The 119,843-nt window shown below is 52.4% G+C and overlaps 1 protein-coding gene across 3 annotated transcripts; it reads right to left on the reverse strand.

The window, feature by feature from the left end:
* Positions 1 to 17,393: 17,393 nt before the first annotated feature.
* On the reverse strand, positions 17,394 to 100,977 carry SBK1 (SH3 domain binding kinase 1). 3 transcript variants are annotated; one of them, XM_074964684.1, is made up of 4 exons: positions 99,936 to 100,977; positions 23,790 to 23,992; positions 22,154 to 22,356; positions 17,394 to 18,961 (listed from the first exon to the last, which is right to left on the reverse strand). In XM_074964684.1, the coding sequence occupies exons 1-4, from the start codon at positions 99,995 to 99,997 to the stop codon at positions 18,173 to 18,175; spliced, it is 1,257 nt and encodes a 418-aa protein (XP_074820785.1). In that variant the 5' UTR covers positions 99,998 to 100,977; the 3' UTR covers positions 17,394 to 18,172. The 3 variants fall into 3 exon arrangements, with proteins under 3 accessions (XP_074820785.1, XP_074820787.1, XP_074820786.1); XM_074964686.1 differs by lacking the exon at positions 99,936 to 100,977 and adding an exon at positions 60,044 to 60,123 and having other exon boundaries at positions 17,395 to 18,961; XM_074964685.1 differs by lacking the exon at positions 99,936 to 100,977 and adding an exon at positions 62,347 to 62,653 and having other exon boundaries at positions 17,400 to 18,961.
* Between the last annotated feature and the right edge of the window lie 18,866 nt (positions 100,978 to 119,843).

Raw genomic sequence — 119,843 nt, forward strand, 5'->3', positions numbered from 1 at the left:
AGAGATGGTATTTCATCTCTATATTTGGCACTGGTGTGACCGCTGCTGGAATCCTGTGCCCAAGTCTGGTGCCCACAATTCAAAGAGGATGTTGATAAATTCAAGAGGGTTCAAAGAAGAGCCATGAGAGAATGATTAGAGGATTAGAAAACATGCCTTATAGTGATAGACTCAAAGAGCTCAATCTATTTAGTTTAACAAAGAGAAGATTAAGGAGTGACTTGATCAGTCTGTAAATACCTACATCAGGAACAAAAATATGATAAGAGGGGGCTCTTCAGTCCAGCAGAGAAAGGTCTAACACTGTCTGACAGCTGGAGACTGAAGCTAGATAAATTCAGACTGGAAATAAGGTGAACATTTTTAACAATGTGGATAATCAACCATTGGAACAATTTACCCAGGATTCTCCGTCACTGGCAATTTTTCAGTCATGATCAGATGGTTTACTGAAAGATCTGCTGAAGTTCTAACAGGAGTTACTTCAGGGAAGTCCTCTGGCCTGTGCTATGCAGGTCAGACTAGATGATCACAGTGGTCTCTTCTGGCTTTAGAATCTATGATTCTGTGAGACAGGGATTAGAAGAGATCAGGTTGGGAGGAAAATAATGCAGTGAGTGGGACGGGGCTGAGAGCAGGACCCTGTCTCTCATCCCAGGGGCTATTCAGGATTTTGCCAAAGCTGGTGGAGGGACCAGTGTCATCAGGTCCCTCTCACTGGCCTGGCCTGGTCAGGACGCCTTTCAGGACCAGGACAGTGTAGGTCCAGCAGTGTTCTGGTGGTTGGGATGGCAACCATGATGGTGAAAAGCTCTCCTTCTAGCTGTCCCTGGCCTGACATCATGATTCCCCCCCCACCCCCAAGTCTGTTTAAGGACCCCAAAAGGAGGTGATGAGTACAACAGCCCCTTCCCTTATTATTTGGTCCACCCATTAGGCCTCATTTCCAACCCACCAATATTGATTCCATTCATGTCTGGTTCCATTCTCCTCAGTCATGATGTCGACAGGCCTTGGGTGGTACCAGGAGTCCTTTGTGGTCAGACTAAGCCAGTCTCTGTCTCTAACTTTGGATGACTTTCCTGGACAATGGTGTGTAACAGACTGAGTTGGACTCTTACCTTAGACCGCTTAGAGCTCTGGCCTCTTCACAACAGCATCCTAAGCACCACGGAAGCACCCTCACATGCTATCCTAGTGAGCTCAGGGAGATCACACTTAGCCCTGAGCTTTAGATTCAAGCACAGGGTCAATGTGGTGCCAGCAGAATCCAGGGGGAATTGGCCATCTGCAAAGGCACCCAAATCATTCAGTGTCGAAGCCTGCAGGAACCTGGTGCTGGAGCAGGGATTGGAGCAACCAACCTGCCCTTGGAAACCCATACTGGCTGGGGGGCTCCTGACCCAGCACATGGACTGCTCATCTATTGGCCTTCCCGTTTGGGCCAGCACATAGCCCCTGCTCGCCATTAGCCTCTGGGGTAGCTCAGGGTTTCATTCTCCTGTCTCTGTATGAAGGCATTCAGCAGGCTTCATCTTAGCCGATACATATACACAAGTGCATACCCACAGACACACACTCAGAGACTTAACCACACGCACAGCCCCACCCATACATACACACACTAATCACTGAGGCTGTGCTCTTGCCTAAACAGTCCTCCTGGGAGAGGGAGACCCTCACAGCTGACCTGTGCATGGTGTAAACACAGGCCTGTTCTGCCACTGACCTGGCTCACCTCCCAGGACAGAGTGGGACAAGGAATTCTGCCCTTGTCGTTTGGAGCTAACTGCCCCATTGGTGCCACACAGTAAGTATGAATTTGCCTGACACATTAAGAGTGGCTAACGCTAGGAGTCAGGGGGCCTCTGCTGGAATAAAACGTGCGAGCCCCGCAGGGTGCATGCTGTATTTGCAGTCATAATTATATGTGCTAATGTGGGCAGAGCTCCTCAGCATCTAGTGCACAGGCAGGCTTGAGAAATGGACCTGCTAGTGCGGGCGCTGTCAGACCTTGCCCCTCATCTGTGCGCAAAATCCAACAGATGTCAGAGCACCGCAGGCCAAGAGTTAGAACCAGCTAGATCCAAGGTGCCTCCTTGAGTGTGTCTGACAAAAGCCTGACAGGTGTTTCAAACACACTGTGATGGGGTGTTCCCTCCACACAAGGCCTAAAGGGGTGAAGGCAGGCTAGAGGGGCCAATTAACTACATAGGCTGCACCTGGAGGGGAGCCAGGGCTCAATAACGTGTAATTAAGGATGAAACTCACCTGGGCAGGAACAGGCAGGGCTTCTATAAAACTAACAAGCTGAGCATCGAAGGGAGTGGTGCAGGGGTAATAGATTAAAGTCCCTCCCTGACCAAAGAGGGGATAGTCAAAGATTATAGGGTCTGGAAAGAAGCCATAGGGGGAAGTAGCCATGGGGAGTGGAGGAAGCTCAGACAGGGGGTAAACCCTGAGGATGGAAAGAGGAAACAGGATAGAGTCCAGGGAAGCAGCAGCCCTGTCTGGAGTCAGTAGACCATAGCCAGGGAGCATAGGGTCCCTGGATGGGATCCTAGAGTAGAGGGTGGGCTCAGGTTCCCCTACCAGCTGCTGCAAGGACAGCCTTGGAGGTAGAATGGATAGCTGCCTAGAACGGCTGAGGGACAGCTTGTCTAGAGAGATATTGATGGACCCCTGGAAGTGTACGACTGAAGTGACTCACTGAAAGGCCAGGTCACAAGGAAGAACGCTGCCCTGAGTTGTGGAGGGCGAGATGCTGAGGGACTGCAGGAAGGGCTGTCCAACTAGGAGCTAACTCCCAGATGCACCATGAGAAGGTGCCCCACTGGTGAGTAGTGAACCCTGTTAAGCACAGACACAGAATTGTTCTGCTTGCTTTATTTATTTTTTTAACTTCAGAAACCTCAGCAACATCGGCTCTGGTCTGTGCTCTTTGCTGGAGGGCTCTCTGGGTGACTGAAGGACAATCTTTCTCAGCCATTCATTGAAGGGGTGGAGACTCTTCAACAAAGAACGCTTTTCTCCCAAGAGTTTGCATTAAGTGGCCCACATAAATAAGACACCTTCCACAGGGCCTGCTCCTCAGCTGTTGTGACTGACATAGCTCTGCTGAGGATGTAGTCCAGGGAGTTTTAAACAGTATGAATAAAATCAGGTGCCATTTCAGTTAATGAAACTGTGCTTCCTTGGGGACGGCATGGTGCAGTGGGTAGGGTAATGGACTGCAGCTCAGCAGACCTGCGTTCTACTCCCAGCTTTGTGACCTTAGCCATCTTGCTTCACAAAGAATTCTCAAAGGAGGGAGGTGCCTATCTCCCCTTGACTTTCAATAGGAATTGGGTGCCCTTCAAAAGGGACAGCGGGGGGCGGGTACCTATCACATGCCCGCACCCCTGAAAGGGGACAGGCAGGGGTAATAACTGCACAGCTGCAGCCAGCCTGGCACAAGCATTGGCAGAATATGGTTCAGAGCCAGCAGGAGTGGGGAGTGAGCTGGATGATCATGGTGTTACGAAAGATCCAAGTGACACCTGTAACCCAGTTAATTTAGGGAGCGGGAAACTGAAGGAAAGATTACAGGAGAGCACAAAATGAGATGAAGAAAATGCAGGGTTTTCTAGTCCAGGGGGAACACCCTAGCAGCTGGCTCAAGGTTTCTTACAGGTTCTTTTACTGTAGGATGGAAGAAAGTTTTGATCATGGGTCCCTGGTGCCTTGACCGCTTCCATTTATATCCAACACTTAATATGCAATGCATTGGCCGAGCCAGGCTCACTTAGCTGATTCCATGCATGAGAGAGGCATGAGCTATGGGCTGAGATGGGTTTAACATTTGCATTTCAAATCATGGCGCTAATCTAATTTGCGGAAAGCTGGGAGAGATCAGGGTAGCTTGAAAATTACCCAGGGGGCTTGTCTAATTTAGCCAGTCACCCTCAGGGCAGAGCCTGTGCCTTTTCTCATGCATTAGAAAGTGCCGTGTGTGCTAGGGAGCTGTGCAATAATTAAAACCTACAGGGGGCTCATAAGAAATCGGGAAAACAAGATGGGTGGAGAGAGCAGTGCATGGGGGGGAGGGGCCCTCTAATGGCGTAAATCCTGGGATGGAGGAATGGAGTCATAGATTACAAAGCCAGGCTGTTGTGATCACCTAGCCCATCTCAGTTCTTGACGCAGATGATAGATGGAATCAGAGTCAACCAGGCAGAGCTGCCACGAAACAGGCAAATGGCAAATTGGGTTGTGTCCTGTCTCCCTCTTTCAAGTCTCTCGCTATCTGATCACTGTATCTAATTGCTCTCTCTGATCTCCCTCCCTTTTACTTAATCTCTCTCTCTATATATAATTTCTACCTATCTAATTTCTCTGTCTAATCTCTCCTTCAGGACTTGTCTTAACCCAGGTGAGCACTGAAATAACTAACTTGGCTTGAACTCACCCCTGGCATTGTTTCAGCGCAAACCTGGGCACAGATGGCTTTGTTTCATATTACAAGTGGTTTAAATGTAATTTAATGAAATCACACTTAATCTGAAGCAAGAGTGTCCACACGCCCTTGTGGAAGCCTCTGGTGGCTCTGTGTGGTTCCCGCTCTGAGCTGATACACAGAGAACAGGAGTTGTGATGGCCGCTACCTGCAGAGCCTTGGCTCTGTAACTCAAGCCGTAGCAGCTCATGCTTTGAGTTCAATGACTGGTGTGTTGGCCCAAATGGCCATCATCACATTGCACCAGAATGGCTAGGGGTGGGAATTAAACCCATTTTCATTGGTTCAGTGCCAGTTTGTGTGTGGCTCTGTGGTGATGGGTGCCTTGGACATACCTAAGCATCTGTTGGATACCATGCTATGAACAAGATGTGGTACGTGGCTGCTCTGTTCAAGTTGGAGCCTTGTCACTCAGGGTTGGCCGCAGGTTTCAAAGATGTTCGGGGCAGGCAATGAAGTGATAGAAGGCTTGGCTTGCAAGCCCGGTCTGCACAGCTGTGGGTGGGCTAGTAGGAGAGAAGAAAAGCATCTGTTATCCCATTAGTTAGAACAGGAAGCCCATGGAGCCAGAAGGTGGCAGCATATCCAGCAGGGGGAGGGAGCTGAGGGCTGGTGAGAACATAGCCTCCAGGGTACTGAACCACGGGCCAGGATCTGAAAGTGTTCTACAGAAAGCTGATACACAGGTCTGATGGGGAACATTCATTCTGGCATTTCCTAAGTTGAGCACTTGACTTGCAACCTTAAAGTTCTCTTAACATAACGTGTCTGAGGGTGGGGGGTTAATATGGAGGTAGATCCACAAAGGGACTTTGATGCCTCACTGCCTCTTAGAAGCCTACATCCAACATCTAGATCCAATAACATACTCGAAGCCACCTCTCAGGTACTGCCTAGCCCTCCACTGGTGGGCTGCCTGGCCCCAGGAAATGAGCTGCTCATAGCCTTAGCGCAAGCTGCAGTGCCAGCAGACATGAAGGGGGATTCTCAAATGAGGTGTTCCCTTGCCTGTCTCCTGGCAGGGACCAGGCCCCATAAAAGACCTGCATATGTGGAGTGTTGGAGCTATCGCACTTGGCAGAGCTAATTAAATAGTTGAGCAGGGCTGTCAACCTGACTGTCCCACAGCCCCTGTGACCACTGGGCTAGCCTCGCTCTCTTTGTCCCAGTGAACATTTAATTTATTTAGGCAAAGTGGAGCAGCTCCAGCAGGAGACGCCATTACCCACATGCCCAGGTGGTCACCATGCTCACCTGTGGGGTGGTAGTGGGTGGGAGCTGGCTTCAAGTCCTTGCTCCCAATCCAGTAGAGTAGGGATTGGAATCTGGGTATCTCACATCCCAGATGAGTTCCCCAACCACTGGTCTATTGAGTATAATGGGGTCTCATTCTCTTTTTTTGCCAGGTCAGCTCTAACTCCACAAGATGGCTCTTGGCCGAGAAGCCCGAGTAGAGAGAGCATGTTCCTCCTGCTCACCAGTTAGGTGCCCAAGGCCCAGATCAGTGGGAGTTAGGCACCTAAACACCTTTGTGAATCTGGGTCCTAAGCCCTACCCCTTTTCTCTGCATTTCACTCCTGCCTAGCCCTGGCAGTCCCTGAGAATGCCTTTCCCTGCCTCAGTCCCCCTATGCTTTGTAGGGGGAGCCTGGGTGGCTAACTCAGGGGTGAGAATTCCACTAGGCAGCAGGGTACCTGGGTGTTAGGCATTGTAATGCCCATGCCCCTATGTGGATCTAGCTCATAATGCATGTACATTTCTGCACACACACTACAATAGTGTAAGGTGTATAATATACCTTTAATGCATAGCAGGCTTGTGCACGGAGGAGGATCTATAATGCACATGAACAAAAGCCCAACAGAAGGATCAAACATGCCAATGGCAGAGCCCTGGCAATCCGAGCTATGATGTGATGGCAGAGCAGCATCAAGGCTGCACTTCATGGCTCCTGCCAGAGCAGAAGAGGGACAGGGACAGGACTGTCCCAGGAAATGCCTGTCAGGGGGATGGGGAGAGAGGGACAGACAGCAGGTGCCTGCGCTTATGCTAGAGAAGAAGGGAGGCATCTTGAAGGAAAACGGGAATGAGACAGACACAAAAAGGAGGAATGCAGGTGCCTTCATTGGAATTCAGGCTTCTCCTTATCTTGTCACCTGCAACCTCAACTGAACGCCCCCCCTTCCCCCCCCCCCCGGGAAGAATCCCCCACAGTTAAGTGAGCACAAATGGAGTGTGGGATTGGCCAATCCCCACCATTATGCCTGCAATCATTTATCTTCTGGGGCTGACACAGCCTTTGTGTGTCTCCTTTCCCCCCCCCACCCCCTTCTCTGTTTCCATTTTCCCAAGAAGCCTTTAATGAAATCTGCCCTTAATTAAATCCACATTCATTTGCATAATTACCAGGAAATTGAAATTAGCCTATGGATGTGGCTGGAATACATTTAGGCTTTATCAATCATTCCCATTATGCAGGGCAGAGGGGTATGATGTGGGGGTGGAGTCCTGGCTGAGACACTCTGCTGGTTTGGGGTAGGATAGTTGTGTATGGAGGTGCCCTGGGACCCCTGACAACTCTGCCCGTGCTCCTCAATCCTGGCCCAACAGCCCCTCTGCTATCCCAGTGTTGGGCTCCCCATATCACTCTGCTGATACCAGTCAGTCCCAACCTGCAGCCCCTCTGCTCCTCCAGCCCTAGATCCCCCCACCGCTCTGCCTGCACCCCTCACTTCTGATTTACATCCTCCCTGCAGTCCTGGGCTTCCCACCCCACTCTGCCGGTGTCCCTCACTCCCGATGTGCAGCCCCTTTGTGGTCTTTTATATTGCCACTTGTCCTAGCCTCATGGTGGTGATGTGCTCCTGCTTTCTATTAACCTCCAGCATAGCCCAAGGCATCTGGCCGTGCACTCAGCAGAACTGGGTCAGCTGGCACTGCAGCTGCATGGCTAATGGACAGTACATGTCGCGCATCTCCATGGCAGGCTGTGCAACAAATTTCCTCCAGGGATTCCTCCTCGCCCCACTTCCATGCCAACCCTCCATCAGTCCCCAGGCAAACCCAGAAGCTCTCGCATGTCAAGCCTCCCCCCCCAAGAGCGATCAGATCAATTGCTGCTGAGCAGCACGGTGCCGAGTGCGAGTGCTTTCTCTGTAGGGGAAAACAATGTGAAGAGTGACTTCCGGGGGGTGTTTGAATGGGTTGGAGTGACTGGCAGTCTGCTGGCAGAGGCTGTGTGCATTGGATCACTGGTTCTGGGCTAGCTATTCTCTCAGCTCAGGCCTCTCCCACCCACTCCCCAGCAAGGACCAATAATCTCCACAGGGACAAATACTTTGAAAAGCCACAAGAATCCCATGAGTTTCCCCCCACACACACACAATTCCTGAGAAAGTAGGGCCCAAACGGCACTTCCAACAGTTCAAACACCATCTGCCTGGAGGAGCACTGGAGTAATCAGGGTAGCTATACAGGGCTTTGATGGCTAGGCCCTGAAGCCAGACCTCAAAGACACAGCTCTACTTCCCAAATTGGGCAGAAGTAGCCAGAGAAAGGAGCTGAGAGGAACCAGATGGGAGGTGTGTGCCCCCCAAGCCTGCTTTAGTTGGGGTTGGTTCTGCTTTGAGCAGGGGGTTGGACTAGATGACCTCCTGAGGTCTCTTCCAACCCTAATCTTCTATGATTCCACAAGACCAGCCCCATGCCAGCCTGGTTCCCTGTCCCCAGCTATGGTGACTCCATTTACCTAAAGCTGGGTAGCACCCTGCACTGATAGCAGGCCTAGGGGGCTGCTCATGTTACCAGAAGGATAACTGAGCTCGTATGCTGTGTGCTTTGTGCTATTGCCTCCTGAATATGAAGTCTTTTATTGCTGCTAGAGGTTGTTGAGTGCTGACTGCTTAGACAGAGATGCCATCTCTGCAGTGAGGAATCAAGTCTTGGAGCTACGGGCAGGACTCCAGGGTCCTACTCCTGCTTCTTTGACCCTAGCTTTTCTTTGGGGAACACACTTCCCTGCTCCCTGCCTCAGTTTCTCTCTCTCTAACAATCCTGTCCCAGAGCCCTGGCGTGTGAGTAAGGGTTAATTCATCAATGGTAATAAGGCTCTATAAGACCCAGGATGAAAGGCGTGATAGGAGCTCCAAGCAGTCATCATTCATTGGGCCCGTTATTTATTAATGAAGTGCAGGATGTGCTTTCAAACTAGCCCTTCAGCTTTGCAGACAGCCTTCCGTAAGCTGCAGCCCTATCTGTCCCCTTCGTCCAGTGTGCTGCATGTCACAGCCTGGGAACCCACCTGCCCCAGGACGTGAGCCAGTTGCCTCCACCGCTGTGGCCCTGGCCTATTGGGGGCGGGTTGGGCCTGTTTTGACTTGCACAGAGGCGGAACTCGCCTCCGTCACCATGGACTTGAATGAAACAGGATGCGACGAATGGCAAATGAGCCTGACAAGCTGCTGGGTGATGCCTTCCCTGTGGTTTGGGCAATTCCTCCCATGAGACCATCCTGACACCAGGGTCTCGGGTGGTAATGGGAAACCACCCAGGTATCCAGCAGGCTCTGGGTTTGCTGGTGTGAACGTGTGGCAGCAACTTATACTGCCATTGCTACGTGGTCCCAGCTGCCATATAAACTACTGGCTGCAAGGCCTTCCCGCCCCACTGCCTTCTGCCTCCACCCCCCACTGCTCCTTTCTGTCGTGGGCCAAGGTTACCAGTGCGGCATACAACGGGGGCTAATGATGGTCTGAACCTTTCACTGCTGGGTTGCTGGTCCAGATCCCAGCTCAGGGTGGGAACGGCTGACAGCAGCTCCCTCTAGGGGCTATGTGAAATGGGCTGCTGGACTCAGTCTAGCTTGATGATGGCCCAGGTGTCCGTGTCCTTCTGAATCCCAACTGCGACTGGTTGGCTAAGTCAGCAGGGAGGCCAGGGGTTCCGTGGGGCCAAAGCTAAAGCCCAGTGGGGATGCTTACACGGCCACTGTCTGCCCTGTACCTGCTCTGGGAATACAGAGTTACAGACGCGAGGGGGAGCAGCAGGAAGAAAGATAGGCACCTAAATACCTTCTAGAATCTGGGCTCAACTCCCTGCCTACCTGGGAGGGTCTGGGCCACAGTCCCCTCACGGGGGAGGAAGGATGGTCTTGTGCTGGGACTGGACTGGGAATCGGGAGATGTACTTTCACTTCCCAGTCCCTGGATGACCTTGTGCGAGTCACAGCATCTCTCTGGGCCTCCAGAGACAATACTAATGGGGATAACCATCCTGCCTGTGTGTGTTTAGACTGTAAGGGCTGTCTCTCAGCCTGTGTTCACACAGCACCTGGAGCTCAGGTGAGGCCTCTAGGCACAGCTGTAATATAAATGATGATGATTCCAGTAGAGAGGAAATGTTCTCGTTCATAGAAAACCCCTTCCTTCAATTTCATCCTTTAAAATGGTCGATTCCAGTATGACGGGGAAGAGGCCATTTGCCCATGTGTCCAATACATACACGTACGCACCCCCACGCCCTCAGAATGCACCCCCTCCCCACGGAACCCGTCCAACCCAGGAAAAACTCAAAACACTTATTGGGATGGATTGTTGGTGTGTTTTCCCCTTGGCTTTATTTTATAGCAATTGTCCTCAATATAGAATTAAATAACACATTTAAAAACCTCCTGGTCACAAGTCAAAGAACTCCAAAGAATTTACAGCTACATGTACTCTTTTGATTGTTTGTTTGTTTTCCCTTTTGCAGAAGGGGGCGGGAGAAATCCAACAACAGCACCATGTCTGCTCGTTTTCATTCTGTGACCGCCCCTCTCCAGGCGCACAGTGCAAGAACGGAGTATATACACCCAACCAGTTCACAAGGCTAAGTCACAACACAACCAACGGGATGCAGTGATGCTTCATGGGGAGATCAACAAAAACAGCTGATGGAGGAGATGCCCACGCTGCTGTACAGATCAGAGTCTGTTGGGGAAAACGGGATGTTCAGCCTGTCACATCTACTTTCACCATCTCCTGATCCATCCATTTGTATCTGTCAGTCTTGCTCAGTAAGTTGTGTCCATTTAACACATGCAAGGGCCTTATCCAGCTCCCATGAAAGCCAATGGCCAAATGCCAGTTGGCTTCAAAAGGAGCAAGGTCAAGGTCCTACCTGCTCTGAGTTTCTTGGTGTGGTTGCTGGCATGCTGAATGTCTGGAGGGGTGGAGGGGTTCAGTGCATGGATTTCTTTAGCAAGTTCAGATCAAATAATGTCAGGAATCTTCGTCCAAAATTCCTCAACTTTCCAAGGCTTGCTGTCCAAGTGAAGGGCTGAACTGCCCCCCACCAAGGGAATATTCGTGGCATCCATATAGTCTAGGCCCTGAGTGACCAGATGTCCCAATTTTATAGGGACAGTCCCAATATTCAAGGCTTTGTCTTATAGAGGCACCTATTACCCCCCCCCATCCCAATTGGCCACCCTAACATAGTCTCAACCAGATGAAATGGGGTTTTCACCAGGGGCAGTCTGCCTGTGGGACATTCCCAGCCTGGTTTCTGCTCTAAAGATCATAGAATCATAGAATATCAGGGTTGGAAGGGGGTCATCTAGTCCAACCCCCTGCTCAAAGCAGGACCAATCCCCAACTAAACCACTAAGATGGTTCAGCTCAGAGAACATCCAAGCTCTTAGGAGCGCTGATGCCCAGGGACAGTGGGTGGAACTATCCCACTGACTGGGAGAAGAGTAAGAGACACCTTCTTCATCTTGGTGTTGCCCAAAAAAGAAGCAAAGGCCTCTGGATTATTGTCACCCCACCAATCAGAGCACTGCAATAAGGGCTGCGGCAGAGGTCAGGGAAGGGAGTGATTGGTCCTCTGCTTGGCCACCTTTGCAGCAGGTGGGATAATGGGTGCTGACTTGGAGAAACCCATATATGGGGAGGGATGGACTCTCCCGGAAGCTGCCTTCTCCCTGCAATCCTTCCTCTACACTGAAATGAAGAGGGCTCTCAATCCTCATGCTCTAGGACAACAGCTTGGGTCAGGAAGAATTTCCTCCGGTGCGATAGGACTGCACAGCTTGGTGCATTATGAAAGAGGGAACTGACACCTTGCTTCAAAGCATCTGGAACTTTTAGCAGCCAGGATGCAGGGCTAGATTGGCCATTGAGCTGCTCTGGTGTGATACCAGGCCAATCACTGGCTGCCAGCCTCATGTACTGCACTCAATCTGCAAGGGAGCCAAAGGACAAGCTCTTCTTGGGATATTTTGGGCTGGACTGGGAATTTGACCAGAAAGACTGTTCCAGGGACACCTCTAGCTGGATGGTCAGGCGCTGGCCAGTCTGGATAAGCGGCTGATCATTTGCCAGTTATGGGAGACCTTCTCTAACTCAAGTGGCGTCTGTGCAATGGAGCTGAGGAATTGGATTCTAGTCCAGGGTCTGCATGAGCAGGTGTGTAATGTATGTAGTAACAGTGTTTGTTCTCTGCACCACATGCATTCATTCCACTCTCCTCTGAGCGATGCCACGAGACTTAGGGAGGTTGTCAGAAGAGCTGGTTGGAAAATTCAACTTTTTGAGCTGACATTTCAACTTTCACTGAAAAAAACCCAAGGCAAAATGTTTGCAAAAAAAAAAAAAAAATCACAGCCCCTTTTTGGACCAAGAGTCAAAACACAAGCTTCAGCCCTTCCAGAAAGCAGCCAATACACTCAGCACTTTTTGAGCTGGCGAAGACCCAGCCCCCTCCCTTCAAATGGGACAGCCCTGGGGGAAACATCACTGCATTGTTACAACAGAGAATCACTTTTATTTTATTTTAAAAAGGCCTTCACGTCCATTGAGAGGTTTTGCTTTTTTTTTTTTTAAATATATCCATTTTGTTGGTTTTTTTTTGTCATTTTTTAATTTTTCTTTTCTTTTTAACAGTGACAGGAACTGAGGTAACACCTGTGACACTATAATCTCTCCTACAGGAAGAATATCCAAAACCTGACAGACAAAGGAATTACCCCCCCTCGACAACCTAATAACAACAATGCAACAGAAAAAATATCTCACGCACACCTTGAAAATCAACGAACCAACCGGAAAAATAAAAAAAGTTCTATGTGGTGTTCTTATTCCTTATCTACATTATTGCACGAAAGATCAAGGACATTGAGGGACCTAAGGCAAAAAGGAGAAATTGCGGCTCTATTATCTAAATCTGTGCAATGCTACCTCTAAAAAATACTCGAGCCCTGGTCTTCCCCAAAGCATGGGGTGACACCTAAACAGGAGGGCAAATGGGTTGTGTTCCCCCAAAACGTGGACTGCTGAGAAGGAGGGGCGACGCTGGGTGTTGTAACGGTGGGGATGGGGGAAGAGGACCGATGGACGGGACTGGTGACACAAAGGAAGATCCAGGGGTCAGCAGGCTGCTAGTCTGAAGGGTGGGAGAAGCCTCTCAGATGCTGTCCCTTCCTCACCATGGATAGGTAGTTGTTTGAGTGGATCAGTCCTGCCAAGGGATGGAGCAATGGACTATCAGACATGGTGCCCCTTGGATACTGTACCCAGAGGTTCTGGAGAGTCACCATGGCTCTCTAGCAGTGGTGGGGAAGGAGGCCAGGGTTGGGTGTGTGCTGTGGCCGGCAATGGTTATACAGAAGACACACCCTCGCTTTCTGCTGAAGTCCAGTGGCACTGGCTGTCAGGTGCCCCCTGCGTATTAGGTGGGGGGCTTGGACCGTGCCTGCCCTCCTGGTGTCTGTTTGTAAACTGCTGTTGCTGCTTAATAGCGTGATAGCCCTTTGTGCAGTGCTGAGTGAGTTGGGCCGTGCCCAGAGGCCGGGGCTGGGGGGCGGGAGCCGCTTGCCAGAGCAACACCTCCACTCAGCCAGTCCAACTCCCCTCCCCTGAAATGGCCCCTGCTACGGCCCCTGGGGAGTGCAGCCAGCCCTGGGGAGTCTGGGACAGGGTGAGGAGGGGGGGACAGAAGGGTGGACAGCACAGCTCTGTGCCACTAAAGCCCCAACAGTGTCCGGCCCTCAGCCAGCCGGGTGGCAGGACTGACCCTGTTTGTGCCCACACTGCAAGCCACAGGCAAGGGGGACGAGCCAGATGCTCGACAGGAGTCTGTCTTTGCTGCAGTGCTAACCCAGGCACCTACTCGCCTCACCCGCCCTTCCCCACACAAGCCTGATGGTGCTTTACAGTTGGGCTAGCTGGCCTGGGCTATAAGCTAAAACCTAGGTGCTGATTACACTTGGACTGGTAACCTGCCCACTTTGCAGTGAGGACTGCAGCTAAACCACTCATGTTCTGCTAGTCCTCCAACGACCATCCCACAATCCCACCCCCTTCCCCTCATGTGCCCAGAAGGGCAGACAGGTTCCCCACAATTCACTGGGAAAGCATCATAGACAGTGGCTCAGCTCGCTGCAGTCCAAAGCACCATGGGATGGGCCACCGCAGAAGCCCTAGCGACACATACAGCAAGCGCAGCACCAGACGTAGCTGCATCTGGCTTTGCAGTGGCTGTTCACACCGGGATAGGAGAATCTGGGCAGTGAGAACACCCCACCTGTCGCCAGTGTTAGCTCTGCGGGGAAGATCTGCCCTGAGGTGCAGGTCGGGTAGGCGCATGGCAGGTCATGGGGGCAAGTGAAGCCCCCTGTGGGATGGCAGGGACCTATAGTCCCTGAGCTCAAGAGGAAATCCCTTTGGTGCATGCCCTTGATTGGGAAAGAGCCCATATGCCTTGTTCTTCCAGTACCCTGAGGACTCTCTGCTCGGGGCCGGAGCTGGGAGACAGCAGACATGAGTCTGTGGTAGGCAGCTGAGCTGACTCTGTGGACACCTCCTGGCAGAAGCCCCAGACACCCCCTCAGGGCCTGGGACCCATGTTTGTGTATGGCCTAGGACTCTGCAATGAACTGCTTTCCTGCCCCTCCCCCGCCCACAGGACCTCTCTGGCTCTGAAGCACCCACACTGTGTTAATTCGATCCCTCACCAAGGCTCTGGGCTGGGCATTCAGAGCCAGCCAGGCAGGTTCCCTATGCATCCCTGGGGTGGTTAGTTACTGATTCGACCTGCTAAGGCCCTTCCCCAACTTGCCCATGGAGAAGGCAACTCCGGCCTCCAGGTCTGATTCAACAGCAGATCAGAGAAGTGCTTATATCCATCCCTCCCCCTCACACCCACCCACCCATCTCTCACACACACACATGCCCATCTCTCGTTCTCACACACACACACCTTCCCGTCTCTTTCTCTCTTACACACACCACCTCTCTGTCCTGTGTCTCATGCACACACACCCATTTCTCACACACACACCCTCCCATCTCTCTCACACACACCCATCTCTCTCATGCACACACACCTGCCCATCTTTCTTGCTCACATACACGCCCATCTCTCTCACACACACCCTCCTGTCTCTCACTTACACACACACACACACCCCCCTCCCATCTCTCTCTCTCACACACCTCACATCTCCCACACACACACCTCTCTCTTTCACACACACATCTCACATCCCCTCCCTCTCTTCACCCTCCCATCTTTCTCGCTCTCACACACCTCTCTGTCTCTCTCACACACACACACATACACACATACTCCGACCTCACACTCTCATCTCTCTCTCTCTCACACACACACACACACCTCTCCCATCACATACATACCTCCCATTACATGCACAAACACCTCCCAGCTCTCAGACACCTCCTACCTGCACCCTCCCATCTCAGTGCGACCCTGCTTGTCACAGGTCAGTCTCCGGGTATGCTCTGGCAGTGCAGTCACCCTGGGCCTGCCGGTGGCACCCTGCCACTACCATGGGACTGGGGACTCCCCACCATCCTTTGGCCACACTGAGGTTTGCAAACCTTGCCTGCCAGTGACCGAGCTGGAACCAACTGAGTCAGCAGATGCCACTCAGCCTCCTGCTCCTGTCACAACACAGCCCAGTAATGCAGGTACGTGGGCGTGTTGATCCCACAGCTAGAGAACAGCTGAGCACAGCTGGGAGATGAAGCTCAGCTCCCATCACTGGGCTATATACAGGCTTTGGGCAGGTGGGGTGCTGGCAGGCTCCAGCATGCCAGGGAAACACAGCCACCTGCCCCACTCAGCCCATGGCTGTGGAAGGCTCACGTTAAGAGGTGACAATGTTGGGGGTGGGAGGGTCATTTCCACCTCCGTGTTCCCAAGCCACTGAAGCTACCGCCCTAGATATGTCTGTGCCTCCATCAAACGGCCTTGCCATGGGCATCTGTTGGCAGTGAGTGGGCTCCCAGCGGTGCCCTGGCTAGGGGAGAGCGAGCTGGCACAGGGTATCACAGTGGCTGAACAGGGCGCACTGTGGCGCTGGTGGGGCACGGAGGGTTAGGGCTGGGAGCTGGCCAGCAGCTCGGGTGTGGGCTGGGTCTAAGCAGAGGCATTCTAGAGGCCAGGGAAGCTCAGCAGCAAAGCCCATCTCCCCAGGGGCACATGTTACAGCAGCGCCTGGCATACCCAGGGCATTGCCTCCCTGCAGCCCCACCAAGCCCTTCATGCCGCTCTCAGTGCAGTATGGCTGCGGTGCACGGTGAGTCATCCAGAGCACCCTGGACACAGGGCTCTTGCCTGCCCTGACAGCACCACTGCCTTCCATCTCTTCTCTCCAGCACCCCTGCTGCCTTCAGCTTGTCGTGGCAACTGGCCAGACTTTGCGGGCAGTTAATAGCTTTCCTTTCTGGCCACCACTTGGGGTTTGGCTCCAATGCATCCATCTAAGTGGTGGGTGCTGTGCCAACCCCCACGCCAATGCCTACTGGTTTGCCTTGGGCAACCCCACCAGCTGGTTTTTTCAGGCTGACCTCACCTGTCTCCTGCGCCTTCCACCAGCATGCACCTCCTCCCCAGGGAGTCCCATTGACGGCAAGCAAGAGCCGTCCAGCCCAGGAAGCAGGTGCCAGGCCAAGCTCATCAGGGGTATCTGTGAGCATCCCTTCCCAGCCCCCTGCCATCCAAGCCCCAGCCCCATATGGCCTGGCACTGCATGCTGATGAGAGCCTTTCTAACCACTGCAGCCACAAGAAACCCCACGGAGCAGGGGATCCGGAGCCTGATGGCGGCTCTCCTGCTGCCCACGTCCCTCCAGTTAAAACCGAATGGGTTAGATCTCTGCTCCTCACAAGACATCATGCGCTATGCCCCTTGCTCCCCATATGGGTCCCAGTGCCCAGCTGACCCACTGGGTTCAGGGACAGGGAGAGGCTGTTCCCTGGGAAGGGTGATGGTGACAACAGCCGGGCCCAGCTGGCCCGACACACAGTGACACATGGAACACACCGACATTTGCTACATTTAGCACTTGCTTCCCCCACTGGCAGAGAGAGGCATTCCCTCAGGATCCCTCAGCAAGGAGGGGAGCAGCAGGAGCTGGGGCTGCCCGAGTCCCCACCCCTGGGGGAAGTGCCCTGGGCATGGCTGGACTCAGGCTGTCAGAGAACTGGCCCTGAGAACACCCCCTTTACAGCCACTGACAGGGTCAGTGGCTCAACCAGGCTTATTGGTTTCCTCTTTATCTCCTGCTCCCCATCACAGGCCACCCTCCAAGCAGGATAGCAGTGGGGGACGGGGATGAGGCAAAAGGGGCAGACCCCAGCCTGCTTGGTATTAAACAGGCTGGTGCACACTGCCCCCCACAATCTCTCCAAAGGCCTCCTCCACAGACTGGGCTCATGAGCCTTCCACTCAAACCCCACGAGTCCACCCTGCCAGCCCCCGCCCCCCCCCCCAGGGAAATCACAGGAGAGTCCCCGGGCCTGAGCACAGACACAAAGAGCCAACGAAAGAGCGACAGAGGGCAGCGCTGGAGGGCAACGCTGCTGCAGTGCCCGCTGGACGGTGCTGGCCCCATGCTCTCTTACCGGGATCCTGTAGCAAGAGCCCTGCTCAGAGCCCCAGCACCCACTCTGCCCCAGGGAACAATGCACTAGTTCGCATATCAAGCCTTGACAGTGATAGGGGATCCCGGTGACCCCCAGAGCTACACGCCTGCTGCAGCCTTGTTGCTTATTAACTACAAACCACCCCCCACGCCATCCTACCCCACACGCCCGATGGCTGTGACATCCCTGCTGAGCCCCTGCTGCTCACAAGATGGTCACCCATCCGTTTGTCCAAGACTGGGTGCCGATTCCCTCCTTCCCGCACCCCTGTGTCTTCCCGCTCTCATCCCTGTGAAAGTCCCTGCCCACCCCCAACAATGGGAAGAGCCTCAGCGCTCCTCCCATGCCCCACTGAAAAAGGGGGGGCGCAGTGCAGAGTGCCTGGGGAAGCAGCCCCCAGCCCAATCATGGAAGACGTGAGGGGGAGGGGCCACCATGCCACACAGGGTCCTTCCCGGCCGCCAAGCCGGGGCCTTTCTGCTTGGCTCTGTGTCTGCACTCTGGCCTTTCCTCCAGGGGTTAGCTATACGTCGCAGCCTCAGTATCAGTGAGTACTAGCAGTGTGAGTATTTTTTGCTTCGGGAGACATGGCTCCTGGTCCCTTTTCACACAAAAAAGGAATCCCCTCCCCCCTGAACCCCATTCGCCAGTGGGGCGGGGAGGCAGGGGTGCTGACATCATCGTTGCAGGCTGTACAGAGCGGAGCGGCGTCATGATGACCAGCTGCCCCCTCATTCCTGCTGAGCCCTCATCAGACACAAATCTCTATTGCTGTGGCCAGGACCATCTGCCCTTTGCCTTTGTCCTGCCGCCCGTCCGTCCGGCTAGCTCCCCCCGGGGAGGACAGGCCTGGCTCAGAGGCGGAGAGCCGGGGGCCGCTGCCTTCCGTCAGGATGGTTCTCTTGAGCGGGGTGGGGGTGCAGGAGCTGGGCGTCTCATGGCGATGGGGGCCGGCGGAGAGCTTATCTCCGGCATGCTTGCGGGAGCGGTAGGAGGGCCGGCGGCGCACCTCCGACATCAGGTCGTACTTGATGAAGTAGAAGACCTCCTTGACGGGGCAGCGCTTCTCGGGGTCCAGGGCCAGGAGGCGCTGGAACATGCGCAGGGCATTGTCTGTGAAGCGCCGCCACTGGGATGGCAGGCCTGCCAGGCGCCCCTTCTGCCACCGCACAAATTCCTCAAAGAAGGTGTCCGAGGCAGCGGCTGCCTCCCAGGGGAAGTTGCCGGTCAGGACGCAGAAGATGAGCACCCCGAAGGCCCACACGTCGATGCTGGTGTCCACCGCGAAGCCCTCGGCCCGGCCGGCCTGGCACACCTCGGGCGCCGTGTAGGGTATGGTGCCGCTGATGCGCTTCACCCGGCAGCCCACCTTGCGGGTCATGCCGAAATCGGCCAGCTTGACCCGGCGGCAGTCGCGGTCAAAGAGCAGCACATTCTCCGGCTTGATGTCCCGGTGCACCAGGTTCTTGCTGTGCACGTAGTCCAGGGCCAGGCCCAGCTGCTGCACACAGCGCTTCACCATGTCCTCGGGGAGGCCCACCTGCAAGGGCAGACACGGTGCATTAGCAATGGGCACGGGGACGGGGGTGCCGGGGCGGGGGGGGCATTTCCACTTGGCTGCTGCGACCCAGGGGCCCGGCCTGATCTCCAGCACATGTGGAGTCGGACAGGCAGGCACTGGGGGTTTAGCCACAGAACTACAGAAGCGAATGGATTAACAGCAGGTTGGCTCTCCTGGGGACTGTCCCTGACTGCCAGGCTCCTCACAAGGTGTATGGGCCCCGTCACAGACACGTCCTGTTGGCACATTTCAGGTCACACAAAGACTCTCCCCTTAGGAGCTTGAATTAAGGAGGTCCTACTATAATTCCTTTATCAGTGCTTAAGCTCCTCCTTCCCCAGGCCTCCATGTGCCCTCGCACAGATGGAAGTGTGTCACTCCGAAATGGCACATGCCCATGCTCCTGGTCGCTGCGGGGGTGACTGCCTGCCCCGAGGTCTGTCCCAGAGTGGGCCCTTCCAGCCCCCCAAACAGCTTTGTGGCTCTTCTCTGGTCAGTATCTGGTAACGAGCTGCCCAGACCTGGCCGCACCATGGACATTCTGCTCAGCCTCCCTGCTCCGTGACATGGAGCCGTGGCTCTCCTCTACAGGCACATCCCCCATCCACTGTCACCCCCCAATCCCAGGTAAGGTCCCCTGCTCCAGGGCTGGACCCAGAAGTCAACTGGCGGCAGGATCTCAGTTGAGGACCTTCTCCCTGAGAGAGGCCAAGTCCAGTGCAAGTGAGTGGAGATCCACCTCAGCTTCTCCTCCTCCCGGGTCTCTCTCTAGTGCCTGTTAATCCCCAACAGACCATGACACCCTGGGAGGGGGCAGAGGCGTCGACTCCATGAGTTCTCCAAGGCTGGAACATCCATGGAAAAAAATTAGTGGGTGCTGAAGCCAGCTCCCTCTCACAGCACCTCCCACCTGCCCGCTGCCCCACCCATCAGCGCCTCCCCCTCCCTCCCAGTGCCTCCTGCCTGCCGCAATCATCTGTTTCACTGAATCGCATCGTGCAGGAGGCGCTGGGAGGGAGGGGGTGGAGTAGGGATGGGGCACGCTGGAGGGAGGGGGCAGAACTGTGTGGGAAGAGGCGGGGCAGGGGTGGGAAGAAGCGGGGTGGGGGTGGAGGCTTGGGGGAAGGGGTGGGGTATGAGCAGGGTCTGGGGTGGAGCCGGGGTTGAGCATCCCCTGGGCCCGGAGGAAGCTGGCTGAGAAGACTGATGGAGCTGGAAGGGCTGGTTGAGGAAGAGATATGAAGGGTGCTTGGCCGAGGCAGTGTGAAAGGGAGGAGAGGAGGTCATGGTGTCCATGTGGGAGCAGGGAGAGGAATTGCTTAGGGTGCTCTGGGGTTGGACAGGGTAAGAGGGAGGAGACTGACAAAAGGGAAGTCTAGGCTGAGCTTCAGGAGAAATATCTAAGGCAGAGAGATCCGGGGGGCCAAGGTCCTGGAGAACAACCCTACACTGGCCACTGGGTCGGGAGGGGATGGACTAGGTGACTTAAAAGGCCTTCTCTACCTCTAGTGTCTCTGATGAGCATTGCCTTGGGTCCCTATCCATGTGCAATGCAGAAGCTGGGCGGAAATTTGGAAACCATCATCATCCTGAAATGGCAGCCAACAAACTGTTTCCCTCCCTCCCTCCCACACACCAAGGACTTGAGGGGCGATCAGGTGGCTGGTTAAGAACTGCCAGCCACTCGGGCAGGGCTGTTGAGTTCAGCAGGGGTGGGGATACAGTTGCCCTTCTTCTCCAGGGGGCAAGGTCCTTACCGCTCACCACTACCTTGGAGACCAGTGCAGGCCTGGTGGAACCAGTCCAGAATGCATCCCCCAGGGGAGATCTTAGCCAGAACCCAGGTTAGTCTGAATCCCTGGGCCAATGGCAGACACCTATGCCAGCCTTCCAAAGATCAGACTGGTGAGGGGCACACAGGGGCTAGAATTTCCTGGGTCACAAAGGAGAGGGCATTTCAAGGACTCACCTCCCCCCCCCCCCCCCCACACACACATACACCCTGTCTCTTGTCTTTGCTAAAGCACCCGCTGAAGCTGTATAATCACATTTTCCTTTATTTGCTTTACATTACGATTTCATTACACTTCCAATTCAATTATGTCTAATTATATTTGGGGAGATCTCTTTCTACTCTTTGGTCATCCTTTCTCCTTGGTTCTCTCTCAGTTCTGTCTGCTTATTCCTCCTCCCCCCCATGCCTTGTTCCTTCAGTGCAGAGAGGGGAAATGTTTTATGATCAGAGCAAGCAGTACTATGTGTGCCATTGGGCTAGCTCACCCCAGGAGGTGGCTATGAACCCCTGGTCACTGTTGAACCTTCCCTGCTTTCATAAGGATAATGAATCATAGTCATTAATTTCTTATCTTCATCTAGCACCTTTCAGGATCCCAAAGCACTTTGCAAATCACTTCACCCACCACTGAAATGCGGCCCCCTCTGGGGTGGGACATGCCAGCAGTTTAACAGCGCACAGCATCACTAGGCAAGTGTTTAGGACAGGAAGTGATGCATAATGCACCCAGTTGCAACTGCAGGGCAAGCATAAGCAGGAAGGTTGTACTGACCCCAGTTAGTATTTAACAGCCCTGCTCTTGTGAAAATCGCTACAGGCTCATTAACAGGACACAAGTGGCCAGGGGCTCAGCTTTGTCTCATCTGAAGGCATGCTGCCCGCGGGGGTGAGGTCTGATTGCAGAGTCGGGGGCAAGAGTGCCACCTACTGAACACCCTGTATATGCGGGAGCCACTAACACTCGGGATGCTCCCAATTCAGAACTCTCCACTCACTCTCACCTTGCCCAAGTGGAAAGGACCCACAAGGTGCTAGCAAGAGGAGAACCAGGCCCAGGTGCTCTCAGACGGGAATGTCAGGGCTTTCCTGTGGCAGTATTGCACTCAGGCACCCGCCAGGCCTCAGCCTGATATGCTGGCTCCAGTCAGCACCCTTGCTTAGCACATGAGATCACAGCTGGCGGACAGAGTCTGCCTTTAGGTCTCTGAGTAGCAGAGGTAGGATGGGGGTCAATGGAGAAGAAGGTCTTCTCGTGTAGGAAAGGGGTCTGTTGTGCAGGGGAGCTGGGGCAGCCCCAGTTGAGGGCCATGGGTGTTAAAGCTCAGACTCCACGGGGGCAGGAGAGAGGTAGCCTAGGGAAGCTTCCTAGCCGGTACCTGTGGCGGGATGATGTCAAAGAGGTCCCCGCCAGGTGCATACTCCTGAGCGAAGACATAGCAATCCTCAGTCTCAAAGACCACGTCGAAGACCTTGATGATGAAGGGGCTGGAGGAGAGCGTGTTGGTGATGCTGAACTCCCGCAGGAAGTTCTTCAGCTTCGTCTTGCTCTTGTTCACGAACTTCAGCGCCATTTTGGTGCCTACAGGGGAAAAGGCTCAGGAGAAGGCTCAGCAACACAGGGCTCCTCCCAGACCAGTGAGGAGTTTGGGGTGGGACACAACGCTCCCACAAGAGCTCCCAAATTCATGGTCCCCGGCTCAGGCCCCACCCATCCAAGCAGTGAGGTCCCAGCAGGTGCTGCTCTCCCTACCAACCCAGCTCTACATGGCGCTTGTCATGGCCTGGCCCACACCCACTGGACCTCTGGAGAGGCCTGGGCGGGAGACACTGGCCTTTGAGCACAAGGACTGAGATTTTCCTGTCCGTTTTCAAGATTTTAAAAAATGTTCCCATCCCAAATCAGAACAAAGAGTTGAAATCTCAAAAAAATGTTCAAACTGAAAGTCTGGGGGGAAAAAATTGATTCGGGTCAGTGGAATCGTTGATTCCCATTTTGTCAATTTTTTCAAGACCTTTTTAACTCTCGTTAGCTTAAATTTCTAAACAAAAAGTTGTTTTGAACCAGAAAGGTAGAATTTTTCATGTTGAGTTTGACACTCTTTTTTCAAAAATGTTTTGAGTGGAGAAGTTCATTGACGACGCCCCTTTCCCACGAAACGTGTCCGTTTGGATGAAAACCATTTCATTGAAAAATTCCTGACCAGCTCTGCTGGGGCTGGGGCCAGTAGCTGGGCAGGGACACTAACAGGAGCACCTGGCATCCTCCCCAAAGGGCTTTGCCCCCGCAACCCAGAACTACAGAACAGCCTCAAAGCAGCAAGCCTGGTCCACTGGGAGCTGTACAGAAGGGACCGCCCCAACCTCAGCCCACCATGGAGACCTCCATGCCTATCCTGTCAGCTCACCGGGGGCAGAGGACTGTGGGTGTGTCAGGGAAAAGCCAGTGGAATGGCACACAGAGTGGATCCCTGTGGCCACAGGCCCTGGTAAGAGGCAAGCAACAGGCTATACCTGCTACTCTCCCAGTAGCTGGATGCCCCCTGGCTGTGGGTTGGGGAGTGCACCCCTCATGCCAGTGCAATTTCTGCAAGCAAAACCCTTTGACTTAGACTGGGGATGTGGCGATAACGAGTCGAGACCCAGCCTGCTTCAGGGGTCCCTGTCTGAGCAACTCCTCACTCCCCCATGAGCTGAACCCAAGCTGGGGTACAGGAGCCTGACACTTCCTGCAGCTGGCATGGCTAGAAATATCCCGAGGTGAGCCACTCCCAGTGGGCATCAGTCAGCCTGCAGCAGACAGGCGCCAAGCCAAACAGGAGGGACAAGAATCCTTGTACTCCCTGACCTGCTAACAGGTCTGGGCTGAATTTCAGATGGCTGCTCAGTTCCTCCACTCCAGCCATGTCTCCCCTCCCCATCCAGCCGCTCCCAGCCCGTGGCTTGCCAAGCTGCCAACAAGCCCTGCCTGCCCAAATGCCCAGGCCTGGCCACTAGGAGCCGAGCTGGCCTCACCTGTGCTTTTGTGGGACACCAGGTCCACCTTGCCGTAGGTGCCCTTGCCGAGCTCGCGGATGAGGTCATAGTGCTTGTTGATGTCGGAGCCGGAGAGGGTGCGGATGGCCAGCGACTGCATGTCCTCAGTGATCAGGGGCACTCCGCAGCAGGCCAGCTTGCGCGACGGCTCCTGCTCGATCGAGCCAGCACTCATCGTCGCACTGCAAGGCAGAGACGTGGTCAGGGGCATCGCCATATGCTGCCACGCCTGTGGGCCTGCCACACACACTGCCTGGCACCCACTGTCGTGTGTGGCGCTGGGCAGAGGGGAGCCTCATGAACCACTAGGGGAGTTCTTTGGGACCTGGGGAGGGCTGCCCCTGCAGGGGCACAGAGACCCACTGTGCTGGATAATTCCCCACCCATGTTGTACAGAAACAGCCCCTCCTGTCATCAGTCTAAATTCCCACCCACTCTCTCCATGTCAGTCCTGGTCTTTGCCATCACTCTCACTACTCTAATCCTTTTGCTGGCTCCCCCTTCTCCATCGCCAGCTCCAGAGCTCTGCCCTCCCTGCTCATCTGCCCAGGCTCCATCTCATCAGCTCCATCCATGGTGCCCCATTGCCCTCTTTGTCTGCAACCCGCGTGGCCGTGCTGCCTTCCAGGCCACCCCCTATACATGGAGCCCCCATCCCCCAATCCAGGCTGGCCGGCTTCTTTAAATCCCCCCAACAACCCCCTTCCTCCCACAAGGCCTGCCATGGCTGTAGCCAATATCCAGTGCACTTATCCACCTCATGAGTCAGCTGCTCCCCTCCATAGAAGGAAAGGTCAAGCACTGGGAGAGGAGTCAGGACTCCAGGACTGATGCAGGGAATTCCAGGCAGGCGGGGGGCACAGGAGGGCTGAAGTGTGTGTGTGCACCTGGGCATGTAATTTAGGTATTCTTGTTAATATGATGTGTATTGTGCTAGGTGCTGTACATTATTTATTAGGGGTATTAGGTTAACACCAAGGAGCCCTGGCCCTATTGTGCTAGACACTGTACATTATTTATTAGGGGTATTACGGTAGCACCAAGAAGCCCTGGCTCCATTGTGCTAGGTGCTGTACAAACACAGAGCAAAGCAGTGGTCCCTGCCCCCAAAGAGCTCAGTGCGTATGACTTTATAGAGCTCCCAAACACAAGTGACTGTCCATGCGATCACTCGGCCTGCGTGTTACACCCCTTTCCCTCTCCCCTCAGCTTTTCAGTTTGTCAGCTCCCCAGGGCAGGGACCATGTCCCTGGCTATGTTTGGAAGTGTGGACTATGTTGCAAGCGCCCTGTGACAGGGCTTTCTCCTGGGGTCTGCCAGACTTGGTACAACTCTGCACACATCTGCCCCTCCCTGGGGCTGGCTGTGAGCCATGCTAGAGGCGGCAGGGAACTCAGAGGGTCAGGGAGAGCTTGTTCACAGAGGGGAGAGCAGGAACTCAACCAGTGGCAATGTCTCAGCTGGCTGGGGATTTCCATAGCATCACCCACAATGCTCTGCTTCAGAATCTGGTTGAGGTCACCCTCATTGTGCTGAGGTGGGACAGAGAGCAGGGAGGAAGAGGTGGCTACTTACCAAACAGTGAATGTTGGGACACCACAATAAGGCTGTTTGGAAAGGCATTGGTGTTAGCACCAGAGGAGCATCTTTACTAAGGGCAGCCTTCAGTGAACAGCTGTCTGAGCACATATGATTCCATCCTGCAGGGGGCAGTGGAGCATGCCCACACCCATGCTCTTGTCCAGCAGAATGGATGCTCTTGTGGCTAAGGTCTGGCACTGGGTCCCAGGAGATTGAGGTTCAATTCCCTGCCCGGCCATAGGCTCCCTGTGTGACCTTGGGAACGTTCTTTGACCCCTCTTTGTCTCGGTTCTCCACCCAAACAGGGTATGGCTGTAAAGCAAGGAGAAGCCTACAACAGAGAGTTTCAGAGCCCAGGTTTTCAGGCCTGTGCCGTGGCACTAGAAAGAGCTGTGTAGCCATATGGGCTCAGGCTCTGACACCCTGTTCCAGGGGAAAGCTCGCTGGAGTGGGGCTGAAGGGGCCTGAGCTGTGTTCCTCACTGCCACGGACTGGCTGTGTGACCTCGGGCATGTCTCCTCACCTCACCTCCCCAGCTGGTGAAGGGGGAATTGTATGTCCCGAGCACTAGATCTGTGTGTGGAAGAAGAGCTAAGTATCATTCTAGCATTTGCTATACAATCTCTGCTGGGGCGGGGGGGAAGACGCCCGGCGCTGGGGGGGAGGGCAGGCCAGCGAGGTGGATTTGTCAGGGGCCCACATACCAGAGGATCTAGGCACCAGGAGAAAGTTACAGCTCTGCTGCTTGTCATTTGGGTTAGCTGTCGTTGCCAGGTCTTTAGCCTTCCCACAACACCGCATTACCCTCACCCCTGCAGAGAGGATCCAGATGCCAGCAGCACACAGCAAAAAACAAGATGCTGTGAGTTATCCCCGCGACACTAGCAGTATTTGTGCTCTGAAAGCAAGTCAGACCTGGCTGGGGGGATTCTGGGCACCTCAGCTGACACAGAAGGGCAAGGATTGGTCAGTGCAGGCCCAGACTATTTCTGAGGGGGGGCGGTTGGAGCTGGCCAGGATCTGAAATCCAGGAGATCCTGGGTTATAAACGGAGAGTCTTTGCGCAGCAGCAAATGCACAATGAAGGCCAGCTGGTGCTTGGAGCTTTAAAGAGCAACCCCCCCTGCTATGCCAATGGGTTTTCATTCACAGAAAGATAGGACCTGATTATGTAGAGAGCTGCCTCCAACCCAATCCCTTCCCCTAGGACAGCTGGTACCACCTATGATCTCACAGCACCGGACAAAGAGACACTAATTAAGCCTCACATCACCCTTCCAAAGGAGGATGGGATCTTTTATCCCCATTCTGCACATGGGGACACCGAGGCGCAGAACGGTGATGTAAACTGCCTGGATTCACACAGCAAGGGTGAGGCAGAGAACCAGATCGCCCAGCTTCCGGGCCTGTGCTCACACCACTAGGCCATCCTGCCTCACAGCATTAAATAATCCCCTACAATGATTCTCTCACCAGCTTGAGTGTAGCAAGGACTAGTGTTGATGTGCGGCAGCCTTTGGATGCTATGGTGTACTTCCTCTAAAGGAAAATAGTCTGTGCTCCCTCCCCCGGACCTGCCCCCTCCACACATACTATGCTACTGCTGCTACAGGAGACATCAATTAGCCCCTGCGGGGCCAGCTGTGTAGCCCATGGCCCATCCTTATACAGTGTGACAAAGCTGCTTTCTCAGTTTGCTGGCTGGTTGAGGGATCTGGTAATGGGCTGTCGAATTTTTCACTACTGGGTTACTGGTTCAAATCCAGCCCAGATATGTGCTTATCCCATGAAATGGTTGAGGAGGGGTCTCTGGCACTTCCTCCCATATCACAAAAACGCCACTGACTGCCCCCTTGTTGGTGGTCTCCAAAGGTTAAATGAGGACTGGAGAGGGAGCTACTGCCTGGCCCTAGCAGCAGGCACAGGGGTGGTTTGCAGGAGAAGTTGCACAGCTGCTGAAGATAATCCAAGCGTTTCATGCTCCAGGACTGTCCTGCAGCCGGGTGCCCATCGACAGCACAGAATTCACTCTGGAAATCACTTTAGTTAACAGCAGCGTTTGGGCAGAAGAAACCAACGCTGCAGTAAAACAAGCCCAGGGACAGCTTCCCGAGCGGGGTATCATGGCCCCTGCTGTTCCTGCTATGAGGTAAGAAGCAACAAGCCCAGCATACACAAACTGTGACCAGAGCCCGTTGCTACCCTTCACCAAGGAAACCTGGACAAGGGAAGGCAGTGAAATGAAAACACAGAGATGCCCCCGTCCCAAGTCATGTTCTGACACGCTGCAGCTAATGCCCTCCACAGCCGGTGTTCAAAAGAGGTGTGTGACTGCCAGGGAATGCACGGGTGTGTACAAATGCAAGAGCCGGGACAGAGAGGGGAGTGTGAGAGGGATGTGTTTAAGTGCATGAGAAGTGTGTGTTGCAGAATGCCCGAGCGGGGTGAGCAAGAGATGGGTCCACGCATGTGTGGGAGATCTTCCTGGTTTGCCTTCCCTTCCTCCCTGGGACAGAAGCAGGGTGCACCTTGGTTTGAGTTGTGTGCTACTGCACTTCCCCTTGAGCTGCTCTCTTCTTGGGTGGGTCCAGAAGCGCTGCAGACGATTGAGTCTCTGTTCATCTTCTCCCACAACATTTTCCTCTGAAGGGCCCTGAAGGGAATGTAAGTCCCACTGGGGCTGTACCAAGCTCCCAAGTGCTGGGTACTCAGGGGTACATTTCCCCAGATGCTCAGCTTCTGGCTGCAGAGGAATCTGGGCTTTCCCCCATGCACTGGCCCTGGTCATTCCGCATTTCCCAAACTCGCTGTGGGGGTTCTCGCTGGGGAGTGCAAAGGGGAGCCTTTGAGAGCACTGGACAGCCAGAGCCCCCGAGGCAAGGCTGAAAGGCCAACATTTTCCAAAACGCCACTGATCTTGGTGACCTCCATTTTTGGGAGCACCTGACTTGGGACACCAAGGGCTGGTTCCCGTCGGTGCTGAGCTCCTGGCAGTTCCCATCAGAGTCAAGGGGAGAGGCAGGGGGTGCTCAGCCCCTGGGAAATCAGGCCCCAGGCAGTCACAAGTCAGGCACCCAAGCTCAGTGGCCACTTTGGTGTAAGTGGCTGGGCTGCCTGCGATTGCCATAGTACCGTATGGCCCCTGCCATTCTACAGCTCTGCAGAGCGAGAGGAGGCTAGGAGATGGCCAAATCCAATTGGCAAACAGGGGGCCCAATTCGCCCCCAGGGGATGACATCAGTGGGAAGTACTGGTATTCCGCAGGAAGGGCATCAAGACTTGGGAACCACCACCATGCAGAGGTGTTTGCCGGGCTGTTTCTTGCTCTTCCCCGGATCTGATGCTGCTTTGAGGTGGTGCTGAGGATCACCCAGGGCACAGAGGGCCGTGGGCGGGGGAGAAATTCAGGCTGGATGCTGAGATTAGACTGTCAGCTCTTTGGGGCAGGGACCAGCTGGTTGTTCTGTGTTTGTGCAGCACCTGCCACAACAGGGTCCTGGGCCACATTGGAGGCTCCTACGTGCCACTGTAATACATCTAATAAATAATGTACAGCACCCGGCGCCAGGAGAGCCTGGTCCATGACTAGGGCTCCTAGGTCAACTACAATTCACATACTAAATAATAAACATGGTGGGATCACTTGGGGTTGTCTACTGATGTTGGACCCCTCAGGTTGGACTCTCCTGCACTTTACCAGCTTGGCACAAGCACCCCTCTGGGACATCAGCATTCTGGGACTGTCCCCCAGGGGCCTTGGTGAAGGTGAGGCAGACACCCTGGACCCCAATGGGCAAACACAGACCGTTCCACCTCAGCAGCCACTCAGCCACTGCTGCCTAGTACCAAAACCACTGCCCAGATGCCTCAAAGGGGCAGGGGACTTTAACTGAGTTGGAATGAAGTGTCCAAGCTGTCTCATTCCCTAACAACTGAGTGAGATTCCATTGCCAGGCACCAACATGCCCTGTGTAGCTCTGTAATGACTTTCAGCTCTGCCCTCACCACTGCTGGACACTCCCAGCCATCAGCACTGGATGCTGGAGCGCATCAGGTCTCACTGTGGCCAGGTGCCTCTCCCCTGAGTGCTCTTTGGGGAAGGGGCTGTCTTTTCATAATACAGACTGGCCCATCCTTATACAGTGTGATAATTCACAATGATAATGATTATACAGAATTCAATTTTATTTTTTTATCCTTTCCACAGATGACATGGATGCGAATTTTTAACCATTTAATTTTTTTAAAATCAATTTACATTTTCACAGTCGTGGAAAATGGAGGGGGAGTCAGACAATAATTAATTAATGATAGGAGATGTTGAGATTCAAAAAGTTAAAGCTTTATGACCATTAAAACACATTGTCAACATCACATATCAAAATAAATATCCTTCAATCAAACTCTAATAAGTTCTCAAGCTGTGTTTTTCTTACTGTGTCTCTCTGTACATTTCAATTACTATCCATGGCAATATTCTTAGTCGGTTTGAGTATGTACGGTGAAATGGACATTTACCGATAAAAACCTAATACTCCCAAGCCTAATGATGTGTGTGTACAGTGCCGAGCACAATGGATGTCAATCTATAGCCAAGGCCTCTAGGCATTACCAGAACACAGCTGACCACAATTATAATCCACCTCAGCACATCTGTCTCCAGCCAAACCTCCAGCTTCAGCAGCCTAGCTGAACTAGACAGCACTTTTACTGGGACAGAAGGGAAGGGTGTGGGGAGAGGATCTTACACCTCTCACTTCCCTGCCTTTTCCCCACTCCATAGTGAGCTTCCATGTTATCCCACAGGGACTGTTATCCTGCTGTGGTTGTGCTGTCTGATGACTAGTTACCATTGCTACTCATTCACACAACAGTCAAGTGAACCCCAGGACTTAATTAGTGATCATGATGGGGTGTGTACCCTGCACAGACCCGGAAGGGGTTAATAAGGCCTGGGAGGCCAATGATGTTATGTGGCTGCACATGGAGGGGGGAGCCAAGTTTAACTGACCTTGATGCCCAGCTGGGAAGAAGCAGGCGGGTTAGTAAAAAGCCAGAAGCTGAGAGCAGAAGGGGGCTGCAAGGAGAGAATCTGCAGTCACTGTCTGGGAACAGACAGCTGGTGAGGAGGAAACCTGGGGGGAGAATAATCCCTGGGAGCCTAGCCTTGAAAGAAGGGCCAACCCAGAGAAGCTGTGGGGAATAAGGCCTGCGAGAGGCTGAGTACAAAGAAGCCCAGGGAAACAGCATCTAGGAGTGGGACTGTGCAGACCTTGGCTGCCAGTTGCAGGGTCCTTGGGCTGGACACCAGTGTAAAGGGAGGGCCTGGGTTCCCCTACCACCCATTGGGAAAGTGGCATGAGCCCAGAGTCTGGGGACAGAGCCCCGACTTAAGGTCTAGAAATTATTTGTGGGACTTTTATTTGTTGAACTTTGTTACCCCAAAAGGAGCAGACATAAATCTTGTGACCTGGCTGGAGGGCCAAGCTGGTGGAGGAGAGACCACCACAGCAATGGAGCGACAGCAAGGGGCGCCGCACGGGGAGACACCTGGCCACAAGGAGTGCTATGAGTGACCACCTTACACTTGTTCATACATAATACATGAATTTTTAGAATCCAGGTACACTGATTACATAGTGTTTACACTGGAATTACTCTGTCATGTTGCAGCCGCCTTCCAGTTACAGGAACTGGTGACAATGAAAGGTACACAAAGCACAACCACCACAGAACTTCAGTGATTGCTGTAGAACTGTTGCATAACGTCACTGTTTTGACAGTGTAGCTACAGCGTGACTGCACAGCGAGTGCAGCAGAACTACAGGCAACTACCTTGTCATTGCAGCATAAATGCCACCCCCCTGTGTTGTGGCTGTAGTGCAACTACAGCATAATTACAGTCACTATATTGTGTCACCCACTGGGATGGGACAGCAGGATTTCACACTGTCCTGGCCGCTCCTTGGGGTGACCTGGGCACCCAGCAGTCCCCCATGCATACTGCAGGGTAACCTCAAGAAACGATGCCAACACAAAAGGGAATTAAGTCCCACCCTTCCTTCTGGCCACTTCGATCTAACTGGCATGGTCCCAGCCATACCACCAAGCAATAGGAGGCCAGCCTTGGGATATAAAGATACGAAAGCCCATGAGGCATCCATACAGCAAGAGGATCTCATGGAAGCTGGGGCAGGGAAGACTTTCTAAGCACCACTTCAAAGGTCATGCAGTTGTAAAGTAGCCTTGAGAACAAGCCAACATCTGCATGAAACCCCACTGGATGGATCCATCCTGCATGGCCAGTCCAAAGTCTCCTACCAATGCTGACTTGCTCTTAAAGCAAACCTGAGATGGATTGCTGGGGACTGTCTCTTCATTGGTTCTTCAAAGTCCTGCTCTGGGTCCATACCAGGGCAGTAGAGACCCCACACAGCCCTGATGGAGAGCTATTAACAAATAAATGGACGGGTTTGGTCTATATGCAGTTTTTGCACTGCTTTCACCGTATCAGTTTAGAAACAGATATAGCTCGAGTAGTACCAATCCCATGTGTGGATGCACTTATATTGGTATCAAGGAGCTTATAGCCGATTCCCACATGGGAAGGGGAATAAAATTATATTGAGAAATGGCAGCTTTATACCGGTACAACTGCAGCCATACTTGGGAGTTTTAACCAGTATAATTATAGCAGTAACAAAAAATCACACCCCTAACACACAATTAGACTGGCGCAAAACCTGTGTGCAGAGCAGGTGGAAGAAATCAGGGCAGTGCCAGAGTACTGCAGAAAAGCAAATGCTGTAGCAATCTTCAGAACAAAAAAAAAAGAGTGATCCTGACAATAACTGGCCCCTACATCTCACCTGACTTTCAAGTAAATAATGAAACAAAAAACAGTAAAGCATCCAAGGCCTCCCTCCCTATTGACCTGCACCATGTGTAGTCCCCAAGAAGGTGGACAATGCTATCCAACTCTGAACAGTACTGCTTCACATCCACTTTGGATTCTGCATGGCTGTAAATGGTCTCACTAGTGCAATGGCCAATCAGACCCCAAAGGCAGGATGGAAACATGAGCATCAACTAGCACTGGGTGTTTACAAAGAACAGATCTACCCGGATAAAGCTGAAGGCTTTTCTTTTGCAACAGATTTCCAACATCACTGGGCAAGAGGAGAGCTGTTGCTGTTATACAGTTAAATGTGAATACAGTGGCTCACAACATCTCTCAACATAAATTACAGTTAGCTTGCATATGAACAGTGTCTTGTAGATGGGAAATGGTCTGCAGGGCCCTAGGCCAAGATTTACGTTATCACAGCAGCAAAGAGCCATGGGTAACAAATAGCAAAACCACAGATGGCGGGAGGTGTCTGCTGCCGTGCCCCAGGGATCAACCACATGTTATGGGGTGGACAAAGCCCACACTGGGCAAGAAGGAGTTAACAAGAGCCTGTGGACAGTCAGTCCGGGAGGGCGGGCGGGGGGAGGGAAAAGAGCAGATACTGGCTGTAGCTCAGCGAGAGAAGCCGAGCTAAAGCAGGAAGCTAAGGGTGCGCATCTACACTGCAACAGACCACCCATGGCTGGCCCAGGAGAGCTGACTTGGGTTCGTGGGGCTATAAAATTGCAGTGTAGACAGACAGGCTGGAGGGAAGGCAGCTGGCCCTGGGTTCTCTGTGCCGGTGGAGGGGCCTGCAGAGAGCAGGAAGACTCCAGCTGGGTCAGGGACCGGCCTGCCAGGGGAGCAGAGAAAACTCTCCTGAAGCAGAACCACTGGGTGGCGGAAAGTGCTCTGAAGCTCTGCAGTGAGCCTGAGGAGAGAGAGAGCTGCCAATACGCCTGAAGCCTGTGCAAAAGGTGGAGGCAGGAAGTGGTCCTGGGAGGCAGTGCGGGTCTGCGCAGATAGGCCTTGGCTGCTTATTAAAGGATCCCTGGACTGGACGCCAGAGGACAGGAAAGGCCATTGAAGGGGGTGTGAGGCACCAGGGTAATGACCCTTGCACCCCCCTGATACCAGGGGTAAGGACGAGTGAGTCTGAAGTCGGGATGATGTCCCAAGGAGAGGTCGATGGTCTATTATTTGTTGGACTCTTGGTTTACTCCAGAAGGCATGGGGCTATATGTGACCTGCCTAGAGGGCCGAGCCACAAGAAGAAATGACTCACCAGGCTGTCGGACTGCCTTGCAATGCCCAGCCACAAGGGGGCACTCTGACAGCAAGCCACACTCTGACACCACACAGTAATCTACATACCTAAGGCACTTCCATTGCATTCACTACATCTGACCTCTTCCCAGTCCTTAACGTATTTACCCTCACAACACTCCTGTGAGGCAAGCCTCTTGTCCCCATTGTACAGAGGGGGAAACTGAGGCATGGAGCAGCTAAGTGACTTGCCCAAGGTCACAGAGAAAGCTTTTAGCAGTGCAGGGAATTGAACCTAGGTCTTCAGAGTCATTTTAGGCTTCTGCCCTTACCACTGGCCTATCCTTCCTCTCTAGGGATGAGATGCAGCTGATACTGAACTGGGAGTTGCTGTGACTATAAGTGAGGGCCGATAATACAGAGCGACCCAGGGAGATTACTGACATGGGCCCGATCCCGCAGTCAATCCATTCTGACACAAGGGTCTGTCCACATGGATCCCATCCTAGGATCAGGGCCATGGGCAGGCGATCCCACTTGTAAAAATGCAGCGAATATCCTAAAATTGTGCAAAGTCGAAGATCCTGGATGGGAGGGAGGAAGCCGAGACCAGTGAAAGAGAACTAGGGGCAATACCAGACAGCAATTTAGGCATGAGTGTTATGGCAAAAGGAGTGTCCAACCAATGCAATTTTAGGGTTGCACACCCAGGACAAGTAGATAGCCGTCCATCTCAATGGGATCTGGCGCAACCTCACCTGAAATCCTGGGTTTGGTTCTGGGTTATCAGAAAGACTTGATAAACTGATGAACAACAATACAAACCATCCGGGTTCTAGAGGGCCTGATGAGAGTTAAGCACGGATCGCATGGCTAAGCAGGGGGACAAATAGAGGGTGCAAACGTCAAGAAGGGGAGAGTAGAGCAAAGGCGTATAGGGAGGAGCAGTGGGACATTTAGGCTGAAGATCAGGAATCTATCCCAACTGAGATCTATGAAGCTTTTCAAGGGAACAGGTGGAGACCCCATGGCTTGGTCCAGGTGAGACTAAACTGGGTGAAGCATTAGCAATTATACCATGTAGGGAAAAATCCTGCGTTGGCAGGAGAGGCTCTGATCTAATAGGATGTTTCCATCTCTGCAGGAATCACCACCCTGGTACAGACCAATGGTCCATCTGTGCCCAGCCTGTCTTCAACAGAAGCCAGTGCCAGACAGTTCAGAGGAAGACACTAAACACTCATAATGCACGTAAGTGTGCAAAGCTCCACCCCAGGGGAATACTTCCACGGGGTCCCATCCGGTGATCAGCTCGTGCCCACAGACATGGCTGGGAGCCCTTGTCAGGGGCATTCTAGCTAGGGTAACCACACAGCCTGGCTCTTTGTCTGAAAGATCTGCTCTAGGAATTATTTGGGGATAGTTTTCTGGCCTGTTTTTCCCAGGTCAGATTAGAAGATCATAGTTGTCCCTTCTGGCCTTGGAATCTATGAATCCAAGATGCTCTCCTTTACTACTAGAGATAGGGCTGCAGATAGCTTCCTCAGAATGAAACTGATCTTTCTGAAATGTCTCATGCTCCATCCCATCCCAGGGATGTCACACTCATACAGAGCTGTTTTCACACCACTACAGAGCCCTATTTTACAGTTTCTAAACCTTCGTTTTTCAAGAAAAATACAAAAACCCAGCCAAACACACCCTGCAACATATGAGCCCTTAGTGTCAGCCCAGCCATGGTTCTAAGAGCTATCCTGCAGCAGGGAGTTCCAAAAGTTAGGTCTAATGCTAATAATGGGCTTAACAGAGCCAGAGCTTTAGAACTGAGGGTCGCTGGATGGTGATCCGGAAGGACTTTAGTCAGTTTTTAAAATCCCAAACCCTAACCATCCTGCTAACAGCTAAACCAGGCCCTCTTTGAGACACTGCAGCGAGAAACACCAGGACTGGGTGCAATAAAGCCTCCCTTCATCCACAGGACAACTGGCTCTTACTGCCCCGGACATATGGTGGAAACAGCAGTGGTCGCATGGCAAAGAAGAGAGGAAGCGCCACCTAGTAGTTACAGCAGGAGACTGGGAGCCAGGAGACCTGGGTTCTGCTCCCATCTCTGCTGCTGGCTGGCTGGGTGACCTTGGGCAAGTCACTTAATTCTCTGGACTTCAGTTTACCCATCTGTGTGATGAGGATAATTGACACTGACCTACCTCCAGAGGGGAGCAGGATTCATTGTTTGCAAAGTGCTTTGAGGCCCTTGGAAGGGAGCTCCTAGAGAAAGGTTACAAGCTGAGGGGAGGGAGTGGCACCAGCTCATTCAGTGCCACATTGCAAAGGCCCCCATGAGGAGAAGCAGCTCACTGCATCTCCTCCTGTTGGTGACAGTGGCCTGGAGTGCAGGGCACATGTAACATTGAAAGGACACTCCATTGTCTGAGCCCTCAGCTCGCTCCTGATTAACCCCTGCACTGCTAAGGATGCTCCCACCCAGCAGACCACTGACCACCCCAGAGAGGGCTGAGCCAGGCCCTAGACTGTCTACTGCCACCCTAGCACCTCAGGTGCCTCCAGGCTGTGGTCATAGGCACGTCTGGTGAGAAGGCCCCATTGTATTGCCGTGCATTGTGGGTATTGCGGGGTGTCCAGCCCACACCAGCACAAATAGGAGCTCAGTGAAGCTACCTGGCCAACCCCAGAGGCTGGGCCAGCCCCGATGGCTGATGAATCCCAGCTGGGGATGAGCATAAAGAGAGGAAGTTACGGGGAGCTACAGAAGAGGGAGAAATTATCTGGGATAGAAAGGGGCCTGGAAGCAGTCAGCTGCGGCCCACGAGAGGGATGAAAGGTCAAGGCTGAGGAGGGAGAAGGGGGCTGAATTCATAATGTCCCACTGGGATTTAGTGGGGGGGATTCCAGGAGAGCTCTGGGAGTCCTAGCCCTGCAAGACGGGTGAGCTGATGGAGGCCCTCGAGAGACCTGCTGCCAGGCTCAGGGGGGCAGAAGCCTAGGGAGAAAGCAAGGGATGGGTCTGAATATGGGCAGACCTTTCCTGCTTGCTTCGGGGTCCCTGGGCTGGAATCCAGAGGAGAGAAAGGTCCTGGGCTCCCCCAACAGTCACTAAGGAATGGGCTGGGAGATCCCCCCAAGAGACAGGGATGACAATGACCAAACCCTGGGAGAAGGGTGTGAGGCCCATGAGGCCCAGAGTCAGGGCCAGAAAACCTGATGTAAGGACATCAGGCTTCTAGTTGGGTTGGACTCTGTTACCCCAGCCAGAAGGGGCGGGGCTTAAACACCACCTGGCAGGAGGGCCAATCTGCAAGACGAGGAGGAGCACAGCAGGCCCTGAGCACCCGTCGCAGGGGGCCCTAAGGAAGAGGAAGCTGCTATGCTGTGCCCAGCCACAAGGAGGTGCTATAGCAGTGAGTCCAGTTATCTACACTAACGTTATCACCGTTATTTATAACTCGGGCTGTGACTGAGGTAGGGGCCCCCTCGTGCAAGGTGCTGTACAGGCGCAGAGTGAGCCAGCCCGTGCCCAGAGCTGGCCATCTAAACAGACTAGACAAAGGGAGCATCCCTGTTCTACCAACAGGACATGGAGCCAGAGAGTAAATGAGGGACAGAGCCCCGCTCCCCAGCACATCTGTGGCAGACCCCCCCACCAGGCCTGCCATCGCTAAGGGCAACGAAGCCTGCCGGGGGTAAGGGCCAGCAGGAAAGGGTTAACCTGCTAGCCACTGGCAAGCAGTTCCCCAGGTCACTGGCTTTCAGCAAGGGGCTCCCTACGTCTCCCTGCCTCAGCTCACCTAGTGGGCAGGGTGCCGAGTGGGGCCAGGGGCTGCAGTGATGGCAAAAGCCCTGCAGAGTCGCGCCCTTTGGCTATTCAGTGGGATCTGCCCCACAGGACAATGGAGAGCAAGACAGCTGACCTGGCTCGTGGGGGGAACAAAGGGCTTCAGTCTCCTACCCTGTCCTCTCCCCTTCTGTGTGTGTGTGTGTGTGGGGGAACAACAACCTCGCACAACAAACCCATTGTGTGTTGCTGGGGCCCCAAGCAGCCTGGCCATGCCTCACTGACTGCTTGCATGCCAGGGCTCCTGCTGGGCCACGCTCCCCTCCGAGGACTGGTGGCTGCCAGAGCTGGCAGGGTTAATAGCTCCACTTGTCTCAGCAGCTGCCAGTTCCTTGTCACTACATATTAAAGCCTGGTCCTGGTGCGAGAGGGAAAGTGCTTCCCTTAGGAACTGGGCCTTTTCGCTGCAGCCCCAGCCCGCTCATCTGGAGCATATTTAGTTATGCAGCCTGTGGGTCTCGTTCACAATGCTCTGCCTGGCATGGCAGCCCACCTGCACCTGAAACACACAGGGCTCGGGGGAGGGGGCTCTCAGCAAGTCCAGTCACTCGTTTCCGCCAGCCCCAGCACTGAAACTTCTCCCAGGCCTTGGGGATCTCACGTCCCTCCTCATCTCCGTAGGCAAGGGTTGCGTTGTCCTGCCTCTTCATTTCTCACCTGGATCAAGTCTAGATACTTGTACATCATAGTAACTGGACTCTTCTCAATCTTCAATGGATTTACCCTCACACATCCCTAGGAGGCAGGTAAGTCATCCCCATTGTACAGCTGGGAAACTCAGGTAGAAAGAGGCTAAGTGACTTGCCGGTCACATAGGAAGTCTGTGTCAGAGCAGAACATTGAACCCAGGTCTCCTGAGGCCTAGGCTAGGGCCCTGGACCAGTCTCTCACTCCCTCCTAGCTGACCCCATCCTATTCTGCACAGCCGGTGTCAGCGACATAAGTGAGAACTCAGGGCCTCCTGCTGCAAAAGCGGAAGGCGAATCTCCCTTAGTTGTTAGCGCACGTGTGGCAAAGCCACATTGCTCAGCTAAGTCCACCCAGGAGAGGGCAGCAGTGCACACATACACTGGGCAATCTATTGCAATAACAACATGGCATTTAGTCCATCTCCCCATCCCCGACCCAGGACCAGTGCAACCCCCTCTCCCCAAGCCGGGACAGTCTCACATCACTGCCAGCTCAGGCTGGGGTCCCTCCTTAGCCGGCTATAGGGATGCTACAGTCTGAGCGAGGCTGCTGACATGCATGAACTCCAACTAGCCAAACTCTGCACGGCCCCGAGCGGGTCCCACTCAGGCTGGGCCCTAGGAATGGCCCAGGTGACAGTGCCCATAACCACTTTGCCTGCAGAGACAGGGGGTCCCTTCTAGTGGTTAAACCCTGGGCGGGGCATTGAGCACTCAGAGTCCTAATCCCGGCTCTGCCATGTTTGCCTCACCTAGCAAACCAAGCCAGGTTTTGACAGAAACCTGCCTAATTGGCTGCTGTGGGGCCTGGGAGTCCAGTCTCCAGGGCCATGGCTCCAGAACAGCCAGTCGGGTGGGCTGAAGGGGAGCTGGGAACTGGCTCCCAGCTCCAGGTGGAGGCATGAGGCGTGCTTTGAGATCCTACCTGAAGGGCGGTTCCACAGAGGATGGATCTAGACTGTTCTCAGTGGTGGCAGATGACAGAACAAGGAGTAATGGTCTCAAGTTGCAGTGCGGGAGGTCTAGGCTGGATATTAGGAAAAACTTTTTCCTTAGGAGGGTGGTGAAGCACTGGAATGCGTTACCTAGGGAGATGGTGGAATCTCCTTCCTTTGAGGTTTTTAAGGTCAGGCTTGACCAAGCCCTGGCTGGGATGATTTAGTTGGGGATTGGTCCTGCTTTGAGCAGGGGGTTGAACTAGATGACCTCCTGAGGTCCCTTCCAACCCTGATATTCTATGATTCTATGATCCTGAGACGCAGGTGAAGTGCCGTGTTTTATTGAGCGGGGGCATGCCAGATGAAGCAGTGGTGCTGGTGTCACCCGCTGGTCAACGTGTGTTACAGTCCCCCTCAGTGTCTGACTTACAGAGGATCTGAGTCTCCAGCTGGAGACCTTTAGCAACTCGCCCTTTTAACTTTGGCAATCCCTGGTTCAACCCCCAGCATGCTGGGCAAGGGGCAGCCATTACGTTGCATGTTCACTATACAGCTGCGCCCAGTCTCCACCGGGGTGGAAAGATAGCAGCTGCCATGCCAGGGCCTTGAGGCCAGGGGAAGAGGGTATATACCGCTCCAAGGTGATAAACACCAATGATCTAAACACACTGAAGTTCAGAACTGACAAGAAGGAACCTTAATGCAGAAATACTGTTGATGCTTGCTCTTTGGACTGCCCAGCACTAATGAACATAAATTGGCTGGCTGCTTTAGCTGTGTTTGAACTGTCTTATCTCTCAGCAAAGACTCAGAGTCATGCTGGAACAGAAAACTGAGGTGAGAGCAAAGAATTCACAGGCATTCCTTTTGTTTCTTTTTCTCTCCCACCAGCCTCCTCTCTTCACAATTTTCTTTCCTTCTGAGAAGATTGGGTTGATCCATATCTGTATTCAGCTCCTGGCTCTGCCACTGACTTTCTGTGTGACCCTGGCAAAGCCCCCTAATCTCGCTCTGTGCCTCGGTTTCCCCATCTGTAAAACAGAGGTAACAATCCTTCTTTTGTCTGTCTTGTCTGTTTAGATTGTAAGCTCGTTGGGGCAAGGCCTGGCTCTCGCTAGGTATCTATACTACACCTGGCACAATGGGGCTCTGATCTCAATTAGTACACTACCATTGGGTGAATAATAGTGATTTTCTGTTGTAAAACACCAGTCTCCTGCATGTCATTGCTTTGCTCTGTCAGGTCAGTGAAAAGGCAAAGAGGAAATAGTATGGACAAGCGACACAGGGGGTGGCTTCCGGATTGTCTCTGTGTCCCCGATGGTATTTCGTCTGTGGAGAGGTTCATAGAATATCAAGGTTGGAAGGGACCTCAAGAGATCATCTAGTCCAAACCCCTTCTCAAAGCAGGACCAATCCCCAATATTTGTCCCAGATGACTTTACACCATGCCTGCTGGACTGACTCATGCAGGTGCAGCCCAGAACTGACCCCCCCTTCCTCCCCCAAAGGGAGAGAAACACACTTCTATTAGATCTTTGCCTCTGGATCCAGTGTAAACACTGACGCTGCTCTGCAGTGGTTCAACCAGGGCCTGCAGGTCTTTGCTCCCAGGACTGGTCCCTGAAACACTCTGGCAAACCGGGCTCTGCACAACCATCCCTCAAGTCAGAGGACGGCCAACGTTGTGGGCGGCAGCAGAGCCAGGTTTTGAGCAGGGGTGCAGGCAGGAGGGCAATGGGTCACTGGTGGTGCCATTTTCAATTATACCTGTTGGATTGAAAAGGCGCCACACATGCACCTAAAGGCCACTGGGGAGTGCGGTGCTGCTGCCCCTCCCCCTCCCCCGCTATTAGCTCTGCCACTGATTGTGGGTCCTTATTGGTCACATTCTCCACAGGCTGCCTCGGGTACTGCAGCACTGCACGGAGCTTGGCTGCAGCTTGAGGCCCCAATCCTGCAATCAGAGCTGCACTGCTTAACCCGGGTGCCTGAACATACTTGCAGGTGAGGCAGGAATCCGCCCGCAGGGACCTAACTGCAGGCGGGGGGCCCGCGGGTGGGTTTTGGAGGGCAGTTTGGAAGCTCTGCCGGTTTTGAGTTATTAATGTGCAAAAGGAATGTGCTTTCCCTGGTTTTACTCAACCCCAGCTGAAGCCTCACACTTGAATGATCTGAGGAATAGTGGTTTAGAGGGAAAAATAATTAAAGTAATAGAGTAAGTGACCAACAATTTACTGTTGTGAAATTCCTGGCAAGTTCTTAGACACTAGCAACACTGTGTCAAATGCCCTGCAGAGGATAAAGCCTCAATCCACAGAGAAAACCAGACTCTATGGGTACTCCTGGCTGCTAGAATACTGTGCATTGCCTTAGACCCATGCTTCCTCGAGTCAACTGTTAACAATTCCTCCCAAACCTCCGATGGGGTATGGAGCGCTATCCCTGTTTTAGAGACGGGGAGACATCCTGAGTTGCAGAAGTGAAATTATTTGCGCAAGGTCGCGCTGTGAGTGAGTGGCGGAGCTAGGCGCAGAACACACGAGTCCTGAGCAGAGCTGGGCAAATAATGGACTTTGTCATTTGTTGGCAATTATGGAAAATGGAAGAAAAATTCATTTGAGGTCAAACTGAAAACAATTTCTTTTCTTTTTTAATTTTGACAAATCAAAAATTCAGGGTTGGGGGGAATTGTCTTGGGTCAAAAAAATTTTTTTTTATTCTTGAGCAATTTTTAAAAAAATAAAATTAAAAGGAAATCTCAAAACAAAAAGTCAAACTGAAAGGTTCTATTTCGTCAGAATTTTTTTTTTTGGGGGGGGGGGGTTTGAACAAACAGGCTTGCCGAAAGCAACACAAAGCCACAAACTGTTTCAGTGTCACCAATCTGAGTTTTTCGTTGAAAAACAGTTTGTGTCAACTTGGGTCGACTCAGGACCCAGTCACCTGGCCCTATCCAAATACCCCTTCTGAATCTCCTGCTGGGGGAGGAGAGCGAGGAGGGGGCTGTGCTGGTGCCGCACCACAATTAATGACTTTCCAAAAAGCAAGGTGAGAAGAGCAACCAGGCCCCATCCATCTCCCTGCTCTGGATACGTCAGCCCCGGCGGCTGCCTGCAACTCTACACCTGTCTACGGTCCCTGTGTCCTTTGGTAAAAATAGCACAAGCTCCGTCCGTTCCTTCTGTTCCCTGAATCCTCACTGTTGTACCCTCTCCCTGAGATCGCAAGTGGAGCCAGCACTACCGCAGCACTAGCTGACCCTACAGCACCTCCTGCTGGGAGAAGCTATGCTGCTTCTGCACCATCGTCTGCAGCACCTACTGTGGGATGTAATGGGTACTGGTAGCACTCCCACCCCCTTGCAATGCCTCCTGGTAGGAAAGCTGCACGCCACTAGTCCAGGCTCAGCTTTCCACTGTGGCTAGAGGCATCTGCAATCTTCTACATCACCTGCCAGAGGTGCACATGGGGGAAACGGAACCAGGGCTAACTTGCCAAGAAAGCCCAAGAGCCTGGATTCTGGGACAGAATCGATACTGCACCGACCAGCCTCAGGCCGACTCCGGGCACATGGGATATTTCCACTGGAGCAGTCCTCGGATGTAATGCTAGTGCCCCAGGCTCATCATTTGTCATCAGCAGACTTCAAAGTGCTTTACCAAGGATAGAAGAATCATTGTCCCTGTTTTACAGATGAGGCCCAGGAGGTGAAGTGACTTGCCCCAATCCACATCTGATGGCAGAACTGAGAACAGGACTCAGTCTCCAGAGCCCAAACCCAGTGCACTAGCTGCCAGACCATACTGCCAACGAAGAGGGAAGTGATGCTGCAGGTCCCAGGAAATAAGGCCCCTCAACATCACAGACTGCACCTGAGAAGCATGGCCCTGGTCCAATGAGTTCTACACACATGGAGGGAACTGTTCACCAGCTGCAGCCAGTGCCACAGTTTTAGCTGGCGAAATGAGCGAGCCATTGACACATTCACTGGGACGCAAGAAACACAGGAGCAGACTCAAAAAGAGGCAGGACTGAATGCTTACACCTGCTGAGAGCCGGACAGCTTCTGCTTTGGAAACTCTTGCTGGAGTCTTGGTGAAAGTCACCCCTGAGGGGTGTGACCACTCGTATAGTGCTAGATGCTGCCTGCCCCAAAGAGCTCTCAATGGAAATAGGTAGTGTAGCCCCGCTTTACCGAGGGGGAACCAAGAGCGGTGGAGAGTAAGTGGCTTGCAAGGGAGCACAGAGAATGTGCAGCAGAGCCAGAAATTGAACACACCTACGAGTGCCTGTCCAGTTCCTTAACCACAAAACGATCCCTCCTCCTGAGTTTTGCTCCACACGCAAAGATCAACCCTCCCCTTTCAGCCTGAAGGGGTTTTTTTTAGATTCAGGGGAACCATTCACCAAAAGCAAAGTCTCTCACAGTTAGCGCAGGGTACACGCCCCTATCACACTATCCCAGCTCAGCAGAGAGTGGGTAACTAGCAACATACAGAGAACGCTAGTGGCAAACGCCGTATGTCACCCTTAAAGCCCAGCTCTGAAGCCTGGGGCTAACCCACTGGCTCGGCCCCCTTCATGCTCTCCAGCAATGGTGATCCTATAACCCCCATGTGGCAGCTCCTTCTGTGGGCTCAATGGCTTGATTGGTGCTACCTACTAGTCAGACTGAAATTGTTCTTTGTTTAAGCATAGGAATCATTTATCTCATTGACTAGGGAGGATAATCCACCCACTTCTTCCTCACTCCATGGCTGCTGTATGTATTTATAGATAGTGACTGTCTCCCATCAGCAGCCGTCTCTTCTCTCCCCAAGAGTCACATTTCCCAATGCTGCTTTGGCTTTGTCCCTGTTATCCAGCTCTCTCTGGTAGTGCCCGACTCTACCCCATGGCAGCCTGGCAGCAGCCTCCCCAGTGCAGCATAGAAAGTTAAGACCCACCTACCCGTTGTCCCCCATAGATAGACCTGCCCACTGCTAGCTGACAGAGTGTTCTCCCTATTTTAGTGTCACAGCCAGGCATGTGCACAGAGACAGAACGCAGTGGGCCTGTTTGAGATGGAACGGAACATAGCTGGGTAATGAGGGATGGGCACATGGGTATCAGAGCAACCCCAACTGCAGGGGCCTGGGGCAAGTTTGTGACTGCTCTGAGCGCTCCCAGAGAAAGGCTACATACAAGTCAATCAAATGAGTGACACCTCTGGTCCCAACCCGCATACAGTGGTCAAGATTGATACAAGACAAATTGGTGGGACTTTGGGCTTTCCCCGTCCCTGGCTCCATGCTGGGCCTCCTGCACCAACATTCCTGCATACCCACCCTGCAGCTTGGCCTGCTCAGGTCACCACCAGCCACACCAGCCAAACTCCAGGCCCAGTGGGAGCGGGAGTTGCTGGTGAGCCCACAGGGCTGCTGACCACAGCTGAGCGAATAACAGATTTTCTAGGTCACTGGCAATTCCGAAGAATCAAAAAAAAAAAATTCCTTTGGGGTCATCCCCAAAATGAAATTAAAGAAAAAAAATGTGTTGACTCAAACAATAAAAAAAATCTTTTCAGGTCAGACAAAACGTTTTATATCCGTTTTGATTAATGTTTTACAAAAAAATTAAAAAGCATTAAAGGAAATTTCTAAATAAAAAAAATCAAAGGCTGTTCCAAAAATGTCACAAAATGTTTTGATTTTTTTTTTTCAGATTTTGTTTTGTTGGGTTTTTCCTCAGCTGCAACCATTTGACAAAGCTGCCATGAATTTGCAAACCTTGTCAGTGGGGCCAAATCTGCATTTTTCACCAAAGCAAAAAGTTTCAGTTGAAAAACTTTTGCCAGAAGCTGGGAATGGGCAACAGGGGATGGATCACTTCAGGAGTACATGTTCTGTTCATTCCCTCTGGGGCACCTGGTACTGGCCACTATTGGAAGACATGATATTGGGCTAGATGGACCTTTGGTCTGACCCAGTATGGCCGTTCTTATGTTCTCTTACCCAGTTATAGCCCTAGTTAGCAGCCAGAGGCGCCCAGTTCTGCTACCCGGCTGGCATGTCCTGCTGGTAGAAGACATCACAGCCTGCATTTCTGTTTGCCTGGAGTGGAAGCCAAATTCACCCCCAAAGAAGTGGAGTTTTATTTGCTCCATAGCCAGATTTCTCCTTAAAATTATCGAGAGGCTCTGCAAAAGGTATGTTTTATGGGGTTATCCCATAACCCTGCTGGTTACTGAGCTGGGGCTGCCAACATGAGCGTAGTCTGGAGAGCCATGGGGGCATTGCCCCCCACCCCAACTGCAGGGTGGCACAAGTGAGGCAGCAGCCCAGGGCACAAAGCTATGGGAGCAGCTACATGCGCACTCTGTCTCTCCCAGTCTCTGTGTCCCGCCGGGGCTGATCACCAGGGATCCTAGTTTTCCGTGAAAAAAAAATCCAAAATTTTCCAATTAAAAAACCAACAACATATAAATCTGCGTTTTTTCATGATTCAAATGAAACGCTGAACTTTAGTTTCCCTAGCCACAATATCTAGAGGTATCAGTTGAACACAATGTTTTATTGATATACAGCAGAACCTCATTTATCTGAGCCTCCATTATCCGACTCTCCGCATTAACCAAACCCCCTATAAAAATGCTAATGTTTTTCTACGGCAAATGGATTTCTAGGATCCTTGCTGATCGCTCTTTAAAACTTTGTCTGAAACTCTGCCTCAGTTACCCCATCTGCAATAGGGGAATAACATGTGAAACTTGTCAAGACCTGTGATATCTCCTGATGAAAAGTCCTATTTAAGTGCAAGTAACAGCATTAGAATTGGGATCTGGACACAAAGTGGTTCTTTTTTAAACTGTCTTCCAAGGGCCCAGGGGAAAAAATAATTTGCCAACTACAGGTGGCCTTTAAATCATTTTCAAACATGTCCATATTGTAGACTGCTTAAGAGAGGGCCTCTTACAAACACTTCCCTTCCCAGATCACTCGCCACTCATTCCCTGCAGCAACTGTGCGCTGTTTGGTTACATGAAGAAGTCATGGAAAGGCATTATTAAAGATACAGGATCCAAATCAGCTTGCTTTAATTCAGTAGCTGGGGCCGCATGGTTTCTCCCTGTCTGCTGTTTAATTTTAAAATGTTTCTAGCCTTTACAGTTGCGAGGAGTGTTCTAAATATAAACGTGAGGCAGTGGTGTCATGCCGGGTTTGCAGAGAGCATCACAGCCCCGTTTTCCCAAACAGCAGCAACTGAAACTTGGGAGACTCCGGCTGCTTTCACTGAGGCGGTTCAGAGCTCTGTGGTAGCAGTGGAAATGAGCAGCATGGGAAAGCTAGAAGCCCTGGCTTTGCATTTGTTAGTACCAAATCTTTCCCCACAAGCCCCTTACATCTCTCCTTGCCATTCTGTGGTCTTGAATCAGTCTTCTTGTGGGTCAGAAAATACAAACTCTCCTTTAAAAATTGTCCCTAGGGCTCCCCGCTCTGAGAAAAGTCCACTCCCTGCAACCTCTAGTCAGCAGCAGCTATGGAGGCCCACTAGTGCTTGTTAAATCTGCTAAGAAGGGGGATTCACATGAGGAATGGTGGGAAGAACAATAACTCACCCATGTGACTCCACTCCCCTTGCCCACCTTCCACATTTTGTAAGTCTCCAGTGAAGTATTCATGAACAAATAGAGTGAACTAAGACACAAATGAGGCCTTTTGTTCTCCAAACCCAGAGTGAGGGAGGATGAGAAAGCATAGGGCCGTAACCAGGGCAGGGCGAGTGGGGCAGCCACCCAGGGCGTAAAGCCGCAGCGGTGGAAAAATGACAACAATAACAAAAACAGATCCATGTGTGAGACCGCAACAAACACCGGGGCAGGTGCCCGGCCCCACAGGCCTGCAGTGGACCCACAGCGTGCCCAGCCCTGCAAGCCTTGGGCAGGCACAGAATTTCCGTCCCCCGGCCCCATTGGCCAGGCTGTAGCTGCCCCCACCCCAAATATAGAAGTAAAACTATGCCTATGGCTGCCAAAGGACAAATCAAGGCTCCTGCCTCCTGTACAGGCCACTCTCTGCCTTGTCTTGCCCTGTTTGTGCTCATCTGTGCCTTGAGACTTGATACCTGTCTGGGGCTGACCTACCTCTGTCCAGCACCAGGTGCACCTCTGTCACCCACTGCACTATTATCAGAGCACTGTATTCATCTCTTCCCCCCCTCCCGGTGCCCTAGGAAAGAGGGCTGCGAGGAAGGCTGTTGGGATAGTTAACAGAATTTAGGAGCCTGCTCCTGGGCAGTGAGGGCACCTACCCCACACAGGCTCAGAGGCACAGGCTGAGAATTACCCTTACCACAGAGATGGCCTGGACTCCCCAATAGGCTTTTCCATTTCAGGGAACAGCAGCTTGGCTCCCACAGAACGTGCTGGTGTGAAGGATGAGCCAGTGGGTTAGAGACAAGCATTAAACCCCCATGACCCCAGCGTTCAGAGGCAACAGGTTTTTACCTCTAGGTGCAACGGTATTTCAGCTCTGCCAATAAGTAATTGGCAACTCGTTAACAGCTCGTTGAGAGCCCTGGAGACCCTGTGACAAAAGTTCCCCCCAGGAAACCAGCAGGGTGGAGCATCTGCTTGTCAATTTCGGGGGCGGGAGGGGGGGCAAGACAGCACCAATCAAAAAATTACAGGCCAGGAAACAACCTGATTATTAAATGGAGTTGAAGTCAATGGATTCAGAGCTGGATCGAACATGAGCAAAGCAGGCAGATGCTAATGGAAACATCGCAGTGAGGCTTGGCTGTATGAGGGTGGCACTGCCCAGATCCTCGCCATGTGATCTTGGGCCAGGGGAAATAAATCAAACACCGCATTGCCTGAGCTCTTTGGCCCTCAGTCAATCCAGCCAGAAAACTGGGTAAAAGGCAGCAACCTGGCTGCTTAAACCAGACGTTGCGTCAGGGGTGAGAGCTCCCTGGGGAAGGGAATGAAAGGAAAAAACACCTGTCTTGGAAACCTGCTACAGACAGTGTGCCGTGGGAGAGGGCAGAAACTGGGCCAGAGCCCTAGCTGGTGTGAACTGCTGCATCTCAACTGAGTCAACAGAGGGTGGGTCAAACTAGGATCAGACCCGTTCTGTTTAACATCTGTGGAGTTTTGGTTTCATCTCTGAACTCTCACCTCCTGGTCTATCTCTGTTACACCCACTCATTAGGTGCCCATCCCCAAAGCAAAAACAATAATGAAATACTCTGTGATTCTCACACACCTTCTGCATGAGGATCTCAAAGCACTTTAGCAATGTCCCTGACTGCATCTTCTGTGAGAGACCATTATCCCCCAGTACAGACGGAGAAAACTGAGGTACAGAGAGCAGAAGTGGCACTGCTATGGGTACCCGCATGGCCCCACAGTATGCCAACATTTTTATGGCTGATTTAGAACAATGCTTCCTCAGCTCTCGTCCCCTAACGCCCCTACTCTACTTGCGCTATATTGATGACATCTTCATCATCTGGACCCATGGAAAAGAAGCCCTTGAGGAATTCCACCATGATTTCAACAATTTCCATCCCACCATCAACCTCAGCCTGGTCCAGTCCACACAAGAGATCCACTTCCTGGACACTACAGTGCTAATAAACAATGGTCACATAAACACCACCCTATACCGGAAACCTACTGACCGCTATTCCTACCTACATGCCTCCAGCTTTCACCCTGACCACACCACACGATCCATCGTCTACAGCCAAGCTCTGCGATACAACCGCATTTGCTCCAACCCCTCAGACAGAGACAAACACCTACAAGATCTCTATCAAGCATTCTTACAACTACAATACCCACTTGCGGAAGTGAAGAAACAGACTGATAGAGCCAGAAGAGTTCCCAGAAGTCACCTACTACAGGACAGGCCCAACAAAGAAAATAACAGAACGCCACTAGCCGTCACCTTCAGCCCCCAACTAAAACCCCTCCAACGCATTATTAAGGATCTACAACCTATCCTGAAGGATGACCCAACACTCTCACAAATCTTGGGAGACAGGCCAGTCCTTGCCTACAGACAGCCCCCCAACCTGAAGCAAATACTCACCAACAACCACATACCACACAACAGAACCACTAACCCAGGAACCTATCCTTGCAACAAAGCCCGTTGCCAACTGTGCCCACATATCTATTCAGGGGACACCATCACAGGGTCTAATAACATCAGCCACACTATCAGAGGCTCGTTCACCTGCACATCTACCAATGTGATAAATGCCATCATGTGCCAGCAATGCCCCTCTGCCATGTACATTGGTCAAACTGGACAGTCTCTACGTAAAAGAATAAATGGACACAAATCAGATGTCAAGAATTATAACATTCATAAACCAGTCGGAGAACACTTCAATCTCTCTGGTCACGCAATCACAGACATGAAGGTCGCTATCTTACAACAAAAAACTTCAAATCCAGACTCCAGCGAGAAACTGCTGAATTGGAATTCATTTGCAAATTGGATACTATTAATTTAGGCTTAAATAGAGACTGGGAGTGGCTAAGTCATTATGCAAAGTAGCCTATTTCCCCTTGTTTTTTCCTACCCCCCCCCCCAGACGTTCTGGTTAAACTTGGATTTATGCTGGAAATGGCCCACCTTGATTGTCATGCACATTGTGGGGAGAGTGGTCCGTTTGGATGAGCTATTGCCAGCAGGAGAGTGAGTTTGTGTGTGGGGGGGGGGGGGTGAGAAAACCTGGATTTGTGCTGGAAATGGCCCACCTTGATTATCATGCACATTGTAGGGAGAGTGGTCACTTTGGATAGGCTATTACCAGCAGGAGAGTGAGTTTGTGTGTGTGGTTTTTGGAGGGGGGTGAGGGGGTGAGAGAACCTGGATTTGTGCAGGAAATGGCCCACCTTGATTATCATACACATTGTAAAGAGAGTGGTCACTTTGGATGGGCTATTACCAGCAAGAGAGTGAGTTTGTGTAGGGGGGGCGGAGGGTGAGAAAACCTGGATTTGTGCTGGAAATGGCCCAACTTGATGATCACTTTAGATAAGCTATTAGCAGCAGGAGAGTGGGGTGGGAGGAGGTATTGTTTCATGGTCTCTGTGTATATAATGTCTTCTGCAGTTTCCACAGTATGCATCCGATGAAGTGAGCTGTAGCTCACGAAAGCTCATGCTCAAATAAATTGGTTAGTCTCTAAGGTGCCACAAGTACTCCTTTTCTTTTTGCGAATACAGACTAACACGGCTGCTACTCTGAAACCAGAGCAGAAGTGATGGGCTCAAGGCCACACAGTGAGGCAGTGCATAGAAGTGAGCAAGGAATAGAACCCAGAGGTCCCAGTTCCTTGTCCCATGCTTTGGCCTCCTGCCTAGTCTTTCTCTCTGGTGAAATTATTTTATAGGTAGGCTATTGCTCCCCGCTGATCACAATGAAGCAATCTAGCATGTCCACTGTCTATCTAGGCCTAGCTAGGAGACTCCAGACCATGCAGCATTATCCCTTCTCACCCAACCCAAAGCCAGGGAAACATCAGCTAGAGACCATTGGCCCAAGGGATAGCAGCAGCTGTATCAGGGGCCAGCCTGACCAAAGACGGACTCTCTCGTGCCTCATCCTTGTGCCTGCTCCAGGGGCCCGCAGCCCCAGGCAAAGCTCTGCTCCCACAGCCTCCCGCCAGCATCGTCTGAGCCTTCTGCTGCCAGCAGCCCCTGCCTCCATGCTAGAGCTGCTGCCGAAGACTTGGGCTCTGATGGCCCATGAGCAGGTGCAAGTTCTAGAGCGCCAGGTCCTCCAAGGCCTTGGCATGTGTCCGCTGGGGGAGCTGATGGCAGAAGTGCCATCGCTAACTGTAGCAGCGGGGGGAGGGGAGGGGAATGAGGCCACATCTGCACCAGCACCCCTTTGCTCCCACCTCCCTCTGTTGCCATCACTGGTGGAGCTGCAGTGGTGGGAGTCCTACTGGACAGAGCTCTGGGCAGCGGCTGGTGTTTTAGGCACTGTGTTGTGTAGCCTTCCCATGAGCAGAGCTGCTGCCTCGAGCCGTGTTTAGACAAGGCTCCCTGGAGCTGAATGACAAACGGACCTTAGTTCGAACACAGCCATGGGAGAGTGAGGAGTCCCTGAGATCAATGGACCCTGGTGCACCTACTGCTCTATGAATAACCACCACCATCTCCAGCTAGTCCATAGTCCTGGACTCTGGTGTAACGAGTTGTGTCCCTAGTTACACTGCCTGTAGGTGGAGCCCTATTGACCAGACCCCATAGCAGAACTCCAGAGTTCCTCAGCATCATTAAACTGGTCTGCTGGCTCTTGCGATGTTTGCAGATGACCCTTTGGGCTAGGGAAGAGGGATGCTTATAGCCGCGTTCACAAACCCATTGTAAGAGGCAGCGGGGGACAGTGCACCTGTGATTCATCATCTGTCTCCTAATTGGGCTTAAGAGATCTCATCTGGGCATCCAGAAGTGAGACAGACAGGCAGAGAGAGCATCAGGAGGGGCAGGGGAGAACTGCCTGAGAACAGAGGAGGTGTAGGAGGGGGTACAGAAAGTTGCCTGCAGGAAAGTTCTGAAGGTGAGCAGTAAGTAACAACTGTCAGGGGTGAGTTCTGTGGAAAACTACAGCCTGATGCCTAACTCCCATTGGCTTTCAATGAGTCAGTGCCCCACCTCTCTGGAGCGCTTTTGAAATTTTCCCCCATAGGTTTGTATTTAAATGCAAGTGGAGATGATGGCACCATTCTGGGGCCTGGGCAGTGGAATAGTGGCAGAGGTGGGCAGCTCCATTCAGTACTTACTGAAGTGTCTGGGTAGCTTCCAAGTGGCCAGGCCTCGTGCTGGCCCTCTGCACAGGGTGAATTTCACTCCCTGAAGGGAATCTAAACAAAGCACCTGCCTGTCATTTGAGACCAGCTGTGCATCAGGCTGCTACATGACCATGGCTTGGATGGCAGCTTTCCTCCATCAGCCTGACCCCCAGAGGTGCCAGTTTGCAGTCCCACCTGGTGGATCTGAAAGGCAGGGGATTATGTAGAGTGATCCACCCCCCTTAGCAAACCTGAGACAAGAGCATACAAGCCTCACGCACTCTCCTAGAGCTGCCGCACCTCTGAGGTGCTTATTACTCACGGGCAGGGCATCTGCTTGTAGTGACTGACCTGAACCCAGTCCAGCAAAAGCTGGGAACCTACAAGGTATTTACTGCACATCTTCAGACCCCACTGGGACAGGGAAGGGAGTGCATAACCTAGCCTAGGGGGTTGAACACTAGATTAGGACTCTGCAGATGTGGGTTTTAGTCCCAGTTTGATCCCTGACCCGCTACATGATCTGAAGCAAATCACTTTGCTCCTCTGTTTTGTCTATTTCGGGCTGTCTCTCATGCTGGGTTTGGACAGCTCCTAGTGCTCAGAGCCCAGCAGTAACAGAAATAACAACAGGCGAAGCAGGCAGCCCTTCCAGCTTCTCAGCTGTGCTTCCCCACCTGGAGCTGTCTGCACATTTCCCTTCGCTTCCTGCTGAAAGGAGAAAGACGGAGGGCAGTTTATCACACTGCTCATCTCCTGGAGCACAAGTCCTTGTTCTGTAGGGTAGCAGGGCTGTGTAAATCAGTATTTAATTTGGGTGTCTGTGTGAACTGAGTGTTCAGGAAAGCTGCCAGAGCAACACCCTGGAGGAGTCTCTCTCAACACGTGCAGGGCACGCATCACACAACACCAGCCTCTGCCAGTGCCTCAATCCTGACCTAGAGGGACCAGCCGCTGGGATGAGAAAGGGTAATTCTCCATTAGCCACAGCATTCTTGGACTCCTTTAAAGCTGCCCAGCAATACCAATGGCTGCATGTTGGTTTTAGTTATGGGGCTGCCTGTCTATACAGAACGGGACTGGAACCGGTGAAGTCAGACCATAGAGAGATTAGACAAAGAGACCGGATTAGATTAGATTCCAGATTTCGGTCTTGGCTGGAACCAAGAACTGCACAAATGAAACAATAAGGAAAAAATATAACCCTTGTCAAACCTCCAAACAGATTCAGTTATATGGACAGGGACGGACTGTCTGTTCTGTGTTTGTACAGCAACTAGCACAATGGGGTCACAGGCCACGCCCAGAACTCCTTGATGCCATCACAATACACATAATCAATATATGTTTGTATTACAGAAGCTCCTAGAGGTCTGAGATGAGATCAGGGCTGCAGGGCACTAGACACCAGACAAAACACATAACAAGGGAGGGTTCCTGATCCAAAGATCTTGCAGTTTAAACTGACAAGAGAAACAAATGATGGAAGTGGGACCAGGCAAAGTGACCTACCCAAAGCTACACTGTAGATCTGAGGCACAAGTGGGATTAGAACTCAGGTCTCGCTGAATCCAATTCCAATCCCCCTACCTCAATTTAGCTTTGTTTGATCCAAATCAGTTGATTAATTTTTAAAGCTGGGTGAAAACTGGGTTTCCATTTTGTGGGAAATACCATTACAGTTGACGCTTGTTTGCAGCAACATTTTGTAAGCGCAATCATCACTTACGACAGGGGCGGGCAAACTTTTTGGTCTGAGGGCCACATCGGGTTTCTGAAATTGTATGGAGGGCCAGTTAGGGGAGGATGTGCCTCCCCAAACAGCCAGGTGTGGCCCGGCCCCTGCCCCCATCCGACTCTCCTCTGCTTCTTGCCCCCTGACAGCCCCCCCGGAAATCCCTGCCCCATCCAACCTCTGCCCTGTTCCCTGACAGCCCCCCCAGGACCCCTACCCTATCCACCCCTCCCTGTCCCCTGACCGCCCCCAGTCCCCCCGCCCCATCCAAACCCTCCTCTCATTCCTGACTGCCCCCCTGGGACCTCTGTCCCATCCAACCATCCCTTCTCCCTGACCGCCCCCAGAACCCCTGCCCCTGACTGCCCCCCCATCGACCCATCCAACCCCCCCTCCTTCCTGACTGCTCCCTCAGGACCCCTGACCCCATTCAACCCCCCTGTTCCTCGCCCTCTGACCCCCTGACCACTATATATATATTCAGTTCCAAAACACACCCCAAAAATTTAAAAATTTCCTGCAAAACAAAATTCTGAAAAAAAAAATATTTCAGGTTGACCACCACATTTCATTCCAATTTTGACTTTTTAAAACTTTTAAACATTTTGTTATATAAAAAAAAACAAAAAACCTGATTTTGTTTTGTGACCAAAAAAAACCCAAAAAAACGTCATGTTCCAAAAAAGGATGGAACAGGAGTTTTGACATTATTGAAATGCTTTGTTTTGTTTTCTAAACAAAATTTCACTGAAATTAATACAGTTTTCTAAATGTTTCAATTTCAAACTGAAAACGCATTTTTGGTCAAAAAAAAAAATTTCCTACCAGCTCTATTACTTTTTCCATGTAAATACTAGTTACATATATATTCTTACTGCTGGATATTCTTGGGCTCTTTTCTGTCTTAAGGGGCAGTCAGTAGCTAGGTGGGTTTGCACATGGATAATTGACTTAGCCCTCCACAAAGATGGGTTTCTCTTGCCCCACACAAATAAATAATTATACTTTGCACTTCCCTAGCAACTACCATCTGACAGCTCATTACACACATTAATTAATTCAATTTCACAACAGCTAAGTTAAATTTTGCAGATGGGAAAACTGAGGCCCAGAGAGGCAAAGTCATTCACAGAAGTCACAAGCTGAAACAGAAGCAGAGCCAGGAATAGAACCCAGGAGTCCTGCTGTGACACTCCATTTATTAAACCACATCCCCTCCTTCCTTCCTTCCTTTTCAGCAGCAACCTTCACTATAGGTCACATCAAGGTATCTATTCTTTGTATAATGCTTTGTGTTTTGCTTTCTTCCTCTTTTTTCCATGGATGCAGCTATAACCTTTAGTGTTGATTGCTTGGTTAAAAAAAAAAAAACAAAACAAAACACAAATTACAATGGGGGAAGGAAAGGGACTATATGCATATATCAGGGAGGCAGTGTGGTCTGTGACTAGAGTATTGGGACTGCTGACCTGCTGCCAGCCCTTGGGCAAGTCACATCACTTCTGTGTCTCTATTTCCCCCTCCTACCTTTTGTCTTGTCTATTTAGATGGCAGGCTCATTGGGGCAAGAATTGTCCCTCCGTAAGGCCTTGCCTGCATGTGGTGGCATGTCAGGTACATGTAGCTACGCTCTGCAGTGAAAGGCAGGCTGAGTCCACACTCACGGTTCTGGGTACACATGGCAGTGAAAGGCAGGCTGAGTCCACACTCACGGTTCTGGGTACACATGGCAGTGAAAGGCAGGCTGAGTCCACACTCACGGTTCTGGGTACACATGGCAGTGAAAGGCTCCGGCAGCAGGGAAAGGCTCCAGCAGCAGGGAGCTGCCTGAGCCTTTCCCCACTGCTGGAGTCTTTCACTATGGCAGGGAGAGGCTGAGGCAGTGGGACGCTACGCAGCTAAAAATAGTAGTGTAGACATGGGAGACATTGCTTGGGCATGCAGAGAGCCATGTAGGGTATATCTCTTTGGCTTCGGGCAAGCAGGGCCTCTGCTTAACTTGCCTAAGCCATGCCTCACCCTCCACGCTGCTATTTACACCTGTGCTGGCTGGGTTTGCATGCTGCTGAAAGCGTAGCCGTAGCCTGTTTGTACAGCAGTCGACATGACAGGGCCCCAATCTCAGTGCAGACCTCGAGGCAATATTGTAATACAGACAATAATAATCTGGTAATCTTCAAAAATTACATGACAGCAATTCCTGGAGGGAATTAATTAAGACATAGATTCAGCACACTTTGTCCTGCCACCAAACCCCCAGACTGTCCCTCTCTGTCCCTAACTCCTTATCCAGTGGACATGTTGATCTCAACCTTCCAGCCCCATCCATGCAGACAGATTCTTTGGGACAAAGTTTCAACTGCTGTAATCTGTCACAATTTTGTGGGAGTTAATGGAGCTCCACCAATTTAAACCAGCAGGATATTTGGCCCTTGGTTTCTCACTGACTCCCTACTGTGATGGTCTCTCTGAGGCCACCAGCAAGCCTGATTTCAAAGATCCTGCTCTAACTCACCCCTGGGTAAGCCACGCCAACTGTCTCTTGCACAGATCTGGCCCCTTACCATAGAACCTGAGCACCTCACGATTTTTAAATGTATTTATGCTCACAGCACCCCTGTGAGGAGGGAAGTGCCATCATTTTATAGATAGCAGCTGAGCCACAGAAAGATTAAGTGTCCTCCCCAAGGTCACACAGGAAGTCTGTGGCAGAGCAGAGTATTTAACCCACATGCCTTGCGTTCTATGCTAGCTCACTAGATCTGGGTTCAATTCCTTCTCATGGATTATGGGATCTCCACCTGTCATTTGCCAATACCATTTTGCACACTGCTTCCTCTGGTAACTCAGAATCAGCATAGCAATTTCTGACCAGGCTTTTGTACCGTAGGATTCATCCCAAAAGCAAAAATTAGCAGCCACGTAATAGACCCTCAAAGATCAGAATGTGTGCAGTGCAAACAGCTATAAGCATAAATATTGCCATATAGCCCCTGAAAAACATAGGCATTCAGTGGATATTGTATTTAATTAACTGATTAGGAGCATAGGGGGAAAAACCTCTTCAGTTCATGATTATGCTGTCATGAAAGCCCAGTCAGTGAGATGCAACGGATACTAACTGCCAGTTTGGCTGGCCATGAGCAGTACAGTGGGCAGCAGAATAACTCACCAGGACAGGTCATGTTATACAGATAACATGACTAGACTGCATCTCAGCAGAGATTCAATATTTGTACAGGGGCCTTTTCATAGGAATTGCCACATTGGGGCAGCCAAATGGTCCATCTAGCCCCATGTCACTAATATCAGGTAACTTAGAGGAAGGTGTAACCATCACTACCCACAGAGAGCATCTACAGATGCAATATCCCATAGGGCAATATTTCTTCCTGACCCCAGCTGATGTCATGAGGCACTTAGATTGAGAGTCCTCATAATGAGTGTCACAACTGATCCTATTCTTATTCTTCCTGTCACTCATATCTGAGCAGCTCAAAAGATTTATCCTCAAAAAACCCCTGGGAGGTAGGGAAGCATTATGCCCATTTTACAAATGGGAAATTGAGGCACCAAAATATTAAATGACTTGGCTAAGGTCACACAAAAAGCATGTGGCAGAGCCAGGAACTGAAATCAGATTGCTTGACTGGCTATCCAATGACTGAGTCTCATTCCAAGACCATCCTCCTCACCCTGTATAAAGGTCTAATCATTCCTTAATCTTGCTAGCCTGTTGACCTCAGTGAAATCCTGTAGCAGGGAGTTCCACAACTTCCCCTCAAAAAACAGCTCTCTTCATCCATTTTAAGTACACTGCCTTTTAATTTCCAGTGGCCTTTTGTTCTCGTGTGATGGAGAACTAGGAGCACGCACGTGGCACTCACTAGACAAAACTAAATCTGAATGTGGTGATGTTCAAGGTAATGATGTTATAACATTTTCTGCATCATTCTCTTTCCCCTTCCTATGTCATGCTAACACCTAATCCACTCCATTTTCATGGCTGCTGCACACTGAGCAGGCAGCTTCATTGTGTTGTCCACAATGATGCCTAGACAATTCTCCGTAGAAGTACAATCAATTCAGATCCTCAAGGAGTGGATGAGTAGTTTCAATGATCCCTTGACAGCAATCACAGGTTGCCTGTGATAGCAGGGCACTGTCCAATGTCACTTCCAATGGGCACAACTTTGGCATTTTTCTAGGCTGAATTTCATGTCACCTAATTTTTCCAGATTCTTCTGGAGCTCCTCATAATGCCTCTGCACTAAGTTAAATCATATAGGGCCTGATTCAGTTCATACACTTCTGTAAATCTGGTGTGACTCCTTTGTAGTTAATGCAATTACACAGGTGTATGTGAGCTCTCAGTCATGCGCTCTGTGTTGGGAGCAAATTTTTCCACTTCAGTACCCAGCCCCCTTTCTAGGTTAATAAATGTATTGGACAGAGGTCCTTGAGCAGACCCTCAGGGCTTCCATATGTAATGTTTCCCCCCAATGAGATCTCTTCGCATTCCATGTCAGCTTTTAATCAGTGACAGGACTTCACCATTCTCCCCATGGTTACCAGGTATCTTGAATAGCATCTTAGGAGGCTCTTCCCCAGAAGCCTTTGGAAAGAGCAAATAACTGATCTCCACCATTTCTGCTCTACCAACTAGTTTGATCATTCAGTGCTAACAGGTGAGACAGATACCTTTATTCTTATAGAAGTCATCCTTAAACTATTACTCTCGTTTCAATGCTTTGCAATTCTCTCTTCCATAGCTTTTCTCTACTGTTTTCCCTGGCCTATTATTTCCAAGCACACCCTTAGCGTGGCACCTTTTTACAGAGATGACACAGCATTGGCTGCCTTCCAGTCCTCTGGCTTCTCAGCACTTTTTAATGATAAATTACAAATCTTTGTTACTAGCTCAGTTACTCCATTCTTTAGCAAGCTCTGAAGAGGGACTTCCAGTGCTGGTGATTATGGGAGCTTAATTATTTGAGTTGTTCCATCATTTCGTCTCCTTTCAACCCTACCGCCCCCAATTCTTCCATCTTCTCTGGCAATGTCTCACTTTCACCACCCGTGAAGAGTGACCCCATGATAGGTATTCACCCATCATCTTCAGTGGTGAAGCATCATGGTAGCTGACCTCTTCTTTATATGCACTGATGATCTGGACACCTCATCAGAACTCTTCTGATGTGGAGGCTGACTACTGGATGTGTATTCTTGTGACCTGCATCATGGGTGTGGGTCTCCTACTCCTAATCACTCAAGGAGTCTCTGTGGCATGGATCCTTTGGCTATGGCCCTGCTCCCCATGTATAGTTTGTCAGAGCATCTCACTAATTGTTCTCTTCCCACCACGGAAATGCCAGTGGTGTCGAGATCTTCCCCCAATCCCAGCCTTTCCAGCTCACCCAGGTATGTTTCAAACATCCCACGCTGATCTGCAGCTGATAGTAGCTGTGATTTGTAACAGGGCAGCTCATTTTGCCTGAATCTCTTGTTATACCTTATTGGATTATTCCTCCTTGTTCTCACCCTTCCCACAGGGCAATCCTAGCCTATTCTACTGGATACATACTGCAGTGGAACTTGTACCTCCGATGTCCCCAGCAGATGATGTCCATCGTCTGACTAGAGAGCTTCTCTGCACCTGCCAGCTTTCCCCCTCCCCCCGCACCCTTGCGCCCAATTTAAACAGCCTCCAAACTCTTCTTTGCTGTCATTGCCAGCAGTGATTAAAAGCCCTCCTTTCCCCGCAACCTAATAAAGTCAGTCCCTCCCCTCATCCACAAACTGCAGCTCCTCTATCTCCCTGTGTGTGGGACTAGAAGAATCTCAGAGCACAAAGTCCCTAACCTCAGCCTTGTTTCTAAGCATCTACAGGCAGATCCCAGGTGCCATGTCCTGCTATTGCCTGCCATTAGTGCTGCCATTTACCATGCCCACCAATGTCCCAAGTCTCTGTAAGAGAATACATAGCTCATGAGATCCAACATTCTCCCCTCTGATCAACCCACAGCCAGCTCTTTCTTTGCCTGGTAAAAGCAGCATCCATCCAATGCGCCAACGGTCTCTCTTTCCACCAGAGGGATTTGCTCAGTCTAGGAGGAATTATTATCCCCCTCAGCCTATGCCAGATAGTGGGCTCCCTCGACCCATCTCTTCATGCTTCTTTGATCTCCTTCCATCCCAACACTGGCTTCAACTGAAGGTAATTGGCAGCCCCATTCCTGCAGGTCTCTAGATCCCAAGATCCAGATTCTCAGTTAGTATAGCAATCAGAACAAAAGCCTTATGCCAATTTATAGCAGCTGAGGATTCAGCCCCATATAGGCACATCATGCACCATGCTGTCCATCTGGTAGGTCAGCAGCCCTGGCCTCTCAGCACCTTGAGTTGCTTCTACCATCTGCAGACACAATTTGGCCACATGGTAAGTAGGCGGTCAATGGATATTTAACTGGGTCACACTCACCCTTCCTAAAGTGTTGCTGATTCTTGAGCTAGACTCTAGCTCAATGACAGGTGCTTTCCGCTGCATCCCGCTGAGAAGGAAGATAAAAAACAAAACCCAATCAGCTCTCACCTTTCCTGCCACGCCCCTCTGTTTGTCCAGTTCAGGTGGGCAGCTCACCCTTCCACTGCCTGCCACTTGGACCGCCACTGCCTAGCTTCCAATCTCATGGCTGGAGATGGCCTCTTGCTTCCCTGTCTCTCTTTTTATTTTTCCTGCCTTTTCTAGCCCAATCCATCAGCTCCATCCCAGCAATCAATTTCGTCAAGTCAACAGAGCCACCTCTATTCATTGCCCTCAATCAATCACTCCAGAGCAAAATCCTCAGGAGCCATTACAGCCACGCTCCCCCTCGTGGCTTCGCTGCACAGTGACTATTGAAAAGGCACATCTGGAAAACTAAAGTCCCCTAAACTCTTCACCAGTCCTTACCCCCGGATTTCCTTTGCCACTCAGGCCCCAACTCCTTTCAAGCATGACTCACTCTGTTTCCCTCTCTGGTTCAGAGTTTCTATAAGCTACCAGCAGCAACTGATCCCTGCTGAGATCGTTTGGTTCCTTGACAATACAGCACAATCAAGCAACTGGGCTCTAGTCCCCTCCCAACCTGGGATGCCATCCCTAGGGTACAGGCAAAGCTGAATGACAAGCAGCACACCCAGGTAAGAAGAGAAGACTCCAGCGACAGCAGGATCATCAGGCAGAAATGAAAATAAATGGCCACGCACATCATAGCCACACCAGCTGCACTCCCTGAGTCACCAGCTACCCTAAGCAACTGAATAGCTGGGCCACCTGGAAAGTCTGAGCCCAAGAACCGAGTCAGAGGAGACCAAGAACTGTCTAGCTCTATGACACGTGCTCTGTGAGGTGATCATCCTGCCATGCTTAAAGAAGGTGCTGGGAGGCCCAAAGGGCAGGTGATTCTTCCAGGAGGGTTTCACAGCACAAACACCATGGCACTGGAGCACTTCTGGAAGCACTAGAAAGCCTCGGGGGAGGCAGTGCATGATATATGGGGACCTCAGAATATAATCCCTCCTCCTGCTCTTCACATTCCTTTAACACCCCCCCCCCATTACTGCCTAAAGCCAAGCCCTGAAATCCATGCAGCAATCTGACAGAAAGTTTCAGCGATTCACAGAAGGGAGGAAAACAAGGGATCAAATAAGTAGCCCCAGGCAGCGCTGAAAATTCCCTCCTAGAACAGCAGTGAGGATTTAAGGTAACAACAGGAGGGGGGAAGTGTACCTGAGAACTGGCTAGAAGGACCCTAACCTGACAGGGAAAGTGCAGGTGGCAAAGAGGAAGGCTGCTGTGAGAGACAGATGTGCATAATATGTAGGATCTTGACACTGCTGGGAACTTGTCACCTCCAGCACTGGCCCCTGGATAAAGGTATTAACAGATTACAACTTGTGGATGGAAGAGACCAATTCAAACGCAGAGGTTCTGCCAGCTTTGGGAGAGCTCTGGGGCGGAGGGACAATAGAATTTGCTCCTGGTGCTGCTACCAGCTCACTGACATCCCTCTGTGTTCACAGAGAAAGGGCCTGACAGAACCAAGCTATACCCGATGCAGCTGTGTATTTACTCGAGTACCCATTACAGGGCAGGGGGAGGGACACCTGGGGTGAAGGGGGGAATCAGGATTAGGCGGGATCGACATCCATTGATAAAAAGAGAGGTTGGATGCCTGTTTCACGGCCACTCCCCACCATGTCAATTTCCATGCCAGTAGCAAGGGGGAGGGGGGTGTTCCCAGAGCAGGACAATCAGGAGGGAGGCTTCGGGCTCCCCCCTGCAGAGCCCCGATCTAGCGCATTTAGGGCTTGCATGCAGAGCCCTTGTGGATGGCTGTGCTGGGGCTGGTGCCGCCGAGCGCAGGCAGCCCCCGCCGCGGGAGCGATTGAGGAGGGGGAGGGGGGGGACTAGGCTGTGCACAGAGGAGAGACACAAAGGAAAGGGCCCTTCAGACGAACAACAGGGGGCTGGAGCGAGCTGCTGAAGGGGGGCCCAGCCCTCCCTGCACCTGCCTCCGCCCGGAGCATCCGTCTGCAGCTGCACAATGGGGGACAGACCGGCCCCTGGGGGGGGGGGGGTGGTCTCCAGCCTCACAGCGACCTCCTTCTCCTAGCAGGGCCCTGCCCGGGCTGGGGGATGCCGCTGCATTGTCCGGCTGGGCTGGGCTCCACCTGGACCCGCACCCACGCCGCGAAGGGGAGATCTGCGAAGCCCCAGGGCGGCTTGGAGCCCGGCCTTACCTGGGTGGGAGCTGGGACGAGCCCCCGGAAAGCTCCCGCCTCCCTCACACACGTTCGCCTTCTCTTCTTCTCGCCCGCCGACAATCGCCCCTGGGTGCCCGGGCGGGGCTCACTCCCTGCGCCCCTGGGGGCCCCCCGGACGGGACTCGGTCTCCGCCTCGCCTGACTTCGCTGGGGGCCCGGGGCATCCCCCCCCTCCGCCGCTCGCCTGGCTCCCGCTAGGGGGGTCTGGTCCTCATGGCCCCGGGCGCGGGGCTGCCGCCGGGTCGGGTCCGCAGCGCGGGTCTGACCGGGGATGGAGCGGGCGGCTCAGGCGCGGCGAGCGCCCCGGGCTGCTACAGCTGCCGGCGCCGGGCGGGGTCCTCGCTTGTCCCCGAGCAGCAGCCGCCGCGCAGCCCGGCCGCCGCCGCCGCCGCCTCTCTGCTCCATCGCGGCGCCCCCCGGCCCCTGGAGGGACGGTCCCCGAGCAGCCAGAGCCGCCTCGCCTCTGGGCCAGCAGCCCCGTGGGGATCCGTGCGCCCCAGCCACACAGCCAGCTCCCCGCTTTGTCCTGGCTCGGTGCGTGTGTGTGTCTGGGTACGTCCCCCCCGTCTCTGCCTGAGAGCTCAGCCACTGGCCTCCTTCCTCGCCGCGCTCCGGCTCCTCCTCCGGCGGGCCGAGCCAGCCGGGTCCTAGCGCTCCTGCGCCGCCGCCTTCGCCTCACCTCGCCCGTCGGAGTATCTGGGTCACACGCCTGGGCAGGCTGCCAAAGGCCCGGGCTCGCCTGGGCTCACGGGGCGGGGTTAGTCTGAGGGCGGCTGGGGTTTGTTCAGGCTGGAGCGGTGTCACTCGCCGGTAGGACTCAAGAGCATGAGTGAGACGAGTTTGGCTGTCTCTGCAGGAGACACCCATTGGTGTGAGCAGAGTCGCCGAGCTCCCCTGTCCTTGGCTGGACAGACGCAGTGAGCCGCAACCCCAGCCGCGAATGGCCAACAGGAGAAGCAGCTCAGGCAGTGCAGTCCCCTGCTGCTCAAAGGAGGAGAGGGGCGGAACTCAAGTTATTTGGGGGGGGCCAGTTATTCAGAAAGGAACCCTACAAAAAGTGGAAACAAGGAGGAATTGCGATAGAGGAGTACAAAAATAGCACAAGCACCTGGGGACAAAGTTAGAAAGACTAAGGCCCCAAATGACTTACAGCTGGCAAGGGACAAAAACAGCAATAAAAAGAGGTTCTTTAAATACATTAGGAGTCAGAGAAAGACTGAGGACCATGTAGGCCCTGCACTTAGTAAGGAAGGAGAACCAATAACAGATGACTTTAAGAAGGCTGAGGTGTTTGTTTATTTTGCTTTAGTTTTCACTAAAAAGGTTTATGGTGACCAGATACTCAAAACGATATTCATAAGGGAGAAGAAATGTGAGCCAAAATAGGGAAAGAACAGTTTTAAAATATTGAGATAAGTTAGATGTATTCAAGTCAGAAGGGCCTGATGAAATTCATCCTAGGGCAGAGGTGACAGTGGGCCTGGGTGGGCTGGCACAGCATACGGGTAAGAAGTGGCAGTCAGTAGCCGCCCGTACACAGCAGCGCTTTAATGTCACTGCCCCTCCCACGACTGCTGACGGGGGGACAACAGGGGCAGCTGCCCCAGGTCCCAGTGATTTAAAAGGGCCCGGAGCTCCCGGCCACTGCTGCCACTACCACAGCAGTGGCCAGAGCCCCGGACTCTTTAAATTGCCACCGAAGCCCCAGGCAGTGCGGGCCAGGCAACATGGAAGGACTGGCTGGGGGAGGCTGACCTGCCAGCGCCACCCCTTCTGGGAACCCAGAGCCAGGCCCCCATACTGCTAATTATTTTGATCTTACTTTCACCCCTGTCCTAGGGTGTTTAAGGAACCAGCTGAAGCAATCTCGGAACCATTAGCAATTATCTTTGAGAACTCATGGAGGATGGGTGAGGTCCCAGAGGACTGGAGAAGGGCAAACATAATACCTGTCTTTTAACAGGGGAACAAAGAGGACCCAGGGATTTATAGACCAATCAACCTAAAATCAATACCTGGAAAGATATTGGAACAAATGATTAAACAATCAATTTGTAAGCACCTATAGAGTTATAAGAAATAGCCAGCATGCATTTGTCAAGAACAAAATCATGCCAAACAAACCTAATTTCCTTCTTTGCAGGGTTACTGGCCTAGTGAATTGGGGAAGCACTGGATGTGATATATCTTCACTTCTAGTAAGGCTTTTGACATGACAGTCTCATAAGCAAACTAAGGAAATGTGGTCTAGATTGAATTACTATAAGGTGGGTGCACAACTGGTTGCAAGACCGTACTCAAAGAGTAGTTATCTGTGGTTCACTGTCAGACTGGGAGGACATATCTAATGGGGTTCCACAAGAGTCAGTCTGGCTCTGGTACAATTCAATATTTTCATTAATGACTTGCATAATGGAATGGAGAGGATGCTTATAAAATTTGCAGATGGCACCAAGATGGGAAGGGTTGCAAGCACTTTGGAGGCCAGGATTAGAATTCAAAATGATCTTGACAAATTGGAGGTTTGGTCTAAAATTAACAAGATGAAGTTTAATAAAGACAAGTGCAAAATACTTCACCTAGGAAGAAAAAAATCAGCCATATACAGGGTGGATAAAAATCAATGATTTTTAAAAAAAAATCTGATTTTTTTGTTTAAATCAGATTTTTTTGATAAAATGCTTTTTGAGGAAAAAACCTATCTAAAGATCGTTTTAATTAAGATACATTATAGCTAAAAGAGATCTCATCATGGAATAGGGATTATAAATTAGAATTCTATAGTATGAGACAATATATTCATGTAATGTTTAAGAAAAGTTTTGTAAACGAGTTTCAATAGTTCATGGATTAGGGACCCAATCTTACAGGGTTCCAGGGGCTTCTGTATGGATTTAGGTTAATCTTTCTATCTACCCAATAGGACTCAGTGCTCAGTCTAGAAGATGCCATCAGAGATGCTTAGTTTTGCAGTTCTCAGACTGTGGCTTTGTGTCTCCAGAGATAACATGCTTGTTAACAGCAAAAGTGTTTTTAAATAAATAAATAAATAATATATAGAGGTGAGAAATAACAGACCTCAACCCTAGTGTCCCTCTGCAAATTCATGTACACAGAGTTAATCCCTTACGTCTCTCTAAAAGTACAAAGTTTCAAAGTTCAATGAATAGAGAAGATTGTTGCGGGCGGAATAGATCTGGACAAGGAGAAGAAGTCTGGAAGTGAATTTGAGAAGGGAGGGACAGTCAGTAGAAACAAATGTGAAACTGTTTGAGCAGCATATTCCAGAAGGCTTGAGGTCTTTCTGAGTGTAGCCTTCATTGATTTGAGATCTACCATATCATTCTCTCACTAGAAGGGAAAACCTATAATGGCAACAGGCCATAAAAGAGATCCAGTTTGGGAATATTTTAATGAAGTTCCTCTACCTGTGGGTAAGACAGGCATGCGTGCAAAATGCAAATAGTGCAACAAAGAAATGCAAGGCCTGGTTGCCCGAATGAAACAACATCATGAGAAGTGTTCCTTCTCAGGAGGAAGCTGCATTGAAGATGGTGAAAGGAACATGTCTGAACATGCACGATCTTCAGGTTGGTAAACTTTTTTATTTCATACTTCTTTCTTAAGGACTGCCTGTCTTCCTTCTGGACTATTCTTGAATTCTCATGTTTGAGCAAAAAAATACAGTTGTTACTCTATGGTACTATCATTTTAGATGAGGTTGTGATAAAAAATAAATAGCTGAAATAGGCAGATCTTCCTTTTACAATTTCAGCTTTAAAGTAGATCCGAGTATCAGTGACTGCAATGAGTAATACTAAATTAGCAGTATGGTAATAATTAAATAACTGCATTGACTTATTTTGTTTAGGAGAATCCATCCTCAACATACAGGATTCTGAAGACTATCCACCTTCAAGATCACCATGATAGTGTTTCAGTCACATCATGTATGTCACATAGCCACAGTATATCACCTGTAGCAAAAAAGAAAAAAAAATCTCCATCATACAGAAACAACCATAGATAAATTTGTGATAAGAACCAGCAGTTTACAAAAAGAGGTAATTGATTAAAAAATTGCCCAGTTTGCTTATGCAACAAACTCTCCTTTCCGTATGATTGAGAACCCACTCTTCATTATCATGGTTCAGTCATTAAGACCAGGATACAGTCCACCCAACAGAGCAGATGTCGCAGGCCAATTGCTGGATAAAGTGTATGAAAGAGAAATTGAGCAGTGTGCAAAAGGTCTAGAGGGTAAAATTGTTAACCTGAGGCTTGATGGGTGCAGCAAGGTCCAGAATGATCCTGTTGTATGTGCTTGTGTGACAACAGAAGAAGGGAATGTCTTCCTTACAGAAACAATTGATACCTTAGGAATTGCACACACAGCAGAATACTTCCAAGAAGTAGCAGTAAAAGCCATAACAAACTGATAAAAAAATCAAATGTCTAGTACGCAGCTTGGTCACAGACAATGCTGCAAATGTATCCAAGACGAGAAGAAATTTAGAAGAGAGTCCCAAGCTAATAACATACGGTTGCAGTGCTCATTTGATGCACCTCCTAGCCAAAGACTTCAGTGTTCCAGAAATAAAGGCTAATGTTGTTGAAATTGCAAAATACTTCTGTAACAGCCACTTTGCAGCAGCTGCTCTGAATAAAGTGGGAGGAACCAAGCTAACTCTCCCACAAGACTTGTGATGGAACTCAGTAGTGGACTGTTTTGAGCACTAGATCAAGAACTGGCCTAATCTGATGACAGTTTGTGAACAAAATCGTCAAAAAATAGATGGCACTGTCACAGCCAAAGTTCTCAACATGGGGCTTAAGAGAAATGTTGAACACATGCTGATTTCCCTGAAGCCTGTTTCTTAGCCTTGAACAAAATGCAGGGAAATAGCTATTTTATTGCTGATGCTGTTGAAATTTGGAAGGAACTGAGTGAGATCCTAAAAAGAGAAATTTAAAAAAAGAGTGGGACAAGCACTATCTCCAGCTCATTTTCTTGCAAATATTCTCAATACTCGGTACCAGGGTCAAACCTTAACTGCTGAACAAGAGGAGTTGGCTACGACATGGACATCTAGCAATCATCCCTCCATAATGCCAACTATAATAAACTTCAGAGCTAAGGGTGAACCTTCAAGAAATATATGTTTGCTGATGATGTTTTAAAGAAAGTCAGACTTCCACAGTGAACTAGTGGAAGTCACTTAAGCACTTGGATTCAGAGACTGTTGAAGTGATAATCTCACTTTTAACAGCAGTAGCTTCTTCTGCCAGTGTAAAAAGAATATTTTCTTCCTTTGGACTAATTCATTCCAAACTGAGAAATCATTTGGGACCTGACAAAGCAGGAAAGCTTGTTTTTCTTTTCCAGATTATGAACAAACAGGAAAATGAAGGTGAAGACGACTGAGTTAGCTGCAGAAGTAAATATTTTAAGTTGACCTGGCTGACATAATCGGGGGGGGGGGGGGTTAAAATATTTCATTAACTATTTTAGTTAAAAACAATTTTAACAAAAACAAACCTGATTTTAAAAAACTTGAATGTTTAACTAAATTCAAAAATTCATGTGCTTGTTTTGTTAAAATATTGTATGTTTGCTGTTGAAGAATAAAATCCAGAATACATAATGTTGTTATTTTAATTAAATAAAACAATGTAAATGTCTGTCTGGTGATGTTCTCCTCCTAATACAGTATGACAAGAAAATCCTCCAAATATTAATGATTAACCTGTTGAATTGGAGATAGTTCACTTCCCAATGACTTCATAAATATCAGCTTCAATTACCTTTGGTAAATGAAATAACCAAATAATCATTCATTTTCTGATATAGCTGTAAAACTAATGTGAAAAGTTTTCAAAATAAATCACTTTAAAAATGTATAGTGTGTACCTTCTAAAAATGAAACCTACATCTATCTGAGTTGTGAAGAATATGTATTAAGGTTATAACAACCCACAAGAATGCACTTTTATATAGAAATCCATGATTAAATCGAGTCTTCCTGACTAGTGATTTAAATCAATTTGATTTAAATCAAATCCACTCTGACCACATAGCTACAAAATGGGGAATAACTGGCTAGGTAGTAGTACTGCTGGAAAGGATCTGGGAGTTATAGTATATCACAAATTGGATATGAGTCAACAATGTGATGCAGTTGCAAAAAAGGCTAATATTCTGCAGTGTATTAATAGGAGTGTTGTATGTAAGACACAGGAGGTAACTGTGCTGCTCTACTCAGCTCTGGTGAGGTCTCAGCTGCAGCACTGTGTCCAGTTCAGGGCACCACACTTGAAGAAACTGGATACATTGGAGAGAGTCCAGAAGAGAGCAACAAAAATGATAACAAGGTTTAGAAAACCTGACCTGTAAGGAAAGGTTGAATACCTGGACATGTTTAGTCTTCATAAAAGACAACAGAGGGGGGGGACCTGATAATAATCTTCACATCTGCTAAGGGCTGTTATGAAGAGGCCAGTGATCAATTGTTCTCCATGTCCACTGAAGGCAGAACAAGAAGCAATGGGCTTAATCTGCAGCCAGAGAGATGTAGGTTAGATATTGGGGAAAACTTTCTAGCCATAAGGGGAGTTAAGCTCTGGAATAGGCTTCCAAGAGAGGTTGTGGAATCCCTAACATTGGCGGTTTTAAAGAACAGGCTCAACAAACACCTGTCAGGGACGGTCTAGGATTACTTGGTCCTGCCTCAGTGCAGGGGGTTGGACTTGAGGCCCTCTTGAGGTCCCTTCCAACCCTACATTTCTATGAGTCAACTTCCTTAACCATGAGGCCCTCCTTTCTCTTCCTACAGTCTCCTGCCTCAGTCACCAAACATCTTCCAACTTGAAGAAGCTTTCGTGAGCTACAGCTCACTTCATCGGATGCTCACGAAAGCTTATGCTCAAATAAATTGGTTAGTCTCTAAGGTGCCACAAGTACTCCTTTTCTTTTTGCGAATACAGACTAACACGGCTGTTACTCTGAAATCTTCCAACTTGTGCAACAAAGGAACATAGAATCATAGAATCATAGAATATCAGGGTTGGAAGGGACCCCAGAAGGTCATCTAGTCCAACCCCCTGCTCGAAGCAGGACCAATTCCCAGTTAAATCATCCCAGCCAGGGCTTTGTCAAGCCTGACCTTAAAAACCTCTAAGGAAGGAGATTCTACCACCTCCCTAGGTAACGCATTCCAGTGTTTCACCACCCTCTTAGTGAAAAAGTTTTTCCTAATATCCAATCTAAACCTCCCCCATTGCAACTTGAGACCATTACTCCTCGTTCTGTCATCTGCTACCATTGGGAACAGTCTAGAGCCATCCTCTTTGGAACCCCTTTCAGGTAGTTGAAAGCAGCTATCAAATCCCCCCTCATTCTTCTCTTCTGCAGACTAAACAATCCCAGCTCCCTCAGCCTCTCTTCATAAGTCATGTGCTCTAGACCCCTAATCATTTTTGTTGCCCTTCGCTGGACTCTCTCCAATTTATCCACATCCTTCTTGTAGTGTGGGGCCCAAAACTGGACACAGTACTCCAGATGAGGCCTCACCAGTGTCGAATAGAGGGGAACGATCACGTCCCTCGATCTGCTCGCTATGCCCCTACTTATACATCCCAAAATGCCATTGGCCTTCTTGGCAACAAGGGCACACTGTTGACTCGTATCCAGCTTCTCGTCCACTGTCACCCCTAGGTCCTTTTCCGCAGAACTGCTGCCTAGCCATTCGGTCCCTAGTCTGTAGCGGTGCATTGGATTCTTCCATCCTAAGTGCAGGACCCTGCACTTATCCTTATTGAACCTCATCAGATTTCTTTTGGCCCAATCCTCCAATTTGTCTAGGTCCTTCTGTATCCTATCCCTCCCCTCCAGCGTATCTACCACTCCTCCCAGTTTAGTATCATCCGCAAATTTGCTGAGAGTGCAATCCACACCATCCTCCAGATCATTTACGAAGATATTGAACAAAACCGGCCCCAGGACCGACCCCTGGGGCACTCCACTTGACACCGGCTGCCAACTAGACATGGAGCCATTGATCACTACCCGTTGAGCCCGACAATCTAGCCAGCTTTCTACCCACCTTATAGTGCATTCATCCAGCCCATACTTCCTTAACTTGCTGACAAGAATACTGTGGGAGACCGTGTCAAAAGCTTTGCTAAAGTCAAGAAACAATACATCCACTGCTTTCCCTTCATCCACAGAACCAGTAATCTCATCATAAAAGGCGATTAGATTAGTCAGGCATGACCTTCCCTTGGTGAATCCATGCTGACTGTTCCTGATCACTTTCCTCTCATGTAAGTGCTTCAGGATTGATTCTTTGAGGACCTGCTCCATGATTTTTCCAGGGACTGAGGTGAGGCTGACTGGCCTGTAGTTCCCAGGATCCTCCTTCTTCCCTACAGATTGCAGCCTCCTACACTAGCTAGTTCTGATCCATTCACAGTCCATCCTGTGCTCTGAATGAGGCAGGGGGCCCGTGGAAAAAATAGTATCTGATCACGTCATTAAAGACTGTAGCATAATGCATACACACAAGGGGGCAGTATTAAGGTTGCACAGGCCTTAATTTTGGCATTTCCTAATTTCTGAGTGCTTGACTTTGCCAACTTACTTGTGGCTTTTCAATATAGTTTTATGTGTGTAATTTCCTAGGTTTTTAAAAAAGCAAACTGAACAAATTCTATCATGTAGAATGATGCTGACACCCCCACGTGGTTCATCACATGATCACTTTTAGATCCCCCAAACAGATCTCTGCCAGTTCAGCTACAGGCGTAATCTGCAGCAGTAATAGATTGTCATTCTTTATGTGGATCAGCACTAAAAGGGGGAAGAGAGACACACCTTGCATGGGGAGCACTGAGAGCGCAGGAAAGACAGTTTCCCAGTTCTGGTGCCACAGCACACCCCAGCACCCGGGAGCAGCAACTGCAGGGAAAGACCTACTCAACAGCTGCATTCCTGGGCTGGAGCATGCTCAATGCAGACAGACTCTTTGGAGAGTCTGACAAGTCTCTACATAGCATGTGCAAAGAGAGATTTTTCAAAAAAGGTTTATAATTTGCCCAAATTTGGGCAGATTTTTGCAGGGATGGCAAAAAGGTGACCCACCCTCTCAAGCTTCTCAACAAAATAGCTGAAAGATTTTTTTAACATGGCAAAACAACACCTCTTTCCCTAATTTTGTTCTTAAAAATGACTGGAATATCTTAGCTGAACCTTGAAAAGAAAATTCATCTTGAGGCAGATGCCCAGCATGGAAAATTTCAGTCCAAACTGGTAACGTTTTCAAACAGCTGACAAGAGGGTCTTTTATAAGGGCAATTTTAACTAGAGGTGGTACTACAAGCTCTGGCTATAACTGTAGATAACAGATTAGATGAAAGGCAGTTAGGTATTCCTTCCTGAGCCAGCCCTAGACAAGTCCTCTCTTTCCTTTTGTGTCTCCTTCCCACCCTACCATTCTTGGAATGACTGACAGATCTGGTCAAACTATTCATTACAAATAATGATCCTCAACTAGTTTAAACTGGCATTGCTCTGATGTCAGTCAAGCTGCATAGATTTTCCCCAACTGAGAACATGGCACTGGATCTGTTACAAATGCAGACCTGTGTTTGGTTTGCAACTCATTTGAGAGCTCACTCTTTGTAAGTATTAGCTGAAAAATTTGGACCAATCATTTTCATGCCATGTGTTGTCCACAAACACTTCATTCCAACTATTTTGTATTCATTATTCATGTTCTGTGGTTGGTCTCTCTTACGGGTATATAAACCCCACATCACCTGAAAAGGCCTGAGAGCTCTATTAGCTGCACCTTGTTACACCCAGAGGGTGTGTCAGGCTCAGGGAGGAGTTAAAAGGAAAGAGCTGAGACTCCTGGAGTCCCAGGAGTGAGGTGGTCTGGAGTTCCTTCTCTATGGGAAGGACCTGACTGAAGCCAGCTGGAGGAAGAACTGTGAGGAAAATGTACAGGAGTGGTGTTAGCTGCTGTGATGGGCCTTGAAAAAGGAGCAAGGCTCCAGGGAGGAAGCCTTGTGGGTTGGTGTTTGGTAGAAGAGTTGAGAACTGGGGGGAATGTGAGATAGACAAAAGGCTCAAGTCTGAGATGGGTCAAAGTTGTTTAGTTTGTATTTCATCTGGTTTGGGGGTTTTGCAAGGGACCTGTTAGCCAGCGTCCTGGAAGAAGCTTGGGCCTGACAAGGAGCCCTGGAAAGGTTGAAGATATTGCGCTGATTGCCATTATTTTGGGACACAGATAATGGGATGGAACCACAACGTGACCTGCTGGAGGACAAGCTCACTACTGAAGTCCTGGGGACGAGAGCAAAGCAGAATTGCTGAAACACTATGTCATGTCCCAAGGGGATGCTGCAGGATAGTGAGTTGATGACAGCCCCTAATGCGCATGGTGTTGTTTCCCTCCCCATTTGGATGATTGAAATGGTTTAAGCAAGAGGCTGGCCAATAATGAATAACGCACTTCACCATAGGAGTGTTGGGATCCTCACTGGTGTTAAAATCTGCTGACGTGTTCAGGCTTTGGGAACATTTTTTGTGACCTCTGCCTGTTATCCAAATTCCAGTGAATAATGAAACAGATGGCTCCCAGCACATGTAATGTGAAAATCAGGGTTCCTTTATCCTTATCAGTGCCTGGCCCTTCAGCCATCTTTTAGCCAAAATGTTCACTGTTCCCCACACTGTCACAAGGCCTGCAATGTCCACAGACATTCCTGAATTAAGGGAAGCAGCCTGGCTAGGGGAGGAGCCCCCTGCTGGAGAAGGGGATGAGGGAGTTTCTCTTTGCCTCCTGCTAACTCCACCCTGGGGGCATGGGCTTTCCCATGCTGGGACCTTGTAAAGCAGCAGACTCACCCCTGCGGCACCTCCTGCTGGTTATCCTTAGGAATTAGCTCTTTTCCAGCCTGGAGCACCCTCTGCAGGCTGGCGATCTGCACTGCTCTGGCCCCTATGTCCCTCACAGATCCCAGTACCCCTTTCTCTAGGGTTCTGCCCCCTGGCAGTATCCCCACACTCTGCCTCTGGGTCTCCCCATCCTGGGGAACCCCCAACCCACTATCCCCACCTTGCCTCAGTCTGGGTTACTGCTAGTCATCACCAAGCCCCCACTCCCTGGGGCAGACTGCAGTGTAAAGGCCACTCATCATAGGCAAGGGGATTCGGACCTGCTGCCTTCCAGTACCTCTATGGGCCTTGGACCAGGCCTTACAGCCTGGGGAGTTGCCAACCAGGAGCGCCCCTGCTTAGCCTGCTCCTTCGCCAGCACTGCACCACCTTCAGTACCCTGTTGGGCAGACCCTGCTCTCTCCTAGCCTGTAAAGAGACTCCTTGGGCCTCTGGCTCACAGCCATTTTATACAGGCCAGCTGGGGCCTGACTGGGGTGTGGCCCAGCTACGGCTGCTTCCCCAATCGGCCATCCCCAGCCACAGCCCTCTCCAGGGCTGCTTTTAACCCCTTCTGTTTTAGGATTGGGGGTAGCCACCCTGCTAGAGACCTCCTCCTGCACCTGAAGCTTGCAGGAGGTCTCTCCCTCAGCTCTAATCTGAGTCTGGTTTAGTGCACAGAGCAGTTAGGTTTTTTATGAGTGACTTTAAATCAAGAGGCTGAATCAAGATCTGACACTTCTCTTCAATTTACTGCCAAGCACTGCTATGACACCAAGGGCCTGTCGGCACTAGGCAAAGGAGGCACTGCTAACCAACCATTGCTTGGATGACTCCGTGCTTTCAGCACTTGGGCATCCCCATGCAGCGCTTGTGCTGGGATGAGGCTTGTAGCCCAGGCCCATGTGAACTAAGAGCTACACTCGTTTGTCCCCCGTGTAGCTGAGAAGTCAGGAGCCTCATGATTTCTCTGGTTCAGTCAGTCCTCTTCACTCCATCCCACTGTGCAGTCCCCTGCTCCAAATAACACTGATGGGCATCTGTTATTATTATTTCTGTGGTAGTCACATCTGTAAGAACCAAACAAGATCAGGACCCTGTTGATCTAAGCGCTATACAGACACTTAGCCAGAGATCACCTCGGCCCTGAGGCGCTTACAATCGACATGGACAATGGAAATGTCACAGATGGCACAGAGATATTATACAGGTTGCCCACGGTCACACAGGGAGTCTGTGGCAGAGCCAGGGATCGAACCCACATCTCATGCCCATGCCTCTTCCTTAGCCTCAGGACCATCCTTCCATTGACAGAAATGCCTATTAAACTGAATACCATTGATCACTTTGCTCTGTCTTCCTTAAACCAGCCTATGGATTTCTGTAGTAGGGATAGGCTATTCTATTCAATTCCATTGTTTCCTTCAAGTAATTTCCATACAGTTTCATCCTTACTCAGTTCTTTAGGTTTATTTCATATGGGCCAGTTATGTTTTTCCCACAGAGAGCGACCATAGACTCTCCGCCAGAATGCCTTTTATATTAAGAGAAAAAACCAAGAAAGAACGAAAGTAGGGTCCCCATGAGAGAGAGCACAGTGTGTGTTTCTTGCATAGCAGGCTGCATTTGAACGGAACACAAAATAGCAGCTGCCTCTGCAGCCAGGAGTGGGTCAGGGACTTCTCTCCAATTTAAAGGTCAAGCACACAAAATGGAATTGCAACAAATTCACTAAACTGGAATCTGATTAGAGCTGAGGGGAGCGACCTGCTGCAAGCTTCCTGTGCTGAATCAGGTCCCAGAGTGTGAAAGCACATGCTCCCATGGTGCAGTCAGGGGGAGAGAGAGCAGGCAGGAGGAGAAAGCAAAGATACTCTCCAGAGCACCGTTGAGAAACTATCACTAAACTCTCTTATGTTGTTCTGGCCAGTTGAATCTGGTCTGGAGTTGGGGTGATGGGCATGGACAGTAAGAACTTCAGAGTTGCCATTGACCTGGGGTGGAGGGGAAGGTTTGAACTCAGACGAGGGTGGGTTAGCATAATGTGATAGGAACTTAGCCTTGCTTCCCTGGAGGAGTCAGACCACGCTTGCTGAGGAGTGCCTGATGTACCTGTATTAGAGAGAGTTCCATTTGGCCATTTTCACACCCCCTCTGGCCCCATTTCATGGGGTGGGAGGGCAGAATTTGGGCCATGGTTTTTGCTCCTGCAGGGTGGTGCTTCTTCCTTGTCTATTTGGGAATCATTGGGGAGCTGGGTGTGGCAATGAGAATGGTGAATCAGCCCCAGCCTGGTTGACAGGCTGGCTGCCAATTTGAGTCAATAGATAGAGGGGCACGTGTTGCCTGACCTCAACTCTTGCAGCTCCCCACTACTCCCAGGGCAATTAGAAACCAGGAGCAAGTCGTGGCTGATGAAAATGGTGGTCAAAGTAAGGGTGAGCAATGCCAGAACCCCTCCTTGCCCTCCCCCTGGGAGCACACACCGCCAGGCTGCCACACCTAGGCTAAGAGCAGCTGGTTGTTTTGACTATGAGTGACTATAGGCTCAGCGGTTGTAGCACTGGTATTTTAGGGACATAGGGATTGGGACTCTGACCCAAATTTCTGCCCATAGCCACTGGAAACTGGTTCCGACCAAACCAAGATTACCCCCTCATTGCTGCAGATCCCTAGGCGTTGTGTGACAATGCCTTGAGGTGGGCTAGCTGCAGAGATTGAACTGCATCTCTGGATCTGGATGCACAAACTTCTACTGCTTGAGCTAAAGGAGCAGCTACTCACTGACCTGCTCCTTTAGCTCAGAGGCTGTAGCTGACTCAAACCTCGACACATCATCTAGCCACTAGAGGGGGACAAAGAGCCACATTGCATTAGCACAGATAAACATCTGGGTCCTGATGCTCAGCTGGTGTAAAGCAGGATAGCTCCACTGACGGCATGACGCTGGTGGAGCTATGTGTTTTACACCAGCTGAGGAGCTGGATTCCAAAGCACTGAGTGTTTCCCTGCCCCAGACGAAGCTCTGAGTTGGGTTGGCCTCTGATACCAATGCGATTCATACATAGAATAAAACACATCTAATTTGTGTCTTGACTCCAAATCCCGGCACCACTGATTTCCATGGCCTGACTCCATGGGCAAAGGGTATCGCAGTCCAGGGGAGGCTAAGCCTCCCCAAACTGCCACGCGTGGCCCCAGCCACGCTCCATCCCGAGGTCTCCTCCTGCTTCCAGTCACTTCCTCTGTGGCCTCAGCCCAGGCAGGCTGCTCCTCTGTCCCAAAGTGGGCTGGGGCTAGGGTGTGCTGGCCTGCGGCCCAGGACTGAGGGGGGTGCAGGCCAGTGCTGAGGCTGCCCAGGGCTGGGGCAGGGTGGGCCGGTGGCCACGGTAGGGGGCTCAGGGCTCTAGCAGGAGGCGGGGGTGGAAGAGGTGGGGGAAAGGGGAAGGGGCAGGGCTGGGGACTAGCCTCCCCAGACAGGTGATTCACGTGCCGCCCGTGCTTGACTCACATCAACTCAAACAGCAGAAGGATCCAATCCTGCACTGTTCCTATGTAGGGAATGAGAGAAGAGCGGAAACATACAGCAGGCAAATGACTAGGCACCTCAAACAGAAGCAGAGACAAACGCATAAAAGTGCTTCCCCCTGCAGATCAAATGCTTGTTTCTGTTCCTCTGTAGAGACAGATAAAATTGCAAGGCAGCTTGGGTTGAAGATATTCTCTGCACTTAAATATACACAAGATAAGGGCTTGTAAAACGACACTGGCCTTCCTTACTCTCTCCATGCTCGATCCTGCCTGAGGGAGCTACTAAAGCAATTTGAAGCAAAAAGACCCCCCCCCACACACACACACACACACACACTAAACCACCTTTCATAGAATCATAGAATATCAGGGTTGGAAGGGACCTCAGGAGGTCATCTAGTCCAACCCCCTGCTCACAGCAGGACCAATCCCCAACTAAATCATCCCAGCCAGGGCTTTGTCAAGCCTGACCTTAAAAACCTCAAAGGAAGGAGATTCCACTATCTCCCTAAGTAACCCATTCCAGTGCTTCACCACCCTCCTAGTGAAACAGTGTTTCCTAATATCCAACCTAAACCTCCCCTACTGCAACTTGAGACCATTACTCCTTGTTCTGTCATCTACCACCACTGAGAACAGCCGAGCTCCATCCTCTTTGGAACTGCCCTTCAGGTAGTTGAAGGTTGCTATCAAATCCCCCCTCACTCTTCTCTTCTGAAGACTAAGTCACCCCAGTTCCCTCAGCCTTTCCTCATAAGTCATGTGCCCCAGCCCCCTAATCATTTTCACTGTCCTCTGCTGGACTCTCTCCAACTTGTCCACATCCTTTCTGTAGTGGGGGGGCCCAAAACTGGACGCAATACTCCAGATGTGGCCTCATCAATGCCAAATAGAGGGGAATAATCACTTCCCGTGATCTGCTGGCAATGCTCCTACTAATGCAGCCCAATATGCCGTTAGCCTTCTTGGCAACAAGGGCACACTGCTGACTCATATCCAGCTTCTCGTCCACTGTAATCCCCAGGTCCTTTTCTGCAGAACTGCTGCTTGACCAGTCAGTCCCCAGCCTGTAGCGGTGCATGAGATTCTTCGGTCCTAAGTGCAGGACTCTGCACTTGTCCTTGTTGAACCTCATCAGATTTCTTTCGGCCAAATACTCCAATTTGTCTAGGTCACTCTGGACCCTATCCCTACCCTCCAGTGTATCTACCTCTCCCCCCAACTTAGTGTCATCTGCAAACTTGCTGAGGGTGCAATTTATCCCATCATCCAGATCATTAATAAAGATGTTGAACAAGACCGACCCCTGGGCACTCTGGCTGCCAACTAGACATTGAGCCATTGATCACTACCCATTAAGCCCGACAATCTAGCCAGCTTTCTATCCACCTTATAGTCCATTCATCCAATCCATACTTTTTTAACTTGCTAGCAAGAATACTGTGGGAGACCATATCAAAAGCTTTCCTGAAGTCAAGCTATATCATGTCCATTGCCTTCCCCATATCCACAGAGCCAGTTATCTCATCATAAAAGGCAATCAGGTTGGTCAGGCATGACTTGCCCTTGGTGAATCCATGTTGACTGTTTCTGATCACCTTCCTCTCCTCCAAGTGCTTCAAAATGGTTTCCTTGAGGACCTGCTCTTAATCACTCCTACAAGACAATAAACGTTCTGCTGATAACCAACCTCTCAGCTCCCCTCCCAGCCACTGATTTGAATCAAGATCATCCTGTCTGCTACTTGGAAGGAAAACAATAACGTTCTGGAGAGCAAATTGAAAGAGCAGATCATTTTAGACCAGCACAGAGACATGCCAGACACCCCTAACTAGGAGGGAAGAGACCCACTTTTTTATTTTTTAGCCACATCTGTATAATTGTTCTCCTCTTCTGTGCTACCATAAGCCTCCTCCTCCGGTGTGTTTCAAGGGGTGGCTATGATCGGTTCACCAGATGTCCCACTTAAAGTGTTTAGCTGTTTCTAGATCAGGTCTGAGTAGCTGTGTATACAAGCATGCTGGAAAAGGAGCTAGCCTTGAGGTGAAGGTACTAGAGTGGCCCTCAGGAAATCCAGATTTCATTTCCTGTTCTGCCCAGACTTGTTGTGTGACCTCGGGCAAGCTGTGATTCTCTGTGCCTTATCTCTACTCAGACTGTAAGCTCCCCAGGGCCTGCAGTGATCTTTACTAGGCATGTACAGCATGGAGTACTAAGAGGCTTTGATCGTGGTTCATGTGATATTGGTCACAACAACAATAAGATCAGAGTAATTATAGCCATAAACTCCTCCCCACAGAGGTCAGGAAAGCTTCTTTCCCCTGCACAGAGGATGACGAACAAAGCCAAGCATGTGCCTAGCCAGCTGCCCAGTGATCCTGCATCTACCAGGCTAATGGTTTGATGGATAGTGAATCCTCTGCACCTGCATCTCCAGCCCTTCTGGTGTCACTCCGGCTGGCTAACCCCCATGCCGAGTGACATGTTCCCCTCCTCACTCGTCACAGACAAAGCCCTTGCAGGCTGCCTCTCCCAGGCACCAGAATCTTTCCAGGAAGTGGCTAATTCTTGGTTGCGGAACCAAGCAGTTTATTTAGAGCAATTAAACCGGAGCTCAGCCCTGACCAGCTTAGCAATTTCTCCCCTGAGCAGCTCTCATGCAGCAGCTGGGGCTGTCATCCTGCACAACGAACTTCGCTATGGAGCAGGCATGTGGGTCATGCATAGATTGAATAATAATAATAATAACACCACTTAACAGTCGCATAGAGCGCTCCATCTTCAAAGCACCTTACAAACATTAACTAATTAAGATCAAAGAGATGAAAGGGGCCTGATCATGAAGCCCGTGTTCTCACCAGAACTGTTTCAAACACATTTTCCACCTAACACAGTTTGAGGCTGCACCTAAACCATTTTATAAAACCCAGACTCTAGTACAGTCTCTCAGCAGTTTCAGCCAGGAGAGTTATTAATGAAACTTCCTCCCCACAGTGTGTTAGCAATAGTGGTCCTAGCCGCTGATAGTTAGGGAGTGCACTAGCAAACAGGTGCTTGAAACTTTGATCAGGGTTCAAGACACGGTATGGACAGAACCTAAAGGCAGCTTGTTGGTCAGTTGGCACCTGTTGTAGTGACCTCAGCCTTGCTAATAACACAGGCAGTGCCCCGGGGACATGGAATGAGATAGATAGATAACCTTGGAGTGAATCTGTACCAAGGAACGTAGCAGGGTCATGTTACTCTTGGAATAAATCTATCCATCGTTCCAGTAATGTACGTAAAAACTGCCAGGTATATTACAGAATCCCTGGCTGAGGAATAGCTACCCCTTAAATGGATGGGGATGGGCACAGACCAGGAGTGGGGCATGCTGGGAAGGGAGCTGGCAGAGGCTGTACAAACTAAAGCTGATTAGAGGGGAAACACATGGGAGAGAGAAGACCCCAAGGGAAAGTCCAGTAGGTGCCATTAAGGCCCTTTGGCAGGTCTCTGTTAGCGGAACCAGGAACCCCAGTAGCCCCATAGATCAATTGCTCTATTCCAAAACTTAGACGGACAACTGGAACCTGTTGGAAATTTTCAGTGGGAATTTCCCCTAGAGGTAGATGAGCCCAGACTTCAGAACTATGTGTAATGCCAGGCATCAGCAGCAGGGATCAAACCTGGGACCCTGGAGCTGAATGCATGAGCTATAAAAGATACGTCTATTAGCCAAGGCTGTAGCAGGCTCATCATTCTCCAGGGCAGGGATGGGAAAACTTTTTGGCCCAAGGGCCACATCTGGGAATAGAAATTGTATGGTGGGCCATGAATGCTCACAAAATTGGGGTTGGAGTGTGGGAGGGGGTGAGGGCTCTGGTTGGGAGTGCGGGCTCCAGGGTGGGGCCAGAAATGAAAAGTTCAGGGTGTGGGAGGGGGCTCTGGGATGGGGCCAGGGGGGTTAGGTGTGGAGGGGTGAGGGATCCGGCTGGGGATGAGGAGTTTGGGGTGTAGAAGGGCGCTCTGGGCTGGGACTGAGGGGTTTGGAGGGCAGGGGATGGTTCAGGGGTGCAGCCACCAGGCAGTGCTTACCTCAAGCGGCTCCCGGAAGCAGCGGCACGTCCCTTCTCCAGCTCCTACGCGGAGGTGCAGCCAAGTGGTTCTGCACGTTGCCCCATCTGCAGGCACCGCCCCTGCAGCTCCTGTTGGCCGTGGTTCCTGGCCAAGGGGAGCTTGGGGGGCGGCACTTGGGGCAGGGACAGCATGCAGAGCGGAGCCCTCTAGCTGCCCCTATATGTAGGAGCTGGAGGGGGGCCATGCCACTGCTTCTGGGAGCCGCGTGGAGCAGCCTCTGACCCTGCTCCCCGGCTGAAGCACCGGAGCGGGGCAAGCCTCAGACCTCACTCCCCAGCGGGAGCTCGAGGGCGGGATTAAAACGGCTGGCGGGCCAGATCTGCCCCGCAAGACCGTAGTTTGCCCACCCCTGCTCCAGGGGACATAGCTGCCACTAGAGGGGGTCAGAGCACCACTCTGAGCAAGCCTGGGATTACACATTACCCGTAGAACCCACTGGCCAGTGTGTGTCATGCATCCCACTCTCTGCTGGATCCACAGAGGTTGTGAGTATATCACAGGTCCCAGCACTTCAGGGCAAGCAGACTAGCAGGTTCAGCTCTGGAGGTGCCTGGTGCCAGCAGAGATGGCAGCCATCACACCCGGCCTTTTGTAACGGTCCCCACCACTCACCGGCCTTTCCTTCTCTGGTACCTCCTCTCTGAGGATCTCAAAGCACTTTGCCAACCTGCAGTAACCTCCTAGCCTCCCTGGGATGCGAGTGTCCTTCCCCCATTTTGCTGACAGGAGTATCCAGACGGGAAAGGGGCTTGGTTTCCAGGGGTGCTGAGCACCCTAAATCTGTCAGAGTTCACGAGCGCTGCAGGGTCTTGCCCTGCTGCAAAGCAGGCGCCAGGTGACTTGCCCTCACCCAGGGAGTCCTCAGCAGCCCCGGGAATGGAAGTTAGGAGGCCAGCCCCTGCTCTGAGCACCAGGCACTCCCCCTGCCAGGGTGCTTCTGGGATGGAATCTGTGCTCGGGTGGACTCGTTCCCTTTTCCGCCAGTGTTGGCCCCTGATTTGCTGCACTGGGCGGGAGGTGCTCGCTGAGAGTTGCAGGCTGCCCAGCTCCAGTTGAACAATCCCCCTGCGCTAGGGTGGCCAACAACTCCTTACAAGGGACGTCTCTTATGTCTTCATCTCGATACAGGAAGATTGGGAGTGGCTGTGTGCTGCAGAAAGCAGCAAAAAATAGCCCTGGCAAGCATAGGTGAGTCCTGCTTATTGGTATTAATACTAATAATGATGATAATAGTAACAATATCAGGGGAGAGGTGGAGCAGGAATGCTAAGGAAACAGTTTCTGAAATACAGTGTTGGCAACCCTCCCTGCCCAGCATACAGCCTAATCGAGCAGGAGAGTGACTGGATGCCAGCCCAACCTGCTCCACCCACTCAGGTGATGGGGGCTTTCCTTTGCTCCACATCCTGTGTCCTGGGACATCAGAGCCAGCTGTCCCCTTCTGGCCCTGCTCACATCAGATCTAGCTACCTCCTCTCCTCAGCACTTCTAAGGCACCTGTTGGAGATGTTCTCTGGCCTGTGTTCTCCAGGGCTCAGACTAGACTGACCCTTCTGGCCTTGGAATCTATGAATCACCATGTCTCCTGGCATGCCCCCGCTAAGGCTGACTCATTATCACCTACCTCCCTGCCCTCCTTATCCCTGGCCTCAGCACTGCCGAGCCAGGATGCAAATCCTGAGTCACTCACTCGCCCTCCGAAGCACGGCTGTGTCCCATGGACAGTGCCACTGACCTCCAGCAGGAAGCCATGTTCCCTGGGGGATCAGTGGAGCCTTGCATATAAGGGCCTAACTCCAAATTCCATCTGGCAGCTGTTTATGCCCCTTCAGTAGAAACCAGTCTGGCCTGTCTCGGTGCTGGAGTCTCAAACCACCCACCACTGCATCTCCTGGGATGTGACTGCATGTGGGCTGAGGGCATCCCCCTGGCCAGGATAGCACTGAGCTGGTTTGCTTTGCTATTCCGGCTATTACTCCCCCTGGTTCTCTGCCTCCCGCTCACAGAAAGCAGCAGCAGGTGATGAGTCTGCAGCATGGGAGCAGCTTACAGATGACAGCTCAGCCCTGCCAGTAGCTGGCCGCAAAACTGAGTTTGTAGGTACTGTTGGGGATGGCAGACTGGAGCACAGCCAGGTCATGCTGCAGCCTGGATCCACACCTGAGCTCACCGTTCCCCAGCTGCAGGAAAGGCCCGCAAAACGCTTCAGTGATCCAACCCCAAACAGACAATGGGCCCTTTGCAGAATTCCACCAACTCCCCCCATCTCTACCAGGGTGCCCCCCCCCACCTCAGTACCCTCTCCATCACACGAAAAGGCAGTCCATCTCCAAGGGCTAAAGGGAAATGGTTGGTTGGTTTTTTTAGTGCAACGACACACTAACCTGCATGTTTCAAGGGAGAACAAGCTGAGCTGGCTTGATGGGTAATAATGATGTAAGGCAGGGTGGCTCAGTGCATGGGACATGGGGCTAGGCGGCTGGAGAGTCACAGATCTGGGTTCTCTACCTGGCCCTGCCACAGCCTCACTATGTGACCTTGGGAAAGTCATGTAGCCTCTCTGTGCCTCAGTTTCCCCTTCAATACAATGGGAACGAGGATTCTCACCTTTGCAAAGTGCTGTGATGGTTACAGATGAATGGTGCCATGCCAGTGCTGAGGGTTACTGTTAATTCATCCTCTTGCCTCAGGGTATAGACTGATCCCTGGCTGAAGTCAGGAAGAAACACCCACCCACCCACCTATGGTATACTGTATAGTTATGGGGGGGAGGGTTATGCCTTCCTCTGAAGAGTCACTGGCCTAAATGGACATTGGCCTTTTTTTGCTGAGGCAGCCTATGGGCTAGCTGGACCCTGGTCCAGCCGCATTAGCAGCATGAGAACATTAATAGCTCCTGATCCTGAGGTAGCAGATCAGATCCAAAACCTTACTGCACAGTGACATGTGACATGACCTTCAGTTCCAAATGACGGCCAGGAAGCTCCAGTTCAGCCACTCACTTGGAATGGCCCTGCTGTTACCAGCTACACATGTCGCAGCCCTGACCCCGCGCCAGGCACCCTGCACGGCCAGCCCGTCCAGTCTGCCCTCAGAGCCCCAAAGCTCTGTGGGCTGGGCGGGACAGAGCCTCTAGGGGGCACACGGAGAGAGAACCCAGACCTCCTGGAAGTGTGTCTGTGGAGCCTCCAGACTCCACCAGAACAGCCACATGCAGCTGCCAGTCACTTTTTCAGGTTTAAACCTCTTCATTAGGCATGAAAATAACTGCTGAGCTCAACCACTTATTCGGGGGGGGGGTCCATTTGCTGGGATGTTAAAGGGTTAAACTAGCCCCTTTCCCCAGTGTTTGTGCCTGCTGCTTACCTTTGTGAGAGCCCCCTCTAGCTCCCAAACCCTTGTGTTAACTCTTCAGATGCCAGGTCACTTTACAACTGAACAGAATCTCGTGGACTGGCTAGTTCCAGAACAGGATTAGAGAGTGAAGGAAGGGCCAGATCCCGACATGCTTACACCTCTCCAGTGGCATCTCACTCCACAGTGAGCCCCATTGTTTTCTATTACACTACCCCTGGAGTCAAGGGCTCCACACCTTGTTGGCAGAAACTGGTCCAAAGGAAGAGAACCCCCAGCAGCCAAAGGATAAAACGAGTTAGATGTGTTACAATTCCACAGGCCACAATACTGACCGTTACAGCCCCCAGCTTGTCTGGGAGAGAACACGGTGTCTGGAGAGCTTGTCAGGTGGGGGTTGCTGGGCCTCCAGGGAGACATTTGTCCGCATGTGCCACGCACCGCCAGCCTAGAGGTCACTGCTCTGTGAAGAGCTTGGAGAGAGCTGGAGGGGCAATCACCATTTAGAGAGCAGATGTATCTGCCGGGACGGTGCATGTGCAAAATGTGGGACATTCAAACTGCCCCACCCCTGCCATGCACAGACAGCCCCACCAGGACAGCTCCTAACACCAGAGGCAAGAAGCATCAGATGCCAGCACAGAGGGTTGCTCTGGGAATGGAGAACACCCTCTCCCCGCTGGTCTGGCAGGAAGAGCTTTTGCCTTCCTCACCCCCTGCCAGGACCTGATATGAGCTGGCTCCTCCTGGTGAGCTGGGGAACTTACTGACCCTTCCCCAATGAGTGGGCAGACGAGATGCCTTCAGTAAAGCAACATATGCTCAGCTCCCACACAAGTAACTTTTCCTGTTGTGGGAATTTGAGGTTGAAGCGCCCTCTGGTGCTCATTCTGCATCCTGCCGCGCAGCAATGTGGCCTTGTGCTCCCTGCCTGCCCAGTCAGCGCTCCTGGTGCCTGCAGCCAAAAGCCAGCATGTTCTTTGCTGTACGTTTGGCAGTTATGGAAAGTTTGGCTCTTGGGTCACTGAGCGACAGCTCAGGAAAGCCAGGCCTAGCGCAGGCAGGTGACAGGAAAGCTTCGTCCTCCCTGGATACCCACGCACAGAGCTCTGCCAGTGCTCCCGCCAACTCCAGCCCTGCCCCTCTCCAGCTCTGCATTGCCCCTGGGTCAGGGCTTGCAGCACTTCCCACAGTAGGCTTTGCTGCGTGTGGGGGAGAGCACTAGCCAGAGAATATCCAGGCCCCACTCCCCTGGGCTGGGGAGGATCTCAGCATTCCTGCCTCCCAGCTCAGGTTAAAGGCTCTGGCAACCCCCACAGGCACATGCATGGGTCCTAGTTCACCCTAGTCCCAGAGGAGTCATGGAGGGTTCCCAGGGCAAAGGGCGGGGCCTTACCCCTGATCAGAGGCTCATGGGCTCCCCATAGCTCTGAAGAAAGGGTGAGATCTGCATGCCCACAACTCTCCATCAGCCAGTTCAGCCTTAGACCAAGGGGCTTAACCCTCTGTGACAGGGGCTGTCCAACAGGAGGTAGGCAGGCAGGGAAGGAAGGGGGTTCATGGGCATATAGGGTTGCAGTTTGTGGCACCGGAATGACCCACTGTGACCCAGTCCTGCGGTCACAGCTCTGCACATGGAAGGCTCCCCCACCTCACGTGACAGAGGCTCTTGGGTCAGACTGAGCCAGGACTGGCTGGTTCCAAATGTGATGCTGCCATGGGGTGGTGATAGGGAACAAGCCCATCTTGGCCTACCTGTAGTAACTGACTGCCTAGGTGGCTGCTTGGCAGCTAATTGACTAATGAGCACCTGAGCCTGATAAAAAGCTGCCGTAGCTCGGCTGAGGGAGGGTGCTCCTTGAGAGACAGGTTGCCCCAGCCACTGAGACTTACCTGTCTGGTGCATAGCATATAGCCCTGAGGAGCTGCTGAATGTGGGAGCAGAAGCTGAACTGAACCCTGACATGGACCCTGGAGGGGCTGGGATTCAAGGGTCTGAAGAAGAGGTGCTTAGATTCTATCTGGGAGTTAATAAATCAGAGCCCCACAAAAGGGGGGTCCCTGCTTGAAATACTTGGGTCTGAATAAGTCACTGAGGGAAATGCAACTTTAGGGTCACCAGGGGGTGGGTGTGAGGGTGGTGCCCTATTACTGGACTCCTGCAGCTCTGCCTGTCTGAGGCTGTGGCTATACTAGGGAGGCTCTCCCTCCATAGCACTGGAGTGTAGATGGAGCCTGCACTGACAGAAGGGCTATCCTGTGGGGTAGGAACCTCCCTGTGCAACAGTAGTTAATTCAACAGAAGCATTCTTCCATTGCCATGGCTGTGTGTAAGCTGGGGGTCAGACTAACAGCGGGGCAGGGAGGTTGTTTCACACCCCTGGCTGATGTAGCTGTTCTGTCCTAACTTGTCAGTGTAGACTAAACCTGAGTCTGCAGGCAGCCTGAAACGATAGCTCTGAGAGAGTGCTGAGCTGCTCCTGTTCAGCTCAATAGGGTGTTCACCCTGAGGTCTCATGCTGATAGCCCTGTTAACTGTTTTAGTGCTGATCCTTTTAACAGGAACCCCCAGCTATTCTTGGAGTGTGGGCAGAGCTGTGAGCAGGCACTGCAGATGGTGAGTCACCTGGTCCTGGAGGCTCTGTTACAGGATCTGAGAGAATAGTTGCTTAACTTAGTTTCAAGCCCCATTAACAAGTGGTTTTATTTCAACAGAGGTGGCAAGCATCACTTCACAGCCCAGAAATAGCCAGGCACTTGCACCTTCTGAGCTGCAGGGCCCAGAGGGGAGGGAATGCCTCTGCTCTCTGCAAGACCCAGCTACTGCTGCTTGGGCCACATTCCTCTACTAGCGTCTTCCCCTCCCTTTAAGCCTCTCACCCCAGGACTATGTCCCGAATCCCCTTTGTTCCCACTCCCCAGCTCACTTCCTTAGCTCCACCAGTGCCCCCTCATGGGGGAGAAGAGACAGGACTTCTCTGGGATGACTAATGAGGACTTGTTAGTGGTGCTGTAGGACACAGACAGACCTTGTGGTTCTCACAGTAATTATCTCCACCAGCTGGGGCCTGGACTGGGTTGCTTACTACACTGCATGGTTCACCAGCCCCAATCCTCTCCCATTCCTGGCTGCGGGCTTTTGTGCTGTGATCTCCCTAACTCAGCATGCCCAGTGCCACCTTTCACCCTGCTTCTGCAACATCTATTCTAGTCAAAACAAAATCCACTGCCCTCTAACCACTTCGTGCACAGGGCTTGGTGTGCTCAGCTATCCAGGACAGAGAGCTTGTGTGCCTGCTCAGTGCTGTCCAGGACACAAACAGCTGGCCATCTACAAATTCTAATCATGTGCAATAATGTCCTGGGCTTCTATTCCCTTTGCTGCACGTGGGGCTTAATCAGAGTCTGGCTTGGCCTTGGCTCCTTAAAGGGACAGATGCACTAATGAACAACACCCACATAGCACTGACTGGCAGAGGAGCTCAAGGGTAGAGGGGCATAATCAATCCCCCTTCCATCAGTGAGCAAACCGAAGCACAGGGCATGAAGTGATAGGCCCAAGGCCACTCAGTGGCCCAGTGGGGCCTAGGACCTGCTCTTCCTGATTTGTAGCCTACTGTGTGAGCTGCTGGATCACCCGTGGACAGGCCATAGGAATAGCCCCACTGCATAGAGAGGGTCGGTCACTCAGTGACTTGCACCCTTAGCTGGAAGGCCATCCATCCCCAGTCGCTGAGGGCTTCCTCGCAGCTGGCCTTGGAAACACAATCACCATCCCTTTACAGGGAGGAGCCAGGACTAAACCGAGTGGGATGCCCGCCCCTAAATCTTCTGCTAGGACTGGAAAGGCAACCTCCCATGCCTGCTGGGTAGACAGCCAAGCCCACCCCCGATAGTGGCAGGACAAGGCATGTGCGCGTGCGTCTAATTGAACACCCAGGCATGATAGGCGGCAGTGGCCTGTGTGAAGCTAATCTCCGCCTTTGGCCTGCCTGTAGACACCTGTAATCCCCAGATAGGGGATTATCTCACATGAGAGCGACACTGCGAAGAGCAAGGAGGGGAGAGAAATATCTTCTGTGCCTGGGCCATTCCTGTGGGGATCTCGGCCTGATCCCAACAGGGATTCTATGGGTCCGACTGCAGCAGCACCCTCACCCGCCAGTGAGATCCATTAAATCGCAGAACCGTCAGCGTTTAGGACACTTATCCTGGGAAGGACAAAGCCCCAGGGAACATGCTGTCGGGAGCAACCTAATGCACCAGATAATCCCTGGACGGGGCCTTGTTGCTCTCCATTTCACCAGGCATCACAGTGGCAACCTGGGTCCTCTTCAAACTTATTCTCTCTGGCTGCCCCATGGAAAGGGCTTAACTAAAAGCTGCAGCATGGCTGCAGAGCTGGGATGGCAGCATAGATGGCGCTGGGGGACGAGCACGGGGAAGGAGCTGCTTCAGTGCCATTAAAAACCCAGTCAAGGCCCCAGTGATGGGGCCAGAATGGTAATGGGCTAAAGGGGGGTTAAATAAGAGACAGTGTGAGGACCGTTCTCCTACCTCTGCTAAATGTGAAGGGGACTCCCCTCTTCTTTGGCTGGAGCCAGTGGGGCTACAGAGCCTTTTGTCTCCAGGCGACTAGTACAGCTCCAGCCCATGCCAGTAGCGGCTGAAAGCCATTTACATATGACAGCTGATCCTGGCCTCGGTGGTGGCTTTACTCCAGGTCTCGGGGGACCCATGTCTAGGTCAGAGGTCGCACTGTTAGCCCCCTTGCTAGCAGTCTCTGCAGAGAAGGGCCACAGCAGTGCTGGCCTTGGAAATGGAAGGCCCGAGGCATGGCGGAGTGAAAGCTCATGCTGAGGTGGCCTGTGTTATGAATAATTGGAGACCACGAGGCTGAAGAGCTGCCCATTGCCTGTGTCTTACTGGAATTAAACACGTATGGGAAATGAACAGCATGAGGCCTCTAGAAAGGCACCAGGCGTGAGAACATAGGTGCTGACTTATTCAGATCCCGCAGGGTGCTCCCCCCGACTCTGACCCAGCCCCCACTCCACCCCTTCTTCCAACCCCCCACTCCACCCTGCCTCTTCCCTTCCTTGCCCTGACCCAACTCCACCCCTTTCTCCAAGCGCCCACCCTGCCTCTTCCTGTCCCTGCTCCTCCCTCTCCCCGCAGTGCCCCCTGCACGACACTGAACAGCTGGTCACGGTGGCTGCGAGGTGCTGGGAGGGAGGGAGAGGAGCTGATAGGCGGCGCTGGGGGGAGGAATTGATGGGCGGGGCTGCCAGCAGAAGGGACGTGCTGTGGGGGAGCTGGCTGCCGGTCGGTGCTGAGCACCCACTTTTTTTTTTCCATGGGTGCTCCAGCCCCGGAGCACCTGCAAAGTTGGCGCCTCTGAGTGAGAGAGCGTGGAAAAAGAGAAATGAAAGATAGGAGCCAACAGATGACATTCGCTGAGCACAATAATCCAGGCCACCCCCTCCCCATAGGGAGGATCCTGGGCTCCTAAGCCCTTCAGAGCACAGGCCATGTTAGCTGTCACGGCTACACGGAAGCAGGGTGTCCTCTCCTCCCCAGGCTCAGAACACCAAATCCATGCTCCTTGCGCCCAGGGCCAGGCTCAGAGCATCCAAGCTGGTCGGTTAACCATGTAATCCAAGTCCAAGGGGCAGCAGCCAGCCAGGTAAGAGTGTCTGGTCCAGGCTTGTCCCAGGATGCAGCTAGGGTTGCCAACTCTGACTGAAGCTATTCTGAGAGATTTTTTTTTTCCAGCATGATGTAATGTCATTTTCTTAAAATATCCTCTGAAAGTCTTCCGGATTGCTTTCAATAGTCACCGGGAGATTGCTGCCAATTCCAGGAGACTCCAGGCCAAACCTGGAGGATTGGCAACCCTAGATGCAGCAAGGATCAGAGGCAGGCCTGAACCTCAGAGCTCAACCCCAGATCCCACAAGGGTGCTGGGATCCACATGTGTCTATAATCAGCCCTCCTGACTGCCCTCCCTTATGAAGTACCTGCCTCCCTCTAGAGTGACGCCACCTGCCCTGTCCTACGCAAACAGCCACCCGGGTGTTTATTCCTGGGCAGGACTGTCATCACAAACACTGACTCACAGAGCTCAAGGCACCCAAAAATGGGATTGACGCGAAAGGAATGAATCCCACAGCTTCCTGAGCTGGGCTGAGTCCTGCAGTGGGGTCTTGGCAGGTTAGCGGAAGGCGGACTGGCTGCAGCAGATCGAAGCCTGGGGCTGGCGAACAACACGTGGGCAGAACACGAGGCCAGCTGTAAATAAGGTACAGTCGAAGCGCCAAGATTCTGTTGTTGTTTTTATAAATAAGGCACAAATCTGCTGGGAGATGACGCGATGCTGGGCGAGCGCAAGCACCCAGCCCAACGGCACCGAGACAGCTGTAAATAATGCAGTGGGGAACGGGGCGAGGAAGAGACTCGTAATTACCACGCTGTCAAAAGCAAACAGAGCTAATGGGGCCAACCGCAGAGCTGGGCTGCTCCCAGGTGCCTATCGATAACGGGGGCTCTGAGCATCCTTAATAGCACTGGGGACGGAGTGAGCTGGAAAGTAAACAACACCCAGTCAATAATGCTGCTTCCCAGGGAGTCTGGACTGCAGGTGGGGGCTAGGAGAGAAGGACGTGGATACAGACCCCCACAAGAGCTCTGTTCACAGGGTCCTCCCATTCCTGTTAATGCTTAGGAGGAAGACACGCAAAAGAGCAAGCCCAACGGCAAACGGTACCCGGGAAGAGCATGGGTGGGGCTGGCACGCAGAGTGGGGCATTGCTCAGCACACAGCTGGCGCTGTCTGTAACGACTAGGGTGACCATATCGCAAGAATAAAATATTGGGGAACATGGGGGGGGGCAGCCACAGGCTCACAGCCCCCAATGGAGCCTGTGGCTGCCATCGGGGGGTGCACAGTCCTAGGAAGTCGCAGGTTGGGGGTGCACGGCCCCAGCCCCTGCCACAAACTGTGGGGCAGGGACACACAGCCCCAGGGGCAGCCCCCAGCAGCAGTCCCACCACAAGCTGCGGGTCGGTCAGGGACGCACGGTCCAGGATCCGGCCCCCACCACAAGCTGCAGGTCAGTCAGGGGTGCACGCCCCCGGCTGCAGCTCCCAGCTGCAGTCCTACCGCAAGCCGCTCGCCACAAACCGGAGGTCGGTTGAGGGTGCGTGGCCCCAACCACAAGCCGCAGATGGGGCGGGGGTGCACTGCCCTGGCTCTGGCCCCTGCTCCAAGGGAGGGTCTCAGGGCTGGGGCATGGGATTGGGGTGCTGACTCTGGGAGGGAGTTTGGGTGTGGGAAGGGGCTGAGGGCTGGGGTTTGGGGAATGGGAGAGGGTGCGGGCTCTGGGCGGGGCTTACCTCAGGTGGCTCCCCAGAAATGATGACAGCTCCCTCTGGGTCCTAGGCAGAGGTGCAGCCAGGCGCCTGTCCCTGCAGCTCCCATTGGCCACAGTTCCCAGCCAATGGGAGCTGTGGAGCAGGCACTCATGGCAGGGGCAGCACACAGAGCCCCCCTGGTCGTCCCTGTGCCTAGGACCCAGAGGGAGCTGTCACCACTTCTGGGGAGCTCCCCGGAGCCGGGTCGGGAGCCTATCAGCCCTGTGCCAACCAGGTGCCTGGCAAGCAACCCTACAATATCAGGACAAATGGTGTCCTGATCGTACACCGGTCGGGACGCGGGACAAACAGTTAAATATCAGGACAGTCCCAATTTTATCAGGACGTCTGGTCACCCTAGTGCAAAGATGCCTGAAACCCAGCTTAACCAGCCACTGGAGAATCGCCAGGTGGTCTAGAGCTGGGGTAGCAGCAAGGGGTGAGCCCAGGGGTGTGATCCTGAGGCTGCTCTGACTAATGCCAGGAACCAGACTGATCTCCATGTAGTCCCAGAATCCAGAGTCACAAAGGAAGGACCCTGTGGTCCCTGAGCCACATTGAGTGCAGCGGTACTGCAGTTCAGAATTGGGTCCTTCACTGGGTGTGGTTTACTGGATGAGCAGGGAACTCCTAATTCCTGGCTTTGCTGGACAACCTTTGCCAGGTTACACCCCCGCTCAGTGCCTCAGTTTCCCCATCTGTACTCTGGGGATAATGATACCAACTCTCCTTGCAGAAGGCTAAAGGAGTGAGTGCCTAAAGCACATGGAGACCCTCAGAGGAAAGTCAGCTCCTGTCTGGACGTGACTTGAGGAAGGTTGGTCCCCCCACCCTGGGACTGGCTGCCCTGCTTTCCCATTCAGCCTGTACTATTCAAATGCTGCCTGGCTTGGCTGCTCCCTGCTTCCATTCCATCTGCCTGTTGAAATTTAAAGCATTGCCAGGTACAGGAGGTGATCCCAGTGCCAACCTGGAATAATCAGTCATTACATTCTGGGAAGGCAGCCAGCTCAGGCTCGCTGACTCCATGCTCAGCTGCTCTGTTCTCCCAGCCTCTTCCATCTTCACCTGCTTTAAAGAAGCTGTAACTTCCCTGGGAGGACTTGCCACTCTCCCAGGGGCCTAGGGAGGATGCTAGGTGCAAGGAGTGTGCAGTGAGCCACTTACAGTCCGGCCAGTCTTGGGAGAATACCCGGGACTGCAGGCTCAAAGGATCATATGGGATGGGCGCAAGGCCCTCCTTGCAGTGAAACCAGGGGGTGCTCAGAGGAAGATGGGGGGCTGTTTGGGAAGGCAGCTGTTGGCTGAGTGGGGAAGGCTGGTATAGCGGGTCACTTGGCAAGGTGGCTGAGCGGGATGCTTGGATACAGAGAACAGGATGGGGGCTTCCCGTGTGATGAGCCCGCCACTGTTGTGTGAGCTGGCACCTGTGCCATTTACCGCAAAGCCACTAAACTCTGTGTCTAGGCAGGGTTATTGTGTGCCAGCAGCGTGTGGAGCGCTAAAGGATAGAGGGCACGCAAGGACAAGAGGCCCTGGGCACCCCTAACCCTAACAGCGTGGTCTGATGGGTACTGCAGGGGACTTATACTGCACTCATCGCCATAGTATGTGGGAGACAGGATGCCTGGGTTCTATTCCTGGCTCAGCCACTGACCTGATATGTGAGCTCAGGTGGGTCCCATTCCCCTGTCTGTGCCTCTAGGGTGCAAGGGCCAGATTCTGTGTTGTACATCACAGCAGGTGTGGGACAGGGGAGGGCTGTGTGTCACCTTTATGCCTCCCTAATTCTGGGCTGCTCTGTTGGCTGATAGAGCCCCGGATGTAAGTTAGAGCAGCCTGATCTAGAGAATGGCAGCTGCCTTCTCCAACCAGTCCCCAACATGCCCTGGCCCTGCCCTTCCACCTAGCCCATGGGATGAGCAGAGGGGAGGGATGGATTGATAGATGACATAGGGTTGCCTACATTGTCCTTGTCCGGTAGGAATTCCCTGGGGGGCACTGTAGATCTTTTCATACAGGAGCCTTAGTCGGGGGCCAGGATCTTGCCCAGCTACACTGAACACATGCATGGGAGGAGGATTGATGAAAGGCTGAGAGATGCTCGGGGCTCCTTGGTGGAAGGGGCAGCCATGGGGATTTTCAAAAGACCCCTGATTGTGATTAATTTCACACATACCTCCCCAAGAATGAAGCCTCCTCCGCACCTTGGCTCCAACACCCAACCCCAGGGAGCCTCACAGTCTCACAGCCCCAGAGCAGGCATGGTATGCAAGCAGACACGCCTCCTTCCCATGCCACCAGAGCCCTGGCGGGCACGGGGCCTGTACATTACTTCCCCCACCCCCGCCAAGCACACACCCAGCTCGCATGATTGGAGCAGAGGGGATAGGGCAGCAGGCAGGCTCGTGTACCAATGCGCAGCTGGCCGGTCTAATTTTAGGCCTCGTGACCTTGAGGGATGTGGTGCCTGTTCTGCTGAGTGTGGCATTGTGGCAGCTGAGGTGGTGAAAAGCGCTGGCTGCTGAGACTCTGAGATGGGCCTGAAAATAGCTAAGCCCAGCTCAGCTCAGCCAGCAGTTCCTCGCTGCCTGCTAGGGACTGACGCCTTGCCAGGCCCCTCCCATGGCCCGATTCCTCTGTGCACGCCTCATGGGCCGCAACGCTGGGCTCCAAGCCTGGAGTCTTGGGCCTGCTCTGAGTAGCCAGGCCAGGGCAGGGGAAGAATCTACCCCAGTCCAGAGGCAGGGCCACTCCACAGGCCCCTGTGCACCCCACACATCCTCCCTGTGCTGCTGGCGGGGATGGGAAGATTCCCCAGCCCTGCCGTGTCTGTTTTGGCACAGCTCCGCCCCACTACCCTCCCTCCCCCCACCCCCCCATGTAGCTGAACCACACCAGTGCTCCCTGGTGGACTGCCCGAGCACACTGCCTGCAGTGATGCCTCTTCACCATTAGGGGGCAGCGGGACTAAGCACTATTATTCTGCCTAGCTGACCCTTTTCCAGTGTTGCAGCTGTTGCTGAGTGTGAATCCCCAGGCAGGGCTGGGCATCTCAGCTTGGAGCCGCTGGAGAAGGGCAGACGTTTCTTTACATCCCCTGCTGTCTAAAGGGCCCAACAAATCCCTTGATAGTGGTGCCCTCTGGGAGCTTTCAGAAACTCTCCATCAGCTCTTGGCGCCCAGCGGACGGGCCAGGGCGAGCAGCGCGAAGGTGGCTGCAGTCGCCTGCTGGAGCAAAGACGCTGGACCCAAGGCTGCAGCGGAGAGCGCGTGACCCTTCCACTCGCCTGCATCACAGAGCTCAGCATTTCTCCTGGTGCCTCATCAGAAACAAGCAAACAGCCCAGACTCAGCCCTGCCACTGCTGTGCCCTTTCCTGCATGGGCTGGCAGGGAGCTAGCTGCCCTCAGCTTAGCCCCATCGAGCCCCAGCACCAGAGCCAAGTGACCTTCCCCAACTGTCATGCAGCGATGCTCTTCCAGACTCCGATCTCCCAGGCCCAGGGCATGTCATGGTGGTGAAAGGTGCTTTGTTGATAGGCAGGGGGCTGCAGCTCAGGAGTGAGGTGCATTGGCAGAGTGGAGGGTGGGGAGGGCAGACCTAGAGAAGCCAGGGGCTGCTGGTCAGGATTGAGGGGCACTGGCAGAGCGGGGTGGCGGTGGGGGAAAGTGCTGATTCCTGCCAGTGCCAATAGCTCCCCAACATTAAGGGCACAAAGTCTCCTCCTTAGTCTGGGGGGGCAGGGAGGGACGAATGACAGCCAAGAGCCTGAGGAAATGGAGCAGCAAAGTGATGAAAATAAAGGAATGCAGCCCCCCACCCCATGCACACTGGTGAGGGGCCAATGTCACTCAAAGGACTCAAAAAGATTGGAGCTGCCCTGCCCCCCACCCCACCCCACTCCCAGGTAGAAGTGAGCCCTTGGTACAGTGACTGTCCCCTCTGCAGACCCTTGTGGGGAGGAGCAGGCATGCTGGGGCTGTGGGGAGTTAAAGGGAAATGGCAGGCTGTAGGCCAGCTCCCATGGTGGGGGGAGGGAAGGATGCCCCCACCCCACGTACACCTGGTCCTGCTCAGCTCCCGGCAGCCAGTGAGTCCTGCTGCCTGGGAGGAACAGCTTGGGGAAGGCATATGCTTGCATTCGCACCTTGCATTCCCGCCATCTGGTTCGCTAATTCGGGGACTGGGGAGCTGGGGCACATGGCTTGGCTGCCAGTTGGGAGGGGAGAACAATTCCCAAAGCAATGGAATGGAAAGTACAAGGGAGGGGAGCTCCAGAGCCTCTGCCAAAGGGATACCCCCAAGCCAAGCGCCTGCTCACAGGGAGCCCCCCAGCCTGTGACTAGCTCTCTGCAAGGCCAGGAAGCCAGGGGAGTTCACTGCACACCTACCCCAGGGTCTATCTGGAGCAGCCTCACTCACTCTGGGTTAACAGCGGTGTCACAGAGAGCAGAACCGGGTTCTGGCCGGAAAGCCAGGTGTGCTCTTTCCTTCTGCCCCTCCACTCTCCATTTATCACCTCCTTAATGCAAACAGGGCCAGATTCTGATCTCATTGCCACAGGAATCGACCCAGAGTAATTCCTCAGATTGCGATGTGGCAGGGGATTAGACTATGCCCCACGGGGTGGCAAAGCAACTGGGGATGGAAAGGGAAAGCTGTGGGCAGTGACCCTTGGCAGGGGAGGGGAAGGTAACCCTAGGGTGGGGAGGGAGCCACGGGTGCCTGCACTTTGCTCTGTGAATGCACAGCCAGGAATTTATTTCCCCATCTTCTCCCGGCCGCTGCGGGAGCCTTGCATTGGAAGTGGGTGCATGCAGAGACCAGGCTGGGCTTGCTAACAAGGGCACTGCTCTACGGGGGACCTGCACATGGAGGGTTTATTACTGTCTCTTCATCATGTCAGCTCCTGTTGCCGAGGCATCAAAGCATCCAGAGCCAGGGGATGGGGAAGCATGGGACAACTGGGGCTGGTGGGAAAGCCAGGACTTGGGAGACCAGGGGCCAGTTCCTGGCTCTGCCAGACTTCCTGCCTGACCTTGGCCACGTCACTTAGGACTCAGTCACGCTGGCGTAGATTGGGAGAGGCTCTGGGGAGGTTAATGGCACTCCGTTGGCTGGAGAGGAGAAGCACAGCCCCAGTCTCTCAGGGGCGCAGGTCTCCAGCGTGAAATGGGAATAACAACCCCCCCTTTCGGCCTCCTCCGTTTGGCTTGTCTGTTGAGATTGTAAGGGCAGGGCAGTGACTCTACCGCAGCCCTGAGCACAGTGTGGCCCTGATCTCAGCTGGAGCCCTGGGTACTGCTGGAATATGACAACGAACAGCAGCGATCATCCAGCAGTGCAGTCTCTGTCCCGGGGGGAGCGGAGGGGGAGGAGCAGAGGGGGTACAATCTATAGCTAATTCACTCCAGACCCCCTAAAGCTGTGGCCAGCCCTCTCCAGATCCCGCACAATGGGCCCAGCATGCACCCTGTGGAGAAGCTGGGTGGGGTCTGGAGCTGCCCAGGGAGAGGGGTTACTCCATTTGTTGTAACTTTGCCATGTACCTGTGCCAGGGGGTGCTAGCTCCAGCAGGGACTGTGCAGTCTTTGTGATGGCTCAGCCTGGTACATGCTGGGTGCCCAAGCTGGAGGGGGGAAGGGGCTGGGGCCAGGGTCTGAGCCTCCAGGTCCCACACTGAAGTCAATGTGCACTGTGGGCACTCGGCGCGTCTGAAAACCAGGGGCCTTGCATAGGCATTGAAAATTGGTGCCTCAAAAATTAGAGGCCACCTATGAACACGCAGCATCACCCGCAGGATAACACCTCTGTGTCCAACATCCCTGTCGCCCACTGATTGGGCCCCACAGCACAAGACCTGGTGGGCAGGTCACCTGTAAGCCCTAACAACCCGAGTAGGCAATGGACCGGGCAGGACCTTATTCCTCCTCCCAGCCGCAGAGCAGTATGGTGCCGGCTAGCCCTGCTTCCCTCAGCACCAGCTGGCCATATCGCTGGGCTGCCCTTCCCTGCTCCTCCAGGCTGGCATGAATCCTGGGGCCCTGCCTGTAGGGGGCTCTGCTTCCTGGGCTGGGGAGTTCCCATGGCACTATTGACATGAGCCAGGTTCTGCTCTCAGGTCCAGCTGTGTGCGTTGAAGGATCCCTACTCCCTAGTGCTGCAGCCTGGGGACCCCTTGCACACAGAGTGGGGCCTGCTGGAGGACAGTGCGTGCAGGTGTGGAACAGAGGTCCTGACACTGACCCCCTGCAGAGGTAGGATGCTAATTGCTACCCATTCTGCTGCTTGGTGCTTTATCTTCGCCACCTGGAGCTGGGATCTCCTCCCCTCTCCCCAGCTATGGAGGGTGGGGCCTTCTCAGCCCTTAGATGAGAGACCTTGGTGGAAAGTCTAGGGGCATCAGAAGGGCTGTGGATTCCTGCGCCTGAATCAGTACCGGTCCAGTACCTATGGGGCACTGTGGGTAAGATGGGAAACTCCAGCCTCAGTCACATGCAATGGTTAAGGGTCCCGTGGTGCTTTTCACAAGGGAAGAGAGGGTTAACCTGGCCCAATTCTAACTGGGATTGATTACACTCCGCCTCCTGAAAAGGCAGGTGCAAATGATTATGGTCTCTTTACTTCCTGTTCCAGCTGGCTATGCTGCATTCTAGCCTGGAGGAGGCTGCATTTCACCCATCTCCTACCAAGCTCCACCTGCCACCAGGTAAATCCACAGGGAGCAACCACCACACCTGGAGAAGCCAAGACTGGAGCTGTCTGGAATACACTTAGCCTGCCAGATAACATGCATCTACAATGCCCTGGGAAACACATTCTGACTTCTGCTATGCCAGCAAGCCAGCACCACAGACCTAGTCATTCCCGCAGTAACCCTCCCGATCCCGTCTGAGGCCAGGACCTTCCAGGACACCCATGGCAGGCTGGAGAGTGGCATAGGAGCCTGAGCAGACAATGCCATGTGCATCTCTGGCAGAGCAGGCAGGGCTGAAGCCAGGCTGCAGTGCAGAGGAGCAGAGTTTGCAGGAGTTGCCCCCAGGGAAAAGGCACCTCCCAAACAGGGTGGCAAGTGACTATGGGCTTCAGTGTGGAGGAAGGGTGAGGCGGGGGAACACTGGGTTGGGTCTAATCAACAGGCGGGCACAGTCACCCCTGCAAAGGTTCCATGCAAGACTGCTGCGACCTGCATGGAGGAGAAGGGGCTGGCCAGAGGTCAGAGCCCCTCCCCAGTTTCAGGTCCGTCTGCCTGGGCACTTTGAATGGCAGGAGGAGAAGCTGATACAGTTCTGGGTTAAGGAGAGGGTTGGCTCAGCCCCTCTGAATACCTAGGTGCCACTTTGCCAAGGACGCCCCAGGATCAGGCCGTGAACAGGGATCACCGTCACAGCTTCAGGAAGGTGTTGACATGCACAGGAACAGGGACACTCGCTGATACTTGTTGCATTAGATAAATTTCACATAGCACCGGCTCAGTCTGCCACACCCAGAGCTGGGCTCCTGTTCCAACATCTGACCCTATGTGCGGCCCAGACGCGCATGCTCGCAAGAAGACATGTAGATAGACACGTGGGCGGCGAGACAGAGATGTGCCTGTCCACAAACTCACTCCCACATGTCTGAACATGAGTGCTCCCCAGATGTACACACATGCACCCCCAGACAGCCTGGGAAGGGCACACCCAGAGAGAGAGACACACACCTAGGCAGTTCTGTACAAACAGCCTGGAAGTGCACACACACACAGATGTTCACCCACACACACTCTGACATGCCCTCACACAGACGTGTACACACACACACACACACACACATACACACACACACGCATCTCCCTTCTCTCCCCTATGCTGCAGGTTCCCCCATTCCAGCTGGAAAGATGCCCAGGTCCCGGCTGCTCGAAGCCGCATCCTGAGAGAAGATGGGGCACTTGCTTGAGAGAAACTTTGGACAAAGTGAGGTTTATGGGCCTGTTCTGGGGCAACGCCCTGTGAGCTGGCCTTGCTGCCCCCGGGACACTCATGCAACCCCTCCCTAGATCAGCTGGGCAGTCCCATTGGCTTTCCCCACACGTAGGCCCACATCCCTCCTTCAGAGAATGCCCGGGAGCCCTTCCCTGCCCAAGCTCCAAGTGACTCAAAGCCCCAGCCCCTCGCTGGCCCTGGGTGCTGGGGAGGGAGGAAGGGAGAGCAGGCAGTACTGAACTGACCTGGTCAGTTGCAAGGGCTGTAGCTCCTCTTTCTGGAAGCAGACGAAGCAGAAGGTATCCATTTCCTCGCTCCCACAGCCAGTGCACCACAGCGGGGGCAGTTCCAGGCTTGTGTACGCTGCACAGGTGTTGGCATCCTCTTGCCCCTCACCAGTCTGCCCGGAGGCCAGTGAAGCCAGAGTCAGCAGGTCCTCGGTCCCCTGGACCAGTTGCCGGGAGGTGTCATCATGTGCTTTGTCTCCCAAATTACCCGTCGCTCCTTCTGCCAGGGAGAGGTCGCGGCTCCTCCTGCCCCGTGCCCTCTGAGGTGACCCCGTGCCCTCGGCCGGTCTGACTGGGAGCACGCCTGGACAGCACGATCCCACCCAGCTGTTGTGACTCCTGTCCCACGCCGTCCTCACTCAGCAGCCAAAAGGGACCCTGCACTCTCGTTCCCATTGATGGCCATCTTTGGGGCCACTGCTGTCGCGCTCTCTCTGTGCAATGAGATGGGGCTGTCCCCTGAGGACTCCCTCCTCGGGCAGCTGGGGAAGGACAAGGAGGGCTCAGTCTGTAGCCTGAGGTGGAAGAGCCTGAGCTGAGGAGTTTGGGGAAGATGCATCAGCACAGAGACCCCACAGCATCCCGCTGCTCCTCAAAGGCAGAAGTATGGGAGCATGGCCACCCATCTCCAGGGGCCAGTGCTGGATCTCATCCTGTGTCTGGATCCGTGGAGCTGCTGTCGCTGGTCCAGCATGGAGGGCGCCGGTGCCCAAAGGCAGATCCTCAGTGCCCAGCGCTTAGCCTCAGCTGGACTTCGCAGCACGACCTGCCCTTGGGAAAGTTTCCCCTTCCCTCGAATCTCTTCAGCAACCAGCATCAGCTGTGGCTCTCAGTGGCTCCGTGGGGCGGGAGGGGAGCAGTGTGCATGGGGGAGTGGAACTCCTTGACAGCATTTGGAGCCGGGACCGGGGGAGCAGCCCGGCCCGGCGGGTACATGTGAGCTCGCACAAAGAAAAGTTCTGGCCCTGCCGAGACACAGCTCTGCGGGGCTTGTCTGGATGACAGAGCAGCCAGCTCGCTCTGACAGATAAACCAGTGTGCGGGTATTAATAGCTCCAGATTCATGCGGAAAGGTTAACTCTTTAGCTGCCAGCCCCAGCCCTTGCTCACACAGGAGATGGTGGGCTGAGCAGCTACAGCCCCAGACTATTCCCCTTTGGCTTGACTTTGGGTGGTCAGGGCTGTCCCGCATCACAGGCCCACTGCATTGAGACAACTTCCTTCCCAATGCAGCCCACCTACGACTCCCCCAGCTGGATGGCTCTAGTTCCCCCCTCCCGATGGTATCCAGATCCCATACAGAGTTGAACATCATAGACCCTCTGCCTGCCTTTGCCCTGTCTTCCCCCTGCTCTTACTCCAGCTGCTCTCCCTTTGCTAGAGTGTTGATAATCTCTCTCCTTTCTCCCTCTGTGCCAGCGAGCCAGCCCTTGTCATTGAGGGTGGTTGGGGCAAATCTGGAGACGTTCAGGCTCAAACCAATTCCTTCTGGCATGGAGTCCCACCACCCAGAGCCCTTCTCCCCTGCACAGTGTCGCCCCAGGCTGTGTCTTCTGCAGAAGCTCTGTCTTCTGCAGAAGCCCTGCTGCGGGTGTCAGAACTGGAGAGCTGGTCTCTTAGGTACATGGATGCCAGTTCATCAGGGGTTCTAAGAATCAGTGCCAGGACCTTGGATTTCATTCAGTATTAAATGGGGAACTCAGCTGGGGTGGACTTTAATCTCATTTTCCTGCACTAGACATGCTCCCCCTCCTTTCTCTCCAATGCGGGTATGACCGTGAGCTCATCTGACCTTGGGACAGCTCATGTGTGGGGCTAGCAGGGAGATTCACAGGATCAACTACACAGCTTACCACAAACTCCTGTGGAGGAAACTCAGCCTAGTCCCTGGCACAGAACAATCCCAGATCTCCCTGTTGGCCTCATCCTGTTGTAGAGGGCAGGCCCTGGACTAGCGTGCAGCTTCCTCCCACCCCAAGAGGCCACTAGAGTTAGCTGATGAAGGCAGGAGGGTCCACATTCCTGGAGGCCCAACCGAGAAGATGCACATGTCAGAGCTCCTTAGATCTTTCCTTGTGACACATGTGCCTTGATCTTACTGGGGTCCAAGACTCCAGTTCTACTTCTCCCAAGGATTGGGCATTTCAGGTGAGCAGAGGGACCCAGTTAGAACACAGGACATAAGAACAGCCATACTGGGTCAGATCAATGGGTCCATCTAGCCCAGTAGCCTGTCTTCTGACAGGTTTCAGAGTAACAGCCGTGTTAGTCTGTACCAGGTGCTTCAGAGGGAAGGAGCAGAACATAGTAAATATAAAGTGATCCATTCCCTGTTGTCCAGTCCCAGCTTCTGGCAGTTGGAGGCATAGGGACACACATAACATGGGGTTGCATCCCTGACCATTTTGGCTAACAGTCATCGATGGATCTATCCTCCAGGAACTTATCTAATTCTTTTTTGAACCCAATTATATTTTTGACCTCCACAATATCCCCTGGCAATGAGTTCCATGGGTTGATTGTGTGTTTTATGAAGCACTTCCTCTTGTTTGTTTTAAACCTGCTGCCTATTAATTTCATGGGGTGACCCCTAGTTCTTGTGTTATGTGAAGGGGAAACTAACACTTCCCTGTTCACTTTCTCCACACCAGTCATGATTTTATAGATCTCTATCAGAATTCCCTTGAGTCATCTCTTTTCTAAGTTGAACAGTTCCAGTCTTTTTAACCTCTCCTCATATGGAAGCTGTTCCATACCCCTAATCATTTTTGTTGCCCTTCTCTGTTCTTTTTCCAGTTCTCATTTTTTATTTATTTATTTATTTATAGCTGGAGTGACCAGAACTGCATGCTGTACTCAGGGTGTGGGCGTACCATGGATTTATATCGAGGTGTCATGAAATTGTCAGTTTTATTCCCTATGCCTTTCCTCATGGTTGCTAGCATTCTGTTACCCTTTTTGACTGCTGCTGCACATTGAGCAGATGTTTTCAGAGAACTATCCACAATGACTCCAAGATCTTTTTTCCATGGTAATGGCTAATTTAGAGCCCATCATTTTATATGTCTAGTTGGGATTATTTTTTCCAATGTGCACTACTTTGTACTTTTCAACACTGAATTTCATGTGCCATTTTGTATCCCAGTCACCCAGTTTTGTGAGATCCCTTTATAACTTCTTCATAGTCAGCTTTGGACTTAACTATCCTGAGGAACTTTGTCTCATCTGCAAATTTGGCCACTTCATTGTTCACCCCTTTTTCCAGATCCTTTATGAATATGTTGCACAGCACTGGTCCCAGTACAGATGCTTGGGCGTGCCCACCGTTTACCTCTCTCCTTTGTGATAACTCACCATTTATTCCTACCCTTTGTCTCCTATCTTTTAACCAGTTACTGATCCATGAGAGGACCTTCCCTCTTATCCCAGGACAGCTTACTTTGCTTAAGAGCCTTTGGTGAGGGACCTTGTCAAAGGTTTCTGAAAGTCCAAGTACACTATGTCCACTGGTTCCCCCTTGTCCATATGCTTGTTGACAACCACAAAGAATTCTAATAGATTGGTGGGGCAGGATTTCTTTGTTGACTCTTTCCCAATATTATCTGTGTGTCTGATCATTCTGTTCTTTGCTATAGTTTGAACCAATTTTTCTGATACTGAAGTTAGGCTAACCAGCCTGTAATTGCCAGAATAACCTCTGGAGCCTTTAAAAAAAAAATCAGCATTACACCAACTATCTATCCATCAATCTGTGACGATTCCTGCGACATTCTGCACCCATCACCCTAGTGTCTGAGCACCAGGTCCCATTTTTTTCCATTCCAGAGGTTGAACCTAGCATCAGCATTCATTGCTGCAGTATTCTAAAGCAAACGCCATGCATAATTGTCACTTTCTATATGTTTGTACAGCGCCTAGCACAACGGAGCCTTGACCTGGCTGGTGTCAGCATCATCGTAACATGACATAGCCATTGTTTCTGACGAGAGCGGAATAGAGCAGGGGTGAGAGTGTGCAGTACCCACTTGAGAACACTAGAGGGGTCCATAGAGGGTGGAAGATTCCTGCTTGGCCCTCTGGGCCACTTACTTACTTCAGTCCAAACACTCTGTGCCAGCCACTCCACAGTCTATAATTTAAACTTTTACATCTGAGGTAGGCCCTACAATAACAATAGATTAATTAAATGCAGTCTTGGAGTATGCTGCGCAAATACGGCAGTGAATTAGCAATTCTGTGTGAGGTTAAGCAGAGGCAGGCTATAAATATTAGCAGCCATGTGCCTCTGCGCTGCCAGCCTCTGGGATGGGGCTGGTTGGGCATGAGGTGCCATTCAAAATGTATGCTGCCACTGGTAAGCATTGGGGATCAGCCTCAGAGTACCTGATCTCTACAGGTGCTCTCACGATCTGGGTGTCTCCTGCACAGATCCCCCACTGAGCCACCTGAAATCAGAGGTACGGAGATTACAGCTGATGTGGGGAGCATGGGGTTGAGCCCTGCACTATGCTGTGAGCGCTGATGCCCAAGGGGGTGTTTGGCAGTTATGGGCGGCGTGGATCCTGGCTTCAGCATGTGGGGACACCTTCCTGCTTTGGGGCTCGCTGGCACGTTCAGGTAAAGCCAGTCACTGGGAGTGTTCCCCCTCAGCCAGTCCCACGCCGACCTGGCTGTCAGCTAACCCTCCATGCGGCCTGGCTGTGGAGAGGGCAGCTCTGCGGCGCTACTCTGAGGCTGCCAGGTGTAATGTCAAAAGCCACTACTAACAGATTTTGCTGCCAGTAGCAGTTACTGACACCGAGGGAGGTTCTTTTTGCTGCCCTGTCCCAGTTTGCTACCTCTCACCTTTGTCATCCTGATCCAGGGGTAGCAGAGACTCAGCTAAGGGATTCTTTTAAATACTCCAGATAGGTGACAGATCGTTTTTTGAGGGTGTATGTAAAATATTTTCTCCTGTAGCACCTCAATACATTATATCAAATAGGGAAGAGCTGCCGTGGCTAGGCATGGGGATGCCCTGTGCCTTTCATGACACAGCCCTTGGAAGCGGGTGCTGAGATGTACTGTCCTGTGAGAGGGGAAATAAAAAAGCCCTTCTGCCCCCCCGCCCCATTTTTGCAAACAGGGCATGTGACTCACCCCATTGGAGTAACTGTTACCCCCTCTGCGCCTCCCCCCCCGAGCTGGGCTTTTGCCCTTTGCCACCATCTGGCAGCAGCTCACTCCCCGCTCCTACCCATTCTCGCTGATTTTGTCCCTCGGCCCCTCTCCTTTCCCGGCTGCCTCCAGCTGTTTGTCCCTCTGCTCCCCCCCGGTGCAATCGGTTCCGCCCCCTGGACTCTGCCCATCCCACCTCTCAGCTTGACGTCTTTGCCCCCTTTTAGCCCCAGTGAACGGCAGGTAGCAGCTTTTAATCCCAAGTACGGGCACAGCGAGGTCCGCGGTTTCAGCAGATGTTACCGAGCAGCTCTGTCCCTGTGCACACACTCAGTATAAGCCAAGCAGCAAATTCTGTATTCTGCTCCCTGCTCCACCTGCCTGATCCCGGGGTAGTCCCTGGAAGGCGGAGGAGTTATTCTGGATTTGCATGCCCAGGTGTGGGGCCTCTCTCCTATAGCTGAGCCAGCTGGCCTGTTGTGTATGGGGAGCAGCTGCTGAGGGTGTTTCCCCTAGAAATCCAGCTGTGGGGAGCACAGGGACCTCTCACTAGGGTCGCCAACCCTCCTGGAATTGGGCTCGATCTCCTAGATGCTACTTAAACCAATCCGAGAGATTTTAGGCCACTAAAAGTCTGGCAGTGCAGTGGGGCTAAGGCAGGCTCCTTACCTGCCCTGGCTCCATGCCGCTCCTAGGGGCTGGCACATCCCTGTGGCCCCTAGGCACAGGGGGATCCAGTGGGTATCTGCATGCTGCCCCTGCCCCAAGCACTGACTCCACTGCTCCCATTGCCTGGGAATGGGGACCCACGGCCAATGGGAGCTGCAGGGGTGATGCCTGCAGGCAGGGGCAGCACACAGAGCCACCTGGCCACCCCTGAGCCTAGAAGCCGGACATGCCACCACTTCTGGGAGCCACCTGAGGTGAGCACCACCTGGCCGGAGCCTGCACCCTGAGCCCGCACCCAAACTCCCTCCTGGAGCCAGTACCCCAACCCCCCTCCCACACTCCAACCCCCTGCCCCAGCCCAGTGAAAGTAAGTGAGGGTGAGGGAGAGCGAGCGACAGGGGGACAGGGCCTGGAGTGAGCAGGGGGCGGGGCCTTGGAGAAGGGGCAGGGCAGGGGTGGGGCCTTGGGGAAGGGGGTGGGGCAAGGGTGTTTGGGTTTATACAATTAGACCAGGGATCTCAAACTTGAATCACCATGAGGGCCACATGAGGACTAGTACATTGGCCCAAGGGCCACATCACTGACACCCCAGCCCCGCCCCCACTCCACAAGGCCCCGCCCCTGCCCCACCTCTTCCCACTCCTGCCCCACCCCAACTCCAACCCCTTCCCCAAATCCCCGCCCCTGCCCTGTCTTCTCACCTGAGCGCGCAGCTCCCCACTCCTCCCCCCTCCCTCTTGGAAAGCGCTAAGTGCCACCAAACAGCTGTTTGGCAGCAGGAAGTGCCTGGAGGTAGGTAGAGGAACGGGGACGTGGCACACTGTGGGGAGGGGGAGCGGAGCTTGGTGGCCCGCAGGAAATAACTCTGGGGGGAGGGGCACGGGGAGCTTGGCGGGCCATAGGAAATATCCCTGCTCTGGATTAGACGGTTGAAAACCCTATCTCTCCCCCAGGGCTGAGTCACCATGCTGTGCATGAGGAGTGCTGCTGAGGGAGACATGGGGTCTGTAACTGACAGCAGAGCTGGGCCGTCAGACTGCAGCTGGCGGGGGAAGGCCCCGTGCCCCACTATGTGATCCATTTAGTGCACACGGTGCCTGCAATTAGGGAGAGAGCGGTAGCCCTGTCCTTGTAGTAGCTGGTGGGTGGGGCATGGTAGCAGGCTCCTGGCCCGTCCCCGACGCGGGTGTTGTCATTTCTCCCCGTGAATTATTTAGCATGACTCTGTTTGAAATGCTCTGCCTGGGCAAAGGGAAAAAATCTATAGCTTTTTAATTTACAGTGGCCGGGAGGCTCCCAGCGCCAGCTTGCTGGGAACACTCGCCAGGCTGTAGAGTCGGCTGTTCCCTAGAAGGGGAGACGGCATACAGGGGTCAGCTCATGCAAAGCGGGCGGAGGAGTGCTGCCCGGCTAGGGACTTTGGTTTGGATACAGTCCAGGGTGTTTTACCTTCCTCTTCCACCCCTACCCTCTCTAACTGATTCCAAACAGGGGATGCAGCGGTGGGCTATGTATGCAGAAATAGTATGTCTAGGGAACCAAGAGTCCGAACTCCTGTATCCTGTATCCAGAGTATAAACCAGCCTCTAGATATTGGGGATTAGGAGGGAATTTCCCAGAGGCGGGGGGCAGTTATCCTGTAACTGCCTCCTGCAGGGTTTCCTGCACCTTACTCTCAGGGCCCTGGCCCCTGTTGTCAGTGACAGGACACTAGACAAGATGGAGCATTGGTCTGATCCAGCCTGGCCTTTCCTATGGGCCTGTGATTCCCCCGTGCCTTGCAGCTTGCGGGTGGGGTGCCTAGTGTGTGTCTGTGGTAATATGAGTGCAACGTAGTGCAGAATCAGGCCCCAGCACTTCCCTCATTGTATTGTCCCCAAGAATTGGACTGAGAGACCTGGGCTTTGTTTTTATCAGCAAAGCACCAAGCGTGCAGCTGGCAAGCTGTCAGGCAGAGCCCATGAGCGTGAGTGCCAGTGTCAGGGGAGACTGCTAAGAGGCAGGGCACAAGCTGTGAGTTCTATACTGTGAGGGCTGTGAGTTCTACAGTGAGATTTCACCAACCAAGTATTGAAGCATAAATTCCTCTGGTGCTACAACAGCCTTAACAGGGAGTCACAGACAGTTCCCTTGGGTACTCTGCTCTACCTTGTCACCTTAGTAAGCCTACCTCTGTGATAGATGGGCCCTTACACCAAAAATCACAACAACATCCAGGTTACTCCCTGTCACTTACTCCAAGTCAATTGCACCTTAGAACTCACACCATAGGTGCTTGTAGCCAATCCTATAATAAACTAGCTAAAGGTTTATTATGTAGGAAAAGGAAATTAGAGAGTTATTTACCAGGTTAAAGCAGGTAAACACATACACACAAATGAGTTATAGTCTTAACTTTCAAAAGATAATAGAGGCTTCTATAATAAGCAAGCTCTGTATGTCCCTTAGGGCTGACCCAGGCTAAACACTGAGGATCTCTTCCCAGAACGTGACAAGGTCTGCTACCGTGCTCTCTGACTACAGGGGAATGTCCTGTCTGCTCTGCACCCAGCCCCTAATTGTGCAGTTCCCTGGCCTCACTCAAACGCAGCCCTTCAAAGCTGGGGCTTGCACAGGCTGGGCACTGTCACTGCATGTTAAATTGTTGTGTGAACAGCCCATCAGGCATCATGCTGCTCTCCCAGAAGGTAGAAAGATCCATTCCAAGAGACCAGTTAGCTCTTAGCAATGCGGGTAAACATTATGGGATGCACCACAAGGGACTGCTGGAATGAGAAAGCTCTTAAAGAAGCACTGGGCCATTGAATTAGTTGCTCCAAATTCACCCTCCTACCCGCTGCGGCTACACGGGGTCGGGGGGTGTACATTCCACCGTTCAATTCTCTAACTCCACCCAGGACTCCAGAGCTGCACTGCAGAGTTGCGAGAGAGATTGCAGTTCAAAGATTACATCACCCAGGGCCTCTCCAGGCATTTAGGCCATTTGCTCTGCAGGCGTATACCGTAAAGCCATCTGCATTACCACTAGGCCATTCAATGATCTCTTGTTCTCATCTCACATTTTTAACTCTCCAGCATCAATAAGGGAAATGTGAAGCCAGGTGGTAGAACCCTGCAGCTCAGAGGAGATTCCCATTTATTGGCCAGTGCAATTGGACCGATGGGGGATACTGATGAAGGATGTCTGGAACGGGCTGTGCTGGGCATGCAGTGCAGATATATGCCACTTCCCACTTCTGTCCTTAGGGAGCAGTGTCTCCTCCCCACCCCTTTTGGGGCAGTTTGTGTCCTCGGCAGAGCATGTGGACTGTGATTGTCCCCCCTCCCAGGGCAGGGACAAGACACAATTGGGCCCACAGACACTATGGAGAAGGGCAGGCATCTCCCCATGAGCTCCATTTCCCCTGGTGTCAGCAGAGGAACCCTGGGTCCCCTCTCTCTCCCTGCAAGGCAGCTGAGTAGTCCTGGCTTCCTCTGGAAGGGGAAGTTGATTGATGCCGGGGAGAGAGAGCTGTGGAGCATGGTAACCAGGAGAGGGGAATCCCCATTTCTCCATGTCATAGAAAATAGGAGCTCCCTAGCAATTAAACTAGAATTGTACATTTGTGATGGGGTGCAGCCCTTACAGACCCAGGAGTGAAGAAAGAGAGCTGAAAGGCTAGATGAACTGTCAATCACCCAGAGGGACAGGAGATGGACTTCCTTTTTGTGCAAAGGGTTCTGGGTAGGGAAGCCCTTCATAAAACCCCTGGTTCCTGCCCAGCTAGAGAGTCCAAGTTGTAGGGAAGATTAGGAAAGGTGGCCTGGTGGAACCTGAGCCTGTCCCAAGCCGCATGGAGAGTGCTGGCTAGGTAAATGGACTGATGTTGTGTTGTGGAAAGGTGTCCATTGTTGTTCTTTTGACAACATCAAGGCATCCTCTTGGGTGTCTTCCATGTAACACGTCATATGGGGCAAACCCCAGGGCTGCCTGGGGCACCTTGGGAAGGCAGACAGGATACATGATGACATCTGGTGCCAGTGTCTGGGGCTGCCAAACCCAAATTTCCATAATGTTGGTTTGATGGTCTGAGTGAAGCCCCTTCATCAGCCAGGGGAATGCTCCCTCACCCAAGGAGTTCCCTGGACTCCAGCGGAACCGTGCCTGTGGGGTAGCATTGTGCCAGCCTGAGTACGGACCACACAGCCCATCCCTCGGCATTGCATCTGAGCTGAGCAGAGATGGTTCGAATTCCAAAGCTAGGGGAGTTTCCCTGGCAGTCGGATAACGGCGGTGAGGAGACCTGTTCCTCTCGAACATTGCTGTCACGATCGCGTTTCAAAGGCAGGAGGCATGTCTGGCAGTCAGTCTTTAGTCACTAAGGACACCACTTTCCAGGGACAGGCTCGCTCCCAGCACTGTGCGTCTGTGGCTGGGGGATAATTTCCTGAAAGGCCGGGGTGAGGACCTCAGCGTAGGACTCCTCTGGCAGCAGAGTCTGAGGGACCGTCATCCCCACAGAAGTCACTGATGGGTGCAAGTCTCACACTCAGAGCCAGCTCTTGGCACTTGCTTTCCTGCAATAACACCAGCACAGGCCAGCCAGGTAACCCTGGAGAAAAGCATGTCCTTGAGATAAATTCCCAGTCGTGCTTGCCCCAAGCCAGAACCAACTGCGGGGCTACAGGTCAGGACTGACGGGCATCTGCAGACCTGCGCAGGGACCCTAGGTTAGAAGCGTGGGGGCTGTGGGTTGCAGCAGAGGCTGCCGGTTGGGGATAAAGGGCATTCAGAGTTGTGTGAAGACTTGTCCAGCACCTTTGTGCTCTAGTGTTGTTATTGTTATTAGTCCTCCCATCACTCCAAACCTGCATTCAGTCATGAATCTTAGCTGCAATGTGGGAGCTCAGAGGCCTCCAAGCTTTCTGGGTACCTGGGCCAACCATCTCAAGGACAGCATGGGCCACTTGGGAGCTGGCCATTAGCTGCTGTGCTGAGGCCTTGATGGCTATTCCATTAGCTGGCTTGGGGCTGGGCGGAAGGGCTGTCATAGCCTTGTCCCCGTGCCACCACTCACCTGCCTCTGCATCTATTCCCTACCCCATCCGCGGGCTCCTCACTGGGAGCCCTTCTCCCAGCTTCCTCTCCTAAGAACAGCTCCTAGCAGGGGTAGTGCAGCAGCTGCCAAAGCAGGTGAAAGAGGAGCGGGCTGCAAAGTAGCCACCCACACAACGACACCACTGGCCACATGGAAGGATCCCATGAGGCCGACGTAGCCATTGGCCACTGGGCAGCGGCCCCCACAGTGCCATGTGGGAAGGCTGTTGCCACAACAGTGCCATGTCCCTTATTTTAATGGGCAGCGCAATCCTGGAAGGGTGATCCAAAGCAGCCGTGCCCAGGAGCATAGGTGGCCTGCGTGGGGCTGGCTGGTCACAGGACCAGAGCTGCTCCTCTTCGTTCCTGGGTGCTCCAGGTGGGAAGCTCTTTGCTGCAAAGCACAGCCTGAGTGTCTATGAAAGCGCTGGGAGCAGCAGAAGGAAGGACCTGGCCTCTGCCAGGAATGGCTGCTCCCTAAGAGCAAAGGAAACAGCAACTGGAACCTCCAGTGACCGGGGGAAAGGGACGTCCTGGGAAGGAGGGATGGAGAGGCAGCCATGCAGTATGACAAGAGGAAAAGAGCCTTGAACCAGGTGCCAGGGGAGCATGTGCAGTGGAGAGAGGAACAGAGCAGGTGGGAGGCAGAGAGGAAATGAAAGGTTTGTCCAAGCTGGCCCCAAGGGGCCCCACTCCCTATATCTGGGGGACTCATCTCAGATGGTCCTGGGGTCCCCACTGCCCCCATATTTGGGGGGCCCATGCCAGCGGGCCCCAGCGCCCTGTTACTCTGTTGCCCTTCACTTGGGGTGTAAATAAGGTTCAGAACAGTTTTGAACAGTGAAGGTAATGAACCATTGGAACAACTAGATGATCCCAGTGGTCCTTTCTGGACTTCTGCTTCTGTGAATCCTGCATCACCGCCAACGCTAGAGCAGTGAGTGCCCTGTGGCTGTGAAGTCCCACCAGATCACAGTGGCAGGGCCTGACGCTTACTTTGGACTCGTGCAAAAATCATGACCTGGGGCAAAGCGATGGCGAATCGGAGCCTCCGGTTGAGCCAGGTGAGGAATGTGCAGCTAGGGCTGGACCAATCAGAGTCAGAGCCTTGGAAATACGTCCAGTTCAAGAGCTCAGTATCCATTCAGAAAGCAGGAAGCTATTCATAGGACGCACACCATGTGGGCACTCACTCTGCAGCCATCCAGAGGAGCCACTTGGGGCACATGGTGCTAGGTGAGCAACGTCTCAGCTACTCTCTTCCTTCTCCTGTTCCGTGCCCCATCCTGCCCCCATCCTGTCCACTCCTCAAGGCAAAGACTACATTGCATGAGGCCATGCCAGCTGGATCCAGCCCTTGGCACCAATTCAGAGAGACACTCACCCAGGCACATGCCGCAGGCAGTCAAGGGAGCACCAAAATGTTAAAAATTCATATGTCAGCTAATGGGCCAACAGGAGGCAGCGTGATGGAGAGAAATCCGGGCGGCAATCGGCGGAAAAGAGTCTACCAACAAAGAGAACAAAACAACGCAGCGGGAGCCCCTGGGAGACAACTAATGAGTTCTGGGAAGGGCTAAAGGCGTCGTTGGCTGAGGGAGGGCTCAGAGGCAGCGTCCCCTTCCTTGCAGATCTAAGGGGATAGAAATCCAGCAAGCTCAATGTCAACGGATGTGATTTTTTTTCAGATTAGTGAGTGTAAAATGGAGACTCTTCCAAGAAGCACTCTGTGCGGCACCCAGCCCCACCCTTGGCGTGAATATCATGCTGAACTCAATAAAAACCCATTCGTTCAAGCACAGCATCCAAGGAGATATGGGATGTAACAGCTGGTCGCGTGGTTCCTTGCTCTGTGCCAGCAGATTTCATGCACTGTCACTTTACTAGTGAAGGGATTGGGTGCAGAGCAGTGTAAGTGACATGGTGTTCCTGCTGCTGCATTCAGGGCTACTTGGGATTATATGGTGAGAATTTCAGCTAAGATGTCTCAGATGTCAGGGTTTCGTGTAAATGTTGGGGTTTCATGTAAATTGGGGACAGGCAAAGCAGGCTGGGTAAAATAATTATGGAGAGCCTGGGCCACGCAGTTGCATCATGGCCCATTGGTGAAAAGGCCTACGGTTTTGCCTGGCTGGGCACAACTTCTACTCATGCCCAGTCAGACAAAATTATGGGTAACTTAGCTGCTGGGGTAGAGGCTGGGGGGAGGGAGGTTGCACTGAGGGGGAGGCTGGGGGAGACAACCTTAGAGCCCAGAGGGATGGGGCAAGGTGCTGCGATGCTTCTGAACTTTGGATTGAGGTTCAGCTGGCACTAGGCGCTTCCTCACGGGGATGGGCCTGGGGGGAGGGTTTGTGTGGGAGAGACAGGCTCAGGCAGGGCTGTGTAGGATGGACACTCTGAAGGGGCTGCTCTGTCCCCGTTCACACAAACTCCTGACCAACAGGAGACACCACCCTCATGGCAGTGCTCTTGGGGGACTCTGCAGAGGCCTGGGGTTACCCACTGGGCCCCCTGGAGATGGGAGAAGGCACTCCGCCCAGGGAGAGGCGCTGAGGCTGGTGGCAACCCAATGCTGGCAGCTAGCATGGAAGATGCAAAGCAGCATCCAGGAGCAGGCAGCGGTGACGCAGTTCAGACCCTGCCAGCCCAGAGGCTGCTGGGGAAGGATCAGCCAGACACGTCCGCAGGAAGCCGCAGTCATTGCTATCCCGCCTCACTGCATAGGCGCCAACTCTGTGGGTGCTCCGGGGCTGGAGCACCCATGGGGAAAAATTAGTGGGTGCTCTGCACCCGCTGGCAGCCAAGCTCCCCTCCTCCCCCACCCGAACTCCTCCTCCCGCCCTGAGCGCGCCATGTCCCCAGTCCTCCGCCTACTTCCCAGCACTTTCCGGCCAGCCACCACCAAACAGCTGTTTGGCAGCGTTAGCATGCTCCGGGGGGGGAGGAGTGGGAACGTGGCGCGCTCAGGGGAGGAGGCGGGGAAGAGGCGGGACTGGGGCTGGGATTTGGGGAAGGAGTTGGAATAGGGGTAGGGAGGGGGCAGAGTTGGGGTAGGGACTTTGGGGAAGGGGTTGGAATGGGTGTGGGGCCTCATGGAAGGGGTGGAGTGGGGGCGGGACAGAGGTCAGAGAGGGTGGGGTTGAGCACCCAGGGGAAAGAGGGGAAGTCAGCACCTATGCCCCACCGGGCTTTGGCTGGTCCCCTGGACACCCTGATGAAGCGCATCTGCACTCTGTGGGGTAGACTCTTCCAGCTCCTAGGAACCCCACTCCAGATGGGCTGAAGCTCGTGGGTCATGATCAGTGTCCTCCTCCTGTCTCCTTCCTTCGCCCTGCATAAAACCCAGCATGACAGATGGTCATTAGCACTTGGCACTCCCTTGAGCCCATAGACCCCAAGGGAGCCTTTCACGTGCAGTGAGGATGAGGCACTGAGTGCACAGGGGATTCGGGGCACAGACAGAGCCCTGGTCCTCCATGGGCCCCAGAGTAGCTACCCACATGGGGCCGATCCCTCTCTGTGCAGGTGCATTGGCAGAGTGGAGGCAGCTTGCACCACCCTTATTCAGGTAGCCTCACATTGCACCCCTGCTTCACTGGCCCTGATGGGGCTTTGCAGGGGTGCAGTATCACTAGGGTGCAGGCCCCCTCCAGCCAAGTGCCTGCCTGTCCCAGACCCACCCTAGAACATCCCCAGGTCTAGGGCTGCTCCAGAGATGGCGCTGGGGTATTCCACAAGGAGGGGGCTTACACTACCTCCAGCCCCCTCCCTAGTTTGAAAAGGAAAAGAGAAGCCCTGGGTGGCTTGAAGGAGAGTAGCGACCTGGTTGATTTCAGCTAACAAAGGTTAGGATCATGACCCACGGGTGGGGTCTCAAAGCTGGTGCTGCAGCTGTAAGCAGAGTCAGGATGAGCTCCACCCTGACATCTGTCGGGGCCGATCTCATTTGCATAGGCACACCCACCCCGCCTAGAATGAGGCCATAGCTGCCCAAATGGTCACTTTGGCTGCTGTGGGATCCCCAGTGTCTCTGTTATTGGGGCGGGAAGAATAAATTGTTATTACCCTGATTATGGGAACTGTGCTTGGAACTGTACTTGGCCTTTTGTTATGATGGAGGCACTCACCATCAGCTAAGTAGCACTCGCTAGGCAAGGGACATGGGTTCCAAAACTCTGTGAATTGAGAGAGGCTTGAGACAGATATTTGTATCTGGTGGTGTGGGCCCCTTTGTGAGGGCCTGAAACACCAATTGCACTGCTGTCTCTCCACTGTGGAATGTCAGAGCTAATTTTGGGTCTATTAAGAGTCTTGCTACAGGTACTGTGGTGAATTCACTTTGGCCTTATGGTGCACCAGCACTAAGGCTCCCGCTACTATGAGCTGAAATCACTGAGCACTGTGTCAAGTAGTGGGGAGCCGGAAGAACTAGAGTGCAGTGGTGCTGTTCGTGGATAGGCTGGCGGAGTGTTTGTAAGACGGCGAGGTGAGCTGTGCAGAGCGGAGCTGTTCATGAGACGGCAAGCTGAGCAGAGCTGTTCGTGAGACGGCGAGCTGTGCAGAGCAGAGCCAGTCGTGGTGGAGCGGAGCCATTCGTGAGACAGCGGAGCAGAGCAGATCCCTGTGGGGCAGTCAGCTTCCAGACACGTAAGGTGCCCCTTACCTCTTTCCCCCACACACAGGCACATTTTAGCCAGACTGGGGAGTAACATTCTGCAGATGAACTTTTGAACTCTGGGGCTGGACTTTTTTGGACTTTGGGTGATTTGTGGATTGCTGGACTCAAGAGATGTTTGGGTTCTGGGACTCAAGAACCCGAGGGAAAGGATGTGGCCCAATTTGCTGGGGTGGGTCTTTGCTCATTGTTTGGTTGATGAACACTAGTTGTGGTGTTTCCCCAATTTAATGCTGATGTTGTTTACCTCATGTTATTAAAGATTCTCTGCTACACCGAGACTCTGTGCTTGCGAGAGGGGAAGTATTGCCTCTTTGAGGAGCCAAGGGTGTGTATAAGATTTTCCCAGGTCACTGGGTGGGGGCTCGAGCCAGTTTTGCATTTGCTTTGATGAGAGGGAACCCCTGTGTACTGAACCCGGCCCTTGCTGCTATCAACTTGGCCTGGCAGAAGGGTTACACAAGGTTTCTAGGAGCAGCTCCAGTCCTTCATCTAGCAGCCTACTGATGCTGGCATACCTGGGAACCATGAATCCCAACCCATTTGAGGCTCCGCCTCCTGCAGTCCTTTTGGCAGCGTCCTGGAGCAGCTGATTGGCTGGCTGGCCCTACTTAAGCCAGCAGCAGGCCCAGGAAGCTGTCTGAACAGCGTCAGAGGGGTAGCTATGTTAGTCTGTATCCACAAAAACAACGAGGAGTCCGGTGGCATCTTAAAGACCTACAGATTTATTTGGGCATAAGCTTTCCTGAGTAAAAAACCTACTTCTTCAGATGCATGGAGTGAAAATTACAGATGCAGGCATAAATATTCTGTCTGAACAGCTGGGCTCTACCCTGCTCTGGAGTGCATGCTTTCTGCTGCTTGTTTTCCTGGCATCTGATTTATGGTTCTGTCCCAGCCTGACTCTGGTTCCTGGCTCGTGATTCTGATCCCATTTGTCTCCTGGTATCCTGACCCAGTTGACTCCCAAACTCCTGTCTAGTGACCATGGACTCTAGCTCTGGCTACTAAGTCTCACTGCCCATGATAGCCGGGAAGTGGCATAGCTGTGGACAAATATGACATGGCATGAGAGTGCTAAGCCTCCAAGACAGTAGGGAAACACTGATTGAAAGCTGGCTCCAAAGTCAGAACTCAATAATTAAGTAGTTTAGGCAATTCCTCACAGAGAAATGTAGGGTGATGAGGCTGGGGGATAAACAAAAGGGGACAAGACTATGGTTACATGATGCACTTTCAAAGGGAAAGAGGGAATTTGAGGGTCCTGGACCTTTGGCCCCGTCCCTGTGAGTGCTGTGTGGTCCTGGTAAATATATGCCATTGTGCTTTGTGCACCATGAGATCAGAGGCAGGTGCAACTCCCTTGCTGCTGTGTTCAGTTCCACTGAGTGGTGACTGGGCTACGTGCCCACATTGATGGCCTTGGCTAAGAGAGCAGGGTCTCCTAGTTCAGGCAATAGATGTGCTAAGTTCAATCCCCATGGCCGACAACCCACTCAATGGGATAGTGTAACACAGGTGCTGTAGACTTGACAGATGGGACCCCAGGGTGGGTTCCCATTACATGCCCAGTAAGTAAAGAAGGATAATTCGCATGGGCTGGCAGAGAGAAGGCACAAATACCTTGGCCATAGGGGCTTGGTTACAGTAAGAGAGAAGCAGAGCAGTTCCTGATCTGGCCTAAGAGTAGCCTTCTTCCATGGAGCTCCTCAAGCCTAGTGTCTTAGCTGCCCCTTCTAGTCCACCCTGAAGTGGAAGGCAATTAGGGATTGGCCTGCAGGTTCCACTAGCCAGGTGGTGTTTCTGGAGCTGCTGCAGGCTGCTCCCTCTGGCCTTCTCTGTCACCTCACACCTGCTGCTCACACACACCAGCCCTGGGCCTCCGAGAGTCTAAGACCGAAAGTGAACAGAGTGATCATCTAGTCTGACCCCCTGTGTAACACAGGCCAGAGACCTTCCCCAGAGTAGATCTTTCAGAAAACGATCAGATCTTGATTTCAAAATTGCCAATGATGGAGAATACACCATGACCTTTGGAAAATTGTTCCAATGGTCAATTACTCTCAACATTAAAAATTTACACCTTATTTCCAGTCTGAATTTGTCTGGCTTCAATTTCCAGCCATTGGATCATGTTTGGATCTTTGTCTGCAAGATAGAATATTTGTTCCCCATGTAGCGGTACCTATAGACTGTGATCAAGTCACTCCTTCAAATTCTCTCTGTAAAGCTCTTTGATCGAGCTCCTGGAATCCATCACTCTAAGGCAGGTTTTCTAATCCTTTAATCATTCTCGTAGATCTTCTATGAACGCTCTCCAATTTATCAGTCTCCTTCTTGAATTGTGGGTGACTGAGCTGGACACAGGCTTCCAGCAGTGATCTCACCGGTGCCAGATACCAAGTTACAATCACCTCTCTGCTCCTACTCGAGAGTCCCCTATTTATGCATCCCAGAATTGTATTAGCTCTGTTGGCCACAGTGTCACACCAGGAGCTCATATTCAACTGATTATCCACGATGACCCCCAAAGCTTTTTCAGAGTCACTGCCTCCCAGAATAGAGCTCCCCATCCTGTAAGTATGTCCCTCCCCTGACCACTCTTTTTGTCTATCAACTGCATCCTGTCCCTGGTAACGTCTTTCACATCAGACTTTATATTTGCTCACCGAATGCAGACCTGCCTTCTTCAATCCCCTTCTTACAACCAGGGCCGGCTCTAGGCACCAGCAAAACAAGCAAGCGCTTGGGGCAGCATATTTCTAGAAGAGGCATTCCGGCGCCAGCCATGCTACCCCTAGAAATGTGCCCCCGCCACCCCAGCTCGCCTCTGCTCCCTCCCCTGAGCATGCCGTCGCTGCTCGGCTTCTCCCCCCTCCCACCCAGGCTTGCCGTGCACCAAACAGCTGTTTCGCACGGCAAGCCTGGGAGGGAGGGAGGAGAAGCTGAGCGGCGGCGCGCTCGGGGGAGGTGGCGGCGGTGGAGCGGAGGCGAGCTGGGGTGGGGAGCCGTTCCTCTACCCCCCCCCCGTTACTTCCTGCGCTCCCCCCCCCACTCACTCACCTCTGCTCCGCCTGCTCCCCTGAACGCGCTGCCTCTCCCTCACCTGAGAGGGAGGGGGAGAAGCGGAGCGGTGGCATGTTCGGGGAGCAGGGGGAGCAGAGGTGAGCTACGGCGGAGGGTTGCGGGGGGGAGCGCAGGAAGCAATTGGGGGGGAATGCAACACGCCTGGGGGAGGAGGTGGGGCGGGGATTTGGGGAAGGGGTTGGGAAGGGCCGGAGTTGGGATGGAGCCAGGGGCGGGGGAGGGAAATTTTTTTTGCTTGGGGCGGCAAAAATCCTAGAGCCAGCCCTGACCCCAAGCCAGAGCTCTCACACATCTCCTCACCCCAACCCCGTGCCCCAGCCTGGAGCCCCCTCTCCCACTCTGAACCCTTCAGCCCCAGCCCGGAGCCCCCTTCTGCACCCCAAATCCCTCATCTCCAGCCACACATCAGAGCCCGCACCCCCAGCTGGAGCGCTCACCCCCCACACATACCTCAACCCTCTGCCCCACGCTGGAGCCCCCTTCCACACCCTGAACCCCTCATTTCTGGCCCCACCCCAGAACCCACACCCCCATCCCGGAGGCACCAGGCAGGCAAGTCACCATACGGTTCTCCCGGTCATCACAAACCCAGCTATCTATGTCTCTAATGATCGAATCAGTCCCCAATTTCCTGGCACTGGCATCGACTAACTTGATTGTTCAGAAAGTTGATGACAATAAGGTACCAATGAGCTATACAGGGTGCACATGCTATTTCTACAGGTTAGTGGCTTCTAGCACACTTAGCCCCTAACCACTACAATGCAGAGCGTAGACCAGACAGTCCAGGAGGGACTCTTTGCACTGCTATTACACTGGCACTTTCTGACCATACTAGCCCTGAACGGGGACTGGCGAGGACCACACGGTGGTTGGCTTTGCCCAGAGCAAGTCTACTCCAAATGGTGACGTGATTGCCTGTGCACCCCTGGGAGATGTGTGTGAAGACACAGAGTGATTTATAGGCATGCCAGGGGCCTTAGGGGTGCACAGTCACATTTCTACGCTGCAGAGAAGGCCCAAGGCTGACCCTGAACCATATTTTAACCATGTGTGTGGGGAGGCAATCATAGAAATTGTAACTGGTTTCACCTTTGTCCTATCGTTTTGTTGACTGTCATCCCACATGCATGGTGCCTAATTTAGAAGAGAAACTCCACCTTGTCTTCTCAGTTTGTCTGCAAAGTGCTGGGCTGTC

This window comes from Natator depressus, chromosome 10, assembly GCF_965152275.1.
Source record: "Natator depressus isolate rNatDep1 chromosome 10, rNatDep2.hap1, whole genome shotgun sequence".
NCBI classification, from domain to species: domain Eukaryota; kingdom Metazoa; phylum Chordata; order Testudines; family Cheloniidae; genus Natator; species Natator depressus.

Excerpts from the sequence above, each read along its gene's own strand:
- SBK1 (XM_074964684.1), bottom strand. The coding sequence starts at position 99,997 with ATGGATACCTTCTGCTTCGTCTGCTTCCAGAAAGAGGAGCTACAGCCC. Across the intron at positions 23,993-99,935 it reads CAGCCCTTGCAACTGACCAG|TGCGACGATGAGTGCTGGCT; the intron begins GTCAGTTCAGTA and ends TCTGCCTTGCAG. Across the intron at positions 18,962-22,153 it reads TTGACATCATCCCGCCACAG|GTGGGCCTCCCCGAGGACAT; the intron begins GTACCGGCTAGG and ends CTGCCCTTGCAG.